Below are 144,179 nucleotides of genomic sequence, written 5' to 3'. Positions count from 1 at the left end.
TCTGCCCAGCCCAACCCTTCCCATTACATGTACGTGCACCCACTGTACTCCCGCACTTTACTTGCATAGCTGGACTTTGAATACCTATCCAAAGACAATACTCTCCCCCTGCGCTTCCACTTAACTTCCTGTACCTTGCACTTTACTAAATACTCTGCCACCTACTGTACCATCTTCTACCTCCACACCTAGTGTGATTATTTGCACATCTACATAGCATTGTAATATCCATTACTATATATAGTATATAGTTGATTACACTCACTCTACATTCCCAGTGCAATATTATATGTCTCGGTGCAATATTATTATTTTTAAGTTATTGTGTAAGATTATATGTATATATTTTAGTTAAACTGGTTTTATCTATTCTTCTATCCTATCTATAGTTTTGTTTATCTATGTGTAAATACTGTTCTCTGCACAATTTGTGGAACTCGCACTCAAGTTTTTCACTCACCTGTGTCCCTGTACTCTTGTGATGTGACAATAAATCTGATTTGATTTGATTTGATTTGATTTGTTTTCCCAAATCCATGTGTGCATTGAGCTTCAGTGTAAGGTTAGGAAAAATTATGGTATTTATTATGAATCATGATACGTTTTATTGAACGTTATGTCACAGCATGCTTTTCTGGGCAAGTCTTAGATTTTGTCAGTACTTAAAGAACACTGACCAACTGCATGCTTCATTATAATGAGAGCATAGTTAGTCCTGTTTAATTAAATTTAGTGCCGTGCAATAAAAATCATTGCACTCATTGTTTTGATTGTGTTTGTTTTTTTTTTTTTTAATGTGGCACTGCTGTTTCTTTTTGTCTGTTCCAGCGTACCAAACCTCAACGTCTTTAAGTATCGTGATACACTATCAGCCACCCCTACTTCAGCATAATCCCAGTTTAGGATAATTAAGCCATCTTTCCACTTTGAGTTTGGCTAATCTATGCAGGGTGTTTAGCTGACAGTTTACAAATTATTTTTGAGTCTGGAATTTCTGAGGCTTCCGAGATGCACAAGGATAAGGCAGCAAGTCATTAGAAGAGTGAAAAAGAAAAAAAATGCCCAGTACAGTAAAACATGTATTATAATTAGTAAACAAATTATTTTTTATCAGACAGTTTTTTATTTCAAAAAGAAACAAGTAGTCATCATCACAAGGACACAAAAACGTGCATGTTACACGTCATATATATGCAGTACTGCAGATGTGAAGTCATCAAAGGGAGTGAACAAACTGTAGCTTTGACAGTGTTTACCACATTCTTCTCATTCTCTTTCTCATACACACACATACACACACGTTTAAACTCAGGGATGACCCCACAGCACACTACACAAGAAAGTCCCAGACGTCATTGTCATTCGCTTCAAAAAGAGAGGAAGGGCAGAATCCTTCAGCAGCAGGACGGTGTGTGGGAGGTTGAGGAGGGAAGGGGAGCTGGATGGGGGAGAATGTTCTGAGCTGCCATGTTTCAGAAAGACGTTCTGCCATTTCCAGCTACCCTCTCCATCGGAGGGCGCGACCTTGTCATCCAAGTTTCCTCCTGAAGAAACAAGAAACACACCCCCAACATCAGGCCTCATCATTAAACTCTTAGAGACTTAGAAGATTCAGTGGCTCTACATTTATTTCAACAACAAATGCAGTCGTCTTGGAAGACATTAAAGGGCAAACGGAATGTTATAACGCAGTGCCAAATAATCTCAAAATCATATGGATTTCCCATGAACTGTTTCAGAGGCAGCCTATATACATGCATCACAGACAGTATAATCAGCCCTTACATGTTTCCCCAGGTTGCTGCATAAAACTGTAAATCACTGTGAAGTATAAGGCTTGAACACAGAATGTATTGTAGAAAACCTTTACCATTAATTACACTGGGCTACAGCTACCAATTAGAAGCCTTTCAAGCTCTTGAGTCCACCCACAAATGGGGAGGGCACACAGTGAGGGGTTAATTAGAGCCTCATTCAGACTGTCCCAGGTAGTCTCTCTCCACTGAGCCACGTCGTTGCCATTGTTAATAATCAAACTATATCTGACCACTCTGCTGATTATCCTACATCCGTACCGCCTACCTTTGCCTCGGAGCCGTTAGCTGTGCAGCCCCACCGTGCTTCATTGCTGCTGCTGCTCGGCCTTCGCCGACCATCACAGCATGTAGATGATGTAGGAGAGGAAAACTAGGCCAATGATGGCGAAGAACATCAGCACCAGGATGTCCAACATGGTGAGCGGGGAGGAAAACGGACTCCTTCGTGACGAGCCTACCGGAGAGGAAACGGCATTTCCGCCGCAGCCCCCACCACAGCGAGCGAGCGAGAGAGAGAGAGAGAGCGAGAGAGAGAGAGAGAGAGAGCGAGAGCGAGAGAGAGAGAGAAAACGAAACCCCTCCCCCTCATGCGCGCTCCCCGGTTCTAGAACGCTCCAACGGCGAAAAAACCTGCTGAGGATAAGAATGGCGAATGGCGGGGAGCACGAGCGTTAAAAAGCGAATTTTTAACGTGTCAAATGTGAACACAGTAGAAATAAATTCAGCATGTAAGAATTTACTTCTCACTAGGAATGTATGTTTTTTTCCCCAGTTCATTTTCATGCGAGGAAAATGTTTACTAGATTAAATTAAGTTTTAACACGTGGCAACTAAGTGAAAATAAAATAGTGACAAACTAAAATTTTAATTATTATATATTATACTATATGTCTGAACTGATTTCGTACTACTACGAATTGAATTTTTACACACTGCAATTTCATTTTGCTACAAAGAATTATAATATATAGTCCTTTTTAAAAATCTTTCAATTTCATTTAAATCAATTCAAACATTAATTCAAATTTCAGCATATTTTTTATGTGTAAAACCTGAAAAAACACTAAATTATGAATGGTAGTAAAATGTGTCCTATTAAAAAGTACTGTGAAAAGACAAATTCTTGTTAGTTAGAACTTAATTCCTTTACACTCAAACAGGCCCATCATTTAAATTTCAAGTTTTTACCACTACTCATAAAATCTTTACTTGTTCGAACTGAAATAAATTTTGTGCCATATCTATTTAAGCACTAATTAAGCAGCATTTCTCAGTGTGATAACTATAACATGATATATCTATAAGTGAGTTATAGTTAAGGCTGCAATACATAATTTTTTGTTGAAAATTGACTTAAGTAGCATTACTGGATCAGAAAAAAGACACTAAAATATGGTGTGCACTGGGCTGCTGCAGGTCACCCTGTAAAGCCCGAAACAGTAATATTCAGTCAGATGTGTTAAATTTCATTGGAGTTTTCTGGATCACCCCTTATGCCTTTATGTATTAATGACACACACAGGGTCAAAAAGAAGGTCCGACTCGATGTTTCGGTTTAAATGCAAAATCAACGTTATAATGATTAGGTATGATGGCAATAGTAGATAATTCACTTACGCTTGAGAATGGGTCCAAAGTACAACCCATGTTACAAAATGATAATTCAGTATGTTGTGTGCAATAACACATGTCCACCAGAGAGGTCTCCAAATCCCCAAATCGTACATAGTGTAGCTTTAACTGTAGATCAGGCTAAAACCAGCTACTTTTTCAGAGAGGTAGCTTGATCAAAGCTGCTGTCTGTCCAGTACACCTCAAATGAGAGGACAGATGTAAAAGGCTGATGAGCTCCAGTGGCTAAGCTTCCACCTCACCTTGCTCAAGGAAACAAATTCATCTGTTTGATTTACAACACTGAAACAACTGCAGTGACCAGGCGCAAAATCTTGATAGAAAGAATGCATTTTATTGATCCACACATTAGCCAGCTCCTCACCTACATAACTGATGAAAGAAAGTTAAACATGGAAATAAAACAAGGCATGTATTTGAGAAGGAACATGGGACCCCTGTGTGGCACAGTACATGTAAGCTAATTCTTAAAAAAAAAGACAATGTTTACTTGACTGACAAAGCAAATGTGGTAAAAGTACAAGGTGGGTAAACAAGAGGTTTAGATGTATGTGTTAAGTTTGGATTAGTGAAAACGTCAGCATCTGAGACTTCATCTGTAAAAATCAAATATAACTGTTCCACAGTCACTCATATCCCACTTACAAATCTTATGTAGTTCTCTGTACACATTCACTGTCTTACACAACCCGCACTTAACAACCACTGTACTGTCTATTCCACATCACATTTATCCAATGCTATAATGTTGGACACTGATTTTTATGGATTCACATCCAACTAATTCCTTATTTTAAGGTATTGATGAGTCTTTGCTCTTTTTTTCCATTGTTATCATCAGATGAAAATGTACATGAATGCCTCTCTGATGAACAATCTCAATAGTAAAAGCATGATTCTACTCTGTTCTAAAGCATGAAGTTTTCATATGTTGGTAGATCGGGCAATGAATGAATGGGCTTCACATATCACATATACAGTGTTAAACAAAATGAAAAAGGGTGATTTTTCACAGTTTCTCACAGGCCTAGATAAGAATCACAAAGATGCCTTAAGAATTCTCCAAGCCATATCCAGTGAAGATCACAGTATAATGCAATATCTCTCATTGATGGTGGGCGTGGCTTGAAGGCTCTCAAATTTGCTTTATGGCTTCACAATTTAATTTCTGCATGAACAGGGGAAATGTGTCTGGACCAAGAAGATGAAATCCATCTCTACATTATCAAGAGTTGAAGATGCTTAGAGAGCGTTAGTGGAACTAAAACCAAGGAATGGCAGCACTACACAACTAAATGTGTCTAGGGACAACATCAATTTCTGAGAAGATCGTCAACATCCTCATCTCACATAACTCTTAAAGATGAAGGTTTCTAAATAGTTCTTGGCTTGGTCACAGAGTTCTAGGAAAACCTTTAATTGGTGTAGGACCTTTACATGATGTGGAGGTTCTTCACACTTGCACATATCATTTACAAATGTGGTTATTTAAGGAACCATCCACTGAAAAGGTCTTCAGGGAAGCAAAAGTGGTTCTTATATGGCACCACTCCGAAGAATCCATTTCAGCCCCTCCATTTTTAAGAATGTATCTAATAAACTGTGCTTCTACATTTCATACATGCTTTCAGCGCCATTAACCGCAGAGATAATATCTGTCTGCTTGCTTTGTGTTGAGAGTTGTTACATTAGAGTTTAGCCAACAATCAGAACTGCAATATTCAAATGGAACATTATATGGACTCACGGACTATATGGTTTAAAGTTTTTATAGCAACCACCTTAACACATTATCAGAAACCCTGAATGCAGCCTCAAGTACATCGCTGCTGTTGGGACAAAACATTGTATCTCCATTTTTGTCTTTTTCGGTTTTCAGTTTTTGACATAATTTGAAAGTACCTGTTGCCCTTTAAATTGTGTGTAAATTTCATGATGAATGGACCAAAAGAAATGGCCCAAAATGACTTAGAAAAAACTGTGGTTCCATTGACTTCATTGAAAGTAAAGTATGTTTTTTCCTTCTCCTGTAAAGTTACCATTTTGGAGATATGAGGTTTTGTTCCGACAACAGCGATATATGACTTCAAGCACATGAAATCTTAATTCATACTTAAAATTACTATCTGCATGACCACGGGGGAAGTCACCACATAGGAGGAATTACCACTTTTGACGCAACACTGAACAGGTTTCAATCCTGAGTAGTAAAAACCCATCCTCAAGTATTGTTGCTTTGGTGAAATAATGACTCAAGTGAAAGTGCCTTCCTAAAAAACAAAGCACTTAAGTACTGAGTAACAAAGAACCGCAGAAGAACATTTTTAGCCCATACAGCATCTATCAGCATAGGGTCTGTTAGGTGCTAAACTTGATGCACTCTTCATCTAAAATAAAACTCTTAAGTGCATAAATCAGAGGTGTGACCATATGAAAAAGCAACAGGTGTGGTCACCAATGTAACAGAATGAAATTATACATAAAAAGGAAAGAGAATAAAATGTTATGGACTAAAATGTAAAAAAGATTTTTTTTTTAATTTTTCTTACAAATTGACTTGATGTTATGTGAATGTATTTCCATTTAAAAACACTTAGGAAAGTTACTACGCACCTTGAACATCTCCAACACCTCAACTTGCCTGATTTGTCAGTGTGTACTGAACCTAAACTACAGTAAGGGGACCCTGGCATCTGACAGGCTTTTATGGGGTCCCCTGAACTTTTTTGTACCAGATGTCTGCTACTTCAGAGGTCAGTTATGACACTAGATGCATTTTCACTGGCTCCATTCTGTCAACAGCCTGACCAGTAAGACACTAGTTCACACTTTAGCCAAGGCATGTCCTATTACAATATCTTTTGTTCAAAACCATATTAGCATCTGCTCAAACAAACTTTACCTCCGTAGCTTCTCTTTCACTTGATGCTGATACAAGACAATTTTATTTTTGGCTAAGTTCTGTTATATCAATTCCTAGCTGCTGTAAAATACCAACTGATGTATTCTGTTGCATATGAGGTAAGAGTACACAATAATAACAGATCCAGTTTTGCTTTCCTGATCAATCAACAGTAACTTTTGCAGGTCATTTTTACCTGGGACACAATTACATATAATACGTCACTTGACTGTGACCACACAATTGAGTGCAATTTTAGTGCTGAATTAAAGGGTAAAATTTTCTAGATACTGCATAGATCTGCAAAACTGAAGGTACTACATACTGTTCACACATGAAAAGAAATCAGGTATGGAAATAACACACCACATACATGTGTGCAACATACAAGTTTAAACTAGAAATAAGTGATTGTGTGTGTCTAACCATAGCCTTGCAAAACCTATGCTGGACCTTGTAAGCTTTCACATTGTTCTGCTCAGTCTCAGAAGTTGGTTGCATTTTCTGCTGCCCACAATCCATGTACAATTACAAATGTAGGCCAATCCATCCATATAACCTTACTACACATCTCAGATGTCCAGTTTTCTTTTCTCAGTAAGGGCTTCTTGACAGCTACAGATCCTCTTGAATTCATTGTACTGAGTTGTCTTCTCACAGTGGAAGGATGGGCAGAAACACCTTATCTTAGAAAATTCTCCTGAAAAATTAACAGCTTGTTCTTAAAAACAATTTTGACTGGAAATCAAATAAATGAAGGGTGGTCTCTGACTTTTGCACAGTACTGTATAAATAAAGGTAGTACTGAACAGAATCTGTGAAATGGAACAAGAGGATAGCTCACAAGCATCAGAAAAGACTTCCCCATGTTTATCTGTCCAGGAACCTTGTCATTGTCTCAGACATAGCTGTATACTAGTTGACCTAAGAATTACTTTGATTTGAAGATTTGAGAGGCAACAGAAAGCATCCAGAAATCATGAGCAATGCGTGTTTTTCTTATCTAAGGATATAGCTGATTTATCTTTATCAGCAAAGAAATGGACTAAATCAGATTATCAAAATGAACATCTGACAATGTGAAATGAAAAAAAAAAAATCACGATAGACTACTGCTTCTTTTGTTTTCAGTCTCTGAGGATGTATTTTGGACAATGAGTTATGTGACAATGTACAGTATAGTCTGGAAAGTTCCTCACAAATCTAGGAGCAGCAAAAGTGATTGTGTGTATTTCTAGGTAGGTTACAGTATGATAGCTGGGTCCTAAAAAGCTCAAAATAAACGGAACATTGCCTGCCTTGATATACAAATAGATCTGTTTTATTCCACTAATATTGATTAACTGACATTACAATTCCGCCTCATACAATACCAACAAGGCAATGAGAATAAGCAAAGTATGGGGGAAGGAAAATAATATCATACAAAATAGTGCTGAGATACATTATCATATGATGCACATGGAATGTTCCAGAACAAAAGAAAAAAAAAAAATTAAAAACAGATTTAGGGCTAGCTCTCGGTACAGATTTAGCTTAGTCTATGACTACAAAGCATTTTCCAGAGAATCAACATTAACAGTGAAATTTAGTCCAGTACTAGGCTTAATTGGTGTCAAGACAAAAAACCCCTCTAAAATGGTCCTCAGAATTGTGCTTAGGCTCTTCTCCCCTCAGTGGTTCTACAGTTCTGCTCTTAGCTAACTAGCTAACTGGTGGGCGTTGTGGTAGAGAACACTGCTTCACCATTAAATCAGTAGGTGTCTAGAAGAACAGACTTAAGTCTATATGTTGTAATTGTTAGCACAGAGATGAAGCGTTAAATGTGAAGGATATGACGGCAACACTGCCGTATCAGCAGGGTCCACCCTTCTTCTACACCCATTCAAGAACTGAGGCCAGCATGGGAGGTTCTTTTTTTAACATATATATATATATATATATAATATATATTCCAGTTTCACTACAATACCCATGATGCAAGAGGTCTGATGGATATGCTTTAAGACTCAGTGGAACAAAATGGAATGATCAGAAGTCTCATGTTCAAGCATTACTACTGCACGACCAGTGAGATGCCACAACGGGCCAGAATGATAGATACAACCAACAACAGGCTGCGAAGAGGACACAGAAAAGAAAAATATATAGTTTGGAATAGATTCTCATTGTCATGGCAACTGTGGAATGATTGACATGGCTAGGGCTGTCCGTTCACGAAGTGCTATATGGCAGGCCTTGAAAAATTTCGTAGGCCTTTGTGGGTGTGTTTGTGTTTGTCATTAAGACATTAAGTGCCACTTGTGACAGCACCTCTCCAAAATTGAAGAAACACAAGAAAAGACACACAGCCAGACAGCAAGAGCAAAAGAGGGAGCAACAGAGAGAAACAGAGCAGGCAGAGCAATAAAAGGGTATGCACCCTGTGTATGTACTTCTATACACTATGTGTGTAATCATGTGTGTGCATTTATGTATGCATGTATGTGTTTGTTTTGCATGAGTCATCAGCATAGACACATTAATAGGATAGCACGAACAAGAAAAGAAGAAAAAAGCTCTTAAAATATGAGATGGCACTGGGCTTGTTATCCATTACTCTCTCTCTCCCCCTTCTCTCTTTTTCTCTCTCCCTTCTCCCTCTCTCTCTCTCTCTTTTCACCTCTCTATCCCTTTCTTGGTCTCTTTTTCAGATGGCCTCCACATAGTTAGCAGGCAGCATGCCCTGCTGACCAGTGCGCTCCACTCTGCCGTACATCCACCCCTCATCGATTGGCTGCACGTCCACAATCATGTCTCCATCCAGAAACGACACCTCATCTTCATCAGCTGCGGTATAGTCATACACTGCCCGGTAACGCTTCTGAAAATACACAAAAACGCCAGAAAAAGAGAACAACTGTTCAGACAGAAGGAACAGAGAAACATGAAACACGCAGAAATATGCAAAAAAGAGCTGGCTGAATTAAAGTTGAATTAGGACTGAGCAAGGTGACAGTGTGCATCATTACAGTGGTTTATTATATCCCAATATACTTTCTGGTATATATTATGGATATTGGCAGTACTTCTAGAGCACTGAACTCTATTGGATTTCAAAAATGCTTCAGGCCCAATCTTTGCCAAAACAATCATGAAACCACGTCTCGGGCATCAGGAACTGTATTTGCATATTTTGTCCATTTCAACTTTGCAAACTTAATACTATGATACTTATTAAGTATCATGAAAATGTCTTCAATTATCGCAATGATTATAACACTGTATTTTGCAAGTTTGGACCATGTCTTCAATATACAGTTGTAGTATGATTGTAGAAAGGGAGAAAACTAGAGGGCCAATAATCTCAGTAGATAAACAGAAATGGGACTCAATAGCTGGAAATAGATGAGGAAGTGGTGGGGTGTAAAAACTTTGTCACGGAAAATGGAATTTATTATGTGTTATTTAGGTAGCTAGTAAGATAGAAATTGGGAAGAGCTTCAGGCATGGTCATGCTCCCAAATTTTAGTTGTTTCATAACTTCATATTGTTGCAAAATGGTGCCTGAATGCCAGTGGTGCAGTTCTGAGATAGATGATACATGTTAACTGCTGGTTTGAGGTGGAAGCTGTTTGGAGCCTTTCAGGGCCTGAGAGGAATAAGAAAAGCAGTAGTATTCATCTAAAGAAAGGTGCTGAATCATTGCAGAGAAAGTGGGGCATCTCATCAGTAGAGGTACTGGGACAGTTCCAAATGCTTTTGTGAAGGAAAAAGAGTGTTTGTGTGCCTGTAATACATTACCCCAGAGCTGGGTGGTGGAGCTGCAGCAGCTTGACGCACTGGTTCGGGCTCATAGTGGTAGTTCTGCGATGCAGCTGGTGGCTGATATGCTGGAGAAAAGGAAAAACAGATAAAAAGTGAGATACACAGACAGAGGGAAAGAGCACATGATGCTAAGTGTGGGCATTCTATGAACAGCAGATTAAACATTAACCAAGAGCACAAATATTTAGTCTAGCAATAATGGTTGCTGTGGCTGGGGGGTTGTGCTTCTACCTGGGGTTGTGTTTTGCTGCTGTGGTGGATGGTGAGGTGGAGCTTCTCCTCCCATTCTACTCTTCTCAAACTCCTCATGGTATTTAATCTAAAACATACAACAAAGAACAGAGCCCAAAGTCATATACCATATCTGTCACCACCTACATTAGAGCACGTAATTACTCAAACATAAAGACGAATATATACTTAAAGACCTTTACATGTTACCACAATCCTGGAGAAGGACCCCTAAAGACTATACTTAAGTCTATTTAAGGCATGAATGATGGTTAACCATTTTAACCACCACACTGCTCAGTGCACGAATACGAGTGGGAGCTTCCAAACTAGGGATGAGGTTCACCTATTGAATTACCAGTTCATTGCTAGATGCCTCCATTAGGACTATTTTAGAACTTCGTGATCTGTTATTCACGTACTATTAGAACAAATGAGAGCTAAATATACCAAGCATACATATGCTAATCAATAATTATAGAGATATTAAATAGGCACACGTTCTAAAACAGCTCTGCAGTTTCTGAAGCATATCCAGTGATGATGGACAACGACAATCTGTGTTAGAGAATAAAAGCATATTCTACTGCTCCTGTATTGTTCATTAGGTGTCTCTCATCCCTGTTTTGAGTAGACTGTGCTTTACTAATAACTGTATTTTAAACAGAACATGACTATACTACAATGTTGGCAGGCACAAGTCCAGTTACAGACACTACCTATTCTTCTATTCTATGTGATTTACAGTTCTGCTTCTTTGAATCGATTGTGATCAATTAAGCCTATTCATTAAAAGGCCTTTTGTACTTCCCTTTGTTTTTCAAAGATGTTTCAGCCAGTCTCCCACAGGAAGATTCATACTAGGTCTGACGTGCTGGGGTGATTGTTAACCAAGTTACCCCAGTAACACAAATACACAGCTTGTGCAATCAGGCTAAGGCCTACCGACACCACAACACTGCACGGTTCTATAAAATATAAATCTAAAATATCTAAATATCTAAAATATAACCACAACTTTTGCTGAACTGCACTATTATTGTTCTTTTATTTGACAAAGATTAGGCTCACACAACATCACTGTTAGCTCCAGTGCCCACTTCAGCATTAGGAGCCATCTCAAAATTAGGAAGTAAACAAATTAACCGATGCGTTGCGTTGGAGGTGAGCCTCTGACAAATAAGAAAAAAAAAGAAAAGAAGGTATCCCGAACTTGGTTCAACTACTTACCATGGTTATTTTCCACATGGTATCCAAATAAATGGTCTCTGTTACCTGCACATGCCTAATTTATACTGATTTTTACAAATGCTGCCAGCATACAGGTCTGAACTGCTAATGTCATGAACCAGTGAATTTACCCTGGCAATGTGGGCAGAATACTACTGGTACTAACATGCACTGAATATGAAAGCGAGCGTGTTGAAAGAGTCTAGGTTGACCTACGTTGCTGATCTGGTCTTGTGTTTTCTTGATTCTCTGCATCTCCGGCGTGTCAGCCACAACACTGAAGCCCTTTCCCTTGTTCTTCTCAAATTCCTCCTTGTAGAGCACCTACAACAAACACACAAATGAAAGACACATTAAAACAGAAAAAATCATATTAGACAACCACTAATTAAGCCTTCATTACACCAGGAAAGCTTGTACACTGGAAATAATGTCCTTGACCAAAGATCTAAAACATTCAGAAGGTCCAACAGTCTTGTAGGTATTCCATGTTAAAAAATGAAAGAATAAAAGAAGAGTTAGACGGCTTTCTTAAGACAATGACAATACCTTCAACAGGGCTGTGGTTGCTATTTCATAAGTGGCAGGGATGTTTGGAAAAATGAATAGGAAGCTATGTGCTAAGAAACCAAATAATGCCATGTTCTGCAGTGCTATGGCATTTATCATGACTCACTGGATTAGACAGCTCAAGAATCTCAGTAAGTTGAATACAACCCTGTAATAGAACTAAACTGTTTTGTTGCAGTGGCAAGTGCCGGGTCAATGAATAAACTCTTCACTACAAGAGCAGGGCATGCCTACAGTTTCAACTAGTGGCCACACACTGGCACAGTGACAGTTCCAGACAATGTTCCCTCTAATTTTCTCACAAAGGGTTTGGGATCAAAAATAGACCCTGACTTTTATGACACACCAGCCCAAACACAGACAGTAAAATGAATCACTGGCCTAACCTATTTATGTAGCAGTATTAGTAATATCATTACATATATCTTATCTTAGCCTTCTATTACTAATAGATAAAAAATGACTGTGTATATACACTCAGGAAAAATACATTTAGGGACAAAAACATCCTGTGGGCAGGAATGAATGAATGAATGAATGAATGAATGAATGAATGAAAAAGAAAAAGAATGTGCGGAAATATCTGTCTAAAGTCCTTGAAGATGTATTACTCATCACAGGCTTTTTATGGCATGCATATTTTCGATATGCCTGTATTCTGTGTATTCTGTAGGGCAGAGATTCTCAATCTTTACACATCAAGGCCCACCAATTTATCACTAGAAAGCCTGAAGGCCCACAGACTGTTTTATTTTACTTTAAATTTTTATTTTGTTTTATTTCTAAAGTACTGAAACTGAATGTATTTTGTGTTTGGAACTTTAACTCTTAAAGCTGGCTCTACATGTCAGTGCTCAGTTTTGAGTCAGATTCAGCGAACAGGAGTAGGCGAGACCTAATCACGACATGAGCCTGACTAAAGATTTTTTTCAGAATATAATAAAAGGTCAAAAATAAAAGATTGAAAATTGTGTGCATTTTTATTTTACAAGATGAGTAAAATAATAATTAATATATGCTACATTTATTTAGAAATTGTTATTAATAATAAAAACTATTAACACTGTCCTAGCAAAGGTCTTAATTCAATCTGGTATTTCTTGGTCCTTCTTGATCTTAACATTGTGCTATATAAAATGTGCTCATTAACTGGATACCAAATGAGCAGAGCACAGGAGTGACCTGATTTTCCTCATTATCCAATCTTGTTTTAAATATCTGTGAAAAATCCTGTTTAATGTTTGTTGATATCAGGGCTGTCGTCGTGAAAAAATTTTTTAGTACAGAGATGTTTGGTTGCCTAGCCCCGCAATGTGCAATGTGCATTATTAAACACAAAATATCAACAGACATAAGCTTGTTTTATAGCAGAGATCAGGCAGAATGGTGACAAATTAAGCAGAAAGTTTCTGCAACATTTTTTTACACCAGTTTGTGAGTGCATGAGTGAACTGTCAGGCAGTGTATTTTGATATCTTCAAGGCACGGGGCAAAACATTTACAGTACTGCATTATTCGCTGTTGTTTTGTGGATTGTATTAATATTGCTTAGCATTTTCAAATATTTTGTATTTCTTTCTTATTACTAAGTTAATAGTTTTCAGCAATATTTATGACAAAGTGCCATCGCCTGCTCACTACAGACCACTGGCTTCCCCTCAGCACAGGCCTGAGAACCACCAGAGGGTGCTTTGTGGCCCACTTGTGGTCTGTGGCTCAGTGGTTGAGAAACCCTGCTGTAGGGTGTGTAACATTGGTCTTTATATAGATCCTTTTGCTTTGAAGAGCTAATCAGAAAACGAAATGACCACAAAGGAACAGTTATAGTAAAAAACTGTAATACAGTAATATTAACTGAATTCCTGCATGAATTACTCTTAAAATGTAAAAACAAAATCTGATCTTCTTTCAAATTTAAATATAATAATAAAAGATTAATTTAAATAAAACACAATTTACATTGCTGTCTTTACTGAACATGTATTTAAGATAACTGATGGAAAAAAAGTACATGAGCATCTAAGAAAATGGCCAACTGGAGTTTACTCAACACATTTTGTTGCTCTTCACAACTGATGTCTATTCAAGTGCAATATGGTTCAACCAAAGAGACTTCAGCAGACCTCAGATCAAAAACTGGGTCAAGTAACATGACATTTAAAACACAGCAGGAAACCAATAACAGAGTGTCTCAAAAAGAAGACGACACAATAGCAGACATCCATCCATTTATTCTCTAATCTAATCCGGTGGGGTTGGGGGGGGGCATAAGAAATCTGGACTGCTCCCTCAATTTCTCTTAATCCACGCACAAGCACATAAACAAAGCAGTTGTTGTCACAGAACAAAAAGAAAGAAGAGGAAGAGTATTTATGTTTTACGTGAACAAAAATACTGAGGGTTAGAAACAGGGTTAATACAGGTACAATATGTTAATATGCACTGAAACTGTACGTTATGTCCAAGTGGGCACGAGTATCATGAGGGCACCAGATGTTATTTTTTTTCCCCTATTTTTACACACCGACTCTGATCCCCCTCCTGCTTAAAAACATGGGTGGAGCAGTGTGTAATTTCAATGTGTAGTTCAGTCTACACACGTTTACCAACACTGAAACTACTGAAGTCCTCCCATCAGTAATCAGGACAGAAGTTAACTATTCAGAGAGATATTATGTTTGAGTAGGAGGGGGGTCGGGGGGCAGGAAGAGAAAATAAGAGAAGAGTGAAACCAGGGGAGGATGGAAAAAAGAGAGTCTAAACAAAGAAGAGACAGGAGACAGAGAGATTTGCATGGAGAGTAAGAGCAAAGCTGATTCAACATTTATAAAGCTAAACAGAGTACAATATAAGCCCATGATTAAGGGCCCGCATGAGGCACTCAAGTTAATTACACTAAAAACTTCATAACTTATATATTAGTTTCAAAAGTAGTTACTGAATAATGAGCCTAGAGATCAAGGGGTGAAGTTATGTTTAACTTTATGTTTAACTAGTTAACTAGTTGGGCTTTCAAATCATTAGCAGTACACTGATAATCGAAAATTAAGAAATGTAAGATGTGTTCAGAATGATGAACGAAGCCACAGATGACTCATTTTGCAATTGAAGCCCTTTAGTTCAAAGTTTTTAAATGGCAAATTCCATGGAAGGCTCTCTTGATAAAAACCAAAGTTATTTCCAGATATTAGCATTGTGAATTTGTTTATCATTGAAGGATGTCAAGTCTTAAGTAGGCAAAACAGTACTGATCCCTTTAAAGTCAGAGGAGCAAAACACCACCAGCAGACTACACTTAACTGCTCATGGGAAAACTATAGATAAATCAACAAACAGCAAACTAACAATAGCTACAGCAAAGTGCAAAGCTACAGTTCTGCTCAAACCAGATGTAACATTTGAGGCTGCAATCTTGGAAGAGTTGAAACATGCAGCTACTGTTGCTCTCACTGGATGCCAGTAAAGGAACCTGGAAAACGCATTCACCCTATTATCACGTTCACCCTGTTCTGTGATTTTTATGTTTAGGTCCTTATGAGCTCTATGTTCACATGATTAAAATGATAAACAATGTGAATAATTCCAAGTAATAAGTACATAAATACTTTCTGACAAAGCTTATTTTGCGCACTCTTATAGCTACAACAAAAGGTACTGCTTTTGAAATGGGAAAAATCTTTCTCTGGGGTCAAATTTGAACCAATAAAACAAATGTAATTGTGATTAACTACAGAAAATAATGTGATTCATTATTTTAATCACTTGACAGCCCTTGTTATTATAATTGTCATATTTCAAAAGTGTCTTCATGTTTGTAATGTTTTATCTTTCTATTGTTTTGCTTACAGTATTGTGCTGTGTAAAGCACATGAAAAAAGCTCTTTACAAATAAAGATGTATTATTATTATTATTAAAGTGGATATCAAATCTCTAGGCAGGTAATTGCATGAAAAATTAATGTACAGTGAAACAACATGTACCTTCACTGTTCACAGAATTCCTGAAATATTGAGGAAAACAATCAAAAAATACCTATTTGATGAACGGCCTGTAATATTTAGATCCACACTATATAAGTTAACACTGTATATAAAATAACAAAAAATGTAATATGGCAAGTGGTTCCAAACTTTTAAACAGTAGTGCATGTCATTAAACTCATGTAAGAATATGTGAGAACGTATCTATGGTACCTGGCTCTGCATCTTGCTCTGCTGTTTCAGACGCAGGTTTTCTGGAGTGTCAGCGACACTGGTGAATGACGTTTTCGGGTAGTGTCTGAAACACACGTCAGAATTAGCCATTGCTGCAAACCTGTAATCATGCTCCCCATCCCACATACACTTGTGCACACAAATACACACACCCAGTCATTGAAAGCGACATAACAACAAAATTCAAAACACATGTGAGACCTTAAATTAAAATTTTTCTTTCTGTGTCAGAAGGTCAGAACACATTGGTCTATTTGCGCCTGTGCGTGTGTGTATGTGTGTGCATGCGTGCGTGCATCTTCTGCTTTACTGGACCATTAGGTAATTAGAGCAGTTGGTTTTTGCTATTCCTCACACACAAAGGTAACAAATGTTTTAGGCATTGTGTACAGTGGATATCAGAAATAAAATAAAAAAATAAACAGGAAATACCTGCAAAGGTCTTAAGAACCTAAGCACATTGTTTAAAACCATTTGTCTTGTAAAAACTGCTACTTACAAGGTAAAATAAATGTTAATATATCTGTTACAAGCATGAAATGTCCATGATTAATCTAGATCAACCAAAAAATATTCATATGAAGTGCTGTTGGTTTAGTGCTAACATACTACTAGAATCCCATAGGAGTCCTAGGAGAAATCACCATTATCGTAGAGGGGATTTTTGGCAGTTTTTAACTGAGTTTGACCTTTATGCTTTATACTGAAGGCCCACTTCCAATAGTCATGATTTGCCACTGGTATACAGTAAAAATGAAATAAAAACCTACATGCAACATGATAGCAATAGCAGCATAAATACTATAAATTTTTCTCCAAAGCGCAGCATTATGGTAGACGCTTGTTCAATTATGGTTAAATCATATAGGTGTGTCTGTGTGTGTATAAGCAAGTGTGAATGATGGAGCTTGTATGTGTCTATCTAAACAATTCCTGTTTAGACTATAAGTCCAGTATTTATAGTAACAACTGCAAAGTCAATCAAGTACCCTCAATATATCCAAACTGTCTGTAATAGTTTGGCTTGTTCAAAACAAGCATCAACATTTAAAAAAATGCATTTTTAACTTCTGTTCATGAGATTTACTCAGTAACAGTGTAAACAAACAGACAAGGGAAAAAATGAGCGCAAACGGAAATGAATCAAGTTAAGTGGCTCTAATGACCCACTGGGTTTGATTTACCCACGGGGGGCAGAAGACAGATTCTATCAGACACATTAGCAGACTGGCAAGGATTATTTTTCCTTAATAACTAGAAAATGCACTGCCCATTGCCCTTGTGTTGCCTCCCATCGAGTCCACAAGGAACAAAAAACAGCACATGTAAATATATATCATTTGGCCAGATAAAAAACAATGGGGAGTGGTGCATATCTATGTATGTGTGGTGCTGGTAAGTGGTGCGTATCTGTGTATGTGCAGAGAGAGGGAATGTGAACTGAAAGGAAATGACACCTTAGATATTTACACAAACTTTATAGATAACTGAACCGTTCACTGGGTGTGTGCATGTTGCAGGTCAAGTTTTTAGCATAAAGGAAGATGGAGAAGATTCTAGAGAAGCAGGGACTATAAGAGTGTGTCAATGACAGCATTTTGTGTGTTTTGGAATGTCCCTAACTCAACACCGGGGGCCGGCTGCACCATCAGGGCTTATGTCTGGACATAAGTCGGTCCTAACTTTCAGATTAAGATTTAAGACCGTTGCACCAACTGGTAGTAAGCTGAATTTTCAAGACCAAACGTAAATTTTACACCTAGATCGAAAGTCAAAGTCTAGACCTGTTTTAGGCTAAACACTTTAAACAAGCTAGACATTTTGCTGCATTCAGAATGGCTGAGTTAAGAAAAAGCTGGCAGATGTCTGCAAATATCCCCCTACATTTTAAAACTTTAGTTAAAACCAATATGGACAGTTGTTTTGTTTATTTATGGTAAGAAATACCTTTTTCCTTATTTCTTCTGTGTTTGGTAGCCATCTTGTGTGAAAGTATTATCTTCGTCTTGAACATACTACAAGTAGAAGCAAAGATAGCAACATAGCAAGTTTTTACAACAGAAGCAGACTGCTGAGAGTTCCAGTTCTGTCGCTTGTGCGTATAAATGTGAAGAGCTGTGGTGTTCTTTTTATAACTTAATCTGTTATGTTTATTCATCAGTGCTGCTTTTATGCAGAGCTTCATTATCAGTGGAGCTTTTTTTTTTGGTTGCATGAATCTGCAATTTAGCTGTAACAGCCAATAGCTCTGTTACGTTTATACTCACATTAAAGCAAACCCTAAGACTGGTTGATGCAACGGGCATAAGTTCTCTCTGAAAAATGGTTTTAGCTATGACTAACTTAGCTAAGCTAGGGCTAAGCTAGCTTAGACTGTCTTCGTTAAGATCTGTTGGTACAACCGGCCCCAAAAGTTCACACTCGCATATACACGCACATGCACAGACAAACAGAAGTTACTTACGCATTGCAGTATGGTCTCTTCTCAAAGCCTTTGTAGTTCTTCATGTTTAGAGTCATCTTGCATACCTCACAGCTAAAGCATCCTTTATGCCAGAACTGAATAACAGAGACAGAGAGAGAGCGAGAGAGAGGGAGAGGGGGACAGAGAGACAGAGAGAGAGAGAGGGGGACAGAGAGAGAAATGTATAAGTGAGTTGTTAAAAGAGGACTGAGGCTTATCTGCTCATCACCGTGTCTTCTTTGGGTTTAACGGCACTGCATTATATTGACCCAATTCCATAGCTCTATTAGCTAAGGCCACTAAATGTCTAACCCAGTACCTGAATGGACACATGCACATGCTTGTGCAGTGTCTATGACAGAGAGGTCCATGTACAATCTATCCCTATCAATATACTTTGCTTTCCTAGCAAATGAAGGATTTTTGAAAATGGGGATAGATAATAACGCTTGATAGTACAACAATATGTGGTGGATCTCACTGAATTGCAAATGGTTATTTTTGACATTATGACATGAACTCAAGGGGAGACGGTACAAGACTGCTACAGCCCAACAATTACGGTTATTTACAATGCAATACAATGTTGACCTTTGGGAATGGATAGAGAAAAGACTTTGCAGGTAGTGCAAACAGCAGCCAAGCATTACAGTTAGAAATCATCTGAGATGTTCCTGTGAGTCACACTACAAGCTTGGTTATGACTAAAAATACTCACTGCTCAGAGTAGGACATGAAAATTAATTATCAAGAAGAGGAAGCAGATAGAGACTTGGTACCAATGATCAGCTTTTCTGCTCATTACAGAATGACAGAATGGCATATGTCCTTCAATATGTCAAATTTAAGACATTTTGCTTTCTTCCTCTGTCTGAGAAAGAACTAGTCTTGCTGTGGGTTCTACACAAAAGAACATGATATGTTCTGGGTGTTAAGCAGTTTTTGAAAATTACATCACTATTTTCTGAGCTTAGGGAAGAATTCCAGCACTGAAAATGTAGCTGGGAAACACCCTGTGACTTCAAGACACCTACACACTCTACATAACAACAATCTAAACTGAAGTGAGTGTGCAACTCAAAAGTGCACTGGACTTTTGACCCCTGAGTCATTGTTGACCTTGGGAGGGTTTATGTGATAACAGAAGGGCAACACACAACATGCAAAGGGCCTGAACAATCTGCTACCCTACATTCCACCTTGATGTCCATTTATGCGTGATCAGGGTACACACTGTGTGTGTGTATGTGTGTGTGTGTGTGTTTGTGTGTGTGATTGCATGTATGAGTACGTACACCAGTGAGGTCAAAAACACCAAAATCTGCCAGTAATCTGTCAACGCTAATGATTTTCAACTGAATTAGTCGACTGTGGAGGCTGCCTGAATCACAGTTAAACATCAACATCAACTAAAATGTAGTAACATGGGCACTAAAGGTGCTTAGGGTGCTAATAAGAAATCACTTTAGAGCTAATTAAGAACGTTCTAGGCAGGTGCAATAATAAGTAACATGATGTTAGACATGTAATAACACATACATAATATATGGAACACCAACTACATCTGCAACACAGAATACATGTAATAATAAATTCACTGCTGGCAATGTAATTACACATAAATAATATGGGTATAACAATTCACAATATTCATTATTTAAATCGATAAAATACAATACAGAAAGAAAGCTGTGTTTTACAGTGTCCCAATCTAATGCTACGGCTACAAGCTAATAAGTTAGCCCCAAGCTAACATACACTAATCGTGATACAATGATATGATTCAATATGATGAGCTGCGATACAATAAAATATGCTGTATTATTAAACCCAAATACAAGAGACCTAATCCAGTTAATTATTATATAATACTCACACAATAATCACTATTGTGATAAATTACATTACAATAAGCTTTTATGACTGTCGTTAGTATATCTAGAAGACTGCATGTATCATAAAGACAGATTTAGACCAAGCCTGTAAACAATAACAGCCAGTGTAAAGTAACTTCATAAAGTGCATATCAAAAATTTCATGACAACAAGTAGCTGATTCCATGTCAGCACATTATGTTGGTCTCTTATTAATTTTAATTTGAATAAACAAATTACTACAGTACCCACAGCTAATTTAATAACTTTATTACTGCCATACAGCTAATAAAGTTACATTATTTGATTATTTTAAGGTTTGGAATAGTTCATGGTTAAGCCTGCAGCTAATTACACATTATCAACAGTCTTCTTGCTTATTAACTGATAATATGCCATGTGCATTTCCTAAGAGTCTGTTTACATTTTTGAATTGACAAAGGAGGCAAATGTCTCCTGTCCTGATGATAATACGGTCACTGAAGATAATGCGCATCTACCTCAAGTCTGTTTGGCATGAACAAATCGAAGACTTCACTTCCACCATCTTCCTTCTGCAATATGCTATGATAAACATGAAAATCGCTACACCTGCGACAGGAACAGTCCAAAAGTCTCGCCCTTTCAGAAGTGACTGCACCCACCCCAGTGCCACATGTAAAGAAGCTTGGGAAATAGCAATTTTGCCACCAAACAGTGACATTTGTGCTTAATATAGCCCAGTGGCTACCTGACTGAGAACTTTCCTAAGAGCTTCCTGCTGCTACAGACGTCACTGAGAAGCAAGGCGGCCTCTGAAGCAGTTCAAATGGTTGCTGTCTAACAGACTTTGGGTGTGGTTCTTTTGACATGGTCTTGAGAGTGTCAGACGGAGGACATGGCTGCTGGAGCGGAATGAAATTGGAATGGTTTACTTCTCTTCAGCAAGCGGGAAATGCCAATGCTCCATGACAGAGGGCCTGTGTAAAAGACTGTGACAGCGTGTGCGTTGTTTTCCCCACGATGTAAAAAACAAAAGAGCATGTGCGTAAATCAGCCAGCCTGCCGCCTGTTTCTGCTTCATGCATCTCTTACTCATTTCGCATACAGTATACTATACCATCTTTATGCAGTAGCCTGACTGTCTTTTAAAAATGCACTATATGCTTAAGAGGTCCCATCAGTCATTATTCATGATTATTTTGACCAAAGCCACTCTGTCTGGCAGGAATCGATTTTTTAAAGTCCATTACACACATTATCACCAAGGCCTTGGATTGGCTGACTGTGTGTGCATCTCTCTCTCTCGTTCTCGCACAAGGTTCCTGTACATAAAAAGGGACAACCCCACCCTTGCAGAACTCTCATTTCCATGAGAAGTCACTGTAAAGTGTTATTTTTGTCACAACACAATAGGACATGGTAAAGAGGAGGATGAAGAAAACATTAAGTATTTGTTGTTGTAGCTTTTCAAACAGCAACACTTCCTTTGGCAACTAGGCTGAACGGTAAACGTTTTGTAGCAGCCGAGCTGATGGCTAAAGGTGAAAGTGCAACATATCCACAGCAGTGTTTCCTCTGCAGCAGTTCTGCAATGGTTAAACAGTATTATACCAGAACTCAGATGCCCTGAAATCAGACTTCCATAGCTCCTGCAAGAAATTACACTTTTAGACTAGTGGTTACAAGATACACAATGCTGTGCATAAATCAGAAACCACCCTTCATTTATTTAACTTCCAGTCAAAGTGGTCAATAATAATATATAATAAATAAATAAAGGTTCCATAATTGAAGTTTAAACAGTTGTTAAAACACATAAAAATATAACAACTGAGCAAAACCAACAAAACTGACGCTATGAGATAAACTGTATTTAAAGCTTTCATCTTAAGAGATTCACTCTTGCCTCAGACCTAACAAAATCCACAGGTGTTTCTGTCCATCCTTCCTCTCTGAGAAGACAACTCAGTGCTATTGGCCAGGAAGGATGTGTAGCTGTCATGAAGCCGTTACTGAGAAAAGGAAATAGACAAAAAGAAGAAAATTGCAAATCAAACAAAAAAGCTGCTCATGTTTTCAGAACACTGGACTGACCACCCCAGAGCCCAGGCCTCAACAGCAATGAATGTGTTTAAGGTTACTTGCATCTTAAGAAGCAAAAAATGCACCCAACTTCTAAAACTGAACTTTGGAGATGTGCAAAAATGTTCCTGCAGATTTCTTTAAAAACTGAAAGTGAGTTTCCCGAAAAGAAAGGAAGCTGTATAATTTTCCATATATGTTTTCTGCTTATGACTGGAAATTTGAACTGAAGGGTGGTCTTTGATGTCTGCATAGAACTGTATGTTTGAAAAATTACGCAATGGAGACCTTATTCAAGAAGTGTAACTCTTACTAGCACTGTCAACCCTAACACAACCTACGCAGACTGAACCTGGACTATTTTCCCTGCTAAACTTGAACACAGCAGCAAACATGCCTTGACCCATGAACAGAATGAGCACATGACCACTGGAAAAACACTGAAATTACATCCTAATCTAACTTTTCTTAAGAGTCTTATGTTTACTTATATGTGAACGAAGGTAGAATGTTTTCTGATTGCTCACCGTTGCTGTTTGAAGCTGAATTTAAAGACTATTCAGCTGCCGTTTATTCAACTGTCATTTAGAATTACTTACTTTAAACTTGACATATCCAAAATAGCCTAAATCAAAGAATGGAATTTGCATCCCACTCTAGACTGAAGAAGAATAGTATTGCTATTATGGCAAAGCATGTAGGCCTTTCTCATTTTGCATCAACATATAAACACACATACTGAGATGTCTGTGTCCAGCCCAGCTCCTGCTGCAATTAGGAAACAGCACTCCTACTAGACTTTACAACAAGAGCTGGGTATGTTCCATAAATTACTATAATAAAACTTTATCTTCATTATATGAAGTAAATTAGGGAGTTACTTGATAATAAACATGTCTATAAATGCACCATCAGTAAAATACTGCCTTTTAGAGAACCTTGTTTGTTTTACCCTTGTCTTGTATCAGCAAGTCAAAACAGAAAAAACAGCCGAAACAGGAATAACAGCCCTTTAACAGCTTTCAAATAATAGTATCTGGAGCATTTATTTATATTATAAACATGAAACATTTTATGTTTATATATACTATTCAAAGATAAAGTTGATCTTGAGTCCCACATATTTACCAGGAACAGAATCGTCTGATTTTCGCTCCAAGCAATCATCAGTCTATTTCTTATTTTGATTTTGGCTGAACCGCGTTGCAATTTTATGATGTAAACAGTGTAAGCCAGGTAAGTGTACTCACACTGTATTTGAATGCTGCTGCTACATCTACACCACAATATCATCTCCAGGTGCTTAACAGCCAGTTACCTCCCACTTTCAAAGTACTACCTACTTCTTTCACCACTTCTTTGATAAACGGTTTATTATATCCGGTTTCCTTCGGTAAGAGTGTTTACTACAGAAGTCATTCATGGCCAGAACACCTTCTGCAGTCCTTTACTCATCCCAGCGGGATCCCATTGTACGTTTTATTTTAATAAAACATAAACAAAGTCAGTGTTTGTGGAAAACGTGAAGACTCATTTGTTCTACTTCTCATTTATCAGTGAGTGGTCACTTGTGGTCCACTGTGCCCGTCAGTAATTAAGCTCTAATTAATACTTGAGCATAAAGATTCTCCCATACAGAAATATTCTCTTTTTATTTGAGAACAAAATCTCAAATAAATCATATATTTTGCAGAATCTTGTTAGTGTTCCTCATCCACAGATGAACATAAGACCACCAGCTAAAGTAACGGTTTTATTCTTCTGACCACATGAGATCTGGCCTGGTAACAATTCTGAGTCAAGGACTTGCAGTTCTATGTCCTTGATATGGCTCATCATCATAACCTTCACCTGAGATGGCTTTCCCTAATGTCTAGAGCAGACAATGAAAACTTACAGCGTCACTCTTTGCTGCTTGCATGTAGGGTTTCTCAAAAAAGCAGAGCACACTTTTTCTATAGCCCTGATAATTTAAAGGGGAATTTGATCATTTAAAAAAAAAATTCTATCGAATTCAATTGTCGAGATGGAAACAAAGCCATTCAGAGTGGTTTAATGTGAAATCTGCAATTCTGGAAAAAATCCAGAATTGTTAACAACAGCTAAGACAGGAACCAGACAGTTTTAAATGCTTGTAAAATAGTTACACAAAACAGTTACGAATGCAATGCCAGATGCATGGGCCGTTGTTTTACGAAAGTCTGCATTACGCTTTTGGCCTACAATGGATTTTTAAAACATGCACAGATTTTTAAGGCAAATTAGTATCAAACGAAAACTTATTTTTTAGGATTTACCACTTTTTTTTTAACCATTATCAGCATTACATATAACACTCGGGAGGCACATGTAGGTTCACTGTTTGCAAAGCATATATTTGTGCTGTAAACATTGTAACCCCTGGTTCCCTTAGGCAAATTTCTACAATGCATCATTTCACATCAAAACACTCTGAATGACTTGGTTTACATCTCAACGAATAATTATGCAACAATTTTGAAAAACTGGTGGTTTAACGTCTGCAGGTTAAGCGTACGTGCAGTCAGCAGAGAAAAGAGAAAGCAGTTTTTTTACGACTGCCCAATGAGCCAAGCTGTAACAATCCTTCCACAATAAGGAAATCGGTTAGGTGTGTTGCGATATGTAGGGTAAAAACTATAGGGATTATAAACTGACCGCAGCGCTATGCTGGAGTGGGCGTCAGTCTAGAGTCCGTTTTTATAGTGAATTTAGCAGCAAAGACTGTGACACGTCAGATTTCTCCCTCCTGTTCTCCTCCACAGCGAAGGCCGCGCATACATCCCCCGCGTTATTTGGTTGCCTCTCTCGCTCTCATAATACGGTTTGCGTACACATTTACATGACTTATATAGTCCACACGGAAACGCACACGCACACATTCACATACACACACGTTACACGCGCGCGCACCCGCGCAAACATCTTTGGTAGCGTAACGTTTAGCGAATATTTACCGAGCTAAGCAGCTAGCTCACTCAGACGACTCACTAACATGACTCGCTGACGAAAACAATACAAACCAGCTAACTACAGTTTGACGTTTTATAGGTGAAAGAATAGAAGCAGGTGCTCCCGACCAGCCTACGCTTGACTGGCTCCCCGTAACTAACGTTAGCTGCCCAGCTATCCGCTTAGCTTAGCCTGCTAACGTTTGCTGCCTGGTTCCTCTTCCGTTCTGATCGACCCGAAAAAGTAAAAACGTTTGTCCGTGAAGAAAGAGGCGAAAATACAGCTGTGCTGATATTCGCAGAGCCATGCTAGCCCGCACTTGCAGTCTAACTTTCCCAGCTTGTATTTTTTAGTTAGCTTACCTTGTCAAGACAATTCACTTTTTCCGTGGGATACACGACTCGGTTACATCTACTACACAACGGATTCATTTCTCCGGAGGGCTCTCTGGGCCACACAAAAGAGACGAAAAATCTTTCAGTAAATAAGTGATATGAAGAAAAAAAGCAGTTCGTTCCTGTTTATCTGCGGTTTATCTGTGAATATATCCAGTACAGGCGGTGGCTGATGATGTTTTCACCGCTGGCTGTCAGCGAGCGAGGGGCCAGACGCGGAAGGCGCGTGCACGACGACGCAGCTGTGAACGCGCCCCGCGGTCCCGAGAGAAGGGGAAAAAAACATGAAAGGGGGCGCGCACTGTTCATTGATGACATCCAAGGAATGGACTGTTGTCTTATTGAACTTTCCTCCGCGATTGGTCTCCAAATATGAAACGTAAAAAAGAGCTGGTTGAGAATTTTATTCGTCAAACCTCAGCGAACCAGATGGCTTAAATCACAACGTGTATTCAGACAAATATTCAGACGCTTTAGGTTTTGTTATTTAATATACTTCCAGTACTTATATCCTCGTCAGATTTACCCACAGAATGGCTTTTGACTCTTACAAATAATACGAAAATGTATGTAATTTTTCTCATAAACCCAGATAATTTAACAAAGATTCAAACACTGTATTTAAACAGATATAGGTGAAGGTTATATAAAAACTAAAACAATGTTGCTGTTGCTGTCAAAAAGAAAAGTGTAAACAATATCACGCAAGGATTTCACACAACAAATGGCATTCATGGTCAAGATGAAGGAGCTTCCTATAGTTCTCATGAACAGCACTACAGAACAACACTTGAATGGAAAATGCTACGGAGCAATAGCAACAACACTGTACATTTCTGTCAGTACTATTGGTTTAATAATTGCAGGACAACCTGAAAGCAGCAGGATCAAAAACTGCACCCCACGCAAAACTGCTCTGCCAAAAAAACATAAATGAGTCTCTAAAATTTACACTTATACTCTACAGACTAAAAATAGGGAACTCCTTGGCAATAATTCAGCTCATCATGTTTAAAGAAAGAAGAGTGGTGCATATAATCCCAAGAGCCACACCCGTAGTAAAGTATGAAGGTGGGAGCATCATGATATGGGGATGCCTCTCTGTGAAGTGTACTGACATTACACCTCACTGAAGGGAAAAAATGAATGGAGTGATATAACAGATATATTTGAGGAAAATTGAATCTCACAACCAGGACATTGAACCTGGAGAGAAGATGGACAATGTAATAAGACAATGACCCCAAACACACCGCCAAAATAACTCAAGACTGGCTTCTAAAAAAGCAAGTGAAGATGCTTCGACTTGCTTTTTTTAGAAGCTCCTGACTTGAATCCTACAAATGTATAGAGGATTTTGAAATTGCGAGTCCACTGTGAGGATGCTTGTAATTTTGGGGAACTGTAGATTGTTTGCTGAAAGAAATATAAGCCAAATTTGAAGCACAATGCTGTAAAAAAAAAAGCTAATTACGCCTCACAGTAGACATTTCAAAGCTGTAATTGCCAACAAAACAGTTTTGCAACAAAGTACTTATGTTATTTATTTGCCATATATGAATACTTGTTCCTTATCAATTTCATTTTTTAAACATATTTGTTTTAATAACATGAATCTATATGTTCATATTGAATAACAGCCTTAAAGGGCCCATAACCACATTGTTTAATTTTTTTGACCAGTTCATTTCATTTCTACGCGACCATTCTGACCCTCTCTTGTAGGAACTAAATATGCTGTTTTTGTTACTGTGCCTTTAAGACTGATGTATATAAATGACCTCTGTTCTGAGTGGCTGACTGTACTGTGCCTCTTTCAAAAAGCAGTATGGGTTGAAACACTCCTTATAACTTCAGTGTGAATGGTCAGGGCTAAACTGCTACAGGTAGATTTATGTAAGATGTATGGATTTAGATTGTGGAGTGAATAGTACATTTTCAAATGTTAACAGTGTTTACTACATAAAACACTTTTGTCTATAAAAAAGTTTTTCCATGATATCAGCCCTTTAAGTTCAAACAGCATTAACTGTTTTATGCAATTTATCTGTTTTTGTCTAATGTTATGTATGCCTCTGTAGTGGATCCCAAGTCCTTATTAGCCGTGGTCCCATCTGAGATAGCTGCTTGGGTTTCCTTTATTGGAGGACATGGGTTTGCTTCCTATGTAGAAAATTTGGACACAGCAGTTTATACATCTACTAGAGATAATCATTTCATTCTGCATACTAGATATCTCAGTTTAATAATCAGAATAAAAAAATGATCATGTTTTTTCCAAGGGTGGTCTTTGCCCTGGGCAAAAATAGGCAGCCGAAAATAAAATTCAGATATACCATAAGTGTTTATGCTAAAAACTTAAAATACACATATATTTTTTTTAAAAGCTGGTATTTGCGACTGATAATTTTTAGTAATTTTGATGCACCCCAGCACATCATGGTAATAATAGACTATTCCATGTTGTTAACCCAACATAGAATAGTCCAAAGAGTAATTCATTACAAATTATTCATTTCATTTCTAAAATGTAATGATTTTGTTACTTATTACTTCCTGAAGAAAAGTAATCTCATTACTTATAACTTGTGTATTATTCTGTACCAAATTATCTCTCTATATGGCAGATGATTTAGCTTGTTTCTAGCATTATTTCCAAAAAACACAATTTATCTGCCAATGTAGTGATATAATTTAACTTAAAATTTACTCAAATCTCTGGAAATAACCCTGCTGAAAAAACAACACAGGCATAGCATTTTATGCTGGTCTAAGCTGGTCTGGTTCTGGTTTAGCTGGTCACCCCAGCATGGTCATATATTGGTTGACCAGAATCAAAACACAACATATGCCAGTTTTGCTGGTCTATGCTGTTTTTTCTAGAAGGGAAGTTAAATAATCTTATAATATTCTTATAACAATCTCAACATGAGAAATGCTAGATATAGATTTAAGATAGTTTCACTTGCCAAGATATAATTTCAGCAGCGTAGAGCCCAGAGTCTCTAATACTTAACTAATTTAAAAACGTGCATTTAGGGGGTGCATTCAGTCTTGGAGCCCCGGAATAATCCAATCCGACCCTGACTGTAGCCCCTCACTGACTCACCAAAGTCTGAGCTTCAAAACCTCCTCCTCTTTTCCCTTTCTCTCCAGTTCCTGAGTGTCCAAGTCCTTAAACTGTGGAAAAGATCAAAATAGTTACGCAATACTAATGTAACTGGTTTCACTACACAGCAAGAACGTAAATGTCTGGACTGTAGTGACCAGCTTCTCTGAAAATAAAGTCAGACAGGTTAGAGTACTTCAGTGCAGTTAGCCAGCGCTGCTAACCATCACATTAACAAGGTGATGCCAAGGTAACCATGGCAACCAGCAAAGAACTCGAGCCAGGAGCGCCCACTAGCGGCTAACATTTAGGAGTGCGTCCAGTAGAGGCTTCAATCGAAGATCATTTATTGTCTGATAGAGGCAGGTGATAACTACACTCTTAAAAAATATGGTTCTTCAAGGGTTATTCAGCAAAGACAATAGTTCTATATAGAATAATGAACACTCAAAGATTCATATGCCTGCTTTGCATGGTGAAAAGGTTCTTCAGATCGATGGAGAATGTGGAAATGTGGAAAGCATGCAAATGGTTCTTTGAGTGCTCATGGTTCTATATAGAACCATTGTCTTCACTAAAGAACGTTTTAAAGAGTGTAAACTAGTTAAGTTCTACTCAGTCAACGCACAAATGTTGAGAAATGTTACCAGTTATTGTATTTTTAACAATGGATTAAAGAAAATAAAGGTAAGATGTTTGGAAAAATATGTCCGGATATATGTCTGGATGTTAAATAGTGTCTTTTTCAAGCCTGGTGCAACACATATATTCAAAACACAAAGTAAGAACATGAGACTTGAGTAACTCTTTCCACCTTAGTCTGTGCACCTTGAGGCGTGAAGGTGAGTGCTGATCTTCAGGTCATGTACAGCAAAAGTTGAAAAATGAGTTTTCCTTTGAGATTATTTTGCCTTATGATGCCCTTCATATACTAATCCACCATGAATAGATTAAAAAAATGAATTTTAGACCAAAATCTTCTCTCAAAACTATTGTAAAGTCAGACATCAGGCAGCAGATTCACAACTATTTCATTTAATAACTTTGTGTGACTGAGCTGTAGCCATTAAACTCTTCAGACGTCTGGTTCCTATCACTACCATCACAAAAAAACTTTCTTTAGAACAGAGCATTTCACATCAAACCACTCTGGGTGACTTTGTTCACATCTTACGCATTTAATTATGCAAAAATGTACAGAATATATTACTGTATCAAAAATGTGATATTTTATTTTCTAACAACAGTTCACACAAAACCAGAAAACATTAATCATTGTTCTTTTTAACAGTTAATGAAGTATAAGATATATTTCAAATGTACACACCAAATTCAAAAAAAGTTCCAAAAAAATGTCAAATACAAAGCAATGATTTATAAATCTGACCTGTATTTAAGCAAACACAAGAAATTCAATGTTTTACCCCAAATTCATCATGAATCGCTTGCAACACGTTCCAAAAACATTGGGACAGGAGCAATTTAAAACTAGTAATGTTGTGAAATGTTCAAAATACAGGTGATACAATTAAGCTTGGGTATAAAAGGTGCATTCAAGTCAGAGTTGTTTACAAGCATGGGTTGAGGCTCGCTGCTTTGTCAAAAATACCTTAGCAAAAACCCAACAGTATAAAAATAAGATTCCTCAGCCCTCTATGTTGCACAATAACATCAAAAGATTTAGGGAATCCTGAAAAATCTCTTTATGTAATAGATAAAGTTGAAATCCGCAGCTAAATGCCTGTGACCTTCGACCATTCACTGCACTGCATTAAAAACCAACACATTTCTGTGACGCATATCACTTCATCGGCTCGGGAATACTTTGACAAACCATTGTCAATAAATACAGTAAGCTGCTGCATCCATAAATGCAAGTTAAGACTGTACTATGCACAGCAGCCATCATACTTCAACAGTGTCCAAAAACGCTGCCAACTTCTCTGGGCTTGAGCTCAGGTGAAATATATGGATGCACAGTGGAAATGTGTATTATGGACCAATGTGTATTGTGGACTGACATGTCAGATTTTTTTAGCTGTGTTATTATTTACTGTTGGGGTGCAATAAATGGTATTTAACAGTAAATTCCTAGTGCACTATGTAGAGAGCAGGGAGCCATTTGAGATTCAGCCCCAGCATTAGAAGAAGGGCGCCGTTGGAATTGTGCTAAATAGTTATGATTCGGTGGTTATTTAGTGACCAAAAAGTACTTATGAAGCGAACATTTGTGCATTAAACAGTGTTATGTTTTCATGTTTTCATTATTATACTATAAGAAAAAGTTCATAAAATGACTGCATTATACAGCGATGGCCGACTGAACGTTCTTCTGCTATTTAAACGGTTCATGGTTGCTTGGCAACGACACCATACACTAAAGGAACTACATTTTTGGTGAAATACTTCTTAATGTCGATTATAATTAATAATAACAAATTATTTTCTGTAAATTGTGTATTTTATCATAGGTTATGTTGGCTGCTGTTTTATAAAAGCAATAAGCCACTTGAGACTGTGTTGTACTGCAATTTCATCAGGGGGAAGGGAGTTTTAGAACAGCCCTGTGATAAAATCGCAGTAACGCACCGCCTCTTGTGGCTTAGTGCTTAACGTTTTGAAAAGTGCAGGGGACAAAGGTCAGAAAAAAAGCACAAAACTTGTTCAGGCTACCCATTCTTGGTCCATGATTGCATTTAACTACAGTTTCCAGCAGTTTAAATGTGTTAGGGTCTTTTTGGGAATCAAGAGAGTTAGATGAGTTGTTTTCAATGGCTTAGTGGCCATCGTTAACTTCACTTAATGTTCCTCTGTTGTTCTTCTTCCATAATTTAGACACTATGAGAAAAATGGTCAGCATCCTAATTAGTTCCCTAAAATGCAGACAGGGATCCATTTCAGTCAGAGCCTGGGATTTAGTTCGGCCATTAAAATCATCAGCTGGTTTTAGTCAGAAATACAGTACGACATCTACTGTTAAAAACCAGAAACTAAATTTTTTACATGAGAGACACACTTTTACTCACAATTTACAAACAAGATCAAATATATGAATATGATAAACACTGCATTATTCATTTGAGCTTTTTGCTAACTCTGTCCCTGGTCTACTCATTTTATGCACCCCAGCACATTATACTGAAATATCAGGGCACCTTGTTTTTGTTTTATCACAAAAATGTCAGTCAGTGGTACCATTACAGCTTCTGTGTAACTTTTCAAACCATCGTTTTCAGATGGCCCTAGAGCAAAAAGGAAAAGAACAGAAGAGAGCTGCAGCCAGGATGACACACAGGGATCAAACAAAATTTCTGAAACAAGAGCTCCAGCAAGAAAGAAAAGAAAGAGGGCCGTGAACTTACTCAATAAAACAAGCAGAGAAAAGACACCAAGCCAGGTCAGCCCATTACCCGGAACATAACTTTTACCTATACTTTATTTCACTTTATGATACAAATAATCAAGTTACAGATTAGCCAGTAATTTAAAAAACTAAACCCCACTGCTATTCTTATAGCCAGTAAATGTTGATTCACAAACTCATGATAAATGGTCTAATAAGAGTGAATGTACAGTTTTAATGTTCTTTTTCCACAGACACCTTTGCCTCTCGTTACGTTACTGGGGAAAAATTAGGTGAAGGAGGCTTTGGAGCTGTCTACGAGGGAAGACGCGTTTCTGATGGCTTGCAGGTTCTGCTCACACCTCAAATTACACTTTTAATTGTCTGTATTTCTGCTCTTAGCCTTTCAGCCAGGAGATGAAGAATTTGTTCAAAGTGTAAGTGGACCTGCAGACACGGTTTTGCTTTCAAAGCTAGACTGATAGTCATACTAGTAATAACACATGATGGTCCTAAACCCCCATAAGTTTCAGTGTTCTTCACTGATAATTCCTCACCATGTAACTGTTTACTCCCCTGCAGCCTGTTGAACCCAAGGCTGTGCCTGTGGAGGTGGATCTGTTGCAGATGATGAACCAGCCACCCATCTGTAAGAATATAATACAGCTCATCGAGTGGTTCGACGAGCCTGACCACTACATACTAGTCTTGGAGCGCCCAGATCCTTGCATGGATTTGGAGAGCTTCACTGATGAGTTTGAAGGTTCCATTGATGAAGACAGAGCTTGTGCCATAATGCTCCAGGTACTGGAGGCAGTGTGCCAGTGCTGCAAGAGATGTGTCTTCCACCGGGATATCAAAGCAGAGAATTTATTGATCAACAAAGACACCTCAGATGTCAAGCTCATTGACTTCGGCTGCGGAGATTGGATCAGGAAAACTGGTTATAAGGAATTTGCAGGTAGGATGGAGTTTAGGGCGGTAAGGGACAGTCTCAGATAAAAAGGTCCTAAACTGTCACTGGGGTGGTACACCTCATGTCACTGGGGTTATACTCTCAAGCGTACATCTTTAGTACCTTTACTGAAGGAACTATATACAACTGCAGTTATATTTTTAAGTTACAGCCTGTCTTGACTTAGTATTTTCATTTTATTTTTCTAGTTTAAAATGTTATGTTGTGAAAAGATACAAATATGCATGTTTTCCCTGGGAGAGTGAAGTGTAGTGTAGTGTACTTTTTTTATGTACACAGTTGGACATTAAGGCCGCTGTTGTACCTTTGAAGGAACATTTACATTGTTTTTCCCTTGGTGAACAAAAATAAACCTGTACAGATCCCTTTTTCTGTGAAATGAACTGCTTGTTTCTCTCCCTCTTTTATGTTCTTAGGCACACTTGAGTACCGCCCTCCTGAGTTCCTTCTCGAGGGGAGGTATCATGCCAAACCTGCAACAGTTTGGTCTCTAGGTGTCCTACTGTTCAGGTTGGTTTGTGGATACCTTCCCTTTACCCTGGACGAGGAAATCATTGATGGGCTTCTGTACTTCAAAGATGGCCTATCCAATGGTAAGATAAATGGGAGCATCATTAAATAGCAAAATCAACACTGGCTCCCACTTTTAACTGTGTTAAGAAATGTAGAGGATCAAAAATTGAAGAAGAAATCTATAGCTGGAAGTAAATTTGCAGAGTAAAAACTGAAAAGGCCAGGTGTCCCTAAATGTGGATGTTTATAATAGTGTACTTTGCAGGATAGTCCTTTTGAAATTTAGTGGTGAAACATCTTTCTCACACCCAATCCCATCCCTCTGCACAGAATGCTGCAATCTGATTCGCTGGTGTCTGCAGCACAAGCCCACCAGGAGGCCTAATTTGGAGCAGATCAAGCTGCATGATTGGTTCAGGTGCAACATGACAACCTATCATAATCACAAAATATCGTAATACATATAATGTATCATAATATATTCTTTTTTCTATATCACCTCTATATGGAAGTGAAAATTAAGATTAAAATGTTTAAGATTTAAAGTTTTAGACGTTATTCTACTGGTAGCTAATGCAGATTTTTGTGTCCCAGGTTATGAAATGTGTGGAGGAGGTTAGTTAAGAAGAATTCACACTCAGGATTCAGCTCAAAATTTTAAATGGAGTGGGCCTGAAACTCCTCCTACCTCCCCATCTTAAATCCCATAAATGTTTTTCTGTCCTTTCTCTATGACACAATTTCACACAGGCCAAGTTTTGTGCCTCTCACCAGCCTAGCATCGCCTCGCCATGGACCTCAACATCATCACCTTCGATAATGACCTCTTCCCTGTCATTCAGTGACCTTCCTCCCTGGTTTCTCCGCACCCCACGCTGACAACTTGCACTGAACACTAGACACTCCGCACTGGGTGCTACCCAAAGGCCATCTCTGCTAAAATAAAAGCCATTTTGCTCCATTTTGGCCTACATCTTTCATATGTGTATTTCTGCACTGAACTTCTTGTAAAGTCTATTTATTTTATAATAATAAAATGTTCTCCTTTTCATAAGTCTGTTTAACCTATTCTTCTGTTAACAGTTACAGATGTCACCAGATAGCCTGAGCTAAAAGTTTGGCAGACATGGTAACTAAGGGAGCCGTCCAATAAGAACACTTTAATTCTGATGTTATTTCTGATCAGAATTATTAGAAAAACCTAAAAAACACAAGGTTGGCTTGGTCCTTCAAAATAGCATCAAATTCCTAAATTTAATCAAAAATGCTGATGGCTCAGCGCACAGCAGCAAAACCCAAACCAACCCAGAGAATGTGTAAGACATGCCATTCAGTAACGCCTTCTGGATTTGTCAAATGCTTTGCTTTTCTTGACCCAACAAACTCAAACTCACCAAAGACGTCGTCTCAGTCAAAGACTCTATTTCTCTCAGGGCTCTATCTTATATGGCACGTCGACTCATATGAGAGACTCAAATCACATGGTATATGTATTAATGGATGTATCGATGGATTCTCCTGCAGGATTATTTGGTTGAAGGCATCCTATACCAAAAACGACCCCAAGGTTACTTGCTTTATAGAGGCAGTAGAGCATGGTGGAGGTTGTCCACATGGTGGAGGTTATCCACAGGAGGTTGTCCACAGCTCGTATGTACTGGTATCGGCACTGAGAATGTGATGATCAGGGACATTCAGATGTATCTGTGGCAGAATGATGAAGATAACGAAGATGGTGAGGCAGAAGCTACATCACAGTAACAAGCACAGCAAATCAACGAATTGAGAGCCGGTGGGGGCAGCTGTGGAAAGCAGGCATGGAGCACTGGATCCAGCTGTTTGGAGAACTTAAAGACAAAGGACTGTTCAGAGGCGATTTCTTGGACAAAGCTCTAGTGCAGTTTTGCTTTATGGCAATCATTCAGGTAATGAATGTTTTATGAACCACTTTCCTTGTAGAGCTTATTTAATATTAGTATAATTAGCTGTGATGTAAATGTCATGCTACTTCATGCATTGTAGACAGTAGTAAATTGCATCTATTACTCAGATCTTCCAGCTTGTTTCTGAAACCTCCACAGAGAACTCAAAATTCTTCATTTCAGACTTATTTGAACTAACCGACTATGTGGAACTCCTATTGTAAAATGTTTCTCATGAAAGGAGTTTACAATAGGTTATTGCTTGTTATTAGATAGGTAAGCAATACACCTGCACCAAGCTATTTGGTATGTGTTCAATTTGTAAGAAAGGTAGAAGTTTAATGTAAAAAAAAACTTCACCACCTCCTCCACTTTCTGCACTGTATTTGCAGGAAGAACTCAATGAGATTGGAATGCCCACCGCATCCGGCCTTCGACAAACACAAACATACCAAGGGGGACACCTGCATCTTCAGCCCCATGCAAGGCCAAACCTGCTAGTCTGCACCCCACTTGCTGCGGGGTATCTGGGTTAAACTTGGCATGTTTCAAACTTCAAATGTGGACATATGCCAGCACTAGCATAAGCAACCATAAACAGCTCTCTGCCAGTTAACTTAGCAAAAACCTAGCTTAGCATATTTAACACATTGGCATTTATCTGCCTGAGTATGAACATCAGTATATTACAGAATATTTGAAATACAGTGTAGTGTAACGCACATTCTGCAAATATTTAACGTTAACATCTACTCCGTATTGACATTATCTTTCTGCTACAGCAGTCAGCTAGCTAGCTAAGCTAGGAGTCAGCTCGTGGCTCAGCTAGCCAGTTTATCAGAACTATGAGCTGACTCTAGGCAGTTCTACAACGCTTAATTTATGGTAGATACACATAAAATATGAGCAAGGGTGTTAACTAGCATTTGATAAAATTAACATACTTTCAACACAGTATATTGTGGCAGAGCTGGTAGACTTCACTGACCCTTAAAGAATCCTCTTTAGCTGCTGTATGCTGATGATGATGATGCTTTGCAGTGCAAGGGAAGCTACAATGTCCCAAAAGAATGAATTGTTAATTGTGGGATTTAATAAAAATAAAGTACCCATGAATTAAAGAAAATGTGTGCATGCCTAAAAGAAAACAAGACAACAAATAATAGTGGGAATGAATTAAGGAAAATGTCCGCACGATTAAAAGAAATTGAGAGCACGAAATTGTTGATCATGGAAACGAATTAAGAAATCGTGACCATAAAAAAAAGAAAATGTGCGTACGAACTGCAAGCGATTAACTTAAATGTTCCCTCAATCCCTTCCATTAAAACCCACTGAAACACAGCAGATCTTTCAATTTTGTTCATAGCTTGATTTGAAAAGCTCTATAAACTTACCTGCACTCAGGCTAATTCAGTACAGACTCAGCTTAATATCACTGCTCACCCCCTGATAAACTGATTCAGTCTATCAAAATATCCTAATTATAATTTTAAAGCTGGTAACATTTTCTGAGGATATTTTCTCAGGACATTCGGCAGCTTCTTCAAATTTTCCTGTTCCACCTTAAAAGGTGCAGTAGTTGCCCCATGTACAGTAGAACAGGAAAATTAAAATAAGCAGCTGGCGAAAAGAAGTTGACTTTAGCTTCATGGAAAGTTGAAAGGCATGATATGAGCAGGATGCTCTGTTTCTGCTTCGCGGCTGAGTAACATTACCTTATTTTTGCTGATTCACAGAACCAACAGATCAGTATTGGTTTGTCCCGTTTGCTAATGTTTGTGATAGCTAATCACAAATGCTGCACCATTTAAAGTGGAACAGCGAAAAAGAAGCTAAATTTAGCCTCATAGTTTTAACGCTGCTGGTATTTTTTTGAAAGAAGTTTTATTTACGGGTATACCTATAAATATGTGCGTACTGATGCGCAGTAACTTTAGCTTGCACGTAGCAACATTAGTATTAAGGCTCTTTAATGACCTCGTAATTCAGAGGATCCAGTGATATTCGGGAGAACAATGTACACAGGACAAAACGTATCAGGTTCTGAACATTTTTATTGAACACAAGGTTCAAAAAAGAGACCTTTTTTGAAAACCCTATTCATTCTGGCCATAGAGAAATTGAGCTTAGACCCGGAGCTCCTAATATGGACATAATGCAGACTACAGAATGACACATGGCTACAGTGGTCTATTGGGGTTTGTAAACATTTAATGTTTTGCACTATTTCCTCAACACAGAACAGCATAAAATACACTGCTGTTATATGTTTGAGCACTTTTGAACTGGTTATATTACTTTATAAGAGTGCCTCATGCACGTTCATGACATCAGTGAGCCCAATTCACTCAACCAATGAGCTGATCAGCTCACCAACCAATCAGCACTCAGTAGTAGTAACGGTAACACCGGTAACCACTGCCCAAAACTTGTTTGCTGCAGCAAAACGGAAAAATGCTGGTAAGTTTTCTGTGATTTTCGAATGGAATACAAACTTCTACTTTTCAAAATTAAAGCAAACACAAATAGTAAGAAAACCTGTGGAGTTTTGCAGTCATGTTTTGAATAACAGGAGACATTTGAGGAATCATACATGCTCTAATGACAGAAGGGGCTGCAGTGAAACGCCCTTTACTCCAACACAGGCTTTCACAAAGAATAATAAATAAAGAGCAGAATACCTGACTATTACAGCACAGGACTGTCTTGTGTTGAATGTCATATGAAACCAAACTGAATGACTTTTTTTTATAGGTCTCCATAGCTGAATTATGTAGAAATTTTGAAAAATCATTCTGAATCTGATGCTTGCAACACTTGGGACATGAGCAAATTAAAACTATGATGCAATTATATTTGGGTATAAAAGGTCTATTCAGGAAAGGCTTGGGCTGAGGATCGCCTCTTTGCCGAAAATGCATTAGTAAAAATCAAACAGAATAAAAATAAGGTCCCTCAGCAAATTACTTTAAGGATTGTAGGTATTTCGCCCTCAATGGTGCATAATAACATCAAAAGATTCTGGGAACCCTGAGAAATCAATGTATTTAAAGTACAAGGCTGAAATCCACAACTAAATGCATGTGACCTTTGACCAGCAATAAAAACCAACATGTTACATGACAAAAGTATAAAAAGTTAATTAAATGACTGCAATATACAGCGATGACCAAATGATCATCCTTCTTCTCTTTCAATGGTTCCTGGTTGCTTGGCAATGGCAACATATGCTAAAGGTACTAAATTTCTTGGCTTCATAATAATGATCAATAAAATTTATAATATTAATAATAATATTAATGATATACATTATTATTATTGTTGTTATTATTATTATTATAAACAACAACAATACTAATAATTAGTGTTATTATTATTATTTTTAAATTATTCATAATCAACAGTTAATAATTAATAACTAAAAAAAATAATAAAAAATTATTTTCTGGAAAAGTGTGTGTTTTATAAAAGCAATAAGCCACTTGAGACTGTGCCTTAATGCAGTTTTAGCATGGGGAAAGGAGTTTTAGACCACTCCCCTGATAAAATCGCAGTAACGCACAACCTGTTGTGGCTAATAGCTTTAATATAGCACTCATGGTTCTAAATAGAAGCATTCCTTTTACTAAAGGACCCTTAAAGAGCCATCTTTTTAGGAGTGTGCATGAGGTTTAAACTCTGTAAACAACTGTTTCCCAAGCCCAACAGTGTGCTTGGTTGAAAGTAGCATGACATTCTTAAATGTTCTTTTCTTATAAAACATGTACAGACATATTATCGGTGCTTTCAGTGTATTTAAGAATGTCATTTACAGTCTTTGCATGAAAAATATAGCCTAGACAATAGACGGTTTAAACTTAAAGACTACAGTAAATATGGAGCGCTATACCTTAAGATGATATGTTCACACACAGCATTTACTGTTTGGACAATGCTGAAGTTGGCTTTTTATTTGTATCTGTAGATATTAGATAACGTCTTGAAAAGTGAGGGGATGAAGCTTGGATAAAAACACAAAACTTGAACAGGCTCCACATTTAAGTCTTGGTCCATGATTGCAGTTAACTACAGTTTCCAGCAGTTTGAATACATTAGAGTCTTTGTTGGGACTCAGGAGAGTCTGATAGGTTGTTTTCAATGGCTTAGCGGCCCTCATTAACTTCACCTCATGTTCGACTGTTCATCTCTTAGTAAGAGACTCACAGTGCATGTTGGTACAGATTCAGCTGACATACTGATTACTGGTGTTCATTAGAATCCACGAGTGCATGCATTGTGGGAGACTGCAGTGTCCCCTTAACATCACTGTGGAATTTCATTTTATTATTTAGACACTAAGAGACAAATGGTCAGCGTCCTGATCAGTTCCCTAAATGCAGAGAGGGATACATTTCAGTCTGAGCCTATGATTTGGTTTAGTCATTTAAATGTGGGGTGGTAAGCTGGCCTAGTGGATTTACAGGCCTACAGCTCAGCCTCTCTATATGAAGTGGTCCTGTTTCCTACAGATATCAGCTGCTTTTAGTCAGAAATACAGTTCAACATCTACTGTTAAAAAAATTGATGTTACATTTTTTACATGAGGGGAGCAGTTTTACTCACAATTTACAAACAAATCCAAAGATATATAAATAATGCCAGTGTTTACTATCCTTGTGAGCTTTTTTCTCTTTAGTTCTCGTATTTTGAGAATAAAATTGTTAAAATACAAACACATTAAGCATGGCCACAGTCTAGATGTCAAACTGCAGTTTTAAACATTGCCATGGCAACGGCCATCCCCAAAGAGCACCCTAGTTGTGATGTCATAATGCATGAGTGTGATGTCACATCAACTTTCTAGGCCGGAATGTTAACATTTCTGCTCAGGTCGATAAGAATAACACAACAAATTAGCGCGTCTAAAGCACAATTTAGAGTCAGATTTGGTGAAGGAAAGTGAGGAAAGTGTTTAGTTCATATAGCTGAACACGATGGAGAAGAGCTCTGCACCAACAGGTTATTCTATAGATTCTGGTTTTAGTTTTTTTTTTTTTTGCTAACTCTGTCAGTTTGCTGTGTTGTCTTATGATTAAGGTTGCTGTTCAGATTTAATATTTTGGCTTGGGGATAAAAAAATGGCAAATTTTATGGCCACTAGCTCAATATATTAAACATCAGAGCACTGTGTGTTTTTTTTCTCACAAAAAAGACGTTCAGTGGTAGAACCTTTACTGCTTCTATGTAACTTTTCAAATCGTCATGTTTACAGATGCCCCTAAAACAAAAAGGAAAAGGACAGAGGAGAGCTGGAGCCAGAATGACAAACAAGGAACGAACGAGATTCCTGAAACAAGAGCTCCAGCAAGAAAGAAAAGAAAGAGGGCCGTGAATTTGCTCAATAAGAAGACCCAGAAACAGAGGAAAGACACCAAGCTAGGTCAGCCCATTACCCAGAACATAACCATTACCTACACTTTATTTCACTTCATTCAAAATAATTATGATACAAATAATCAAGTTACAGATTAGCCAGTAATTTAAGAAACTAAACCCCACCGCTATTCTTATAGCCAGTAAATGCTGATTCACAAACTCATGATAAATGGTCTAATAAGAGTGAATGTACAGTTTTAATGTTCTTTTTCCACAGACACCTTTGCCTCTCGTTACGTTATTGGGGAAAAATTAGGTGAAGGAGGCTTTGGAGCTGTCTACGAGGGAAGACGCGTTTCTGATGGCTTGCAGGTTCTGCTCACACCTCAAATTACACTTTTATTGTCCGTATTTCTGCTCTTCTTCTTGCAGTGCTAGTAATCTTAATAACTTTTGTCTTTGTGTGTAGGTGGCTGTCAAAATCATCTTAAAACAGCCAGGAGATGAAGAATTTGTTCAAAGTGTAAGTGGACCTGCAGACACGATTTTGCTTTCAAAGCTAGACTGATAGTCATACTAGTAATAACACATGATGGTCCTAAACCCCCATAAGTTTCAGTGTTCTTCACTGATAATTCCTCACCATGTAACTGTTTACTCCCCTGCAGCCTGTTGAACCCAAGGCTGTGCCTGTGGAGGTGGGTCTGTTGCAGATGATGAACCAGCCACCCATCTGTAAGAATATAATACAGCTCATCGAGTGGTTCGACGAGCCTGACCACTACATACTAGTCTTGGAGCGCCCAGATCCTTGCATGGATTTGGAGAGCTTCATTGACGAGTTTGGAGGTTCCATTGATGAAGACAGAGCTCGTGCCATAATGCTCCAGGTACTGGAGGCAGTGTGCCAGTGCTGCAAGAGATGTGTCTTCCACCGGGATATCAAAGCAGAGAATTTATTGATCAACACCGACACCTCAGATGTCAAGCTCATTGACTTCGGCTGCGGAGATTGGATCAAGAAAACTGGTTATAAGGAATTTGCAGGTAGGATGGAGTTTAGGGCGGTAAGGGACAGTCTCAGATAAAAAGGTACTAAACTGTCACTGGGGTGGTACACCTCATGTCACTGGGGCTGTATTCTCAAGCATACATCTTTAGTACCTTTACTGAAGGAACATTTACAACTGCAGTTATATTTGACTTAGTATTTTCATTTTACTTTTATCACCCTTAGGCACACTTGAGTACCGCCCTCCTGAGTTCCTTATCGAGGGGAGGTATCATGCCAAACCTGCAACAGTTTGGTCTCTAGGTGTCCTACTGTTCAGGTTGGTTTGTGGACACCTTCCCTTTAGACTGGACAAGGAAATCATTGATGGGCTTCTGTACTTCAAAGATGGCCTATCCAATGGTAAGATAAATGGGAGCATTCTGGTATAAAATAACAGAACCACCACTGGCTCTCACTTTTACCTGTGTTAAGTAATGCAGAGGAAAAGAAATTGAAGAAGAAATCTATAGCTGGAAGTAAATTTGCAGAGTAAAAACTGAAGAGGCCAGGTGTCCCTAAATGTAGACGTTTTTAATAGTGTACTTGCATGATATTCCTTCTGAAATTTAGTGGTGAAACATGCTTCTCTCATCCAATCCCATCCCTCTCACAGAATGCTGCAATCTGATTCGCTGGTGTCTGCAGTACAGCCCCACCAGGAGGCCTAATTTGGAGCAAATCAAGCTGCATGATTGGTTCAGGTGCAACATGACAACCTATCATAATCACAAAATATCCTAATACATATAATGTATCATAATATATTCTTTTCTCTATATCACCTCTATATGGAAGTGAAAATTAAGAATAAAATGTTCAAGATTTAAAGCTTCAGAAGTTCTTCTACTGGTAGCTAATGCATTTTTTTTTGTTCCAGGTTATGAAACGTTTGGAGGTGGGTAGTTAAGAAGAATTCACACTCAGGATTCAGCTCAAAAATTTAAACGAAGCTGCAAAATAACTGAAATTTGGGGGAAAGACTGTGCCTGAAACTCCTCGTTATTCCCATCTTAAATCCCATCAAATATCCTTCTGTCTTTTATCTATGATTTCACACCGACCAAGCTTCGCGCCTCTCACCAGCCTAGCATCGCCTCACCTTGGACCTCATCCTCATCACCTCCGACGATGACCTCTTCCCTGTCATTCAGCGACCTTCCTCCCTGGTTTCTCTGCACGCCACGCTGACATCTTGCACTGACCACTAGACACTTTGCACTGGGTGCTTCCTAAAGGCCATCTCCACTATAATAAAAGCCATTTTGCTCCTGATTGGCCTACAGTCATAGTTTGTTGGTTTTCATATGTGTATTTCTGCACTGAACTTCTTGTAAAGTCTGTTTATTTTATAATAATAAAATGTTTTCCTTTTTATAAGTCTGTTTAACCTTTTTTTGTCTGTGAACAGTTACAGATGTGAGAGCCTGACAGTGTACTTGGTTGTTCAAAATAAAATCACATTCCTAAATGTAACCAAAATGCCAACGGCTAAATGCACAGCAGCAAAACTCAAACTAAACCAGACAATGTGTAGCGAGAAGACCTGCCATTCAATAATGCCTTCTGGGTTTATCAAATGCTGGACAGCGCTCTAGAGCGAGCCCAAAATGAACGGGTGCCAACTGTAGTTTGTAAATGTTTAACAATGTTTTGTGTAGAAAAAGCACTACTTCCTCAACACAGAACAGCATAAAATATTTCAACACTGCTGTTTTTTTTTTCAAACGGTTTTGAACTCTTTTGAACCCTGTGCCTCAGAACAGTTATGAGGATTTGAAATGTGTGGAGTGGCAGTCCAGTATACAAATTTGAATCCAGATCACTTGCCAGGATTGGTTTCTGGAGACTGCACTGCATTGACTGGTCTGCTGTCACCTTGTCATTTGTTTTTTGAGGTGTAATTGTGTTCCTCCAAAATGGGGCCCTCCCACTGAGTTCCAACAGAGACTAAATCTTTTAGGATTGCTCTGGGATGATCCTCCTGATGACTGTAATGTAGCTGATCATTCAGGATATTTGACTGATCAACTACGTGATTTTCTTTGGCAAATCCAGCAGAGCTGCATGATGTGACACCTAGGAAAACATTTAAAGAAATGAGAGTCCTTAATCAGTGATGTAAAGCTCTATAATTTTTAATTAGAATTTTCTTTTTATTAAAAGCTCATAATAAATCATTGATCTTGAGGCTATTAAGGCAACTATTCAGTTTTTTTTAGCAACTACTATCTCTTAAGATTAAGACTACACCTAGACTAAATCGAATTTTAATGGTGAAACACCATTGACATCACAGTTTAGTATAGCACTAGGCTTAATGCCCTAACAGACCCTTAACCACTTAGGAATCTGTATGTAGTTCCACACTTAAATTCCTCACTCAAATAATTCAATAACTTGCATACCAATTTTGCAGTAGTGACTAAAAAATTCATAGTAGTTATTATGTAGTAGTGATTCGTGTATAATTGTGTACTGAATTATAAGCCTGGGGAATAAGGGGTTAAAACCACGACACCTATGATCAATCTGTGACGGCAATATGAGAACATTTCCCATGGAAATAAGAAAATACTCTAAACAACAACACAGTGCCAGAAACGCTAGATAACCCCCCAAGTCCTCACAAATAGCTGTCTTTAAAAATATTTACAGACCCAACACCCAAACAGTCTGCAAAAGAAAGCCAACTTAACAGGTGACTCATATGACAGCCAAAACATTAAAATAGAGGGAGCATTAATTAAATTTACGAGTGTTTTTACGTTAGCCGCTTTATTTACATTCTGTTGGCCGAGTTAGGGTAGCTGTTTTGTGGCTAAGCGCATTAGCTAGGTTACAGTGAGCTAGCTAGCGGGTTAACATTAGCTGTTTGGTAGCTAGCGCTAGTTATTACAGATATCTTACTTTGGTTTGCACGGTAAAGTCCTCCTCTCTTCTTTTTAACTTGGCGATCATATCCAAGCCAAAGTCAGGATACGGATTTGCAAGGTTTTTTTATCCATAAAATGGAAGGAGCAAACATAAATAATTCGGGGACGGGGTGTAAATTCAGTGCCGCTAGCGATGCTCTTTTGGCACCGCCTTCCTTTCGCATCGTGTGCAATGCAAACGGCCTGGGACACTGACATCCAGATCTGTGCTGGCTTTTGTGTTCGTAACATTTTCTAACATCGTTTTAAGCTTCGATAGCTGTTGTGACACCCCGTGATAGCACATACTGTTCCTGTGCTTCTGAGACAATTCGTTGGCATCGTTACTCTCAGAGAACATCCGAATGGCAACTGGAATTGAGCATAGAAGAAAACCATGGACAGGACTTTATAAGAGTGCCTCGTGCACGTCAGCGAGCCCGATTTACTCAGACAATGAGCTGATCAGCTCACTAACCAATCAGCACTCAGTAGCAGTAATGCTAAACAATCAGCACTCAGTAGCAGTAGCGGTAACGACCCACTGCCCTAAGCTTGTTTGCGGCAGTAAAGCGGAAAGATGCTGGTAAGTTTTCTTTAATTTCTGAATGGAATACAAACTTCTACTTTCCAAAATTAAAGGAAGCACAGATAGTCAGAAAACCTGTGGAGTTTTCTGCAGTCATGTTTTGATATAACAGTAGAAATTTAAAGTGGACAGGCCCCCTTAATCCGACTCTGGATCACGTTTGTTCACAACTAACAAGAATCAAACACGCTTTAACGACAGAAGGGGCCGCAGTGAAACGCCCTCTCCTCCAACACCGGCTTTTACAAACAGTAATGAACAAAGAGCAGAATACCTGACTATTACAGCACAACTGTTTTGTGTTGGATGTCACGTGAAATCACACTGAATGACTTTGTTTTAGGTCTCAACGGCTGAATTATGCAGATATTGTGAAAAATCGGTGAAATTCCCATTGGAGACTCCGATTATTTCCCTATCTGCTTAGATGATGTCCCGAGTAAGTTAACTGTAAATATATTTGTAATCAGCATGAGAAAAGAAATTGGTGGATACGGGCTACTATAATGGTGGTTGTTTTGGTTCAGTGACGATAATCAGAGAAACAGAACCCTGAATATCATAAGTACAGTCCATCATTGTCGTAGATACAAAAAGGTCAGAAAACCGAGTTTTGCCGCCAGGGGGTATAGCTCAGTGGTAGAGCATTTGACTGCAGATCAAGAGGTCCCCGGTTCAAATCCGGGTGCCCCCTCTTTTGATTAAAGTTTCCCATTTGATTTTTTTTAAGCAGTTCAAAATGTGGTAAAAGAATTCAGAATGAAATATTCATTCTGGTCTCATTACAATACAGTATATAACGAATACAATGTGTATGCAATCATACATGATTGCCTAGACAGTTTTACACGACATACTGCATTCTCAGACCAATATATTGGAATAAGGACCCCACTCACCTTGGACATAACCTGTTTTCCCTCCTATCTTTAGGAAAGAGATTCAGATCAATCAGAACAAACAAAAAAAAAACAAACAGCTTCTTCCCACAGGTGGTCAGATGCATAAGTTCCTCCTCCCCTCCCTCTCCTTCGTAGGACTAAGACTGAGACTAGACTGAGACTGAGATATCTGTCATCTTGCACTACATATCATCCCATTTTGCACCAGTATGTTTGTGTATACTATCTTATTGTGTTTATATTTGTCTTGGCCGCGTTTATCTTTATTTTCTTTTTGTTTATGTCTGTGCTGTCAATTCTAGAGCTGCTGAATGGTTTTTCATTGTTTTTTAACAATGACAATAAAAATCTATCTATCTATCTATCTATCTATCTATCTATCTATCTAACTTTCGAATATTACTTAACACATGAAGCAACATAAAGCAATCTACTTATATTTGAGACATAAAATTTTATTTATCGAGCTAATTTTATATGCTAAAACATATGATTATGTGGACTTTGAGCTGATCTGTAGGTTCTTATAGATTAAGGGCCCAGTCACACCCAACAGTCAGCTTGGTGTGTGAGTGGTACTGTAGGACCAGCTCCATACACAGTGCCTTGCAAAAGTATTCAACCCCCTTAAAATCATCAGATTCATCTGGATTACAAATGACTCTTTGGCATTTTGTGCTATATTTATTTTTGAAAAATTGTTCCTTAAGTCACTTTGCCAATGATGTTTTTTTATGACATAGCATGTAGTGGCAGAAGCTGATAGAAAAAAAATTAAAGATGAAGAACTCTAGTGTCAAATTGTATTTATGAGGTGTTTTGACATACTGCTATGTTTAATAATGATTTAAAAACCTTTTAAATATCCAATTCTCAAGTGGATGGCCGATATTTTTTTTTACCAGGATTCTCTACTCTTGATGTAAACTGGGCAGTCCTAATCTTGGGTAATGTGTACATAAGCTGTGTCCTTTTAAATGAAAAGTAGAAAACTAGGAAGCTGTGAATAAAAAAAAAGAAATTTTAGATATCTCCAAAATTATGAACAGACCTGTAGATGACTCTAAAATGAATGTAAAAGCTATATAACATTAAGAATGATGGTGTAATAAATTTAAGAGGGAGCAGTCATGTTTGCCTTTTTTTTTTAAGTCTTCATGCCTAAACCGTCACATTGCCAGAGAGGAACAATCACAGTAAAGTTACGTCCCGTAACAAATTGGTCACTTGAAATACTTCGGATACTCAGTTTGACAACTTTGCATCTAAGCCACATACAAATGCAAGTGTAAATGCACCCAACATACATTTAAAACAGACCCCGTTTACACCTGGTCACTTCATAGGACTAGAATCTGGATTGTATCCTGATCCACTTGGTAGTCAAATCTCTAGTAAGTCTGACTGAAATCTGATTGCTGTGTGGGACGGAATATGCAAATCCGCTCAATATGTGACAACAGTTGCCAATTGGTCATGCGTTTAACGTCTTCTTATGCAGGTTGTGTAGCACAGTAGTGTCTGTTCACATTGCTGTTAAGCATTTTGTTTTATCTGGTCCCCAATCATGTGCATCCAGTGTGATTATCTTCTTTGCAGACATGGATCATGTGCCCAGTGATGTGCTGTATGAGGAGGAGTTTCAGTTGTACTGAGGGGAGTTTTGGTGATCAAATTTATCTTGATGAAATTGATGTGTTTACACTGCCATCAGATGTAATTTGAATATTTCTCAGACCACCTCCTGAAGTGGTTTGGGTGATTGGATTTGTATCTGTTTTAAATGCATCTTGGTTGTGTTTTACACTCACATTTTTGTGGCTTGGCCTTATCCAGATATAGTTCTGACACCCAAAACACTGTGAATCATCAGTAATTCTTGCTCTAAAAATCTTATGGTCCTTGATGCCATGTATCCGAAGATTTCCAGAGCCTTTGGCCAAAACATCCTAAATCCACCACCATACTTCACTGTAGCTAGTAGACTGCCTAGTGTGACACGAGAGAATTCAGTAATCATGAGAGGGTGTATAGTTTAGTGAAAGAGCATTTGATTGCAGACCAGAGTGTCTGTGGCTGAAATCTTGTTGCCTCCATCCACTTGGAAAAAAGTTGCTGAGGGAAATGGGCCACGAAGAAGTAATAGAACCAAGTTGCTCTGCGGTGGATATGTTGGCAGTTGGGGGTATAGCTCAGTGGTAGAGCATTTGACTGCAGATCAAGAGGTCCCCGGTTCAAATCCGGGTGCCCCCTTTATTAAGAAACTTAGGAAAGTGGAGAGAAACAAATTTATTGGTAGTAACACATTGTTGAATGATAGTTCTATAGCAGTATTGATGTTTCTAATGGTGTTGCATGCAGAGGTAGAATCTCACAAAAAAGCTTTAGCAATGAAGAACTCCAGTGTTAAATTGTATCAATCAGGAGTAATGACGCCCTGCTATGTTATATAGCTAGTAGTGATTTAAATGCTCAATTTGAGTAAGTTATTAGTAATTCTAATGTCTGTTTTTGACTGTTTCTGTTGTAACACATTTTCCCCTGAGCTTACTACATACTGCAAAAAGAGTGACACCCTGCTAAACAAACAAAAACGTCCTTGTATGGCTCAGAGCTGTGGAGAAAATGGCCTCATTTAACCAATAAGGTTAACACATTGCCTTAAAATGATTGGCCACATATTCTTCTATAGAAAACTTCAGTTACCAGGTTTATTAAACATAACCTGCTAATATATTTGAGCTACTAATTTAAAATCTATCTTATGTTGAAAAATTAAAGGTTAAGTGGGCATAAAGGACAAAGACCAGTTCTGGTGAGTATCCCAAAAGTGGTTTTATAACTGCATGCTATTGTATTTTCATGTTCCCAGTCTGGTAGGTTTATTACTGTTGTATATATTTTGATTATTCTGGTTGTTATGATTTTTCAGCTCTGTGGCTAAAGACATGTCATTTTGTTAGACTTCCATCATCATGTTCTTGGAAATTTAATGAATTGTACATGTCCTCAGTCCTGGTCTTGGTTATTTATAATCACATATCTTGCCATTAGTCCATATAAAGTGACTCACAGGTGAGTGTTGCTTTGATCTGCTAAAAGGATTAAGGTTGTAAAAGCCTATTTGACAGTTATTATATTGGCCTTTGCTATACCCAAACTGTTATGTAGAGCATGTGACTGCAGATCAAGAGGTCTCCATTTCAGTAGTCAGGCTACCATAACTAAATCTTTTTTTTGTGGATGTGAAGACTGGGCTGTGTACAGGCAGTCATTTTTACTCTTTTGTTTTCAGTCTTGTCTGGGAATTACACACTCTTATCAAGACTTCTTCACTCAGAGTAGTCTGTGAATCAGCAGCAAAAATGCTCTAAAATGTTGTGGTCCTTAATTGCCATGTGTGCCTTGAATGCCATGAATCTTAAGATTCCCAGAGCCCTTGGATAAAAAACACCAGATCTACCACCATACTTTACTTTAGCTAGTAGACTGCCTAGTGTGACATGAGAGAATTCAGTGATCATGAGAGGATACAGAGCTCAGTGGTAGACTGCAGATCATTAAGTCTGTGGCCCCTTCCTCTTGACCTTCCAGTAAAAAACAAGACTGTATTTCAAATAAGGGGGTATAACTCAGTGGTAGAGTATTTGACTGTAGATCAAGAGGTCCCCAACTCTAATCCAGGTGCCCCCCCTGTCCTTAACAGGGTGGTGACACTCTGTCCTGTAAGCTTAAGGTTAATTTTGGTTGGTCTTTTGACATAGCATGGATTAGCAAAAATTTGCAAAACTATGCATTGTTTTGTTTTGTTTTTTCATTCTTATTTACGTCATAACAGAATTGTGAAAAAAATAAACAATTTGTTATGTTCAGATAGGTCTCAAGAAATGTCAGAAAGCTAAACATAAATTATACGTTTTAGTAATCATCAATTATTTAGCCTGTAAGCGAGGACTTTTATGTGACTTTCGCAAATGTCAGTTTAACAGGACACTTCTGCAACATTTACTTTTAGTAAAAAATGTTCCTCCTCTCCTCATTACAATAATATATATAACGAATATATTATGAATGGTTGTTCAGACAGTATCACAAAACATACTGCATGAACAGAACATTCATTAAGTAAATAAAAAAACAAGTATGTTAAAATTACAGTTAGTTGCCTACTTACGTAAATCCATGATGTTAAAACAATAAATAATACAAATAAGGTTGCGGGGCATACCCCACTGCTGTGGATTAGAAGAATATATCGGAGTATCATTTAAGGCATGAAACAACTATTAAGAAGCAATTTATTAAGACACAAAGCAGTCTACTTACATTTGATCATGATCATGTGGACTTTGAGCTGATCCTCAGGTTCTTACAGATTAAGGGCCCAGTCACACTCAACAGTCAGGTTGGTTTGAGGGGTACTCTTGGACCAGCTCAAAATCCATATACAGTGCTTTGCAAAAGTATTCAACCCTCTTAAAATCATCAGATTCATCTGGATTGCAAATGACTCTTGGATATTTTGTGCTATCATATCTTATTTTGAAAGACTGACCCTCAAAATTAATAAATGTAGATTCACTTTGATAGTTTTCTAATGGCATAACATGTAGTGGCAGAAGCTCACAGAACAAATTAAGATGAAACTCTAGTGTCAAATTGTATTTATGAGGTGTTTTGACATACTACCATGTTAAATAATAATTTAAAAACCTAAAAAAAATCCTTTTCAATTTCCAAGTGGATGGCCGATATAAATTTGCCGATATTCTCTTGATGTAAACTGGGCAGTCCTAATCTTGGGTAATGAGTACATAAGCCATGTCTTTTTAAATGGATAGTAGAAAACTAGGAAGCTGTGAATAAAAAAAAAGAAAAAGAAATTTTAGATATTTCCAAAATTATGAACAGACCTGTAGATGACTCTAAAATTACTTTAAAAGCTGTATAACATTAAAAATGACAGTGTAATAAATTTAATAGGAAACAGTCACACTTGCCTTTTTATAACATCACAAGGTGCTGCTTCATGTCTGAAGCGTGAAAGTGTCACATCGTTGAGGGAAACAGCAAAGCTTATCAGATTCACATGTGAATTAGTGTTATGGTAACAAATTGGTTGGATGGTCACCCGAACAGGGACTTGAACTTTTGACCCTCAGATTAAAAGTCTGATGCTCTACGGGAATGTTTGTGTATGGCCACTTGAGGGTTTCAGGGTGCACAAGAGGACCATTTTGAATTCTCAGGTTGACAATTTTTCATCTCTAAGCCCCCATTCACACCTAGTCACTGTTTGCGTCTTGAGTATCAGGATTATATCTAAATAAGCCACATAAAAATGCAAGTGTAAATGCACCCAACACACATTTAAAACAAACCTGGTTTACACCTGGTCACTGCATGTGACTAGTATCTGGATTGTATCCTGATAAGAATTTAGCCACATGCATCTACACTTGGTAGTCAAATCTCTGGTAAGTGTGCAAATCCGCTCATTTTGTAGCAACCATTACTAATTGGTCATGCGTTTAGCGTCTTCTTATGCAGATTGTGTAGCACAGTAGTGTCTGTTCACATTGCTGCTAAGCATTTTGTTTCATCTGGTCCCCAATCATGTGCGTCCAGCATGATTATCTTCCTTGCAGACATGGATCATGTGCCCAGTGACGTGCTACATGAGGAGGAGTTTCAGTTGTACTGGGTGGAGTTTTGGTGATCAAATGTGCCTGTGAGTGAAATTGATGTGTTTACGTTGCCATAATATGTAATTTGCATATGTCTCAGACAACCTCTTGAAGTGGTTTGAGTGATTGGATTTGTATCTGTTTTAAATGCGTCTTTGGTGTGTTTTAGCCTATGTTCACACAGCAGGTAAATGTGGCCCAAATCTGATTTTCTCACCAAATTCGATTTTTTTGTTTGGCTGTTCACATTATCTTTTAAATGTGACCCTGTATACGACATTAGTCTGAACAGATCAGCTCCGAAACTGACCGGCATGCGCAAAAGAACAAGGCTTCACGTGGCTCATCCAGAGGTAAACAATGACTTCCAACGAACGGCAGTCGCTCCCGGAGGTTTCAGTTTCATCTTCACCAGCATCACAGGAGCCATCACAGGAGGCTTCACTGACTGACAGCTGGGCTCATCACCCAGAATGTGTTCGAGCTCACAAAAGCTGACACAAAAGCTTCCAGGACAATGCTGGAAGTTAGAAAATAGTTGGAAAAGGAAGTGGCCAACAAGAAAGTTCCTCTGAGATGGGTACATTGACAGGTGGGGGTATACCTCAGTGGTAGTGTGTTTGACTGCACATCAAGAGGTTTGTGGTTCAAATCTGCTTGGCCCCTTTATTAGGAAAAGTAGAGAGCGACAACTCTTTGCCAACAGGGTACATGGTGTTTGGTACTATATTTGGCCCTGACACATTGTAGTATTCATCTAAGATTGGTCCATTTGGGTAAAAGGTGTTCTTAGGTGTTCTGATTCTGATACCACCATAAAACCATGTAATTTAAAACCAACGTTTAGATTAAATGTGTTACATAAAATTCCAAAATAAAATTGGAATGAAAGCCCCCAAGAAGTGTTCAGAAACAAGATCTGATATCTATATTCAAGAGTGAGACTCCGGTCAGTAGTACAACAAAACTTAAAATACATTCTCGCACAGTGGAAAAAATAATTTAGTCATTTATGATTTACAGATGAGAAACCAAGATGAAGGAAAATCTGATAAAGTACTTTCAGCCTTGTGATGGACTGGCGACCTGTCCAGGGTGTGTCCTGTACTCAAGTTCCTCTGTGGTGGACAAGCGTGCAGGTCATCTTGGACAGGTCACCTTGTGGTGGACTGGTGACCTGTTCAGGGTGTGTCCTGTACTCAGGTTGTACATGGTGCACATGTTTGTAGGTGGGGGTATAGCTCAGTGGTAGAGCATTTGACTGCAGATCAAGAGGTCCCCGGTTCAAATCCGGGTGCCCCCTTTATTAAGAAACTTAGGAAAGTGGAGAGAAACAAATTTATTGGTAGTAACACGTTGAATGATAGTTGTATAGCAGTTGTGATGTTTCTACTGATGTAGTGTGCAGAGGCAGAATCTCACAAAACAACTCCAGTGTCAAAAGGGATTGATCAGGAGTAATGACATCCTGCTATGTTATATAGCTAGTAGTGATTTAAATGCTTTGTTTCAGACAGTTATTCGTAATTTTAATGTCTGTTTTTGACTGTTTCTGTTGTAACACATTTCCCCCTCAGCTTATGTCACACCGCACAAAGAGTGACACCCTGCTAAACAAATAAAAATGTCCTTGTATAGCTCAGAGCCCTAGAAAAAATAGCCTTGTTCAATCAAGTGGCAGTTGCTAGGCAAAATTAACACATTGCTTTAAAATGATTGGCCACATTTTTTTCTATAGAAAACTTCAGTTACCAGGTTTATTAAACATAACCTGTTAATACATTTGAGCTACTAATTTTAAATCTATCTTATGTTGAAAAATTAAAGGTTAAGTGGGCATAAAGGACAATTTTGGTGAGTATCCCAAAAGTGGTCTTATAATTGCATGCTATAGTATTTCATGTTCCCAGTCTGGTAGGTTTATTACTATTGTATTTTTTTTATTGTTCTGGTTGTTATGATTTTTCAGCTCTGTGGCTAAAGACATGTCATTTTGTTAGAATTCCATCATCTTTTTCTTGGAAATTTTATATATTTAGTGTTATTTTTTGAATGCTGTGCTGATTGTGTTTATGACACGAGGAACATTTGTTTCATTAGCTAGGCTGTGGATGACCACAGACAAAAAAGCTGCAGGAGTGCTGTGAAAAATCTCAGAGCTGCCCAGTTTATTTTCTCTCAGAGAAAAAAGTACTAAAATTTCACTGGGTTGGTATCCTCAAAGGTACGTCAACAGGTAAGAAACAAAACTTTATTGTATTCTATTACAGTTACACTGTAGCATACTGTTCTACTCTATGATAAACACCAACCCAACACCAGCCCCCTCATCACAACACAGAATAGCCAACAACAACAATTTATCTGCAATAAATAACTGTCCTACCACGAGCACAGCTTTCACTGTGAGCTTCTTCGTATGGCCACTTTGTATGGCCACATCTCCCAACCTCCTAGGACAGCGTGGACCCTCAGATTAAAGTAGTGACTTCTTCTATGGGTTATTCTACCAAAGTAGTTCAAACTGCAGACCTTCAGTAAAAAAAAAAAAACAATTAAAAATTCAAATATAGGGTACTTCCTGTTGGGAGGTGTCTGTCCCAAACCTTAACACTTAAATTTCAACTGTGAAAATAATACTAATGTTACTTTTATATTTTGTTTCAATTTTTTTTGTAAAATCATTTTGATTTAAAGTGAAAGATTTAGACTTATAAGAGTTTAAAAGAGTTTAATTTTAAATGAAAAACTATTCAAAAATGCTGTCCAGTGTTTTCATGTTACTACTGAAACACTGAGTTTTAACCCATCACCCATTGTTTTGAGGTAAATGTGTCCCAATGTCTGAAAATCAGTGTGTAACATTAAGAATTGTCACTAACGAAACACATATTTCTGGCATTAAGTAAACATTTTTGTGTTTTAATTAAAAATATTATGATTTTATTTGTGTACAACTGTTAAAATCTGTGTGTCATGTGCTGGCTAGCATTTTTTAAGTCTTGCTCAAAATGAGCTGAAATTGTCACTACCAAAACAGTCACTGCTAAAACATGTGTTGTCAGTAGTGCTTTTATTGTGTTGGTATTGACAAAATTGAATGTTCAATCATTTATTTTAATGAAATAAACATAATTAGGGTAAAGAATCATTTACAAAAAAAACTATTTTTGTCCTGATCAATTAAAAGTGTGGAATATGTTTTCAACTTGCCTTTGAACCAATTCGGTAGAATGATCAGTGTCTGCATTTTATGTGTGACAGATGGTGAATTTTTCCTGGAGTAGCCTGGCTAAAGTGAGGGGGTATAGCTCAGTGGAGAGGTCCCTGGACCAAATCCAGGTCCCCCTTTTTTAGAAACCTGCTCAAGCTTGTGATAGTGTTTTGATGTAATATGTAACAAATATGTAGAACAGGTTGTTTATGAGGCTTTTTATTGACGAGGCAGAAACTAACAGAACTAATACTAAAGTTTGCACAGTTATTAGTGCATTTAATGACTGTCTCTGCTGTAACAAATGTTCCTCTGAGCTTTCACCACAAAGCACAGAGAGTGACACAGAGCTGAATACATAAAAATACACTCTTCTGTGTTTCCAGTTAGCCTTACATGTTCACCTTGCGTGTCCACACAGCCCTGAAAACATCAGATCTGAGTCACATTAGGGCAAAAAATCAGATTTGTGCCACTTCAATCTGGTAATGTGACCATAGCCAAAGTGTTCAACTGCTGCCAAGGGAACTGATACGCAACACTGTAAAATGCAACATTCAATACATCAAACACAAATTACTAAGGCTACGTTCACATTACAAGCTTCATTGCTCAAATCCGATTTTTTGCTCAAAACCGATCTCTCTGACATGATGGTTCACACTCGTTTAGGTGAGTGATTCAAATCTGTCATTAATGTGAATGAACTGGCGTCCTGAAATGACCCGCATGCACACATCCTACTCAACGTCACGTCAATGAATCACGTGCGTCATGTGCAACATCAGCAAACAAACTAACGAGTTGAACGAGCCTTCGCTGTGAAGATAATTAACTCTGAACAGTTCTCAGCTACATTATTAGAGCGAGACGAAGGCGAAAAGGGTCAGATGTGTTGCTTTTCCACCATTTATGCACTGCTGCCAAGGTAACGCTGAATGATGGTGCATGCGCAGTGGACAAAAAGCACATGAATTCAGATCTGCACGTTCACATTGGCTACATTCACTTTACCAGGCTGAAGTGGCACAAATCCAATTTTTTGCCCTAATGTGACTCAACTAATGTGAGATCTGATGTTTTCAGGGCTGTGTGGACACGCAAATCTGATGTTTTCAAATCCGGCCTGAGGCAGAGAGATCGGATTTGAGCAATGAGGCTTGTAATGTGTACGTAGCCATTAAGGTTGCATGGCCACGAATTGGATACGTATCAGATCTAGAACCACATATTGGGACGTTGCTTAAAATACATGTAAGTTTACTTGTCTGTAGTAAAGAGATGCAGGGTTCTATGCTAGTTCTGCATTCCAGTGTAAGGCAGGTCTCAACAGACCTAACATTTTTGTTCGCTTGATTTCTTTTTTAGATTCATCTAATCTACTTATTTCTCATAAAATTTTTTCACCCATTCAAGCAGTAAACTCCAGCTCGATGTTCATTTGAGCATTGAATCTTTTCAGCTGACTGTTTGGCAGTTGTGAGTTTCAGAGGTAGAAAATACTTGAGTTCTGTACCTAAGCATTATTTAGGAAGATTTGTACTTTACTCACGTACCGTTAAAATTGAATACTTGTTCATTTACTCAATTACATTATTTAAATAAAAACATACCTTTTACTCATTATATTCACATTTAGGCCATCAAAACACAAAGTACAAAATATTTATTAAATATTAAATAATTTTTTAATTTATTGAAACACTTAAACTGTTTTAGATCCTTAAAAAATAGAACTTTGCAAACTCGTGTGAGAATCACTTCCACCTCCTAATCAGCAAACCACACATCACCCGCCACCAAAGAAAAATGTTCATTTGTTTGTTTAAACATTTACGTTAATCACTTATAAAAATGATGGCTTTTCAAGATTGTTTAGTAAAGGAAATGGTTCTATATATCATGAAAGGGTTCTTTGGATTGATGAAGAATGTGCTTTAGATGATTCTCTATAGAACCTTTTTGAAAAAGACATCACAACAATAGCAAAACTCATTTTGGTGCTATATGGAACCTTTTTTTTAAAAAGATTCTATATAAAAACCATCTATAGCTACAAGTTCTTTAGTGTGCATTGTTCTATACAGAACCATTTTCTTTACTAAGGAACCCTTGAAGAACCATCATTTTTAAGTGTACATTTTAAGCTTAAATGTAGATACTTTTTACTGTCTTCACATTCCTTTGTCATTTAAGACTTTGAGTCATTAAATAGCCATCTGTTATCATAGAATGACACAAATGTACACCAACATTAAGAGTTTGGAACTGATGTTTTGTGCCATATAAAACCAATTTGGTTCAATACATTTATAAAATATATATTATAAAACCAGTTTATAACAATCCAGCCAAACTCTGTTTATGTGGGTACATAAGAGATTGCCAGCTCACCAATCACTCCAGAAACGGTCAGCAACTCTTAGAGAGGGGGTATAGCTCAGTGGTAGAGCATTTGACTGCAGATCAAGAGGTCCCCGGTTCAAATCCGGGTGCCCCCTTTATTAAGAAACTTAGGAAAGTAGAGAGCGAGAGAACTCTTAGCCAACAAAATACATGGTGTTTATTTGACACTGACACATTGTACTATCAGTCTAAGACGGCTCAGTTTGGGTACAAGGTATTCTTATGATGTAGTATGACAGTGTAAGCTTGCAGAGTATCAAAAACAATGCACTGCTTCAGGTTAATCACTTTATGAAGCAAATGGTTATGAGAAAGACTACAGCTGTGTAATCCTGATTTAGATCTGAACAATTTATTCACAATTTCTTCTGATGTCTATTTTTATGTCTGTATATATCTCCTTTTCTAGACAACACTGTCTGGTGACACATTTGTTTTCAGAGCTGATTCTGATGCTACCGTAAAACCACATAATTTAGATCCAACGTTTAGATTGAAAGTCCTCTGTGGTGGACAAGCGTGTAGGTCACCTTGGACAGGTCACCTTGTGGTGGACTGGTGACCTGTTCAGGGTGTGTCCTGTACTCAAGCTGTAAAGTTCTACTGTGGTGCATGTGTTTGTAGGTGGGGGTATAGCTCAGTGGTAGAGCATTTGACTGCAGATCAAGAGGTCCCCGGTTCAAATCCGGGTGCCCCCTTCCACTTGACCCGCAGGTAGCTGGGTGAGAGCTTATTTATTAGTTGTAGTGAGGTGAAAGACTGCTCAGTTTGCATATAAGGTCTTATAATTACATGGCATGCAGTGGCAGAAGCCCTCAAAACAACATTAAGGATGGAAAAACTCCAGTACTAAATTTGATCTATCAGGTGTAAGAACATCCTGCTGGAATAAACACTGATTTAAAAATCACAAAGTGTCTACATACATACATTCACACAATTAAAAGTAAATGTGGTCTGCATTTGACTGCTTTTTCTGTGACAAATTTTCACAAAAGAGCTCTACGTCATGCTGTGTGGAGAGAGACACCCAGCTGTGTAAACAAAAAATGCACTCACCTTTGAAGCATTTGCATGCTGAAATGTATGGTGACATGGCAAAATGGTTGAATGCACGGTGACAAGAATGTATTGTAGAAGGTTCTTTAAATAACTTTTTTTGAAAGTGGATATAGCATCAAAAAGTGTTCTGCTATTAAGTCAAGCTTGTAACAGTAGAAAATTCTTTTGGTGTGCAAACAAAGAGGGAATATGTAGTAACTTTTGTTTCTTTTATTCAAATAATTCAAACTATGAACATCCTGTTTTGCATTACTGATACATGATCTATCTGTTACATCCATGCTGACTCTTGAATTAGTGGATGACACTTTTTTTTGCCCAAAAGATTCCCATAGACTTTGGAAAGAATATAATACCATCATACCACACAGTAGCTAGTGGGTTGCCAAGTCTGACACTAAAAGCAGCAGTAGTTATGAGGGATATAGCTCAGTAAATAAGCAATAAGTAGGTATGTAAAATTGCATAAATAATATGTAGTCAACGATGCAATGGTGTATTGTCACATCCAGTGAATCATCTAAAACCAAGCAGAAACACACAAACCGAGTGTCTATGCACTGTAAATGATGAAGTTCAATAACGTATATTAGTAGTTGTGCAATATGTACATATATAGATGCATAAACAAAGTAGCAGGGCATAATAATAAGAGTATAGAGATGTGGTAATGTTCAGCGGGTGCTCAGCGAGCCTGTCCTGCTAGTGTCTCAGTATACAATAATGTCCCAGCACAGTGACAAGGTGTTGTACAGTGTGATCGCTGTTGGTACAAACAGTCTCCTGTATCGTTCCTTATTACAGCAGGGCTGAATTAGTCTGTTGCTGAAAGTGCCCCGCTGTCTTACCAGTAGGTCGGGGTGTGTGTGTGTGTGTGTGTGTTGTCCAGGAAAACAATGTATTTGTTAACTGACTTCCTTTCCACCACCACCTCAAAACAAATGCTATGGCATGTTGTAAAGGTTTTCAGAGGTCTCCAAGGCATAGTTACAATCCTGGTTTATGAAGGACCAACTGGGTGAACCAATGTGCTACAGTGCCACCCTAAAGCAGACCAGTGCTGCATCTCTAGTTAGTTAAGAATACCAAATGCAGATTGTTGGTGAAGCTGGCTAAACAATGACCTTTCCTTAAATTAGTATTTAAGCATGTATATTTCTTTTCAGGGACCCTCCAGGACCCCCTGTGCACCTTGAACGTGGGGCATTTTGAGCTGGCAAAGTGGAAAAATCATGTAATCATTTAAAATTTACAGATGGGAAACCAAGAAGAAGGATAATCTAAAAACCCGAGTCTGCCCCATGATGGCCTGGCGACTAGTCCAGGGTGTTTCAATCAAGTTCCAGTGTAGTGGTCCACCCTCCAGATGGGGGTATAGCCCAGTGGTAGAGCATTTGACTGCAGATCAAGAGGTCCCCGGTTCAAATCCGGGTGCCCCCTTCCACCGGACCACTTGTCAGGTGGCCAAAGGTTTATTCGTGGGCTGTAGTGAGCTGGAATAATCCAGCTCAGTTTGCATGTAAGGTCTTCTAATGACGTGGCATGCAGTGGCAGAAACCAACAGAACAACACTGAAGATATACACTGATCAGGCATAACATTATGACTACGCTCATTGTCCATTTGATCAGCTCCACTTACCATATAGGAGCACTGTGTAGTTCTACAATTACAGACTGTAGTCCATCTGTTTCTCTGCATACTTTGTTAGTCCCCTTTTACCCTGTTCTTCAGTGGTCAGGACCCCCATGAACCCTCACAGAGCAGGTACTATTTAGGTGGTGGATCATTCTCAGCACTGTAGTAACACTGACGTGGTGGTGGTGTGTTAGTGTGTTTTTAAACACCTCAGTGTCACTGCTGGACTGAGAATAGTCCACCAACCAAAAATATCCAGCCAACAGTGTTCTGTGGGCAGCGTCCTGTGACCACTGATGAAGGACTAGAGGATGACCAACACAAACTGTGCAGCAGCAGATGAGCTATCGTCTCTGACTTTACATCTACAAGGTGGACTGACAAGTTAGGAGTGTCTAATAGAGTGGACAATGAGTAGGCACAATGTTTAAAAACTCCAGCAGCACTGCTGTGTCTGATCCATTCGTACCAGCACAACACACACTAACATAGCACCACTGCATCAGTGTTACTGCAGTGCTGAGAATGATCCACCACCTAAATAGTACCTGCTCTGTGAGGGTCCATGGCAGTCCTGACCACTGAAGAAGAGGGTAAAAGGGGGTTAACAGAGTATGCAGAGAAACAGATGGACTACAGTCTGTAATTGTAGAACTACAAAGTGCACCTTTATAGTAAGTGGAGCTGATCAAATGGACAATGAGCGTAGAAACAAGGAGGTGATCATAATATTATGTCTGATCAGTGTATAACTCTAGTATCAAATTTGATCTATCAGGTATAATAACATCCTGCTAGGTTAGACACTGATTTAAAAATCACTTAAGGGTTCACACAGTTAACAGTAAATTTGATGTCTGCATTTGACTGTTTCTGCTGAGTGGAGAGTGACACCCAGCTGGAAAAAAAAGTGCTTGTCAGAGCTGTGGCACCCAATGCTTTTCAGGACTATTTTACTGTAAAACTGCTAAAAACAGTCATAGAAAAGAACTAATAATAGGTAAGTATATAAATAAATGATGAGTTAAATTCATAAATAATAAGATAAATAAACATACTGCTTTTCCATGTAATTATTAAACTTCATGTAAAACAAACCTCTCTTCTGTGATGGAGATCAGTGAAAAAGCCTCAAGATTTGCTGTGATATTTAAGCTGGAACAAGGCACCCCACAATGCATTAGTGTACATTAGTGTGGATGCCCATTCTTGCCAGGTAAAGTAGAAAAATATTGCCTGCCTTTCCTCCTCTCTGTTTATGGCAGCCTGTTGAAATTATGGCTTATTTTCTGAAGCTTTTGACTGTTACATCGAAATAATAGCTTGCAGTCTCTTAATTAGGAATAATAGACAGACTAAAGAAACTATCGCTTATGCACTTTTTCAATAAGAAACAATTCCAAAGTGACAAGATTTTTTCAATAACTTTTATTTGTATAAAAATGTGAAAAAAGAAAAAGAAAACATGAACCTGAATAATTGGCCTGCTTTCAGAATTACAATACTTATTTCATTACAGCATGCACAGGTGTCATATCTGTCCAACAGAAACAAATAAGGTCCATTTAAATATTTCAAGTAATTCTTCCATAGCTTAAATGCTGAGCACCTCTCTGAACAACCATATGACTAGACTCCACCCACTAATGGGCTGTCTTTAGGCAGTGACCCTCACTCCCAACAACTGTGGTGCCACTGGCCAGAAGACACTGTTCACTAGGAGTTCAGCATATCACAGCAGAATTCTCCTGCCCTGATCAACACAATTCGTTTGCAATGTAAACACTATGGACCTCTAAAACGGAGTCACATAATACGCAAACACACACGCAAGTGGATATACACACGTACATGCCCATATGGCCACTTATATGTCCAAAGTTTTATCCTCTCCTGGGAAGAAAGCTCGTGGCATGTGGTGCCTCCAGTCTGTTGTGTTTGAAGGGGGCTCTGAGTTGGCTCCACTCCAGACTGAGGCACTGTGGGCTTGGCAAGGGCAAAGGCAGGCCTGGCTTATTCTCTCTGGCTCCAGAAAGTAATGACGAATCATCGCTGGACTAGTTCGCTACCACCCGAGAACGCATCCAGTCCAAACTCGCTGGTAAACTAGAGAGGGGAGAAGATGAAAGTGGGATAAGTAAATGATGTCTGACCTACATTACAACAACTGAATGTGTTACCCTTTTCAAAAGGGGTAAAATGTATCACAGATGGCTGCAGAATGTACATAAGCCCTCTTGCCAGTCACAGTGTTTTTGTACCAGATGTGAGCATCTTGTTGCAGGTGAATGTTTCTGTTGCTTTTTGCGATGAATTACGGTATTCATGTAATACAGCAAACCAAATGCAGACCAGTCTTTAACCCTGTCACATTACTGATTCGCCGGTGCTTTTTTTAATTACACCATAGAACGCTTGTGACCAAATGCAGCCATGTTGTTATTTGCGATAACACATAATGAGTGTTTATTGCTTTTATGCAACCATTCTGCAAAATAAAGAAAAAATAAAGAAAACAAGCCCAACTGTTATTTAATGTTGGCAGTTCCTTCAGCCAAAAAAAGTAGTAGCCTTTCACGTTACAGATAGAGACATAAAACTGTGACAATATTTGGTTCAGCGCAGTTTTTTACATATTTGCCAGATTATCCTGAATGATTTTGTTCCAGTCAGTCTGTATAGCATTTCACAGCCTATCTTGTTTGAGTACTGCCTTGTTTGTACATGGCAACCATAATCTAAGGTATTCCTGCTGTCATTCCTTTCTTTAAAATCTGACTAAGCGGGCTGCAGGTCAAACGTTATCTTACCGAAGTTATCTAATCTATTTTCTGTATTTGTACGTGCTAAAGTAGAAACTTGGCAACCAGTGCAACCAGTGAATGGTACAGTTTTTGGGAAAACAAAAAATTTTATCACAAAAAACAGCACAGGTAGAACGCTTCTCGACCAATCAGACTGTGCTGTCGAAACTGACTGTTGTATAATGCATTGCAAGGCATAATGCATTTGTAATACAGTTATTTTGTCCATATCATGGAGCCCTATTTTAAATATATTTAACACTCACCCCTCTCCAGTGAGCGCGCAGCAGGCCTGGACATGCCATGAGCGGGCTGTTAGTGAACTGAGGGTAAGACAGTGGGAAATTTCTGCTGCTGTCATGCTGTCCTTCATGTCCTGCTTATTGGCCAACACCAGCACTGAGGCATTCTGCAGATCCTGAACATGGCACAGAAAAAGAGAGAGAGAGGTTTAGGTATAGATTCTAAACACTGATGACCAAATATGAAAAAATGTAAATGACCAGGACATGCAGGTGGAGATGCATATCAACTCACTTCATGTGCAAGCATTCGATGAAGCTCTTCTTTGGTAAGAGTCAAACGCTCCCGATCTGTACTGTCAACCACCAGGATCACTATCTGCAAGATACAGAAATAGAGATAGTCGTTAAACACTTACTATCACTTAATCACTTTTACTGCTGATAAATAAAAGCATGATGACAGCAAAGAACAGTGGATGCAGAAATGAGACATGGCATATAGTCATGTAGAAGAGAATAAAAGCTTTTGCAATTTATATTGTAGTTAGAGAATCATCCTATATTATGCACTGCAAAAGATTATAAATTTGGCATTAACATAGTAATAAGCATTTTCCATACATATTCCACATACACATTTCCAAACATATTTTACTCTGAGGAAAAGTGGGAAGTTCCAGATCTCAGTTATTTAGACTAATAACTTCAAAATTCTTTACTATTATTACTTAATTTCTCTGAATGGTGAGTTTAAAGGGGAATTCCACCAACTTTTGAAAATGTCTGTAAAATTAATCGTTAAGATGTAGTCATTCAGAGTAATTTGATTTGACTTAGATTTCTTTACAATGGTGGTGATAGGAACCAGGGGTTGTGTGTCTACAACAAATATACATTTTGTTTACTATGCAAGATGACCTATGAACTTACACATGTTTTCTGAAGGTTTTATGTAATGTTGAATGTCAATTGTATGTAACTGTAATATGTAATTGCAATGTCAATTGTGAAATAGTGGTAGTGTACCTCTCTGCCATGAATGGATTTTTAAAAAATAATATATGTTTTAGGTAAAGAACCATATCAAAAACTACTGTAGAACTATTGTCAAGCATCAGGGTCTTCATACCAGTGAACAGAAAACTGTTTAATAAAATATTAAACAACGTTCTGTGAGGTAGCTCTAAAACGCTGGTTCCTATCACTATCAAGGCTGTGAACAATTCTGATATAGTACATGTTCATTTTATTTATGCAAACATTTTGAAAAACAGTGGAATTTCCCTATAACACTGTATTAGTTTGTAGATATTTGATGCAGATTTTTAAAAAAGGAACACATTTTTGTTGTTTTGGCTCTGTATGTCAGTGGCATGTAAGCTTTCATTTAAATACATTCACTGCTTTAAAGAAGGAAATCATACGTCAATCACCTCACTAGGGTACATGAGTTTGTGTCAGAGGACAAAATATGAGGAAGTACGTTTTGCTGCACTTCAAATATGTGGTTGCACATCCGTTTCATGTAATTATACTCTGATGTCTGTGACACACAAACATCATCTGATACTGATGGTTTGCCTGTCTAGAAGTGTTCCTGAACCCCCCGGCCTACGCAGACATGAGCTTGCGCTTTCAGACTCAGATGAGGGCTACAGAAATACCTACCACCAGCAGTCAAGTTAGTAATGAAGATAAGTGAGCTGGTTTCAGTGGCAGCCCAAGGCCTGGATCATGGACAGTTCATTTTCCTCTGTACTTTTTTCCATTTTCTGAGATCACTGGAAAATCTCAATCTCCATAAACTTAATGGGCTCAAAGTAAACTCAACAGGCTGCAATTTTTAACCAAACTGTAACCAGGTGGTTCTGTTCACATAGCTTTCTGCAAACTGCCACTGTCGAAACTTGTACCTCCACTTTCTTGTTTTCATAGAATTAAAAAATGCCAGTTGCCTTTTAAACTGTGTGAACATTTCAAGATGAATAGACACAATAGAACAAGGTTTTGCTCCAACAGTGATGATATGGTGGTCTTCGAAAAGACCACAGTGTTTCTTATAAGCCTTCTAGGGTTCTTCTTCTTAAAACAAATGGGATCTCCCATTATCTACTTATTGTTCTACAAGAGCCATCCACCAGGCTTTGTTTTGCTAAGTGGGCCGTTTAGAAATACTCCTTCCACCATACAGCCATGATCATTCTGCTGCAAATACTCATGTTATTTAACACCAATAATACTCTCCATAAGCAAAAGCAACATTTAACACCAGATCTGTGTCCAAAAAGATTAAGTACAGAACCAAATATCACAGCTGAAATACTTTTAGAAATCACTGCTTATAAAAAGAATATAAAACAGCAAAAAATGCACTCCAAAATCTCTTAAAAGGTGTCTCCCTCTCCTATTTCCTGCCATTGTCAGGCACACACCTCTGTATTGCAGTAGTAGGTGCTCCAGCTGGCTCTGAGGGTCTCCTGGCCCCCGATATCCCAAACAAGGAAGCGTGTTTTCTTGACGTTAATTTCCTCCACATTGCTGCCAATGGTAGGAGTGGTGTGCACAGCCTCTTTGGTCAAACTAGGGAGGGGGGGGAGAAATAAGTTATACAATATCTCAGCCTGCATTTAAATTGCTAAATGAGTTGTGTCCAGCAGGTGGTGCTATAATACTCAGCCAATAAACACAGCAGCATTTTTCAAAAAAAAGGCTTAAACAAATACTCCACTGAGATTTGTGACAATTCTGACAAATCTTCTGATTTAAAAGAACAGAAAAACTGCAGACTCAAAACACTTATAATAGGAGCCAGTGGTCAGAAGCACAAAGCTTAGAAGGATTTTAAAGGTTTTCTCTAAAGTTTGCTTCATGGTTTTTCGTTTTTTTCACTAAGTACAGGGGAGTTCTTGTCAGTTGTAGTCAGGAGATTATGCTGAACACCAAATTTGCTTCTTTGGCTGGGCCTAAAGCTGAAATATGCAAGCTGTGAATGAAATTTGGGCCTCCAACATCAAGCAGATTTAAAAATCAGAGACACTTACAACTGATAGAGAATTGTCGTCTTCCCAGCATTATCCAAACCCACAATGATCACTTTGTGCTCTGGAAGAGGAGGAGAGAGAAAAGTAAGCATGCATGATACAAAAAGTCACAGAAACCCAGGTGTATCCTTGTAGGTAAAAGGCCAAATATCACGCAAAGAAGCACACATTCCTTTCACTGATACTGGCCTCAGAAACACGCTCATGCATGTTTAGCTGACTCAGTATTGTACAGCATAATCATGAGACACTATCTCATCTGAAGAAAAGACAACTGAACAGTTATGCACTTTCAACCTGTCGACAGCATTAGGGTTTACGTAACTGGCCACAGCCTGAACTCTGCTGAGGTCAGCAGTAGAGAACATCCACATAAACCAATAATCTAGAACATCTAGCCTAGATAGTTCTGTGTGATAGGATTTGGCTGAGGAACTCAGCTAAGGGGAGCAAAATCAGGCCAGATCTCTTAACACAAACTAAAGGAATGGGTTAGGGCTAGGGTTACTTAAACAGTTTACCTCTTACCCCAAACCTGTCCATCAGCTAAGACATATCTGATGTCTGAAGTCTGCTTCTTTACTTTAGCAGTGAAAGTGCTAAATATAATAGAAGTCTATCGCACTGAAAAGGTAGACTTCCATTACTTATTAGCCACATTAGCCTCGTAGCTCCAGGACAAAACTAAAAAGCCAACATGCCTCAGCTGATGAACTATATTTAGGGCAATGGTAATACTGTGTAAATTAGATTTTTCGGTGAACTCTTCTTTAAGTCTACTGCTGGACAGAAAGGGGTTCTATTGACCATTCAAATCGTCACTACCTCTCCAAGACTAGTAATAATCAGTATGAAAACTACCATTCAACATTAAGAGTCTCCCTGCCTCAATAACTGGCAGCAAAATCCATGAAACTGACCAAGACAAAGATATAAAACGCCAGGTCAGGCCTTTAAAGTTAATGTCAAAGTTGCTTAAATGTAATGGGCTACTGAAAGGACACCACAGTGATGACTGGCAGCACCTGCAGAACAAAAAGCTTCATTATAACGAAGTTATAACAAAGTAATAAGCAGCCGTGTCTTACCTCTGTCACCGAACACAGCCATCAGTCTGGTAAAAAGTACTCCCATTTTTAAAAAAGCGTCGATTGCGGTTCAGTACACAGTGCGGTCTTTCCCTAAACCCACGTTGTCTTGTGTCGCTGATAAGACGCAGCTCTTCGGCGATTTCCTTTTAATTAACGTTACTTTCTTCCAGCGAAGCTGTCGAGCCCGAGGCCACAATATCGGTTGAATGATTTCTTCAAGTACGGAGAGGCTATAGGGGAGAAGGGGGCGGGGCGCAATGTGCTGGAACGTGACGTACTGGTGACGCGTTGAAGAAAGTGCGTGGAAACAATGAGCTTGATTGGCCACCTGCGGATCTGACGTAGGGTTTCCTCGTTTGAATGCGTGCAACCGGCGTTCCAAATATGGTCATCAGAGCAGAAGTTTATTTTGTTTTCGTTCTCGCCTGGGATTTCCAGGCAGGGAAAATTCAAAGTAATCAGAAAGATAGGAAGCGAAAGAGAAAAAGAGAGAGCTCAAGAAATTCCCGGGACTCTTGTAAACGGTTCAGGTAAAAAACAAACAAATAAACAAGCCTGAATTTGCTTCAAAGAATTTAGCTTGAAGTAACTGGTAATTATCAAAAATATAATTTGGTTGTGACAAACTGCTGTGGGAACTACTGCTTTCCTACAATACAAGAGATAGTGACAGTATTTTACAGCGAAATCTGTTACAGTAAGACTGAAGCTTTTTATAGACGCTTATTAGGATTGTTAGAATATTGTGGGGTGTTTTAAACATAATTATTTACTGCAATTATGATTTTTGAAGAACAAAGTGTTGTAGAATATTGATAAACTCTGCCTGTGTGCAGGGATGAATCACCAACCAGCCCAGTGGGGCCTTGGTGGGGCCTCAGGCCTTTGTTGTCAACACTCATGCCCAGAGGCCCCCCGAGCCCCCCTGACCAGGCCAAATATGTTACTGTAAGACTGAGGCCTTTTAAATACTCTTATTAGGATTTTTAGAATACTGTGGGACTTCATTTTTAAACATAATTTTAATTTAATTTAATTATAATATAATTTTTTAAAAACAAATGTTACTGTAATTATGAGCTTTGAAGCACAAAGATAAAAATATTTATAAAAGCACATGTGCAGCGATGGATCACTGACAGGCCTTGGGGGGCCTTAGGTCTTGTGGTCTCTAAAGACACTTGTGCTGAGAGGCCCCAAGAAACCAGGATCCGTCCCTGCCTGTGTATAGTTGGATACATGGTGCCAAAAGCTTTGATTAGCTTCACGAGGAATGAGGAAATCTTTCAGCTGTAGTTCTAGGTTATGACACGCCTGGTTTTGCAGAAGCAGATGATTTATTTTCCGTTTTTTGAAGCGTGCAGTTGAGCCTCATTCGCTCTTCCGTTTCCCCATTATGTAAGTAAGTGCACGGGTTTTGAGGTATGAGTCATCACACGTCTGAGCGAAAAAAACACATACAGATCAGACCAAAGAGATACCGAAGAAAGATATGAAATGCACACATGCCCACACAATAGAAGAATTGTGAATGTGTTTGTGTGGAAGTGTGTTTGTGTGATTCAGAGAAGCACAGAAAGAGCGAGAGAGTTTAGATTGAGATAAAAATGTCAACCTCAGCACTACAACAACCCACGTCCCAGCCTGTTTTCTGTTCATGATGACTCAATAAAAAGCTTGAGCATTATTTCACCTGATTGCCATTTTTTTGCCATTATCATTATTCATTCAGAACATTTGCTACGTGATACAGTAACTGGCCAAATTTTAGACTGTAAGACTGAACACTTCCTGCTAGAGAAAACAGCATAAACAAGCATTGCTGGTCACTAGCAAACCCAACCTATGTTGTGTTTTGGATTCTGGTAGCTGGTCAGCAGCATTAGAAGCAGTTATACTATTCACCACCAAACCTGGCAATGTTGTGTTTTGGATGCTGGTATGCTATTCAACAAGCATGACCATGCTGGGTGACCAGCTAAAACAGCACTAAACCAGCTTAGACCAGCTTAGACTGTGCTGTTTTTTCAGCAGAGTCATTTTCAGGATGATTAGAACTTGTTAGGCTGAACATTTAACATAAAGACTTAGGACTATACACTAAAGGGTGTCTTTCACTTTTTTTCTGTTCTTGTAACTAATCACAATTGAATTATTCTCCACCAGCCTTGGCATGGTTTATGGAAATCAAGCTGTACTTCGTTGTGTTTCCTTTACAATTACCAATCAGATCCATTGTCTCTAATACAGTTAAATGTAGATAAAGGAACAAACACTTCAGATGATCTTGGCTTGGTTTCCTAAAGCATTGTAGAGATCAGGTAAATATTAAGATGTTTACAGAGAGATTATATGGCTGTTTTTTGTCAGTAATTTTGGCCAGGTTTTCACTTACACACTACACAGCTGCACTCTGAGAGAATTCTTAAGGGGAAAGTGCAAAAAAGTCCTTAAGGGCAAATTGAGTTCTAGGCCTTTGTGAATTAAGTTTTCGCAAACTTATAAACACAGTGCTGTAAAATGTTTTAGAAGTATACTGGCTAAGCTAGCTAAGAACAGTTTAGTGCAATGGAATTCCACTAATCAATGGTGCTCTGAAGAGAAATTTAACAATGGAAATAGGAGTCACAATGTCTACAATCCTAAAACAGCCATTTTAATTGCTGTCCAAAATGACCAGTGAATCTACATGTCAAGTTTTTTACATGTAATTTTTTATATGTAATTTTTGTATGTAATACAAATTAAGGTAAAATAGTGTAAAATCTGAAAAGAATGGGTTTTCTTTGGGTACTAGTTTTCCCTACAGCATTCTACATGTTACCCTCTGCCATGAAAGCATTTTAAAAATAAAGAAATAAAATGAAATAAATTGGAGCATTTCACATCAAACCATTTAGAACGACTTCGTTTACATCTTAACCATTTAGCTATACATAAATGCTGAAATCAGCTGTATTTCCTTTTAAGAAGGGTTAGTTGATGAGTTGAATCAGACAGAGAAACATTTAACTAAAGTTCTGGGGTGTGTATCATTCTACATTAGACCAAGTGTTGGTTTTCATCTACTCTCTTCTAGTAACTACATTTAAATGAAACATTTTGACACTCTACTAGCTTTGGCTACACCTCATTGTGATTCATTCACAGATACTGATCAGCTCATTGTGTTACAAGTAGATAAAAGTACAGACACTTCAGATGATCTTGGTCTGGTATTTCAAAAGTCTTATAAGACAAATGTCATCCTAAGGCATTACAGAGAGACCAGGCAAATATCAGGATGCTTTAGAGAGGCTGATTCTGCAGGCTGATATTTTCACTTACACTTCCCTTTACTTTAACTAAACTATACAAAAAAATTTCCAGGAAATTTTTAAATGGAAAGTACAAGTTTTAGGTCTTTTTTGACAGCTGCTAAAAACACAGTGCTATAAAACACTGAAGTATAAGCATGTGGGCTCAGAACAGCAGTTAAGACGTTTAATGCAATGCCTTTACAGGGGAACTCCATTCATTTTTCAAAACACTTCACACAAATTGTTACATAAACAAAGTAATTTGAAGTGGTTGGATGTGAAATTGTGCACTATAAAGAGAAAACTCTTTACAGTGATGCTGAAACCAGAGACTGCAATTTTGACGGCATAAAATGTAGCCATTTTATTTGCTATCCAAAATAACTGGTGAATTTACATGTGTCTAGTTTTTATATGTTATGCTGATAATGGTAGAATAGAGATAAATTAACAAAAAAAGTTTTATTTTGCCTTAACACACTACATATACCTCTCTGCTATGAGTGCATTAAAAACAAATTAGGCCAAAAATCTGATCTCAAAACTATGAGCAAAAATCAAAGCAATGTCTCAGGAGTCAGGCAGCACATTGGTAACCATTTTATGTAATAGCTGTATGTTAAGAAGATTCTAGAGGCATTAAACTCAGTAACCGAGTTAAACATTAAACTTGACTCAGTAAGTTTTTCTAGTTTGTAGATTTCATATCAAACCACTTTGAATGACTGTTTACATTGCAATTATTGAATTATGCAGAAATTTGATTAATCAGTGGATTGGCTCTTTAAGTACACTCTTATCTTAAGTAAATATCTCTTAGGCAGTTAACAACTTAATTAAATATGTATGAACTACACTAATTAAATATTTATAAAAACTAAGACATGTATACATAAATATTTATAAACTAATTACGTATTTAAGATGTTTTATGCAAGCTGTCATAGACTGTGGACTCCTGACCAATATGGACTTCCCCCTTCAGGATATGTGTTGAGTGTGAGTCTGTAAATTGGAAGCGAATGTGTGAAATGTGTGAAATCATTCAGTAGTTTGACTTCAAAAACAGACACAATTGCCCCCTATAAATGCTCCTTCTTTCCCCTTTCACATCCCCCTGTCTGCTCTCTGTCATTCCACTCTTCCCGCTCTTCTATTTCCTCTTTTGTTTTATTGTTCTCCTCCACATGACGTCATGCTCTTTGTTCTCCCATCAATATAGTTTGTCTCTCAGTTTGCCCTTCTACTGTATTGTTTCCTTTAAAGGGCCCAAATCATGTGGAATGGAATGTTCCTCAATTTATTTAAATAAAATAACTGTATGTATGTAAAGACTGATAAAGTTTCAAAACTTAGCACTCACTTCTCAGTACATATAGTCCATCTTTGAAAACTTAGCTGTGAAAACAGCCTGTTTTGAATAGACTGTTTTTGTGATGTCACAAAAAAGCAGCTCATTAACATACATCCACTGCAGTTTAGCTCTGTCTATTCACATAGCAGTGATGAAGATGGTTTTAGTCTGGACTGTCTGTTGATTCAGGCACAATACTGGGCTTCCAATCACAACAGAGCGTATTTGGGCACCCCTGATTAAATGACATGTTTAATTGATTTTCTATGTAAAAATAATTTAACAAATCCTTTACAGAGAACACACTTCTCCACATTTTAATGCACAATTACTGTTTATTTGCTAAATTGAACATATTAAAATTAAACAAGGCGATATTTTATATATATTTTTTGCCAAAATGTTAAACCAAACAAATAAACAGACATTGTGCATTAAAATCTGCAGGAGTTTGTTTCCTGTAGAGGATGTATTAACTTGTTTTTACAAATGTCATAAGTGGACATCAGGGGAAAAATTAAATACGTGAAGAATTTCTTTTCATCTGCCCTGTACTATTTTACTGTATGAGCATTTACTTTGGCATCTACTGTACTTCCCAAAAGCAGAAAAAAAAGACAGAAACACATGTTAAACACAGTAAAGGGTTGAATCTGATTAAAAGTTTTAATTAAAATACGAATTTACCCACAGATTAAAAACAAAAGGCAAAAAAAGCAAAATGGAGCTACAATCAGGCACCAAAGATTACATGTTTTTGTTTTTTTTCCAATATATTAACAATTGCGATAACGCAACAATAACATTATTTATTAAGCTATTTACTCAGATTATTTACTGAATTTCATCATCAGCATGATGTCCTTTTTGAAACATAGGCGAGTAAAAATAGGCCCATCAAAGACTTTCACAAACTGTCTGCACACCAAAGGCTTTTTTTTAAATGCCCCTTTACACACACACACACACACACACACACACCTACACACACACACACACACACACACACACACACACACACACACACATACAATCCTGGTTTATAAAATGGCCACAAAGATAGAGACACAAAAGGCAATAACAGGAGAAAAAGGCAGTAGAAGATTTACTCTCTGTGTGTGTGTGTGTGTGTGTGTGTGTATGAATTGTTTTCAGACTATGTTGAAATCTAGGCCCCGTTTCAGTACTTTTTTATAACATGCCCTCGCAAATTTCCCCTCACCACTTGGATGTGTGTCACACCTATTTTACACAAGCAGCCACTCTCAGAATTTGAGGAGTAGTAGACAGCAAAGAGCAGAATAACCCCTGGCAGGTTGGCCTCAGTGAGCTAGTGGACTCCTGTATATCAGAATGAGTAGTTTGCTACCTAAAACTTGGCAAGTCAAATGTTAAGAGTTTTAAAGTAGTGAACTTCTACAGCTTTCATACGGCTTTGTTTATTACTAATTTAACAGTAATAAAACAGTAAGAGGTTATCGAAATCCCGATAAATGTACCTGCTTGAGAGCCAATACAAATTACAAGGAGGCCGCATTTGTGAGCAAAAGCCAAAACTTTATCAGGAAAGGCAAAGACGTCAATATTATGTTCGGCAAAGCTGAGGGTTTCTGTGACGCTTTTTTTCCTCTTTTGCAGTTGACTTTTTTGTGAGTGAAAAAATACCTTGCATGCGTGCATGGTTGCTATTGCACAAAAGTGATGCAGCATGGCCTGCAAAGCAGACCAGTTTTTACAGTTTTTCAGTTTTAACGAGAGAAAATGTATTAATTCAGATGAATGCACGTGTGCATCCTGATAAAATAGTACAAATGTGACACAAACAACACAAAGCCCGAACATTACTCATAAAAGTATGTGAGTGTGAAAGGGGCTTAAGCCTTTTTTTAAGATCAAGTGACCCTTATTAGGGTCCCACAGTGGGGAAATTTCACCTCCGCAGTTAACTCACACACACTAAGGGGCAGTGAGCACATGTGCCCGGAGCAGTGGGCAGCCCTATCCACAGCACCCGGGGAGCAGTTGGGGGTTAGGTGCCTTGCCAAAGGGCACTTCAGTCACGTACTGTTGGCTCAGTGGATCAAACCAACGATTTTCCGGTTACAGGGCTGGTTCCCCAACCTCCAGACCATGACTGCCTCCATTTTTGTGTTTGAAATAGGTAATGTGTCAGGTCGCAGTGATTTCTGGGCAAATTCTGCCCCTAAAGTCGACACTTGTGCTCACTCGATCCCTGGCCCTCCTGAGAGCTCATCTAACACACTTTACTTGAGCTAATACAGTAAGGAAACAGGCCATAAGATAACATCGGGGATTCCCCCAAAGTTAAATGGTAAGGCCAAGTGGAGTGAGCGAGGGCTTGTTAAAACCAGTATTGAAACGGGTGGTAGACGTTGTCACACAATCAGCACCTTACTGCAACTAAAGTAACCAGTAGAGTAGCACAGACATGTCTCTACAGCCAAAACAGAGAGGCGACACTTTCATAACACACCCACACAACGTCAATATGAGTTAAGACGACCCACAGTGGGCAGTGGGTGTAGTTTCGTGAAATATTTCGGCACTTGTGAGTGGTTAAGTTGGGTGACTGGCACATGAACTGCAGATGAAGATGAACACATGAGACAGGACAGTGCCACATAATAATAACAACACAAACCTCTACTCGACAATGTCAGTCACCTGTGTTAGCCTTTGATGGAAGTGCTTTAGACCATTCTTTAGAACTCTTCAATTCATGTTTGGTAACGTTACACTCCTTCAAACATGTGGGAAATGATATCACATTTAATAAAGCAGTTTCAAAGTTTCTTTTTTTCTTGCATAATAATACCTGTTAGCATAATTTAAGTTAATGCCGGTGGGCTTTCGTGTGTGTTAGCCACCTTACTGAAGCTGTTCATACCACGAAAGTGAGTTTTAGAACAGCACACTGTACAGGCTGGAAAGACACATAGCAGCAATGGAGCTAGAACAGGCCAAAGATGTGATATAGTTTCTAGCATCTAATAAATAATTTCCAAAGAAACAGAGAAAGTATATACATGAAAAATATTGGCAGCTCTTTGCAGAGATCTGTTTTGATCTAGCCTCGATTTCCAGGTGAAAGGATTATCTGGATCCACTGCACCACTGAGATGGCAGTAGAGCATTCAAATACAAAAATCACTTTCATTTTAGCCAATATATCTGCTAGGTGAAATGAAATATCTTAGGGATAAAATTTATTTTAATATTAATGTAGTTTCCACTTCATTCAGTTCCATTGCAGAATTAACCTACTCAGGCTACACCCACAAATGCGCTCTTTCAAATGTTGCAAAACTCTCATTTAAGCTAATGAGATCTTGTAGAATACCACTCAGATTTTGTCAAAGTCTGTGAATTTAGAGTGCGTTATTAATGTCAAATGATATTTATTGTGTATGTATGTGACAGGTCACACTGTTAGGATAGACCTGTGGCAGTTTTTTTTTTTTGTAATAGAGCTAACATTAGAATGGTGGCAAAATTGTTGTCACTTCCAACCTGGCTACTTTCAATTAGCTACAACAGCATGGCTTGTTAGCGCAGCATTTTTAACTGGAGAACTAAACTTATTAGCTTTGAATAGGTTTTTTGCTATAAACAAAAATCCAGTCGCTATGAAAGAAGGCATTTGTGAGCCTAGATAGGTCAATTGAACTAAACTCAAAAACTTAGAAATCGAGGCTAGTGAAGTCCAAAGTGGGCATAAAGTCTTATTTAGTATCAGATAGACCCTGATTAAGACTACAGAGGACAAAAACACACATACACTCATGCACCCGTACACACTCGCACGCACTCACACTCACACTCACACACAAATTTGTGGTTATATGAGTCTTATTTAATTCTCCTTGGGAACAGCAACTATCCTCTTACTGGTAAGGGTTCATGCAGTATTACACAAAGTGAGATAGAAATAAAGATAAAAAAACTGAAACGAGCGCACCTTTGCCCCCCTTCCCTCCCCTCAAAATAAAACCGAGTGAATATGTGATGAGTGAAAGCCTGGTTGGTATAATGCGCTTGGTGCAAGTATGAACTGTACAGCGTTTTTCCTGTGACGGTTTCTCTGGGTTGTAAACAAATCCAGCTTTAGACATTCTTACCACTTTAAACCCTTATGCCGCCTTAAAGGAATAGTTTAACCAACAAGCTAAAGTGGCTAACAATGACTGGAGGCTAGTAGCCCCCAACTGGTAAAATGTCTTCAGCCCTTTGCCTTGTTTGTGCACTTTATATGTGTAAACATGTGTAGTAGGTCTAATCTAATCTAATGTCATTTACTTAATGCTCATTTGTTTTTAGCAACATTGACTAGCCTTAGCATTTTTACTTAATGCTAGTTGGTAGATTTTCTTTAATTTAGAAACATATGCTAACATGAGCTAACATTAGCTTTTTTAGCTAACATTAGCTTTTCTATACTTAGTGGTAACTGGTAGATTTTCATTTGTTGTTAGCAACATTAGCTAACATTAGCTTTTGCCAACACTTTACCTGAACCCTGTTACATAGCGTTGGCATAATGCCATTAACATGTTATATGCCATCATGGGTTGAAATGACAGATTATGGACAGTAATATAACAGTGTCATGTTACCGTTACATGTCATAAGGTCATGATGGCTAACTAAAGTACACAGCCAAAATTTAGCTTGTGACATAAGCCGTCACGACATTAAACGTTATGGCATCTGTCATGACAATTACCAGAAATAATAACCAGTAAGTAGAAGCAAACAGAAGTGAAGTGTTACCCTTTTTTTCTAATAAATCTTAATTTGATGATTTTTCATTCATTGTTAGCAACATTAGCTTTTTCCGACCGAACTATTCCTTTAAACCATCCCGCCATCCCCTTCTGTTCTCTCCTCGTTTTTCCAGTCCTCCTCCCTGGTTCACGGTTCTAGCGGATGTACACGTCTCTGCTCCACTCCTCTTGGTTTTGGTTGCGGCCCACTGTGCTCTCGCCCACCTCTGCGTCTTGACAGTAGCGCTCCCTCAGCTTGCCTCGCCCACGTTGGTGCTGATTGGTCATCGGCGGCGCTATGTTGAGGTTCTCCTGATCAGGCTCCGCCCCTTCATCCTCCCAGGACGCCTGTCGGGGGGCGTGGTGGGCGGGGTTTAAGCGGCCACGGCAGGAGTCCGGTTCCTCGTATGGATCTGTCTCCATGTCATCGGTGTAGGCGGAGTCACGACTGCCCTGCGTCTCCGAATCGAATGTGTCCTGCCGTGACAAGCCCCGTCCCCCTGCGTGCAACTGGCTGCGTGAGGAACGCAGCGGCTGCTTGCCACCCAGGTCGGTCTGGTAGTCCTGGAGGCCACGTTCTGTACCGGGCCCCTCCCTCTTCTGCTCACTGTGCACCAGAAATGGCCCCTGCAATTGCAAGCCACGGCCCCAAACCGCACGCCCAGGCCAACCAGCATGCAGAGACACACACAAAAAAAGAGCAGAGCAGGCAGCAGATTAGTGCAAGGGTTAGTGTTCAAGTTAAAGTCACACATGTTACAACAATTCAAATCAATACAAATCAGCAAGTCAAGTGGCTTTTAGGACCCTTGTACTCTATAGAGCAATGTGACACAAGTGAACCATTTACAGGAGCTATTACATACATAAATACAGCACTGTTCTCAGGCCACTGTTCTCAGTCAAATTAAACTTGTGGGTCCACAAATCCTTCTTTAGCTGGCCTTCTTGCTACTAGATGGTTAAGTGGATGAGAATAAGGTCACTAGAAATTAAAATAAGGTAGTTTTGAGGAGAAAGGAAGTCTGACTTTAGCAATGAAGTTCACCTAAAGTCAAAATGTACTTTTGTTTAGCTTGTTAGTTCATGCCAAAGATCATATTAAGCAAGATTCATCATATTTTTTAAAAGACAGAATTCTTAATTTATCTATTTATCCATTATCTTTCATCAAAATTCCATTATTTTTCCTCACTGCTAAAACTTTCTAATTCACATTGACTTTGACCATTGAAGATTTCTTTTTATGAAATTATGAAATGTTTGCCTCTGCCCTTTTGACCTGTATAACAACATCACTACTGCATTTGATATATCTTGACAAATTTGGATCAGGAGACTGGATGACTGTTTTAAAAATATCTACACTAACTATGCATTCTGGTGACCCATGCTGGTCAACATCACAGCAATTCTTAAAGATCCTACAATACAAATGAAATGAAATCCGTGAGTAAAAATGCTACTTACACCTCATTTAAACAAAAATATAAGCCTGAGGAAATGTCTATGTTGATGATAAGTGACTGGCAGGCACTGAATCGTCCTTAGACTACAAAAGGCAAGATGTTTCCAGCATATGGGATGTGGTTCATTAGCAGTTTACTGTAAATAGAGTAAAATGTTCAGCAAACGTTCAGCTTTCTCTTCTTTCCTTTTTAACCTTCCCTAACAGTAAAGATCCAATAAACAGGGCCTTCATATTTCACCTGTGTTCCCACATGTCAACAAGGAGCCACTGCCAGAAAAAGTCATGCTTAGGTGCATACTGATTAACTGTTAGTCAGGAGATTGGCAACATGATCTGTTCCTACACCTCATATGACTGGAAGTAACTCCACTCAACACCACAGTGGCTGCCATAGGAAAGGAAGGGATTTTCCCAGCTCACAGGTGACACTGTGTTATTACAGTACTCTCCGGACCTAACATCATTAGGTAGTATTCATATCTGTTAACATTTGATTGGGTGGAAACGTGAAATCTTGCTTAGTGGACCTCTAAAACTGCCAAGTTTCACCTAAAAGACATACAAGAAGACACACAGGCACAGAAGAACTTGTTGTTCATTAGTGCCCTCTAGTGGCTAGGATGTGAATATCATGTAAAAGTGAAATGTAACGTGTGCAAGAGTGAATCGCACTTGTTAGCCAATATGCTTAGGTTTTGTGCCTATAGTTTTATACAAGAGCAAAGGTCAGAGTCTAACTTATATAGCCAGCTGATCATTTTTTGTATTGTTTTTAAAGCATTTGTGTATGATTTTGTGGTTATTTAGGTGTTTATGCATTTTGAAACAATCTGTATTTCTACAGCATCTAAAGTACTGTGCTAAAATTAGAGATTCATTTATTTTGAATTTCGAGTCAAAATCACCATTAGGTGCAAGATATTAAGTTTTCAGCAGAAGACGAAAAAAACTGAATATATATATATATATATATATATATATATATATATATACATAAAAACAGGAATAGATACAAAAGCCTCAATCGTTAATTATAATATTTCTTTTCAGTATTTAGCGTGTCCAACTTTTGCCTTTATTACAGCTTCCATCCTTTTCAGGAGACTTTCAGGCCTTTTTCAAAGAATCTGCAGGAATATATTTTTTTACACTCATCCAAAGTTCAGTCTTAGAAGTTGGTTGTATTTTCTGCTTCTCACATTCGAAGTTCAATGGTGTTGAAGTCATGGCTCTGACTAAGCATGGCTCTGACTAAGCACTATTTATCTGATGGTGTCACGTGGTCTACCAGGTCTTGTGCATGGCTGTTAGGAGTCCCATTTTTTCCCAAAGTTTAATAATTTAATAAAAATGTAACAATAATAACTCCTGGCTTGGAAACTCTGTTTTTTTCTTTCTTGTTTTACTTTGACTTTCTTCTTCCTTATGCAAGTGGAACATCTTCTCTCTATTCTCCTCAGAAATATTTCCTGAAAAATTAATAACTTTTACTGAACGGCTGTTTTGACTGGAAATAAACAAAAGGTGGTTTACTTTTGCACTTTTTGATCACGTCTAGTGACCGTTATCAAACGATTCGCTCATATCTTGCTGCCATGACGACAGCACTCCTGTCTCCTTGACAACTGTTAAGGTGGAGATTGGGCAGATGCCCATCTTTCTTTGTTGAAACTGCAGTCAAAACACACATACATAGACACCCACAGTAATTTAAGTTGGGTAAACAGCATTAGCGTCCACACGCACACTGGGTTAGGATGAAAGCATGGTGTTAATAAGGTAAGAGGTGAGCTTGTTTTGCAGGACTGGTGCCATGGCAACACTGAAAGGGGCAGGGATCTAGCCTATGTTTCCCAGACAACAAAGGACCGCTGGAGAGCCCAGGCAACATGGTGTCTGCTGGGGGGATGGGCAGACAGTTGGGTATTTATAGGTGTATGTCTGGGGGGGCCTGGGGGGGCTCTAGGGAGGAGGGTGGGCAACAAACGAATACATATGATACCTGTTGTGTGTGTGCATGTAAGGGTGATGTATCGGGGATGGCATCAGTATCAGAGGAGACAGATAAATAAAAAAGTTGTGCTTGTAGATTTCTATCTGTTGAGCAGCTGTGTGTACTTCTCTTCATCATGTACTTTTCTTCATGCTGCCGAGGAAGAGAGCAGTTCTCCAACTCTACCCCCCCGCCGTGTTTTTCCCCTCCCCCCATTAGAGGGCGTGCTCCTCCTCTCGGCCCTCCCGCTCAGGGGCGGAGCCGTCCAGTAGCTCCAGGTTGCGACGCAGTGAGGTGAGCACCTGTACCTGCAGGTTGGAGACGGGCTCGGGGGAGGCGGCCAGCGCTGCTGTGGCCATCGTGCGGTTCAGCAGGGGGTTGGGGGGGTTGCTGCTGGGAGGGTGCGTGGCCTTCCAGTATGCCTCCAAATAGTCAGCCAGGTGCTCGCATGCATCCTCCAGCTGATTCTCGTCTAATATGATATCAAAGAGCTCCTGAGCAGGGAAGAGTGGAAAAGACATTTGTGGTGTTAATGTGAGAATGTGGAGAAGCGTGACTTATGCAGGAAAAAATACACATTCAAACTCATTAGTTTAACATTCTCTTACATACATATACCATAGGGGTGTAAATCTATGGCGATTCATTTCAATTATGTTTTTTTTAAACATAAAGCTTGTTAGGTGGATTTTTATGTTTATAATTAATTGATTATAATATTCCATCAGTCGCCTACTGATCAACGATGCTTTGATGCATTTGTACACCCCTAATACAGTATATGCAGTACTGTGCAAAAGTCAGAGACCACTTTTTCCTGTATTTAATTTCCTGTCAAAACAGCCATTAAACACAAGTTATTCATTTTTCAGTGTTAGGAAAAAAGTGAAAAACATATATTTAACAGACAATTAACACAGAAGCCTCAACAACTACATTTTTTTTAGTGATTAAAGTGTCCACCCTTTGCCTTCAGTTCTTTTCGGAAGGCTTGTTTTCAGTTTTCAAAGAAATCAATAAAGAAACGCCTCCAAAGATTAGTCTTAGAAGTTGGCTGTATTTGATTACATTCCCCAAGTAATTCCAATTACACATTTAGACTAATCAGTCCATAAAACCTTACTCCATATCTCAGATGTCCAGATTTGGTGGTTCTATGCAAAGCAATTTTTCTTGTTTTTGTCTATTTCCTTTTCTCAGTAACAGCTCCCTGAAAGCCACACATCCTTTTAGACATTTGAGTTGTCTTCTAAAGCAACTTCTTGGTTTTAAGATTGAAATGATAGAAGATTTAAAGTGGCTGTAGGTGCACAAAAGTAAAGAATGGGCAAATTAAATACCGCTAGCTTTGATATTATACTTAGTGTTAAAGGCATTTGTAAAATGTTTTATCATGAACAATAAATAAATTGTACCTAATGTATGTTTTGACTGGAAAGTAAATAAACAAAAGGAAGCTGTCTGCTTTTTGCACAGTACTGTACTTTATACATACATGCATATTCACACAAATACTCACAGGGGGACACTGTGCTAGTTTGTCTGCTGCCACCATTTGCACATTCAGATGTTTGGCTTGAGATTTACCTCTGGACTTAATCAGCCTTTGCAGTACCTAAGGGGTGGGTAGATAGATAGATAGATAGATAGATAGATAGATAGATAGACAGATAGATAGACAGATAGATAGATAGATAGATAGATAGAAAGATAGATAGATAGATAGACAGATAGATAGATAGATAGATAGAACAAAGAGCAAACAGCTCTTGACTGAAACAGACAATGCAGGAGACTGAAGCATTAAAAAGTGTTTGTATGTATTCGTGACTGAGTGGAAGTGTGGGTGCTGTGGTTACCTTGGGCGAGGCAATCTTAATGTAGACTATTATAGGAGCCAGTGATGTTTTGGCAAGTTGAGACGGATGGTTAATGGTGTCGGCGTCCAGAGCAACCAACTGCAGAGTCCGAGCCAACTCGAAAATTCTCTCTATCTCACTCTGCACCTCAGCTAACAGAGAGAGAGAAAGAGATTAGAAAACTCTCATACTCATAGTGGTCTACACACCGAAAAATCTAATTTATTTTATTCAAATATGTACATCAATTCTATATGAATAAAATACACAGTTACTGCCAAAAGTAAATAAACTGAATGATAAAATGGTGATAATGTAATAGATTTTATCAGGCGCATCCACATGGCAGAAAAAAAAACATTTGAAATGCCACTTTGATGCTTGAATAACAGCGAATAATAATAAATAAAAAAAAACAGTTTTCTATACTTTGACAGAATTACAAGTCCAGGCAGCAAGCCACGTGGATAATCAATAAGTGGGGGATTTCACTGCATTTTACTGAAGACAGAAAAACAACTTTTCTCTCAGGTGTTTACTGTTTGAAGGCTGCTGGCTACATTTTGCTGTTGCAAATCTGCAACAGTGTAATAACTGTCAATCAGAACTCTGACAGTTGGTTATGTTCTCTGGCATAGTTGGCTAGCTGTCACTTGGACATGTCCTGATAATTTGAATCTGTGAAATTAAAAAGTTGTGCCTTCTTGTTGACTGCAGTTGAACTTTTTTTAGCTCCATGATGCTCCACACTAAAAGCTACTATGGGTGCATAAAATGTTGCTATCATGGTGTTCTTGCCACATTATTTTAAATTAATTTTTATTCAGACCATTATTCCTTTTTACTACTTTGTGGGTCACGATGATTGGTTGGTGGGGCATTGCCCCATTGAATAACTCCCTGATGCCTTGTCTGTGTTTTATTCATGTAAAAATGAGACACACATTTGAATCAAGTAAACTCAATACATTAAAACACTTTCAGTGCACACAAACAACATACAACAAATAATAAAACTGTAATCTGTGCTGTAAATGCATGTTAATATAACAAACTTTTTCACTTTTCAGAGAAAAAGTGATGAGTGGTGTTCATCACAGACACGTCACACTGCTGTTTTAATGAGAAAAACAGATTTCTGCTTTGAAGTACTAGTCACACTCAGAAACTCAAAAGTCGTGGTGAGTTAGTATCATGCATGTGGAGGTTATTGTGATTAGAGCAGAGGCTCCAAAACCTTTCCTCAGCGACCCCAAGCCAGGCCACATTTTTGTTTGTTCCTTATCCTGAAATTTGTGCATATGTAAGCGCAGTGCATGTGCACATTCAAAGTATTGCAGCTTCATTTTGCACTGTGCAGCTGGAACACTGGCAACCAAATCCAGACAGCAAGACAGAGACTGCACTTAAAAATGATTATTAAATAGTTCACAGGGCACAACCTTCAGAAAAAAAATGTTTACAATAGGGGTTTCTGGGCACCATCTCTGTGGAGATTAAAAGTTTTGTCAAAGTTTTCACAATTAGCTGATGAGTTTGATAATTAGCTGATGAGCTGATTAGGTGTATTTAATGAGGCAGAACGCTAAAGTCTGCAGAGATTTGGCCTAGAAGGAACCAGGTTTTGGTGTTTTTCCACCCAGCAGTGCGGCATGGTACAACTGCAAAATCTTAGTCTTGCATTGTGTCGTCATTTTCACTGCCAAGTGAAGTACAAATGAGTACTCATACTGAATTTGGTTAGCTTTTGTGCTGGGGTACCAAATGTGCCGCACGGGAACGTATGGGTGCAGGTCAAAATAGTGTAGACCACTTACTCTAATGCAATCATCACAGACTCGTTGCACCTTGTCAACTGAGTCATAGGACAGCCATTACTAAAAAGCTAACCAGAATCCCCAGAGTAAATCCGAAAATGCAGCTCCTCCGTTGTTGTTACCGCTATGTTGCCTGTATTGCTACTGTGTTTACCCTCACACTGTGAGAGAAATATGTGACCACACAACCTCCATAGAAATCCTCCTACTTACACGGTTCTCTTATGCGATGGGAGGAGGACACAGATACACAAACAGAGCATGGATAGTTCCGGGTTTGGATTATTAACTGTGCCATGCCATACTGAGCTACGCCTAAGGCATGGAAAAACTGATATAGAATCTTTACATTGTTTGGATTAGGTTCTGTTGTGATGGATAGTGGTGCACGTCATTTATATAATGTTTAAAAAATCTATAGCTCTTACAACCATGAATAGCTGTACACTAATATCAAGTAATGCTATATTTTTGGGTTGGCATCATAAAAAATCTATTAAAAAACATCTGAAGTTTTGAAGAACCTTTAAGAAGAGGTTCTTCAATGTCAGAGGTTGTGCTTTTTGAAAAGCTACTGCAAAACCATTGTAGAGTTTTTAAAGAAACTTTTTAAAGAGTTCTTTTTTGAACCAACAGTGTTTTTTTTGGCACCTCTCCAAAGAACGTTGGTTCTTGGTACTTTTATTTTTGAGAGTGTTGAGTGTGTATACTACACCAGTGTATATTGTTCACTAGTTGTGTATATATTTGTGAGTGCTGTGTTGATATGCTAAAGAATTTCACTTCATGTTTACAACAAATGCTGGCAATTAGATATGCTATGTCGGTACTGATAGGTATCTGTATTGGGCTGATATTAGTAGAAAATGCTGGATCGAATATTGGAAGAAAAAAGATTGAATCCAATGGAATTCTGTAGCAAATCTATCCCAAAATAGCACTCACATTGTGAGTTGTTAGTGGAGGTACTAGTGTTTTTGAGTAGTTTGAGCATGAAAGACTACTGTCAAACACTTTAAGATCAGTTAAAAATGGTTCCTGTTAAAGCTTAGTAGCTGAGAACGAATCATGTAAGATGACAAACAATGTTTTCCTTGCAAGCTGAAAGTTTTTTCAGTTGAGCTGCAAGCAAAGCTGCAACACTTAGTAAAACCAAACAGCCAAACTGCTGAATACTTTTGATTGTATCAAACACAAACATTCTTACATTCTTAATAATCAAGAACCTAAATGGTTCTTGGCTTAGAGCTATGGTTCTAGGAAAAAAATGTTAACTGATATGGAACCTTGACATCAAATGAACTTCAAAAAAGTTCTGCACCCTCATTTGCAAACATGGTTATTTTGAGAACATTCACTGAAAGGTTTCTTAGGGCAGAGGTTCCCAACTTTTTTAACAGCACAGACTGAACTGCAGTTCATAACAGATTTGATGGCACAGTAGGGGGGCTGAGAGGGAATTAGCTCAGATATTTTGCTGTTGTCAAGGAATGGCAAAGCAACTAGAGTACCAGTCTATGGCCTGGCAGTTGGGAACCTCTGCTTTAGAGAACCAAAAGAGGTTCTTCTGCAGCATCGCTCTAAAGAACCATTTTTGGTACCTATATTGTTAAGAGTGTATGCCAAGTTCCATTTTTAGAATTACTTCAGTCCTTGATTAAGCATGCAGCAGGCATATTAAGAGCCTCTAATAAAAAATAAGAGGGTGTTGAAGGTGAAGCCACATGGATGGATGGATGGATGGATGGATGGGTAGATGGATGGATTTTGAGGTTTTTGAGGAGAGATGAGTGAGATGAGAAGATACGTACCCAGTACGTCTGAGGTGGAGAGAGAAAGAGGGACGGAGAAAAGGCAGAAGAAGGTGTGACGGAAAAAGAGAGGTGGATGGAGAGAGCCGGAAAGACAGGATGAAAAAAGAAAGAAGAGGCCAATCAGGCACAACAGCTCACAGGGAAATGTTGCAGAAAATGCTCAGGAAAACACTGACAGAATGTCCACAGAAGAACCACGAGACAGTCAGCAAACTTTCAAAAGCCTTCAGGAGAAAATAAATGAGCTCTACAGTTCAAATGTGTACACGTTCACTTTTTTAATAGTTTTCACTTTTTATAATAAAACACCAAGAGTGCTGTGTGAAACTTTATCACTGTCCATCTGTGCGTGTGGCTCTCTTACCCAAACTGGACCTGGTACTGGAGCGCTCGATGATGGTGTGTTTGCTGGGGTTGTTCAGGACAGAACGTTTGGCGAGCGAGATGTCTGCTGTCACCCTGGTGATGGATATTCTATAATACACAACAATCAACATTATGATGACCTCATAACGGCTGTTGCTATGGCACCAGCATTATGATGATGGGCATCTTGCAATATGCAACAACCATCAGTATTATGACCTTATAATGGCTGTTGTTAAGGCACTCGCTTCATGATTGTGATGTCAGTATCTTTAGACAGGCCATTAATTCTGCCTTCATGCCAACACAGGACTGTACTTATAGTCGCATGTAAATGTTCAGGCACTCTGGTCAAATTATTGTGTAAATAAGTGAACACATCTTCTACAGAGAACACATTTCTGCATATTTTAATGCACAAGGACAGTTTATTTGCAGCATTTAACACTGAAAAAAATAAAACACTGAATGTAACATCGGCCACACCAAATTTATAAAACACTGACACCTACCTGCCCTCAAACTTGTGTTTCAAGAAGTCAAAGAGAGCTTTCTGCATCATGTCAGTCACCTAAACACGCACAGACCCAGACACACACACACCCATGAACTATGGAGCATTTAATAAAACTGAGCCTTACACAATCAATACTTATAATTTACTGCACAAAATTTCACCATAAAATTACAGAAAAGGAATGGCTACTAGTTGCATTACTTTCACAATATTTTACTAAAACATAGCTGTATTCTGCTGTACAACTGCAGCAATGATCAGTAATTAAAATACAGCAGCCTCTTATTTTTACATAAAAACTGTAAAAGTAATGTAACTCAGTATTCAGTAATTTGCTGTGAATTTACTTATGAAAAATAATTTTAATTGTACCAGACCTGTACATTTTTTTGGAACATTTAAAGAAGGTAAAAGACAAACTAAGAACTCTATTTTGGACTGTTTTGTACTGTATACACACATAAGTAGGCTATGTCTTTTTACTATGTTATTACAGAAAATATCCACTCTAAGATGAGTTGCTTTCACAATAAAACAATCAACACAGTATTTTAGTGTTAAGTATTTTGAAGTATACTGTTAAATACTGTAAAATCCTGGCAATAATTAACAGTGTATAAATGGACAGCTGGGAGGAGACCTTTCAGATAACCCTTAAATCATCAAGGCTCTTCCTAGGAACTACACTCACATCATTTCCATTTACAGTCTTCCAGCTGCTGCTGTCAGCATTTCCTCAGAGCTGCCTGATCTTGTGGCTTTTCTTAATTACCAGGAATGCCTCACTGATCTGAATTGCATATGGTTAATTTTAGAGCACTCCAGCATGACGTAGACCACTTCTCTCCTAACACACTATTTTAGATTTTGCCTGGGTGAAACAGCACCTTAGCTGTGGGAGCTGATTCAGCTGAATGGCCTTCAGTCTATTTACCTCAGTTTTAAAGGCGTATGTTCCTACCTCATAGCCTTTGAGCGACGGTCCCACCAGGATGATGGGTCTCATAGAAGGCACCACGTCATAGGGAGGAACATGCTCCATCTGAGGGATCACAAACACACATATAGACACAGTTACAATGTTACACAGCAGACCCACTCATGAAATGCTGTCTACACTGAATCCTCCTAATGTTGATGTGGAGAACTCTCAAGTGTACGGGGGGCAACACTTCTCCTGGAGATATACCTTCCTGGAGGTTTCACCTCCAACCCAACTGTAACACTGCTGATTCAGCTAATTAAGGACTCCTGAAGGCAGTATTTAGATGGATCAGATGGGGTCGATTAGGGTCTGCAGGAAGGTAGACCTCCAGGAGCAGGACCACTGCTCTAGTGCAGGGGTGGCCAACCTCGATCCTGGTGATCGAAGCCCCTGGAGAGTTTAGTTCCAGCACACCTTTTTAACTGTTTTAATATACAGACATTAATAAATTCATTAATTGGATCATGTGTGATAGATTAGGGTTGGAACACGGTAGCAGATCATGCAGTGGACAGTGGACAGGGGACACCACTGCTCTAGTGCATGGAGCGAATAAATGAGAGAGGTGTAATATGACAGCAGTTTTTTTTCACTTTTTAGACTTTATTGAGGGAAATGTTTGTGAATTTGGCCTTAATGTAACTAGGGTTGACACTATTGATTATATTAGTTTGTGAGCAATCTAAGGATGCAGGATGTGGACTGAGGCGGCTGCAGGACCCCCAGATTTATTTAACTACTACTATTACTGCAACTACTACTAGCCCGCTTTGAGGGCTTGTCCACAGTAAGTGTATGCAGAGCTGTAGGGTAGTTCTGAGCCCACACCAAAATTGAAATTGTCTGATTTTTGCTCAAAACACAAAATCAGCCAATTTATTGTTATTATTTTAGCAGATCTGTGTTGCAATAAAGTAAATAATGTGAGCCAGATCAGTGCTCGACGCTGTATTTGAATGCTACTGCTACACCCCTATTAGAATAATTATGCATGACTCATTGTGCTAAATAGCCAGTTACCTTCCTCTTACTTTTATGTAGCACTTTATTTGATTCAAGTTATTAAATTAGGCAACTGATTAACTGATAAATGAGAAATGCCAGTTTGGTCAGTTAAAAAGCAAATAATGTTGTTTATATTGCAAGTTTGGCTAACTGAAAGTATTGGAAATGTGCTAGCATTTTGAGTGTAAAGAAAACTGAATCAACCATAAAAATGAATGATCAGTACATCCCTATAATACTAAAGTAGTGTTCTATGTTTTTATTACTTTATTTTTTTCCAAACTCTATATCTCTTGTGCAATCGAGTACTGAATCTCAGTGAAGAACTTTACTGTTGACGTGACACAATCAGTTTCTGCGCCACATATCATCTGATTGGTTGCCACTTTTATGAAAATTTCTTTTTTTGGTTTATTTGTTTTGTACTTTTTTTACAGAATTTGAAAATGCCAGATGACGGAACGACTGAAAAGGTCTAAAATGTAAAAAATCTAGTTCCATTAACGTCCATCCAAAGTTTGGAAATTTGGAGATATGAGGTTTTGTTCCAACAACAGCGACGTGCATATCATTTTGCATGATGTCACTGTGTACATCATGTTTACTGATTAAAATTCCAGAACTCCCAACTCAAAACACCTTCCTGCATAACTGGAGTAATCTACCAATTATTTTAATGACTACTTATCAGAGTTTTCATCAGAGTTCAAACAATACAAAAAATTCCAACAAAGGCTAAACAATAAAAATTGGACTTTAACAATTGAACTATAACAAACCTTGCAGAGGTTGCAAAGATGCTAAAACACTTTACTGGAAAAAGATAAACTGGGCAACATATCCAATGCTTCAATGCTGACTCATCAAGAAGGAATGTTTATCTTTTTTTTGCAGTAATCAAGTTCAATCAAATAATTGTGACAACCCTAAATGTAACTTGTGATGTTCATGCCAGTAAAGCAGTGCTGAAGCACACTGAATTAAGGCAGAGAGAAAGTGATACTGATCGGAAAAACAGGGAGTTCACAAGAATCCCCTCCCACTCAAATGTCCTGTTATATAACATCTGACTTGCATTTCCAGCTGACAAGAACCGGAAACAGCGCTCTTCATTATCGTCTCAAATCTCAAATTTCTTTGGGCACGCACACAACAACAACCCACATATGCTCCCGGGATAATGACGCCGGACAGGTGTACGTATGTGGCAGGTGGTGCTGTGTGTGGGATGCACAATGTGTCACACGCTATAATGCAATCAAACACACTGTCAGGATAAGTTGGTTTCATCCTGAACTGTGTTTGTTTTTCTGTGTTCGTTGGGGGCGAGTATTCCTCAGGTGTGAAGAGGTTGTTCCAAACAAATGTATCTGCAGTATCTCAGTGAAGCGCATTAAAGAGAACACACTGTTCTCCTGTGCTCTAGACTTTTTCCTCTCACCTTATATAACATAAACATAGAAAAGTTTCTGCACACCTGTCCTACATTTAACTCCAAAGTCATATAAAATTCTGCAAAGGCAGCCTACAATACATCGTTATGTTGGACTTAATACTCATAGTGGTAGCACTCTGTATAAATCCCCTATGCTCACCATTATAAATGCATGTATAGGTTAAACACTGTGCCTAATGCGCTATACTTGTGGAACAGCTCACATACTAAAGTATCAATAAGGTCTGTCACAATCATAAAATATTACTGGACGATTCATACATAAATAACTGCAAATAATAATTAAGTTGATGTTTTGGTTTATTGCACACAACTGTTAAAGTACAAGCCTAAAATGGCCAAATTGGTTGATTCCTAGGTTGCTAGTTGGCGATGCTACATGGCTCCCAGCTGACGACAGAAACAGATTAAGCTCAAATAAACAAACATCCCTCACTACTGCCCTATAAACATGTTATAGCATCAAATTAGAAGTTAGGACCCTGACACATCTCAACTAAAGTGTTTTCAGCTTTCTTTTAACATGTATTTGCCTCAAACTATTGACCCGTTCCTGTTCTGTTTGTTATGATTGTGGAAAATAACTGCTGTCAGCTTAACTAATTGACAAGATGTTTTATGAAGTAAATGATACTGTATTGACATAATGGGTCTTGAACTAAAATGACAGACATTAGTTCCATTTATAACACTGTCATTAAGCCTCAAAGCCTAGTTAAGCGCATCTTTTATCAGCTCTATACATTTCTACTAACTCTGTTGTTTACACAGCCTTCCTTAATAGAAGTGGTTCATCAAAATAATATAACACAATATCTATAATAACTTAAAGTACTTTTGATAATTGGAATTGAGCTACTTACATCGAAACAAAGTCATTGATTTCTTAAAACATGTCATCTTGCGATTAATGGCATAAGCTGTTTACAAATATTCAAGAACTGCTTTATAAATTCATTATTGAATGCTTAGGCAATTATTGCTTATGCTTCTGTTATGAAGCCCCTATGTAGGTAGCCTTCAGTTAAAGCGTTAGTGAATTTATTATGCATACAGGCGTTATACAAAGTTACTATACTAACACTGTAAGAAAGGTATTTTGACCATCAAAGTACAGTAAATGTTTATGATAATGATCACGAAAAAAGGTCAAAGTGCATGTTAAAATACCATAGATATACAGTATTTAACACTGCTGTTGTTAATTACAGGAGTAGAATGTAAATTTACAAAAACAAACAATTACCTTTATTTTACACACATTTGCACTTATGTTAATGGTTTTACTGTTATTATGGTAAAATATTGTATGTCAGAATAACTAGTGAATGTGTTGAGTCACAGTATAAGGCAGTATTTCTAAGAAATTAAATGACTGTAATTGTACAGATTTTTACCATAATTGAGAAAACATACTTTTACCAGCTGCTTAACTTTTTACTGTTTTTTTTTTTTTATCACATGTTATCGACAGTACTTTATAACCCTTGTTATGGTAACTAATATAATTGTGGTACTGGCTTCCAGGCAAAATCTGAGACAATGGAACCAAAAAACATGTCTACACAGTTTTAAACAGCGATTTCCACAAACTGTTGCTGCTTTGAGTTGGTCACCTCTGAGAACTACATGGTTTTATATGTCATTGCATACAAAGGATCTAGTTACGAGACTTTTGAGTCTGCATCATAAAAACATGATGACAGGGAAACTGAATTTAGTCCTTGTGTCTGTATCAAAATATATCCAAGGCCAGACACAACAGAGGGTGTGCTCAGCAAGCCTCCCTCAGATGCTAAAAAAGTGGTGTTTTCAGTTATCTGTCATTTTTAGTGTATGAAATATGAGTCATATAAAGCTGTAGGCTAACTGATTGATTCTCTGTAGGTGTGTATGGGGAAGGGGGTGAAGAACGTTTGGCATCAACATAAGAATGTGGGTTGGAGAAGTTTGGGACCCCTAGTGAAAGGAAATTTGAAATGTGTGTCCTCGCCACAATGGCAAGACAATCTCAGTGGTGAGCATCAAAGCATCACCAACACAGTAAAGCTCCAAGATTCTGATCTCTTGTTAACAGCCAATAACAAGAAATGAGAAAACACAAAAAGAAAAGGACAAAGAGATGTGGAGGAGGCTTAAATGTTGAAAGTTCGCTGCTGTTGATGACTCACCGACTTCTGTTTCTGTTTGGCCGGGCCACCTAGCATTCCGCACACACACCCGCACCAAGAGAGAGAGAGCAAGCAAACACAAACAAACAAACAAACAAACAAACAGAAGCACAAAGCACATGAGGTTATCGACAAGCTGTTAATATGTTTTAGAAGGCTGGGAGGGACTGAATTAGCCAACAAATAGCCACAAACGCCACCTACACTGAAAGCCCTGGCGTTATTTGTACTTAAATAAAAAGTTAAAATTGCTTAATTTCTTGCAATCAGCTGTTATCACTTAATCCAGGTGTGTTGTTTGTACTCTGTGGTTGAAAATTCAATTAATACTGAATGTGGCTGCTAGATTGCTTAAGGGCACCAAGAAAAGGGACCACATTGCCCCTGTGTTAGCCTCTCTTCACTGGCTTCCTGTCCATTACATGATCCAATTTAAGGATGTTTCATTTGTTTATAAGGCTCTTAATAGGCTAGCAATTTCCTATATTGTGGACCTCTTCCACCTTTATGGCTCCTAGGTCTTCAGATCAGCTACTCCTGAGTCTCGGCTGAAGCCTAAGAGTGACAATGCTTTTGTGGTTGCAGCTGTGAAACAGTCCATCCCTAAATATTAGCAATATTTCTTCTGTTAGTGTATTTAAATGAATTTATTTCTACACTTGCATTTTGAAAATTAATTACGTTTTTTATTTTTTTAATATTGTTATTTCATGTATTTTATTTACTATATTTTATTCAGTTTTTCAAATGCATTTTATTATTTTTTTACTTTACACACAAAAAAAATCTTGACTAATTATTCAGTTTAATCTTTAAGTTACCTTTGTTTATATTTATCCTGTATTTTAATGTTTTGACATTTAATATATTCCTATTTATGAACAATTTGTATTGTTTTAAGGGTGCTTTATAAATAAAATTCAGCAAGTAAACAGTAATTATGTGTTCTCTGTAAAGGATGTGTTAACTTATTTTCACTTAGAAAATCAGAGAAACATGTAGTTTGACTGGGGCGCCCAAACTTTTGCACAGAACTGTAATTCTACTGTTAAATGTAAGTTTAAATTAGGGACCACAGCATTAGCATAACGCAAAATTAATTGCTTTGAAAATCAGTAAAAATACAGCCTCTTAAGTGAGAAATGTTTATATAATCAGTGTTATAAACTTAATCAAATATGATGAGGTACATACAGTAGTTACTTCAAGTTAAAATCTCAAATTACACAATGCTATAGTTAAGTGACAACAGCTTAAATTTGTCTGTTAAATAACTACAGACAGACAAAAGTTTCCAAGTTATTAGCCCAGGCTAACATCATAGATGACCTACTGTGTATTGGTCAGTGCCCTCCCAGCTTACAGACACATCAACGTTAAACCAGCTGTTCAGAAGCTTCAATCAATTAACATGTTCAAATCTCAGGCACTGTGATGCACACAGCCACAGTGTGTTAAGGTCAGTGTAGGTAAGAAACTGGACGTATGAGAAATTGGTGCCTCAGCAAAACACTTTCACGCTGGCAGGAAAACATACAGTTCTGAAGGCTGCATACGCAAAAGAGGCGCTTGGTTAGAGCTGACTGGGCATTAGTGTGGGCATTTCCTGATGCACGCTTGGGCGAAGGTTATCGCTATGGTTACCTTCTTAAAGAAGGGCAGACGGGGTATGTTGCCCTGAGGGGAAGTGACACTGCCGGCCACGCCCTTGCGGTCACGCATGTCAACAGGCTCCGCCTCCTCAGCTTCCAAATCCGATGAGTCATCATAAAGCGCTGAGGACATATCAGCTATACAGGGGGCCGAACCAATTGGGAATTGGGAGAGTGGGTGGTTGGCGTGGTGGGTAAAGAGAAAGAGACAGGAGAGAAAAGGGGAAGAGAGACAGAAAGAAGTGTAGGCAGAAGAAAAGAGAGGGAAAGAAGAGCAACATGATGTACACTATGAGCAGTCTCTGACTCAGATACATGGGTAAGGAATCAGAGGTGGAGACTGAAAGCTACAAGCTAATGGAGGAAATGTTGCACTCAGTGCTATGACAGATATGATATATCACTGTGAGACAGAAGCCACGTGAATTAAAAGGGATGATAGAAAGGCACAAGAAAGAGAAACCAGGGAATGTAAATGTAGATAGAGGAAGGCAAAGAACAAGACAGAGCAGGAGGGAAAGATGAGGGTAGAGTGGGCTGAGAAAGGGTCGGACTCCCCAGGATTGATTTTAAGGAAGCTATACATTTTGTATTCTGGTCATGTGGTGAACTGTATGGTTGTTGGGGAAGGAGAAGGGTCCATATCATATCTCCATAGCAGCATAGTAAACTGAAAAGCACAGTCATTTCCTGTTTGAGTGTACCTGTTCCAGGTGGGGTGGGCCTGCGTGTTCCTGAGGCAACGTCCAGACTGGAGCTCCCACCAGACTTACTGATAACAGGAAGAAACAGACAGAACATGTAATTGGACGTGCTGATGGCTAGTGGCTGGCGGCTGCTGTGCACTACACAGAAGTGTTAATTGTTGACTGTTAAAGGGACCGCCAATAAAAACAAACAGACCATTCTGAAATAACTGTAGTTGTGATGTCACAACCACAGACACATACGCACTAAGGTTTGGAATCAATGTTTTCAATAATAGGAAAACAATGCGGTGGCAGATAAATTGATAAAGTGATTCTAATGTGCTAGCCCTATCCAACTTCAAAAGTGTATATAATTACAAACAAAATAATAAATAAAAACATATTTTTTGTGTCCAGACTGAAGTACAGAGCAATAGATGATTCTAAAAGGACTGGTTGAATTTATAATAAAATAAATATCAGTAATGTAATGACATATGACTGCCTATTCACATTGAAATGATATGGAATATTGTTACTGCAGGCAATGTATCAAGTATGTTGTGCTGTTCACTGTGTTATGGCACAGTCATCCAAAAGATCTAAACATCCAAAAGGAGTGGGTGAAGTGTATGCTTTATGACATCCCTTAGGGTTTCAGTCTGAACAGTTTGTTCTGCACATTTCAGCCTCGCTTTTTAAATGAGGCACAATACAGAGCAGCCAATCAGAAATAAGATAATTCACTTATATCACAGCAACAAGAACAGCCTTTTAACTAAGGGAAAAAGGGAGGTTGGAAAATGATTAATTACAGCTGTTTGTGGTAACAAAACCATACAAGCGTAAGTGGACAACAGGGGGGACCGCAAACAAGTGGAAAATGGCTTTTTAAAAACATGAACATGGTGATCTTGTTGTAGTCATCATAGTAGTAATCTGGTTATAGTATTGGTGGGATAACTAGCTCAGGATTATCCCATGTGCCTTGTGTTTGGGTGATGGTTGAAGGGGAATTCTTCCAATTAAAAAAAATATTTTAATCATAAATTGTAGTTCAATCATTAAGATGTAAAAAATTTTTCAGAATGTTTTGATGTAAAGTGTGCCATTCTACAGAAATGCTGCAAGTCAAAGTTGTTTAGGACAGTGATAGGAACCAAACGTCCAAATACTTTCAGCAGCTTATTAAATCAAAAAGTCACAGATACATTTCCTGATGCCTGGGACATTGTTTCATGATAGTCTAGAAATAATGTTTTGGCCTAAACACATAAATGTTCACCGGTCATTTTGGATAATAAATAAAATGGCCATATTTGCATTATAGATGTTGCGACTCCTGGTTCCTATCACCACCACTTTAAAGGAGTCAGTAAAGTTATCTTATAATGGATCATCTCACACCAAAACACTCTGAATGACTTTGCTTATGATTATGTTATGCAGAATTTTAGAAAAATCAGTGGACTTCCCCTTTAAGTGTTGATGCTGTGATTGATTGTTACCTGGAGCTGAGGCGGTTCTGTCTACTCCTCTGCTCTTGCAGCTGACGAGTGCTCTCCAGCTTTACTGGACTGGGGATGAAACCCACCTCACAGCCCTCCTTCACCAGACGCCCTATCCACCAATCATTATTATATTTCTGTTGGCAGAAACACACAGACAGATGCCCAATCTGATATTGCTGTACTTGTAGCCTTCAACAGAGAATAATAAATTATGTTCAGTGTGTTGAATCAGTTCTTACAGAGCTAATTTGAGGCCATCTTAAATCAGCATGGTGCACACCCGACTCAAATTACCAATATAAGTGTTGTATCAACGTTTAGGATACTTCAGTGCAAAATCAGTATGAGGGTCACTCAAACACAATCACACACAGACTAAAATTACCATATTATTTCATTAGTATTTCATAACCGTATAATTTTTTATTACAGTTTCCAGGCTGTGGTAAGCTTAGTAATACACAAACAAATGGTTTGAAAAGGGCTCTGTGAATACAATTAGATTTAGAAAACGGCAGTGAAAGATGAGAAGAAGAACTGACCTCTTTGATGTGCAGGAAATCTTTGGCTTCAAATGAAATGGCCATGCCCTGCACTGGAACATCATCGTTAGGGCCTGCATTGTAACCAACATTAGTCCTCACAGCAAACGCAACTGGCTTAGTCTGTGAAGAAAGAGCAGAGGGACAGAGAGACAGTCAGAATGATAATAAATGATAACAATAAGGAATAAATCATGCTATGAAAAAAAAATGTGATCCTGAGAAGTGCAACAGACCAGCCTCAATTTCCAGTCATAGTATCACTTAGATCGGCTACTGAAAACAATAAAACGTCTCTTCCTTTTGGTGGTGGAGAGAGTTCATTTCGTGTCTAAACTCAGATCCTTGAAGTGAGATAAATAACAGTTCTCAGATATGACAGCCTCAGTCTTTGTTTTGTCTAATTAGATCTGCTAATTAGAGCAGAGTGTTTGAGAATATTAGAGGAGGATAATAGGGGATCAAATAAAACTGGTCAATACTAAATATGAGGTGGGGTTTTAGCACTGTCACTGATGTGCTTCTGGTCTGGATACTGTTCCATGATAGTCACGAATCCACCCCACTTAAAGGGCCTTTTGTTTGAGACATTGTTTTACTATAGTTTTGAATTTTTGTGGCTCAAAACATGTTTTTAATATGTATTCATGGCAGAGAGGTACATGTAGAGTGTCGTAAGGCAAAACAGCCCCAAAAAGAAAGCTTTTTTTACCATGATCGACATTACATATGAATCACATACTCACAGGTTGTTTTGGATAGTAAATAAAATGGCTATATTTGTGTTGTAGACATCATGACCCCTGGTTCCTATCACTACCACTGTATGAAATCTGAGCTAGTACGTTTCTCTACAATGGACCATTTCACATCAAGCCACTCTGAATGACTTTGTTTACATCTCAGTGTCTGAATTACGCAGATCTTTTTTAAAAATCAGTAAAATTCCTCTTAAATTCCACATGAAACCATATCTGTTCTAGTCATCAACCTAAATGTCGCACCTGGATTTAACACTAGTGATGTTCAGTAGACAGAGAGAAAGAGAAAGGAAGGAATGAAAGGACAACAGGAATGGAAAAGCAGAGGTAGAAGATATTAGAGTAACACTGCAGTATAGGGGGACATTATAATGTTCTACATTAAGCTTATTAAGGCTTAACAAACTGGTAATTAATAATTAACTGGCTGTTACTACTATATTATAAAGCAATAACTAGACTGAATTAAGCATTTTCCAGAGCACTAGTAATGCTTTGATTAAGTCTCATTAAGCCAATAATTGGCTATTAATCATAATTGGTAATTAGCCATCATCTGCTTCCAAAAGTCAAAGTGCATAGTTGAATTAAGACAGTTTGATTGGCTAGTATTATTTATCTATTAATTTATTATTATGATATCGACCATGCATAATGCATGTGAACCGAACCACAAAGAAATTTTAAATCATTATTTTTCCTTGGCCCTGTCTCAGTTTTGCCTGTTCCTAGTCTTGGTCTTGACTTGGTCTCAATAAAGCTTAATAAGAGCATTAAAAAGAATGGAAAAGGCATAATCACCCTATCTACTACTTTATAATGTAGCAATGGGCAGCCCGTTACTAAGTAGTTACTGGCTAGATAAGTTACTTTTGGCGTGATAAGGCTTAATAAGAGCAAAATAATGGATACCTAAAATGCTGAGCAACAGGAAAATGCTCTGGAAAATGTTTTATCCCTTAAAAGGCCAAGGCCCACCAGCCGGGCCAAAGTTTTATTACACACTTCTATAATCAAAGGACATCTCAACCAGTTTGCATTGATATCTCTGTAGTTAATAATAAGCCTTAGTATGTAATAAGAAAGAAAGAAAGAGAGATACCTTTGCTTTCTCTAGGGTGGCCAGCGCCTGTCTATCAGCCTCTTTCCTCAGGGCCTCAGGATCTTCCTCCAGAGACACGTCAGAGTCTGAGGGGCGACTGGTATAGGAGTCCGCTGAGCCCTGAGAGAGAAAAGAGAAAGAGGAGAGATGATTTGGAGTTCTGTCCACTCCCGTTCAACAGTTTGGGATCACTTGTGACATTTATTATTTTTGCTATTTTATAAAAAAATAATAACTTTCACAATATGGATGGAAATACTACACACTAGACAGCAAAATAAATGTTAATATGTAGATATTCAATATCTAAGTATCTTAGGAGCAATAAAAAACTATTATTAATTATTAATAATATACAATAATAATCTATTTACAGTGATTTTTGTCAAATTACCTGTCTTAAGATTTGATTATCACTTTTGAACTATGATGCACTCCAGATATTAACATTCTTGATGCTACACACTTTTAGTCTGTGTAGAAATAAGAGGGATCTAAGATTTCTGTTTTTACAGTTTCCTAACTTTCTAGCAGAACTAGCATATTAAAATCATTTTACACAGTACATGGTAACAAATTAGCTCTATATTATTGAAAAAACACAGATTCCAAACTTTAGCACAGTTGCAAAGTGTATGCCTCTCAGAATGTGTGTGTGCTCAGCTCAGCCTCTGACCTCAACCCAGCACCTTCAGACTACTCTAAACAGTGAGGCTCATAAACAGTCATGTAATCTCTCTCAGACCCTCACAAGAAAAATGTGTTTTATAATCAAAGACCATCTATAGCTAATGAGCTCCCAGATGCACAGTGTAAACAGAGGTAAACAAGGTGTGTAACAAGAAATCAAGCAAGTTTGGAGCAGAGCAACAAGCAGAAAGGTGATAAAACTGGACATCAGAGCTTTGGATTTGGCTCTTGCAAAAATGATAAATTCAAAAATAGTAAATTTCTGCAGACCTTAACATGCCTGGTTAGTATATACAGTACTTTTTTCACCATATTAGGGATTATATTTATGCAGTCGGGCTGTGCAATACGTCATTATCACAATATCGGCCTTTGCAATGTTGGTATCAGAGAATGAGCAAATGCAAATGAGCTTCTAATCAATCAAAACATTGTTTCTTGTTTGCTGTGAGCATCTCGATTAATCACAGATGTCCCTTGATGAGCTTCTGTTGATGTTTTGATGAATCACGGCATTCACATGATAACAGAAGAAAGAAATTTGGTACTATATATGTATTTCCAAAACAGTAACTTTACAGGAGAGGGCAAAAACATTTTTTATTTTCAATGTTAACCCCTTAAAATCCCAAGCCCACGTAAGGGGTTAATGTAAAGGGAATTTATTCCAAGACATATTTGGAGCATTTCTGTTGGTCCAATCATTATGGAATTATCACACAACGAAAGGAACAGCTACCATGCTCAAATAATCAAATAATATGATTGGAGAGATGAGTTCTTTTTCTGACAACAGCGATATGTACATATATATATATATATATATATATATATATATATATATATATATATATATATATATATATATATTCACACATAGATGGATAGATAGATAGATAGATAGATAGATAGATAGATAGATATATGAGTGCTTGATAACTGCAATCTATTGAGATGGACAGGTTTTTAATATTGGCTTATTATTATTCAAGTTTCCTTTTTATGTATATAGATAGGGCTGTCACAGTGACTTGATTAACATCAATTTAAAAAATTACCCTTAAAAAGAATCGGCCATGATTAATTGGCAATTTGCATCATGATGATGCATATTTTAAACTGTTCTCTCCATGTTAGCTTTTATTTCTAATTGGTAGGAATTCAAGTCGTTCCAATTCACTGCAGTAACAATTTTACTTACATGTACTTAACACATGAGTAAGATAGTTGAAGAACTCAGTATAGTGTAAAGCAGTTAAATGATGTCTAAGACTGAATAATCAGCAGATTCCTTGATAACTAATGTAACTGGTAGTGGCAGCCCTAGATGCAGAAAATGACCATGTGAATGTGAAGTAAAAAGCAATTAGATTATCTTGCATGATTTAAATATTATGGCCAGCATTTTTCTCCTTACACGCTCTCTCTGTCTCTCTCCTTTACTCACACACACACATACACAGTGTTCTCAGAGCTGGCTCTAACAGTTTTCGACAGTAGACTACAGAGTGCCATTGTGTCTTTATATAAGCCGCCCACTCCTCTCTTCTAGCCTGTTCCTTCTCTTTCCCTTTTTTCCTCTCGCTGTTTTTCAGGTGTCAGACACACTCTGAACCGTGGGAGGTGCGGACAGGCATGTGGACAGCTGCGAAGAATGACTCAATGTGTGTGTATGTGCAAGTTTGTGAGAATCAAAGTGTGTGTATATGTGTGCATGATGAGGCTTAAAATAGAGGTGAGAATTTGCCTTCACATATGCCATGCGAATTGATGTTAAATTATTCATAGCCACACACACACCACTTACTAAAGTCACGTTAATAACTCTCTGGTTTTCCTTTCATACTCCATCTAGTGCAGTTTATAATATTAGGCAATACATTACATCAATACAGTTCACATAACATTATACAATATACAGTCATATGCACATATTGCCAAATTCTCTACAGGGAACTCTTTCTGCAAATTTTGGTGCACAACTTCTATTTATATGCTGAGCATAAAACATTGGAAACCATAAAATATAAACTGTGCCATAAGTGTACACAAGTCAAATTTAATGTTTTATTTTTGTCTAATATGTTAGATCCAGTAAATAAACAGTAACTGTGCATTAAAATGTGTGTACTCTGTAGAAGATGTGTTAACTTGTTTTCACCTAGAAAATCAACAAAACATGTAAACATGTCATTTGACCACGGAGGCTCACATTTTTGCATACAACTGTATAAAAGGCAGAACAGTACTGTGCAAAAGTCAGACATAGTCCAGTCAAAACGGTCATTAAGTGCTTAAGCGTCAAAAAAGCAGGAAACATTTATTCAACAATTATCTAAAAGGCTCATCAACTACATATAAAATCAAATATCAAATATATCAGTATTTCATTTGTCCACTCTTTACTTCCTACTCTTTAACTCTTCCATCCTTCCAATCTTAAAACCAACCAGTTAAGTCCTTAAAACAAAAGCTGCTCCTAAAGGAGTTACTGACAGTCTGTTCCCTTCAAACAGACACTAACATTCACAAAAAAAACACCCAAACCCACCTCCCTAATTTCTCTTTTATGTCAATCACAAATATAATAAAGGATATATTTCTCATTAGATTAGATTTAAGACTGCATAATGAAGGGGAAAGTCAAGGAAAACAAGTGAAAAATCGGTTTTATTTTAAAGAGTTACAAAAAAGGGTCTTTTAACAAACTGTGCAAGACCTGGTAGACCACCAAAACTGCCCCCATCAAATAAACTGTACTTAAAGCTTTCATCTTTGAGAGAGAGGAGAAAATCAAACTCCATTCTTATTTCAGATCTGAAAAAAATACACAGGTGTTTCTGTCCATCCTTCCACTGTGAGAAGACAGCACAAAGCTATGACTCTGAAAGGAAGTAAAGTAAAACTGCACTAGAACATCAACACAGGACATCTGTGATGGAATCTGGAGTAGGGTTTTATGGACTGATACTTGGATTGTGAGAAGCAGAAAGTGTAACCAACTTCTAAGACTGAACTTTGGAGGTGTGGAAAAAAATATTCCTGCAGATTTCTTTGAAAAACTGAAAGCAAGTTTCCTGAAAAGAATGAAAGCTGTAATAAATGCTGTAATAAAGGGTGAATACTGTCATACTGACAGAATGTGTATCATATTTAATTATTATGGCTTTTGTGTAATTTTCTGTTAAATATGTTTTCTGCTTTTTCATCATGACGCTGAAAATTAATAATTTGTAATTAACCCCTGAAATGGCCAGGACCCACCAGTGGGTCCAAGGTTCTGCTACACAGTTCACAGCTCAGCCCATTTGCACTGAAGTCCCTGTAGTTACTGAATAATAAGTCTTAGTATGTAATAAGCCTGGGGTTTTAAGGGGTCAAAGGCTGTTTTCACTGGAAATTAAATGAATGAGAGGGTGGTCTCTGACAGATGCACAGTAACATTTAACATAATTTTACTTAGTTACTTAAATTAACCTCATTCATGACATCAAATCCATTCTCCAATCTAACATAAAATAATGGCAGATAAGGTCATTTACAGGCCTCTGCTTTTAAATTCTTAACGTTGTTGATCAGGTTCTTTCAAACAAAATTTAATAAATTTGTCAGTCTGTCTAAAGAAATTCTCAGTTGAGAAGATGAATGTAAAATTAGATATAAAGATAAAGATTCTAGACTTCCAGCCCATACAGACATTCTCAAGAACAAGCTGTAAACAAAGAACTAAACCGATTTCTGACGTGTGTGTGTGTGTGTGTGTGTGTGTGTGTGTGTTTGTGTAGTTTTGAGCGGAACTCAAAAACACTAGCCAGAATGTGACTAGCAAACACAGCTTTCAACAGCTGCACACACATAAAATCATAATAAACACACAATAAAATGTTGTAAAATATGTGTTTTTGTAGTGCCAATTCTTAAGGTTACACATAGATTTTCAGACTTTGGGACACGTTTAATTCTAAGCAACGGGCTCTAAGCAATCTAACTGCTCACCATGTGGCCATTAGGTACAAGCATGCAGTCTTACTTCCTGCTCTAAAATGCAGGGGCGTGGCTAAAATAAGGCTCCACTCCCACAGACTAAAACTCTGTGTTTCGGTAGTGACATGAAAACATGGGAGAGCAGTTTTTGAATAGTCTTTTTTATCTAAATACTAACTCATTATACATCTAAATCCTCCAACTTCACTTTAAAAGAAATCAAAAAGATTTGTTGAAAAAATACTGAACCATTTAAATGGTTCTTTGCAAGATTAAATGCTGCTTCTGCAGAAACTGTTGCATCGTTCTTTAAAGAACGTCTCAATAATGGTTCTATTTAGAGCCACAATGGTCTCTCTGTTGTTACAAGCCAAAGAATCTTTTTTGTACTATTGACCCCTTTTTTGCTAGAAGTGATAATAAAGTTCTATCACCCAGCCATGTCTACACTCGCAAATGCTAATGCAAATCCATCAATCAAATGTTTCAGCACAGTCATCACAGTCTGAGTATTTGTAATAACACAAAACATATTGGCAATATGAATGCGCTATCTTCCCACCACTTATCTTTCTGAACAGCATGACCGCAGTTCATTCCTGACAGAGCCTTGTTTTTCTTATTTACACGTTTCTATTTTCTCCCTAAGAGTGCTATTTAAATTAGTCAGTCCCTGCAAAATAACAGACTTAGCACTTCACTTCAACACTCAGACCTGCCAGGAACCCAGCAGCGCTAGAGTGAGAGAATGAGAAAAAGAGAGAGAGAGAGGGAAGAAATTAAAGCTGGAGAAAGAATGAGAGTGACTGCGTGGGAGAGCTGATGAGAAAAGCTCTGTAAAACCTCACACACACATAGATACACACCCCGGTAAGTGAGCACATGAGAGCCACAGCCCAGCAACCATAACACCTGGCCTTCTATTTCTGTGAAAGCTGAGTGAGGATTGAATCTGGGATTTGAACCATTACCTCTCAGTTTTAAGTTTCCACTGAACGATTTTTAAATAGGTACACAGTGCACTACAAAACAGTGGTGGATATGAGTTAAAGGTCCTATGTCCAACATTTTCCTTGCGTTTTATTTTTGTCTTCCACTTACGGCATTTTTGTGGATTTATGTATCAAAAGATTCATAAATCATTTTGCATTACTACTTTCCAACCTCTCTTTATCCCTTTGAATTAAACAGACTGTTTTTTTTCACAGTTCCTTTGAGGCTGATATATGTCAACAATAAACTCTGATTGGCTGCCCTGTACTGTGCCTCATTTAAAAAAGCAGTGTGGGAAACTCTCACTTTAACTTCAGTCTAAAGGGGTGGGGTTAAATTGCTATTTGTTTAACAGGTAGATATATGTTAATGGGTTGATTTTCATGATGTCACAAAAATAATGAATTTATAACAAACTTATAATGCTTTAAAACGAACAGTGTTTATACTACTACATCAAACGCTTTATTTAAAAAAGCAAGGACATTTAATTTTTCCATGATATGGGCATTATAAAGTACTAAAGTACTTGCTTTTATATGTACTTAAGTATCAAACATTTAGTTCATGTCTGTAGCTACACAGGTCTCCTACACAGGGATGCACCAATATGGCAACTGTGGACCGATGCACATATCTGATATTCTTCATGTGCATATCTGCCAGTGCCGATACATTTATAAAATGTAAAAAGTGGTACTCAATGTACCTCTATCAAAATTATGGAGAAATGTAACATTTTTAACAGGCAGTAGCCTCCAGTGTAAAAAATGGTTCGTCAGTTCAACCTAAGAAAATTACTTCATGTGGTGTCAAGTAAATTAACTAGTTTTATTCTACCTAATAAATTCTTTGAATGAACCATTTTTTAAGTTGAATAAAACCGGTTCAATTGTATTGTATTATTGTATTTTTATTTAGGTTGAACTGACAAACCATTTTTACAGTGTAAACGCTCTGCTCTTCCAAAGCACAATAAATACACCATCAAATTTCAGTTAAAACTAAACTTCTGTCCAATACCAATTTTTTAAGCAATTATCTGCCTTTGCAGATTATGATATCACTGTGCATCCCTAAACTGTTTATTAAATTAGTATAACATGACCAGTACTTTTACTTTTGATACTTATGTACATTTAGAAGTACTTTTGTACTTTAACATTTTATCATTTAATATTAAAAATTTCTACTTTCTACTTTCACTCAAATTCAAATGTTCTGAATTTTCTCCAACATTGCTACAGGTTAATTTCAGGGGAATTCAATTTGTTATGCAACACTTATGTTATGACAGCACAATCTGGAGAGCGTTTCCAAACAACAATGCAAGTCACAGCTGAACCAACATAGTATGACGGATCACTGAACTAACAAACATCACAACTAACAATCGTTTGCCATCACAGCTCAGTCGGACCACAGTAGTCTGAACCACGTTAGTTGGAACCACATTAGTTCGAACTACAGTGGTTTGACCTGGGCCTTTAATGGAATTTGCTTAACTTGTTCAGATAAAGTAGAACTTACAGTATCATAAACTACCACAAAGATTAAGCTTTAGTTAAGCCCATAAAATGTAATAATACCCAAAATATGTATGCCAGTCTATGCTACATCATTGCTACAACAGAGCTTCGGCTACATCCATTTAATTCTTGGTTTAATAACTTAAAAAAAAGATGTGCTACGTCCTAAAAATATTGCTTCAAATTTCAATAATGTTGTTTTTTCAATTGTATTGAAAAAAGAATATTTGATTTACGCTGGCAGTCACTGCTAGCTCAACGTATTAACCCACTGTGTTGTGTTAATGCTGTGGAAAAGGGGCGGTTCCTTCAACCATCAGCACTTTCTTTTTGGGTGTCTACTCACATTGCAGTTTCTTAAGAGGTTTTTATAACTAAATATTATATATATATTCAGCATATTTTCACATTTGGGGCAGCACGCTAGGTTGTTTGAGACTATATAATTTGGAAAACTTTTAATTAGAGACTTTACTACATTTCAAGCTATATTTGATAAATTAACACAGCCTAATGTTAGTTTAGATTATTTCAGTGAAAACTGTGTTTGCCTAACATGTAAGCCCTAACTGAGATTAGGCCTAATTTTACAAAGGAAAACAAACTAAAGCTTGGCTGTCCCAGGCCCTGGCTGATGCCTTAACTTCTTCTCTGTACTTCTCTAATACAGTCTTTCCACACTCTACGTGCTATGCTTCATTCTTGTTTGTTACCAGTTATATGCCACTCTCCTCTGTAAACATTCAGACTCTTGGTCGAGCCTCATAAACCGCTGTAATTGCTTAGCACTGTTAATTACATTTAGTGTACCAAAAGTAAAATAACAAAACCAAGAGTAAAACAATGTCTATGTTCAAGAGCCTCAGGACCAGATTTGTCTCTTGCAGAAAACTGTCAACCATGTGGTCAATATAAATAAATCATACATATGGTCATATCAGATTGTTTTTTCACTACAAAAGTAGATGTTTAACCCTGTCCCATATAATCTTCCATGTATTAGAATTTAGGACAACTTAAAAATGAATGAAATACAAATAACAGAACATTGTAACCTCTTTCACCTTTATTCTGTTGCACCTGTTGCCACTAATATTATCTATGTATCATAAAGGTCCACATATCATAAAGGTAACATGACTTGTAATGTGACTACTATGACTTTAAGTTTGCTCCAGTTTTGTTTTTCCTTTCTTTACATCTGTGATTTTCTATACATAGCTGGTTCACTATAGGGCTACATAGCACATTTCAGGGTAAATAAAACCTAAGAAGCTTCTTCTAGAAAAAGTTGGAAGTTCACTTCTCCCCCATATTTTTCTCTATTACACAACTTCTGTTAAGTGTGTGAATATCAAGTAAATCACAGCTCTTAACAGAATAATTGTTCAGCAATCCTGACTTTGGAGACGGTCAGTTGTTGAATTACGGGCTATTTATCCCTCTATGATCAAAATAAAATGACCTTGTTAATACCTTTCTACCCATTTTTTCATAAGAACTACATAATTCTGCTGAGTGCCAATACTGCATTTCTACTTTAGCACATACAAAAACAAAAATGGTTACATTAGATAACTTAGACAATATCTGACCTGCAGCCCATTTGGTCAGATTCAGAGTATGACAGCAAGACTACATTAAATTCTAAACCTGTTGTTGCCCCTAAGCACACTTTTTGGTCAGCAGCTGTGCTTGCGGAACAATTACACAAAATTGAGCATAGTGCTAGTTCAGGCAGGCCACAAAGTCAGACTCAGGCCCCAGTCTCAAATCAACAGCTGTTATCAGCTGATCACAATCAGCTGATGGCTCAGCTGATCACCTGCTACACATTCAAACACAGGGACAAACATTATACAGTTCAGCAAGATGGGTTGTGAAATGCTTTACAGACTGTCTTGAACCAAACCACATTCAGGATAGTCTGGTAAACATTGGTAAAGCTGATCTGAACCTGATATTGGAACAGTTTTACAGTTCTATCCACATAGGAAAAGTTCCACTTTTTTGGTGGAAAGAATTAGTGATATTTAAACACATTTGCTAAAATGTTTGAAACTTCTTTGCTTTTATCTCGTCTTTCACAATATACTGCTTAGCCTAAACCTCAAAAGCTTAGCTTAAACCTCAAAAGTCATTATTGTATTGTAAGTATTACACCTACAAATACAATGCATGTCTTAAAATGGTGTAAGAATGTTTTGATTTCCCAACATTTACTTTGGAGTTTTTCTAACTCTAAAAATATCTTTGAATAAACCTTTTCGCCACCTTATGCATATAACACCTCATGAAATGCAAATATTTAACTTTTCTTCCAGATTATTTAAAACTTAAATGCACCAGAACTAACCACTCTGTATAGCTTTTAACATTATTTCTCATTATTATGTTACACTGTACGCTTAAAGACTTTCCTAATTTCGCTTAAATTTCCACTTAAGTTTCCTAGCAATTTGATAATAAAGATATGCAGTTTTACTGGAGCAGAAGCAATATCCCTCTTTATATAAACTGATCAGAATATCAAATCCACAGTAATTCTTAATTTACTACAAGGCGTTGTCTGGCAACATGAAGATACAGTATCTACTTGAACGTATTGCAAGTTTAACATTTTACAGTATTACATTACAGCTTTTACTGTATCTATTCATGGCCTCCTGTGCTACATTGAATTCATTTGCCTGAAATGTGATGGCTGCAATAAAGCAACAGCAAGCTTATAAAAATCCTCATTTTGTTTAATTGAAATGTAGGGTGCACTCCCTGTCATTATAGAAGATTACACATTCAAAATGCCTCATTTTCTATGCACAGCAATTGTGTTCCACTGTAAGTTAGAGTTTTTAAGAAAGCAAGAGGTTTAAGTTAACCAAACAGCCTACACCAAATTAAGGCTTTCAGAAAACTGAAATGTCTTTTCTTCTTACTGAACAGTCCTAACCATTGGCTTATGTTATTTGGCTAACTGCGAAATCCAGCTTGAATAACCCCTGGGGGATATTTCACAAAGAAGGATTTCTCAGTTTAGCCAGATAATTTAAGCCCAGAGTCTAGCCTGTCCAATAAGAAAAAGAGCTGAGGGACATTCTTATTAGACAAACCTCATCCTTGGACTTATTATCCTTATTATCCTGGGTTATCATCCTGCTTTGTGAAACAACCCTAAGGGCTTTGAATGTTTATAACACAAATATAGCCAATTTATTTACTATCATAAATGACTAGTGAACCTACACATGACTTCTGAGCATTTATATGTCATGTTGATAATGGTAAAATAGTGTTAATCTAAAAAAAAAAATCTTTCTCTTTTATAACACCCTGCATGTATCTTTCCACCACAAACAGCTTTCAATAACTATGTTTTAGGCATCATCAGGCTGCATATTCATAACCATTTTGTGAAATATTCTGTCAGGGAGCTTTCAGAGACATTAAACAGTTCAGACATCTGGTTCCTATCACTATCACTACGAACAATTCTGACTCTGTAATTTTTGTTAGAAAGGAGCATCTTACATCAAACAGCTCTGAATAATTTTATTTCCATCTTAACCATTGAATTATACAGAAATTTCAAAATATGGGTGGAATTCCCCTTTAAGGAAAGGAACTTCAAGAAAAACATTCTGGAGCTGCCTGCTGTTTATACAGGCCTGCATGCACTAAACAGACATGACAAGCCAGCCTGCTTTTAGGAGACTTGTGACAGTGTGTTAAACGTTTGTGTGACAGCTGCCATTTTAATGTGACAAGCATGAGACACTGCGATGAGCAAGAGCAACAATTTGTGTGATTATAATTTAAACATTCTTTTTTACTGTCACGGCAGATCTGTGAGTCCTTTTGAGGGAGGCAGGAACTCAAATTCTGCAGTGCTAATTTGATTCACTAAACACTGTCTTTTCAGATATGAATCATCAGTGAGATTTCGCTCAAATATACAACAAGCTGTCACTCCAGAGAAAACTCGGCTTTGTGTGCATTGAGGCCAAAACGCTGAAAACATAAAAGACAAGTGTTCTGAAATAGAATGACCTTGGGAAATCTCTGCTGCAAGTATTAAAAAGATTATATTTGCCAGCACTATTTGAGGAATACCTGGACAGAGAGCTACAGAGAGAGAGACTGAGTGAGCAAACAAGCGAGAGAGAGAGAGAGAGACTGATGACAGAGGTGCATCGTGTCACAAACTGATTATGCAATTTATCATCCGTCTCAGGCTCTAAGCTCTGCAGGCTGTAGATCAGAATCAATCACTTGCCATTCTGCATCAGTTTTTGCTAGACAAAGTCAACTGAAGCCAGAACTGTCTCATACCAGCCCCACAGACAGCAGTCCTCCTGGACAGTGTCCATCGCTATATGACCTGTCCTGTTAACACAAATCATCACCAAAGCTTCCCATTGATCATGAAAGTCTGGGGGTGAACAGGAACAGAATGTGCTGTGATTCCTGTACAGTTAATCTGACAATAGTAAGAAGATGCTTCTAAATGAAAGCTGCTTATCTGTAACTAATACTGTCAGCACCAATTCAAATCCAAAGTTCAAAGAGCCAAAACAACATAACAGTCCAAACACCAAGTAGCGGAGGTCTATAGTCTCCAGTTTAGCATTAAGCAAACTGCATGCCTAAATTATAATCTCAAACAGCCTTGTATATGTGGTTTTGTATGCTAGTACTGTTTGCACAACAGTATACAAATGGATAAAAGTATAGACAACCATGAGTTACTGTATAACCAAAGACAAACTCCTTGTATGCGCAAACATACTTGCCCAATAAGGCCTGGTTCTGACAAAATTCAGTCTTTTATCAGACTACTGTTACCACTGTAGTAGTCATTAGGATTTGACTCCAACAGAGTCGGGGTTGACTTTTGGCCAATGACTGTGAGGGCTGAAATACTTGGACTCAGTCGGCTGTGTTTTTTTCACCCTGATTGTCCTGAGGGACAAATAGATGTTTCTATATATTTCTCTATCTTTGTGATAATATATATTATAAATACAGTTGACACATTTTCTGAAACTGTAGAGTCTGTCCTTTCCATTTCATCCTAGCGTGAGATCACACGTGACTCACATCCAGAGTTATGAGGCTATGAAGAGGGGTTGAGAAACATGTCATATGTCCATCTACATTGCATGTGAAACCGACCAATGGACACTCAGGAAATCACTAAGGACTGACCCATTACGCTGGAAACCCTTCATTCTTCATTTGGTCAACATCAGAGATACACATTAAATGGCGTGCAAAAAGTTTACAATTGCAGCAGTTCAGGAAAAAAAAAAAGATAAAGTATTTTGAAATGAACAAAAGTTTAGTGTAGTTCAGGAGTCGACTCCAGCAGGACAGACTAGTTTCTAACACTGGTTATAAATAACAATTTGTCACAACGTGAACCTACATAAGCTGCTTTTCTGTAAGCCTCATTGTCACAGCACTGATTTAAATGCAAAGCACAAAGCGTCAAAACAAGAAAAACGTCCAAAACACAGAAGCTCACTTATCAAGTCTGCCAGTTAAGCAGTTTGGTTTTCATGCACTTTGTCTCTTTTATATTAATTACACATTAATAACAGGCTGACAGTAGCGTGAAGGCATAGATTATTGAGAAGGTGATATTAAAATCCTCAGACGTTGCATTTATTACCACCAAAACAAAAGCATGGCGTCATTTAATAGTATGAATTTCTCACTTGCAGCTCATTGAAAGAAGTGGAAAAATTCTGTTGAAATTGCAGATTCTAAACTTTAATTGATAAGACTTTTGTGTTTTTATGGAGGAGATATTTTTCATGATTTAACCTAAATAAAACGTTGTTAGTCTTATTTTGCAGAAAGAAAATCTTTCATTGTGTTCTTATTTTTTGACAATTAAAACTGAAAAAAATGCAGACATGTACTTTCAAACCTGTTGACAGAGAATATAAATCTAATGTGAATATAACTCATTCTGTAACTGACTAATTAATTATGTCACTGCTTTTGTACATTACATTTGCTTTTGAGTAGCAGTAGTAATAACTCCACTTGGAAGGGTTAACAAGGTCAGCTGATACAGTCCGAAGCTGATCAGAATATCATCATGTTACAAACACAAGCTTAGATGACTCGTCTTCATTTATGCCAAGCCAAGCGCTGTTCCTCTTGATTTTGCACATCTGTCTTTTTTGCCATTTCAATTATCACTCATTTACTGTTTTGACTACCAAACGCTTTTTTTAAACTATGTTATCACAGGAACATGCATATGTAAGCCGTATTTTCCCTCAAATATCTCAATTGCAGTAATTTACATCCCACTGCGTTACTTTTCACTCAAATCTAGAAGAACTTAATTATAGGTTATTACACATACAGCAGCCTGAGACTGATTTGGATTAAAAATCACGCTCCAGTGTGCCAGGGGTGTTCAGAGGGCCAGAGGCCTGCAGAAAGAACACTGTGTCTGGGCAAGTGGTGGCAGAGGGGTCCCTGTTCAGTGCTGGAGGTCTAATTTAAACCCACAGGGCCTATGCAGCTGCCCAGCCCAAAATGGAATCGCACCACCAGAGGAAGAGAGAGGCAGAGAGGAGGGAAATAAATAGGCCACAAAACTTTTCAAATGTGAACTTCAGTGCGATAATTCCTCTCAAATCCATTCAAATCAATAAAAATAAAAGCACACGCAATCAAATTAGTGGAGGCTTTCCGGTTCCTTCTTACCGTTACAGGCCTATGAATCCGTTCATTTGTATCCATGGCACTCTTTACTTGCCACGGCAACCACGCGTCACACCCAGAAAGTCCGAGTCTGCTCCAAACGTAATGTGTGTGCCAGTCACACAAGGGTGTGTGTGAGAGCGCGCGTCCAAAAAGTTCTAAGTGTGTGTCAGAGAACGGCAAATTACTCTGCTAACCTCAAGCCCCCAACCCACATTCCTCCACTGTCTTTCTCTCTCTCTCTCTCTCTCTCTCTTTCTATCTCTCTCTCATACCCACCACACTGACATGGAACCTGAACTCAGTGCAGGGAGAGAGATCGGAGGGGGGGCGGGGGTTGTGGGGGGGTCAAATTGCAGAACTTGTGCTACATTTGCAGACTGGGGGTTAAATTTAGCCGCCGCAGGCAGAGGCACATCTCCTCACCTCTCTCTCTCTCTCTACCATCTCACTCTTTTTTCCTTCTCTCCCCATCTCTCTTTCTCTCCTATCTCTCTCTCACTCTTCCTCCTCTCTGTCTCTCTCTCGCTCTGTCTCTCCTGCGTGTCCCCATTCTCTTTTTCTCCTGTCTCTCCCTCTGTCTTTTCTCCCTCTTTCTTTCACTTTCCTGCCTCTCTTTCTCTGTCTCTCTCTTTCTCTCCTGTCTCTCTCTTTATGTTTGGCCTGTCTCGCTCTCTCTTCTCTCTCTTCTGCCTGTCTGACTCTCTCTCTTTCTTTCTTCTCTCTTTCCCTCTCTCTCTCACCCTGTATTTCTCTCCTCGTCTCTCTCTCTACTCCCTGTCTCTCGCTATCCTGGCCCTCTCTCTTTCTCTTTCATTCTCAGCCTGTCTCTCTCTCTCTTCTCTATCTCCCTCCATTCCCTCCCTCCCTCTCTCTTTCTCTCTCTCATATTTAGCAGTGGTATGAGGTGGTGTGTACTAAAGTGTAGCTGGGAATGTAGTCGTCAGCCCAATGTGCGGGTGTGTGTGTGTGGAGTGTGTGTGGAGTGGAGAGGGAGGAAGTGAGAAAACCCTCGTTTACAGCCCCTCTCATGACAAATGGACACCTGACGCACTGCATCTATTATTACCTCTTGTAGGAGAGTTTCTGAGCAGTGTAAGCTCTCCCACTTACTCAAACAGTGTATCAGCGATGTGACTCACTAAGGCCTCAGATAGATGGAGACTAGTTAATATGCCAGTCAGATGAGTCAGTGACTGGATTACAGATAATAGCCACAAATACCACAAATATTTAATGCATTAAATATAATGTAAGTGCAGGACATGCATATCATTTAACTGCTGTCATAATTAATCCCTCAATTTTTATATAAACTAAAAACTCTGCAAAGTTCATAGTTGCACATACGCAAAAAAAAAACTTTTTCCGTTCAAGTTTCCATTCAAATTTTTAGTCAAGTCCTAAACTCAATCCTATTTCACCACTTTGCCCCTACTACTTAGCCCTTACCTCTCTGTTTTGTGCATTTACGTCTAGGGGTAAGGTGTACCGATTTTTGTTGAGATAGAGGGGTAGGACGAAGTTTTAGGGTTACATGGACCTCCAAACGGAGTGTTATGAGAAAAAATAATGAAAAAACGGCAAGATGGCTGCACAAGAGACCAAGGAAACCCACAAATGTAAGTCTTTTCTCTGTTAAAAAATATGATAAGCATTGTATTATCTTAATGTTGTTTCAATGTATAATGATCCTTTTCTTCATAACAAGCATTAAAAATCGCTAGTAGTACGCTGATGTCTTGGTAGCTAGCTAGATAAATTCCCCATTTCACCTTAAATGGTTCCACCTCAGGCGTCAAAATTGCTGCACTATTTAAGGTAGAACAGGAAAATTCAAATAAGAAGCTAGCGAATAGCTGACTTCAGGTTCATATCACTGAATTAGGGGTGGGCGATAATACATAGAAGTCGCATCCCCACTCTTTAAAGGCATATGATGCCCTAAATGTAACTAAAGCCCAGCAGGGTCGGCTACAGAGCACCGCTGGTAGCCTGTTAATAAAGTAAAGTTTTTTTTTTTATTTGAGGCTTGTTCCATTTTGTAGGGAAGATTTCAACCACTACCTCTTGTAACTCAGGTCCAAGGGGCAAGGTGACACTCAAAAACAAGGGGGAAGGAGTGAAAATAAGAAATGGGATTGGGCCCTAGAGTTTATAGGAGTTGTAATCAATTGTTTGCTATTATTACCCACTTCCAAAGCCACCTTCTCAAACCTAGTTGTGCAAACAGAAACACAGGACAAGTCCTAGTGTTCATGGTAGTTGTAATCTATCAGGTAATCAGGTAAATCCATACAACAAACCCAAATGTGTGTAAACAAAGGCCCTGGCAAAGTATAAAATGACCAAACATTGTCTAGTTTGGGGCTGTAATGTTATGTAAAGCCAGTAACAATTTAAGATTTAACCGTTTCCCTTTTGGAAAAAAAAGTGAGCCCTAAAACATCTTTGGATTCAGATGCTGAGACACTCGTTCTATACTTGCCGCCTTTGCTATCTTTAGCCTTTAACCTTCACTGGAATTAACAACTTTGAATGGGGCAAACCACATGTTTAAATAATTTATCTCCAACCACGTCAAGTAGTAAGGCAATCTCAGATAGACTTGCTTATGTGGTTTTTGAAACTATACAACATACTATTATCTAAAAATTATCTGGTGTTTGTAGTCAGCTCCATCTTACAGAAAACAGTATATCATTCAGAAACCACATAAACAAGTCCATTTGAGACTACTGAACAACTTGACACGACGATGAAGCTACTCTTCAAATAAGACTTTCAATTGCTTTAAATACGTACAGACACAAACAACCACCAAGCTCTGAAAAAATATCTCAGAACTTCTCAGATTTAACAAGTGGAGAAATTCTGAGGTGCCGTTAGAGGGCAATCCGTCATTCCTCTGCCAGGATTTTCACCAGGAAATTTTGTCACCTTCTCTTGCTGCTTCTAGAAATATCTCTTCTCTACCACACATCTTTTTTCCTCTGTCTCACTTTTGTCTCCATTTCTCTCCGTTTGTCTCTTTCCATCTGTCTTTCTCTCTGTATATTTTTCTGCCATCTCTCTGATCTCTTACTCCACATTTAAGACTTTAACAGGTTGCTGAGAAGCACTCTAAAAGTGTGGCTTTGTATTTACTTGATTCAAATGTGTACTTCAGTTCCACATGAATAAAATACATCAACATAATTCCAAAAGTAAGTAAATGAACGACAGTAACTGTGTGATATTATTCATCTGGAACTAATGCACACATTTGAATCAAGGAAATTCAAAGCCACACTTGTTTACAGTGTATTGGTAGTTTGGTCAAAAGTCAAAAGTTTTCGTCCTCAACCCAAACAAAGATGTTTGCTTCTTTAGTTTTGCACTGGAGCTACAAGGCAAGCAAGTTATGGAAGCTTATACACTAACAAGTAGCACTGTGCAAACTGCATAAGCCGTCACACTCTTTCCTCAAACTGCATTGTTAATTCATCTAAAATTGACAACATTATGTAACACACTGGACAAAAGTGCACTGCATAGCTAAAACAGTAACAGTTGCCACCTGAAATTCTGAACTTTTACTTTGCAAAAGTTTATTTATTTCTTTATTTAATTCCCAGTCAAAAGGCCATTAAGTACAAGTTGTTCATTTTTTAAGGAGATCTTTCTGAAGAAAATTGGTATAAGACAATCCTCTTGCATAAGAAAGTAAAAACAAACAAACAAACAAACAAACAAACAAACAGGGGTTTCCAAAACTGGAGTTCAAAAAATTGTTTAAAAAGTCAGTGCAAGACCTGGTAAACCACCAAAACTGACCCAATCAGATAAACAACACTTGAAACTTTCACCTTTGAGAAATAAAAAAAGATCCAGCTCAACTTTCACTTCAGATCTGAAAAAATCCACAGGTTTTTCTTCCCATCCTTCCTCACTGTGAAAGACAACTCAAGGCTAAGAGTCTGAAAAGATGTATAGCTGTCAAGTAGCCCTTACTGAAAAATAAAAAACAGACAAAGAAGCTCCTGGTGTTCTCAGAACAACAATTCCATGTGTCACTCCTTTAGCTGCTCTAATGAATGAGCTGAATTCTGAACTTCCATCCATTTCAGCTTCTTCTGCATATCATTTACTTCATTTAAAGAAAAAAAGAGTTCATGAGTTCATGCACATGCTGAAAACAGTGAACCGACCACCCCAGAGTCCAGTCCTCAACATCACTGAATGTGCTCAGGATTACTCGGATCATGAGAGGCAGAAAATGCAACCAACTGGGAGTTTTTTGGACAACGTCATACATTTTTACATATTAACATCACACTCACAGCCTCAAAAAGGGGGTTCAATTCAATATTTAGGTCCCAAATGCAAAATCAACATTATACTGATGAAGATATGATGACAATAGTAGACAATTCACTCACATCCTTGGAAGACACATCACCAAGTTTTGACTGAGTTCTGTTCAAATACTATCAACGCAAAAGTCAGACTTAACCACTTACGGGAGTACAAAGCACAACCGATCTTACAAAATGTTTTTCTGCACATTGCATGCAATTACATATTTCCACCAGAGAGGCCTCCAAATCCCCAAAATCTACATAGTGGTTGTTTTGATTTGATATTATATTAATGAAGCGTGATCTCTGTCTCGTAGATAACAGTATATATCAGACAAGCAAGTCATTTCTTAAGATTATTTAACTTGTTTAAGGCACATGTGCGATGATTTAGACATACAATTTGTACGATGCTAATTGGTGTTTAAAAGCTTTTTAGCTACATTAGCCTCACAACTCCAGTGCAAAACCAAAGAACAAGTATGTTAAAACTAATCAGAAAAGCTGTGTGAATGTTAAATCTGCTCTCTTTCCCATTTTACTTTCTCTTTCTGGCTCCCCTTTTCTCTACACAGGCAGATGCATACACAAACCCTTTGTCATAAACTAGCAAGTAATTATGTAGCGTCAGCTGTGAGAGATTCATAAATGGTGATGTGCTGTTTTGTTGTGCAGCTGCCAGTTAAGGCCATGATCAAACACTGGCCTGTCCTTTATCTGCCGCCCATATCCAGCCAGCCAGCCAGCCAGCCAGCCAGCAGCCGGAATGCTATCGGTCTGATCCAACATCACTGAAAGTGATAGTGACCCTGATATATAACCCTGTTGGATTTGAATGACTCCAACATTACTCTACCATTACTCTCATGGGTCATCACACACCAGCACGTGCGCGCACACACACTCACGCAGATCCATTTCCCTTCTGCTCTTCCTACAGAGCAGCGTGTTATGGGGGAGATTCAGAGCCCCTGTCACCATGGCAACCTGGGCCGGTGTAACAGCACTACTGTGTGTCTACGTGTGTTCATCTGTGTGTACATGCGTGGGTGTGTATGGTACCAAGGGCTACACGTTTTTTTTTTCCAATGCTTTTAGCTGCCAAAGATGGGGGAGCCGCACGTACATACTGTACACGCTCGCTCAGGCGGATTATGCAAATCAATATCACTCAAACTGTTTAGCCACATAATAACGCTCTTTCAATCACATACACAAACATTTTCACGACCAGTCAACGCACAATATAGCCTTAAACAATTCCATGTGTCACTCTTTTAGCTGCTCTAATGAATGAGCTGAATTCTGAACTTCCATCCATTTCAGCTTCTTCTGCATGTCATTTACTTCATTTAAAGAAAAAAAGAGTTCATGAGTTCATGCACATGCTGAAAAAAAGCGATGCACTCAACTGAGTACATAATTTCCAAATGAATAAAATGTATCACAAAATCACATTTTTGTCTTTCAATGTGAAAATGATGAACAGATTGGAATCAAGACAACTGAGTGCATCATTTTACTCAGTGCTGATTCTAACACTACAGTACGAAAGCCTGACGTTATCTTGGCTCCAAAAACATGAGACACAGATGGTGGGTCTAGAGTCATGCATTGCGTACGGACCCCCTTCTGTGGCCATTCCTGCTTTTAGTGTAGGAAACGTCAGGGATTCCATTCTGAGCTCAGTGTGAAATGTAAATATCTGCTTCACATCCTATGGATAAATTAGGGAAAGTGTATGCATGTTTGTGTGTGCATGACAGTGTAATAAACTATGTAACAAAACCCAGTTCATTTTCATGCGTGAGATTTGCACGCAACACTAAGATAATATCAGTACATAGTAATAATAACTGTGTAAGACCAGCTAGACCACCAAAACTGTTCCCATCAGATAAACAGCACTTAAAGCTTTCATCTTTGAGAGAGAGAGGAGAAAATCAAGCTCCACTCTCGCTTCAGATCTGATAAAATCCACAGGTGTTTCTGCCCATCCTTCCACTGTGAGAAGACAACACTATTAGCCTGTTCACAACTTGCGTTAACATGCATTTCTGGTGATTGAATCACGTTCAGATTTCACCTGATCATAGGAAAAGCCAGTTGTAAACACACCCAGGAGTCATTGTGATTGGATTATGATCCGATCATTTAAACCACATTCAGAGGTGGTCAGAGACAGATCCTGACCGCATTTAACACAAGTGTAAGTGGAATGCATTGATGAGCAGGTGAGAGAATAAACAAAGAAATGAAAAGATGGAGGATACACAAGACTGAAGTTATCTTCAAACTAAGACCCTTCATGCAATCCAGGCCAACAAAAGCATCCAAGCCAAGCTTGTCCATTTGTATTATAATAGGAAAAAAGTTAACAAAAGCAAAACAGAAACAGCGTATATGTTCATGTGCTTTTTTACGTGGGGAAAAAAATTGGATCTCATCTGTTTAAACTGGGGATGCATTGTAGTGAAAAGTGTAAATGGTGTAAAAAGCGTAAATCCGGCCAAAGTATATCCAGATATGACCCGCACACAAAACCTTAAAATCCCAGGCTTATTATATACTAAGGCTTATTATTCAGTAACTACAGGGACTTCAGTGCAAACTGCCAGACCTATTCTTGGGTTATAGAAGTGTGTAATGAAACTTTGGGCCCGCTGGTGGGCCCCAGCCATTTAAGGGGTTAACGCAAGGTGTAAACAGGCTATATGGGTCTGAAAGGATGTGTAGCTGTCCAGAAGCTGTTACTGAGAAAAAGAATAAACAAAAAAGAAGACAATTGGCACTAGAACACTGAAACTGGACATCTGACATGTGGAGTAAGGTTTTTTGTGGATTGATGACTAAGTTTGTATTTGGGATTACTTGATCGGGAGAATCAAAAAATTCAACAATATATTGCCAAGATAAGTGGTAGTAAATAATATGCTTAGGCGCCTGTCTTTTACATTATTTACTCAATCTTATTCCAATTCTCTCCCAAGGTTAATCATAGCCAATTCCCACTCACTTTATATGATCCCACTATTACAAAACAGCTACTAACCTGTGATGACTAACACTTGCTTCTTCTGTGACACATTCAGCCATTTACTGCATCTTTTTAAGCTGCTGCTCACGCAACATCATAAGACTAATGAATGTGTTCAGAAGAGAGTACTAACTGCTCAATTAGGCTCACATCACCAAACAGACACATGCAAGTGACATTAATCTGTGGTCATCAGGGGCAGAGAGGAACTAAGCTACCCTTCCACAAAATGAACTGATCGCTATGGGACGCCTTCTCTGGCTCCACTCCAGAATCAAATGGGCGCGGCTTGGGGCACTTCTGCTGGCACGGTGCCAGTGCCAGTGCCAAAGACTGCTTCTTGGTGCGGGTGTGTGTTTGGGCCTGGCATAACCTTTCCTGTGTGCGTAAGGGGGGTAAAGTTTCCTGTGTTGGGAAGCAGGGGGGAGGCTTTTTAGTGCAACATCCCTTGCTGGCGGGCAAATGTCATGCAGCAGGGGCGTGGAGGAGAGGATGCGAGGAAAGGGAGGAAGTATTTCAGCGTGACACAGGAACCTTTCTTCAAATGTCAAGCCCACATGAGGGCGAGAGCTACAGGTGCAGCATCTGTGTAGGTGAAGGAACACGGTGTCTGTGAGGCTGTGTACCAACAGATCTGCGGTTAAACAGGTAAACATAGGTCATAAATGGCCAGCTAACATTAAGAGAAGGCCTCCTACTCTTTTCTACGCTGCAGACCGCTCCCCAAATAAATAAATAAACTCAGGGAAGGATGAGGACAACTAGAACAATCGCAGACAGACTACAGTGTACATTCACTTTTTCAGCAAGTTAATTCTACCTAGGGCTGAGCAAGAACACAGTATTTCACATTACATCAAAATATGCTCTTCTGTGATCTCATAGACATTGTCAATACTTGATTCAACGGTTGAGAGTGGTGGTGATAGGAATCAGGGATTGCAATGTCTACATCACAAATATAGCCATTTTATTTTCTATCCCAAACCACCAGAGAATCTGCATGTGTTCTCTGAGTTTTATATGCAATGTTGATAATATGGTGGAAAATCGGAAAAAAAACCTGTTTTCTCTGAGGACTATTTTGCCTTACAGTGCCCTGCATGTACCTCTCCACCATGATTGGATTTAAAATAATTACAATTAAGGCCAAATGATTGTCTCCAAACAATGAACCAGACACCAGGAAACATATTCATAACTATTTCACCTAATAATTTTTTGTGATGTAACATTTAGACGCACTGAGTTGTCTGGTTCCTATCACTATCACTGTGATTCTGACTATGAAAGCATTTCACATCAAATCACTTTGAATGACTTTATTTACATCTTAACCATTCAATTATGGAGAAAATTTGAGAAAGTGAACCCCCCTTTAAAGAACACTGACCAACTCAATACAAACCTCAGAAAAAATAAACATTGTGATGCACATTGTGTATCGTTTACATTGCACAATTTGTGACAAATGGACCAATAGAAGTGGTCCAAAATTACTTCTAAATTACTGGTGTCTAAAAGTCTGAGATTACATTAAAAACTGGGTTTATTTTATCTAAAAAATGGAAATAAACAGCAGAAAGGTTAAGAATTTAGAAAAAGACAAAGAAAAGTCAAATGAAGAAGAAATATTAATTATACTGCACTATTTCTAGGTTACTACAATTCTAGAGTTTAATGCTGTGAAGTTTCAAAACACATGATTTACGCTTCAGTCCATACAGTCCGTATATAAAAAACTAAGATACAAACACAGCCTGTTTTAAAATCATTGTGACATCATGAAAAACCAAATCCTTTACATATATCCACCTATTGAATCCACAGCAGTTTAGCTCCACCCATTCACACTGAAGTTACAAAGAGTGTTTCGATGCTTTTCGAATGAGGCACAATACAAGGCTGCCTATCAAAACAGAGGTGATTTATATACAACAGACTTAAAGACACATAGCCTCTTTCATTCTAATTAACAAAGGGAAGTTGGAAAATGGGTATGTAAAAACAAATTATGACTTCATAATCTGACCTCAGGAGAAAAAAATAAAATGCTAAAATTAATCAGTTTAAGGAAATTTATAACACTGACCCTTTTAATGTCTTTGTATAAGAAGGTCAGATTCCTGTAAAGTCTTACTCTTTCTACTGATCCTCGTGTTCAGACGACTCATCCACTCATCAGAGGGTTTTGTACAAACTTGTGGAGTTTATAGCACGAGTGCATGTCGTAACTAAAGCAAACCAAGGGACATACATATCTGAAATTCATGCACATATTTCAAATATTCTGCTTTTCACTCAAATTGTTATAATTTGTATTGAAAAACTTTGTTTCAAATTAGAGAGAAATGCAAACTAACAGCATTTTCACTTGTAGTCTCAGACGTTTGGTAAGCAAAGTTTTGATACAACATTTATTAAATTACTGACCTATATTCCATTTTGTGCATAATAAATCAGGGGGATGCAGTTTCTAATTCCTTTTTTTTGTTGTAACTTGACTACATAGCTGCTGAAACTAGCTATTTTCACTAGTCAATAATAAATGACTACTATCCCTAATAGATTACGCTAAAATGTGATAATTTCCTTGAAGTCTACACATGTGGTCTCTGGTCTTTTCAGTTTTGGTTTCCACAAATGATGGGGCATGGGTCACACACAGCCTCCCACACAAACAGCACTCATGTGTTCAGCAGGATGTCATTCTCAAATCAGATTAGTTTTTCTTCTTGTTCTTTCAAGGCCTTATTAATTGGGCCATTACCCACGCTTCCAAATTGTGACTGTTCTTGCAGCAAAGATAACAATGTGGTGAAAATGATAGACGGCCTGAGGTCTTACCTGCCGGACAAAGCTGTTTGAAGTTGTGTCCGAAGAGGTGCTGCCATCAGAACGCTTAAAGCGACTCTTCCTCTTAGCATACTTCCCCTGAGAGATGATCATTAGAGAGAGACATAGAGAGAGACAGAGAGAGAGAGAGAAAGAGAGAGTAAAATGGGGTGTTAGGAGTTAGAAATGACCACTGTGCAGACACACACATACAAACACAGCCTAAACTTCATGTCCTGTCTCCATGTCCAGATATGATTACCCATAATGACTCATGTCCGCCGGTGCACCGTGGGACCCTGTAATCTGATTGGCTTGAGCTATGGCCAATGGCCTGCCTGCCCTGGGCAAGGCCTTGTGTGGCATTCATAGGCGCCAGACTCCGTTGCCATAGAGACCTGAGAAAGGCTAATTGGGTTTGGTGGCAATAAAAGACCCTGACGGAACAGGCAGCCGCTGTAACATCACACACACACACACACACACCCTGACAAAGATGCTTAATAAAAGTACAATTAGACCATTGTTCTTCCTCTTCCTTCTGGCACCCTCCCACACCTTCTGTCTCTCTTTTTGTTCATCTCTGAATGAGCCACATGTAGGATTTCTATGATGGTGCAAACTTGTTCACCACACGTTTGACAGTTCACCACAAAAAAGTAAACTCTAAACTTATATTTGTCTGTTTAGGTCCTATTGTTCTTAAAGCTTTTATAGAGAAATCACTGGGCATACCATCTTTGCCAAAGGTTTGCTTTGCTGGCTACTGGCTTCACAATACGATATATTTTTCACTACAAGTGTCACAATACGATATAATACAATCCAGTATGATAAAAAACAATGTGACTTGATATGATACAATACAATGTGATACAAGCTGATATGATATGATACAATATGATATGATACAATAACTTCAGATCCAGATAATATCCTGGGATTTGAATGTGAAAAGCTTAGGTGCTGTTCAGTGTGAGGTGCTGGTCAGAGCACACAGAAGCAGGAATGAACTGCTTTCATTTTAAATGCAAATGCAGCAGCACAGGCAGTAGTCAGTATGACACACTGCCTATGTGTGTAAGAAAGTATGTGGCTGTAAAATTACAAGTGAACAATATAGTCACTAGCATATGCTACACACTACATATATCTCAGCAGTTAACCTAACTCGAACTCCTACCTAATATAAATGACTTAAAATGGTAGAAAATTAATGAAGATACTAGTTCATTAATTCACATAACAGCACAGGTAAGACTGAATTTTCTTCACTCTGTGCTCAGTTGCTCTAAAATACATGAAGTGCAAAATGTCAAAGTGAGATGCATTCTTCTACAACATAGCCATTTATACAAATGATATTTAATAAAGAGTAAACCCCTAACCATTATAACGTAGGTTTACCACATGCTGGATGTGATAAATACAATATTCTCAGATTTGAACGCAGTATCTTGCGATAAGAACACCTGAGCAAGTTTCCATAAATTCATAATTTCAATGTGTGTGTCACCACATGTTTATCAACAATATATTGCCGTATTGATATTTTGAAAATTTACAGCATCTATGTGTTGCAGTATGCCAAATCAAATTTTCACGTTTGAAAAGTTTATCTTGCACTATCAACATTAGTGGTAGAGTTTAGAATTATCAGACCAATAAGCCTACTAATGAGTCTGATATGTAGCACCTTTAAGCCTTTGCTATGAAAATGAATCTGTTTTTTTTTTTGTCCTCACAAAAATCAACTTGCAGACAGTTCTTTACAGAAAGAACAATCAATATTTTTCCACTCAGCAATGACGGCTTAAAATTTTACCAAGCTAGTTTGTGTTTAATGTGAGACCAAATATTCTCTCTAGGGTTTAAATCTGGACTCTGAACAGCCGAACAGTAAAAATAAAAAAATCAGTAAAAAACATTATATTTTGGGCTTGGCACATTTTTTTGCAGGGAAACATGTATATATATATATATATATATATATATATATATATATATATATATATATATATATATATATATATATATATATATATGTATATATACATACACTTTGGGGGTACCAATACTTTACAATATGTTTGCTGCTTATTGTTTCTGTCAATGTTTGGCATATTTTTTCTTTAAATAAAAAAAATATATAGCCACAAAAAACACAGAAATGTTTTAGCAGATTAGTCATATTTGCCTTGTAGCCAAAGTCTGAACCCAAAAAGTTCTGGGATTTTTTTTCTTGACCACTTTTACACCTACGTTCCTAAAGTTTCTTAGATTATTTCTGGTTCACATCATTTAAATATCACAAATACTCTTCTGCTTTAATTACAACATCACTGTCCTGAAAAAACCAAAACAAACATGTATCTCCAAAATAGTAACTTTACAATAACGTTAATGTTTTGTTTTGTTGATTTTCTAAATGAAAATATATACATATCCTCTGCGGAGAACACACTTTAACATATTAAAAAAAATAAAACATAAAATTTGGCCTGTGAAAAAGTTATGGCATATTATTTATGTTTTTCCAATATATTAAACTCAGCAAATAAACATAATTTGTGCACTACAATTTCCAGACAATGCCATATTTAAGTTTGTTTCCTGTAGAGACTGTGTTAGAAAATCAACAAAACTTGAAGTTTGACTGGGGGTGTTCAAACTTTTGCATACAGCTGTAACTTAACATGATTGTCATTTATAGGTCCATTCATCATACACTGTGCACACAATGTAAAAGATAACTGCTGCTAAAAATAAAAAAAAAATGGAAATGCATGTTTTTGAACAGCTATTATGTGCTGTTTAGAAAACAGACTATTTTCTGATATCAATGATACTACAATCTGTTTAAAATCTTAGGTCAGATGGTGTTTATAGTAAAATATACGCACCGTGTGTTTATTTATCTCATTAAAATCTTAGGTCAGATGGTGTTTATAGTAAATTCTGAGCCCAGTGTGTTTATATATCTGACTGAATCGTAGGTCAGATGGTGTAAAATGTGCACGTATTGTGTTTATTTCTCATTGAGTACAAATTTGTGTGGGTGTGGTGCATAATGATACGCATTATTGGTAGAGTTTGGTGGTACATATGCACAGGGAGGTCGGCAGGGAGAAAAGGCCAACAAAATGTCATGGAAGGGAGGAGGGATTTGTCACTATGGCGATGAGAGACTTCCTGTTGACAAACACCCTCTGAGCCTAATTGGATAATTGAGAAGGGGGGCTGAGCTGGAGCGATGGGGTGAAGGATTTAAAAGTTGCCCAGTTGAACCTCTAAGTGGAGTAGAGATAAAACGATGATATGGAGTAGATAAAAGAGGAGAGGAGCAGATAAAATAGAAGAGGGGAGCGATGAAGAGAGAATGCATTACAGCATTACAGCAAAGCATGTCCCTCTAGATCCTTGCAGAATGTTCCAACCGCCCACACAACTAAGCAAAAAAATATATTTCTGGTCACAAATTGCCAATTTCTTTTTGTAAAAGATGTAAGAAAAGAAAAAAGAGGCATGTGGAGAGAATAATGAGTGCAGCATTTCTAATCTCTATATACTATGGTTGGTTTACAAGCTCGGTTCTTATCCTTCTGTTGACCAGAAGCCCATCAATGTTCTAATACTGGCAATCACACATGCACTTAATCCACACCTACCCCTCCACCTACTCACTAACATACTCTAACACAACCAGCTTCATCATTACCACCACCATCGCCGCCTCCTCACAGCTATGTATAGAGATGATTCAGATGGAGCACCTCTCAACAACACAGGTCTCTGCATTATATAAAAGTCATTATATATATAAAAAAAGGCTAAAATATTGTTTATATATACTCTAAACACATATTCTCACTTATTCTGGAGAGATGGGATAAATGGATATACTTTAGATCAACTGGTCAACGAAAGAAAGAGGCTGAGAGGAGAGTCTTCTTCTATTCCGCTCGAAATGTTCTGTGGCTGTCAGTCAGAAAAAATCTATCATTCATGCCAGGATTCAGTGAGAGTGGTCTCTGCTAGATGGTCTCAAGGATCACCAGGGCCACTTTGCCATGAGCAATGCGTAAGGCAGCAATTCAATATTTCATTTTAAATATTACTGCAATGTGATGCAATTGATATGCAATGTAGTATGGTATGGTATGTATTCGGCTAACAATTCTTTGCCAATTTTATTCAATAAACTTCACCAAAATCAGGCAGATGGTAAACATTTAAATGACTCCTATCATACTGTTGCTGTCAGAACAAAAACTTGAACCTCCAAAAGCGTAACTTTTCAGGAAAAGGAGAAAACATTCCTAACTTGAAATGTTAATGTAACAAGATTTTAAGTCATTTTGAATCATTTCTATTGGTCCATTTATCATGAAATATTCTCACAATGTAAAGAGCAGCTTGAACTTCTAAATAGTGTAAAATACCCATATACAATGTTTTGTCCCAAGAGCACATATGACAATGGGGAATGGCTGTATTGTGAAGACTGGGCACCAATGGGGACATACTGTATTTACAATATCACATCATATCCTTTTGAAGTGATTCACTGATCTGAACTGATGTTCCCCCTAGAACATGACTAGAACATCATGTCTTTGAGAGTATATTTAAAAGGTGGCACTAAACAAGTCCATGTCCATTTTAGAGGCTCAAATCACCTAAACTTGTACACCGGAAATGTCAACTGGACATCAGAAAGTGAAAAAAAGGAGCTAAAACATAAAAGGAAAGACTCTTGACACTAGACAGATTTCTAGACACTAGAAATAAGAGGCTGAAATGTATGTACATATACAACTACACCTCCAGGGTACATGTGGGCGTGGCCATAATGTAGCAGGATTAAGCAGCAGCAAAATGACATCATGTTTTATATGGAACATCACCAGAGCTCATTACTAGCATTAAAAGTGCCAAATATTCCCCTATTTGAACATTCAGGTGACAATATGCCACGGAGAGCCTTCTGAAAGTAGTAGGCTGGTTCCAGCCTTACATTCGAGATGTACAACTAAAACTGTGGCGAATAAAACCGTAATAAAAGAGGTGAACATTTTCAGAGAAGCCTAGCTGGTGACAAACGAAAACAAGCTGGTATATCTGGTTGATTCAGCAGGTGCTCGACAAGAAATGTACCAATGCACTTAGCTAATTCTACACTTCCACATATAACCTGTTATTCCTGGCTATTTAGACTGTATTCACTGTCGAGCACTGCATGCAAACTAGAATAAACACTTTTTCCACCCGTAGTCTGTTCCTGCATTCAAAGAAAGCAAGAAACGGTAAATGAGACACGTGAGAATTTAGCTTATAAATAAGGTTATTCCACATCACCAAATTACATTAGAAAACGAACATTTTTCGCTATTTACACCGTCTACAGCGCTGGAGATAAGCAGCAGGTGTGTAGGCTGTGTTTTTCCCCCCATCATTCAGCTGACGAGTGAGATCTCTTACCTGCGAGTGAGATCCGTGGTGGTCGAACATGTCCATCTGGATTTCCTGTGTGGAGGTGGAAGGCGTCCTGGACATACCTTTCTGTACCATTGATTTCAGCTTCTATTTGGTTGTCTCGTGTTTCATTTACAGCGTGTTGCGTTTCTTGGGTTGCTTTTTCTGTTTTCTTGCATTCATTGTCAGAACATAGTTCATCTGTTCGCACCGTACGGTCCACCGTGTTGCTTCTCCACTGGAGCTCCAGCCTCCCAGCTGTTAAAGCGGAGAGACCACGCCCCGCCTTTCTTCATCCATCAATCAATCACCCGGCAACGGGGCGGGGCTTAGTTTTTTTTCTTCTTCTCAACAGATTGGCTGAAGAGCTCTATGTCCTAAAGTTTGTACACACTTAATTCAACGTTTCTTCTGAAATCAAAGCTATTAATAGGGAGTTTGTCCCTCTTTGCCGCAGTAACAGCCTCTGTTCATCTAGGCAGGCTTTACACTAGATGTTGGAACATCGCTGTGAGGGTTTGATTGTGTTCAGCCACTGGTGCTGATAGATGATTACTTCTGGATCACAAATGGCACTCCAGCTCACACCACAGGTATTGGAAGGAGCTCCATCACCCCAGAGAACTCAGTTTCACAGCTAGATAGTCCAGTGCTGGGGAGCTTTATACCCGAGCCAGGGTCTTATATGAACTTTTGGGGGCCATAAGCTGCATTCTACCCCACCCATCCCAATTATATTCTGTATGAATGAATAATAATGAATTTTAAGCTGGAAAAAAATGAGAAAATCTCTGGGTTCACTGCACTTTTTGTACAAACTATATGAAAAACAATTAAAAGTACATATTCTTTGATTATAGAACCATGGACACCCAAAGAACCCTTTGCATGATTAAAAGTTTCTTGCATTATGAAAGTGTTCCTCAGATTGATTGAGAATGTGCTGAATATGGTTTCATATAGGAAGGAGTTTAAAAGAGTTCTACATAGCACCAAAAAAGGGTTCTTCTATCATTACCAGCTTGACATCATAACAAAAGAAGAACTATTTTTGGTGCTATATAGAACCATTCTCAAAAAGGTTCTATACACAACCATATACAACACATTTGCCATCAATCTGAAGAACCATTTTACCATTCAAAGAACCATTTAAGCATGACATGGTCCTACACAGAACTCATGGTCCTAAAGAGAACCATTCCTTTTACTAAAGAACGCTTGAAGAACCATTTTTAATAGAGTGTGGTGTAACTAATTCACTGTTATTCCTACAGTAGTTGCGTTTATAGGAGCACTGTCTGGAACACACCTAAAACCTGATGAAAATACAAAGGTTTTCTAGACTTCTTAATGTTGTGTTAAGGACACGGCATAAGATTTGGTGGTCAGGGATGCACAAACAGGCTTCTTATTTCTCCAGGCAATTCACACAGAACACATAGGCCCCACTTCAGTACTGATTTTAACATGCCCTTGTTGAATTGCTCTCATCACATTAAGGGCCATTCCATTACTTTCTCATCTCAAGTGTGGTTCATTACATAAGCCCTTGGAGTGCTGAGGGATGGAAAAAATCTTTTTCAAAGCAAGAAAAATGGCATACAAAGCTGTTTATTAGCAAAAGCGGGTGGGATAAAATACAATGTGTGCTCTGCAATGTAGTCAACCACTCCATCCATACTGACAGCAGTCAGACCTTTCTTTGCCTTACTCGGCTACCTCCTCAGCTAGCTTATGTTTGTCTACCCAATCTAAACCTTAGCTTGATTTTCTTCTCTTCTTCTGTAGCTGTATAGTTTGAGGGAAGCTGAGCATGTTAGCCAGCTGATGTACGTGAGATGCACTTTGTCATGAAGGGACCTGCTGAAAATTGATAAACACTTAATATATTTTTGTATTGTCCATGTAAATAGAATGTGAGGCAATTATTAAAATTTCTGTTTCAAAAATATGATTATTCTGAGATGTCAGTCCTATAAGGTGTGCTTATAAAGTTGAAACGAGGGCTGCACGGTAAATAAATAATTGGTAATAATGGTAATAATAATTTATGGCAATAAATAAATAAATGCCATTTTCCTGAATTCTCTATGAGGCTCTGGACTGTAAAATGATTACTTCCTTTATGTGTTATGGCCTTAGACTTCAAAATCCTGCTTTGTCCTTTAAAAGTGAAAATAATGTAACGGACTATTAGACTCTATGACTCGACACAACTTTGTAGTGTTTCTGTTGCTCTAGCACATTCATTATAAGTTCATGAAAGGCTTGGTAATGAGCTGTTGAGGAGTTAAGTTTACTGGAGAAAAATAATTTTGGCCATTTTATCAGGCACACCTACTATATTGTAGTATTGTATTATTGTACTTTTACAATTAATGACTGTAGCCCATCTTTCTGCACAATTTATTAACTACTATCTACCCTGAACATCTATAGATAGTGACCACCATGGGACTACTGACCAGATTGTATTTGCACCATTCTAAGCACAGCAGTGACACTCACATGGTAATGGCATGATAGTTCATTTTGTGCTGGCATGAGTGTATCAGGCACAGTGATGTTGCTGGAGTTTTTTTCTTCGGTTCACTACTGTATCAAAATAGTCCACCAACCAAAAATACCCAGTGGTTCACTAATCAAAAACATCCAGTGGTTCTGTGGTCAGAAACTGATCACTGATGAAGGGCTAGAGGATGATGCATACACTACAAAGTTTAAGGTAGGCGTGACTAATAAGATAGTCATAGTGTATACAGCAGTTCAAAACTCCAGCTGTGACTGATACACTCATACCAGCGCTAAACACACTAACATGCCACTACCATGTCAGAGTAACTGCTGAAAATGGGTTACCACCAAAATGCTTTTGGTTGTCTCTTTTTCATTGATGGACAGGATACAGGGGGGATGATAAATTGCATCAACAGATGGGCTACAGTGAGTAATTGTAAACCAGTAGGTGTTCCTCATAAAATGGCCAGTGAGTATGAGTATTTCACGAGATGTTTCCGTTATTTTGTACACCGCCTCTGGTAGCCTATAAGACTGGAAAACACTGCACTGCTTATGCATTAGAAGCCAATGCAGACATACCAACCACACTAGGTAAAATATCAAAAACACAAAAAAGGTTATTATAACTTTCTATATATTAACCTTTCTAGTAAACAGATTTTCCTGAACAAGAGGCTACAGTCAGTAGCTCTTACTGACTAGTATCTGCACCTTTCACCCTGTGGTAACTTACAGCAGCTTTCCATGCGGCCTTGTGTTGCACATGTGGTTTATACCATTTCATTCCTTGAGGGGGGGGGTTGTAGAAACCGCTGATCAAACCCAAACTAACAGTTAAGTCACTTCATTGTTTAATAAATTGTAGAGGAGCATTTCTGTGTAGAAATTGGAGTAAATAAACTATAACTAATAATTTAGACCAGTGTGTACATGTTTATTCTTTATTCAGTTAAACAATGTTCTGCGCGCACTGTTTTTAACCCATAATGGTACAGTCTCCGTGTCTGCTGCTGTTCGCTGTGTGATTTTTTCACTTAACCTGCAGCCATGAGGTGAGGATGCAACGTTGAGCTAATTTCATTGAAATTATCTGCTAATTTTATGTCTTTAAATATTTCGACTGTTCTGTAGGGCTAAATGTTGTTGACAAATGCCTATTTTTGCACAGCTGCGAGTGTAGAAGAATACAAGATCGCCATTTTGTTAGGAAATGAGTTGTCAGGCTGAATTATGGTCTAATTATTCGTCGTTAATCGATTTTGTCGATGTTTGTATGTGTGCTAAGTCAGTTCGTTGCCTTCGGGACTGAGAAGTTGCTTTCGTTACATTTGCTCTTTGGTCGTGGTTCGGTTTGGTCAGCCTGTCAACATGTTGAGACATGCCCTCAATAAACCAGCTAACGTCAGGCTAGCAGGTACAGAGTCGCAGGCGAATTGTTCACCTGACAGACGGCTCTTTGATTGAAAGTCTGGCTACGTTTTCATTTTGCTTTTCTTTTGGGTGACAGGTGAGGAGAATTCTTGTCAAAACATTGTTGTCGACTGTCTGCTCCCCCAGAAATATTAATATTAAAACAAGAGGCGCATCTAATGACGTCATGCATTTCGCTGCCACTTTAACATTAACATTTAACTGCACGTCCAAGTGAGTTAATGTCATCAAACCCTCGTAACAAAACCAATCTTCGTTAGATAAATAATAAGGCTGGACATCACGAGTATATCATCTAGGGCAAGTCAAAAGGAAACAAACAAATGGATCCCTGACTCACTTCCCACTAAAGCCCAATAAGCTTAATAATCATATTTTGGACATACTATCAGAAGAACCGACTGATTTAAAACACACTTAAGCTTGAAATCGTTGAAGACGTTTGATTTGGCCCACTGGAAAGTCACCCTGGTAAAGTATCATGATACTTGAAGATATTTTCAGGATACATAATATGAATCATGATATTTATTTTTGACATTTAATAATTTAGAACAGCTAAAATAGAACCTTTAGTGCCACATATGAAAATATTATAATAAACCTACAACTACAATGAGTTTTATTTAGTGTTTCACAAATTACGCTAATTGCGCTAATTGACTGATTAAGTTCTGTTTGTAATGAAACGTAGTTGGTCAGTGTTTTTAAGTAACAATATTTACGGTATGCTCAGAAAAGCATATTGTTACATAATTTATTATGATAATGACAAAATATTGCCATGTTGCCCACACCTATATATAATTTCAATGTATAAAATTCTTGGTGGAGTTGTGTAGGCAAAATATGGAAACAATTACATTGATATTTCAATATTTAAAGACATATAATGGAATGTGTGATGTTAATATACTCTAATATTCCCCAAAAGTGTCCAGACATCTATTCTAATTAGTGAATTCAGCTACTTTGAGGTGCACCTGTTGCTGACACATATGTTCAGTTGCACACACATAGCTTGTATACATAATCACCATTGCAAAGCATTGCCAATAGAGTGGGACACCCTGGAGCAGCCACACATGAGTCACCATGCCTAATGCTAGGCATTGGCTAAAGGGCCCCCCTAGCATTGGACTGTGGAGCAGTGGAACTGTGTTCTCTGGAGTGACAGAGCTCCATCCATTGGGATAAACTGGAGTTGTGTTTGTGATCTAGAACTAATCGTTCAACATTAGGACCTGACCCCCACTAATGCACTTGTGGCTAAATGCAATCAAATCCTCACAGCACTGTCCAGTGTCTAGTGTGAAGCCTTCCCAGAAGGGTAGAGGCTGTTATTGCAGCAAAGGGGAACAAAACACTATTAATACCTTTGATTCCAGAAGAAATTTTAGTGGGTTCTATAAAAAATATAAAGCTCATGATGTTACTGCCATTATCCAAGTCTGAATTACCTAATCTACTAATTATGTCCCACTGAATGAATACACTGTGTCTGTCACTAACTTAAGATTTACCTCTTCTCCTTCAGCATGCTCAGGCTTCAGAAGAGGTTGGCGTCCAGCGTCTTGCGCTGTGGCAAAAAGAAAGTATGGCTGGACCCAAACGAGACCAATGAAATTGCTAACGCAAACTCACGTAAGTGAATCAGATCAGAATGCCTGTATTAGTCCTGAAGCTGCCATCGTTTGTAGTTTCATGCTAACTTTGGTCTTGTCTGTCTCTTTTCTCAGGACAGCAGATTCGTAAACTGGTGAAGGATGGTCTGATCATTAAGAAGCCTGTAACAGTTCACTCCCGTGCGCGCTGTCGCAAAAACACGCTGGCACGGAGGAAGGGCCGTCACATGGGCATCGGTGTGTGCCAGTACACTATTTGTTTATTTTTATTTGAAAATGGCTGCTTCAGACTGAGAACAGTTTTATCTCTCTGTGGTTATGGTTATTATCCTAGTGGTTATTATATTGTCAGTGAAAAGACAAAACAGGGTAGTGCAGGCAGTACAATGCATACAAATGTGGACACATCATAAGTGAATTACTCTTGAGGTGAAATTTATAGTATGCACCCATTCAGTTATAGCTTCTAAATGAGGTTCACGGCACTGGCCTTTGGTTCTTTTGTTCGGAGCAATATTGTGAATTTGATGGGGCAAACGTCATTTGTTCATTAAATGTTTCAGCAAATCCTGATCATAGATTTAACCTCAGTTTCATCATATCTCCCTTAACTGTGGATATTTTCCTTAAACATTTGCTTCTCTGCCTTGAGATCCAAAAGATTTCCACATATTTCATCAGCGAGGACAACAAAGCACAGTGCACCATCTAGTGGTCATGAATTGCAACTTCAGATAAATAGTTTTAGCACCTGCAGTATCACATCTGGTGTTGCCATGACAATCTTAAAAATTTGCTAGGGACCACAAATGCAGCTTACAGTCTCCTCATATGGCCCACTGCAGAGAACAGATAGACTCTGATCAATTTGTAATGCACTTGCAGAGATATTGTGAAAAAAGGGAAGTAAAAGTAAATACCTAAGGAATTTGTGCAGCTGGTAGGTCTGTTTTAAGTGTTTTTAATGTGAATTTATTTCTTTAAGAATGTTCTGTTAATGTTCAGGTAAGAGGAAGGGTACTGCAAATGCTCGCATGCCAGAAAAGCTGTGCTGGATGAGACGGATGCGAATCCTGCGCAGACTGCTGAGGCGATACCGAGAGGGCAAGAAGATTGACAGGCACATGTGAGTTATGACACGTTCACAACTAAGACTTGAGTTGTTATGATATAAGTAGATCATTTATGGGCTATTCAGGTTCTTGTAGTCGACGCAAACTAATAATTCAGGCTAGATCATCTTGGATCTTGTTCAGGCCAAACAGTTCTTCAGTTTCTGACATAATTTGAAAATGTCACATTGGTTGGAAATTTCATGATGAATGGACCAAAAGAAATATGTCAGAATTAGTCTGATTACGTTCACTTACTTTAAAAGTAAAGTGTTTTTTCTTTCCTTCTCCTGTAAAGTTATCACTTTGAAGATAGGAGGTTTTGTTCTGATAGCAGTAGTATAATACAATGTGGATGTTGTTCTTTGCTGATCATATACCGTAGAGATATTAAAGGACGCTCAAAATGAAAAAAATAACCACATCTGTTGTAAGGAGTCTAACTCCTTACACTAACCTGCGACAGTGCTGCAGCAGGCTCTGGAGTAAGATTTTCTGGTTTAAAGACTGTGAAAACTCCCTTCAGATGATGTATCTTAAAGGTGGAAGGACATTTATGCGTTTTTGGGAGTGGGCTGGTTAAAATTTGTATTTTGCAGAAGGAAGGCAGAAAGCTAACCTTAATGCTAGGAAGCGGAATATTTTATTGCAACCATATAAGTTTGGCAACTGTAAGAATGGCTTACTCAAATGACAGAAACCACTTGTCAGATGAGTAGGACAAGCTACAAGCTACAGTTAGTAAGGTACACTATATGGACAGAAGTATTGGGACACCTACAGGAGCTTTTATGACATCCCATTCTAAATCCATAGGCAATAATATGGAGTTGTGTGCACTTCTTTTGCTGATGTTGCGTAAGTGAGTGATTCAACAGAGGACAGACACTATGCGCTTCAGCACTCAACACCCCCACTCTTTGAGTTTGCGTGGTGTACAGCTTCCTGGCTGAGCTTTTGTTGCTCCTAGACGCTTCCATTTCACAATAATAGCACTTACAGTTGACTGGGGCGGATCTAGCAAGACAGAAATTTCACAGACTGACTTGTGGCAGAGGTGGCATCCTATGAAAGTGCCGTGTTTAAAGTGACTGGGCTCATCAGTACGACCCATTCTACTGCCAGTGTTTGTCTATCAAGGCTGCAAGGCTGTGTGCCTAAATTTATCCACCTGTTAGCAATGGGTGTGACTGAAACTAGTAACTAGGAGGGGTGTTCCAATACTTTTGTCCATATAGTGTATGTAAGTTGGTACCTGGGTATGTAGATACCTAACCTCGGTTTGGTGGAAAAAATGAATTTATTATGCTGAACAGAGACAGAACTGTTGTTTGTATGATGTTCTTTGATGACAGAGAGGAGAATTACACCAATACTATGTTGAATTTACATTAATGCCTGGTTGGCAGTCAGGATTATTTGACATTTGACACCACAGGGATTCCTAATGGCGGTTTAATATATTTGCAAAATGCATGCTGGGTATTATAGTGAGATGAGCAAAAACTTAAAATGATATAAAATTGTGAATTCTTTCATACTGATGTGAGACTGAGGCATATAATGCTGCTCTACAGAATACTGCATAACACAACAAATAACATATTAACCTCTAGTTTTGGGTCAAATGCCCTTTTATTGATTATATTAAGACAAATGTGTTAGGAGGTACTACAACTGGTTAGTTACTTATAATATAGCTCTAAAAAAGACTCTAGTACCAAATATTGCTGTCAGTGGTGGTATATTTGAGACCCTCAGAAAAAATAACACTTTTTCTTCCCCACAGGTACCACACACTGTATCTGAAAGCAAAGGGAAATGTGTTTAAGAACAAGCGCATCTTGATGGAACATATTCACAAGCTCAAAGCAGACAAGGCTCGCAAGAAGCTCTTAGCGTGAGTATAGAAAATGTGACTGCCATTGTTCTTTCTCAATGGATAATATATTGCAGAGTTTGAAAGGGACACTGAAAGTTCTATGAAAAATGTAACTGCATCTGTTGTAAGCATCCTTACTCGTATTCTACAGCCGTGTCAGTGTAGTCTCCAGGATGAGATTTACTGGTTTAAACTAGGACTCTAGGGAAACTCCCTCCTGGTGATGTCTCCTGGATGTGAGAGTAACATTTTCAAAACTACGTCTGTGTTGTTTGGGGTGGACTGTTTGAATTTTTTTTTTTGCGAACAGAAGGCAGATAGCTAAAGTTAGTGCTAGGAAGCTGAATATTAGATTGTAGTTGTATAAGTGTGGGAACAGTCCTTAGAACATTACAGTGGAGAGAATGTATTGGTAACACTTTATTTGTAGTGGTCTTTTGTAGATGATTAATAAACTCTTAAGAGAATATCAGTAACACATCAACAACATATCAGTGAAGTAGCAGTAGTGCAGCATCTGAATACATTGAAGCGAATATCTTGTAGATGTTCTGTTGATACATTACTTACATTAAGTAGATGTATTGTTAATATATTGCTTCCATTATGCAAAACCTAATCTTACCCAGCCTTACCCAAAGCCTAATCCTAACCCTAACCTTAAGCTCAGCCCAGAGCCTAATCCTAACCCTAACCCTCATCGTTTTTGATGTCACTGGGAGTCCATTGAGTGTTTGTTTCATGTAAAAAGGAACACTTAGAATAAAGTGTCACCAATGTATTACTCAAAATTTTATCAAGCCATCCTGCCCTGAACTCTTTGGAGTGATAATGTAGAAGAACCACTTTTGCTTTCTAAGGAACCTTTCATTTGAATAGTTTCAGTTGATTTCATATCAATTCCGAAGAATCATGATTAGCACCCTCATTTTTAAGAGCTTACACAGTATACTGTACAATTGTTGTATTTTGAATGTATTATTTTACATTTAAAAATACTAATGGTGTACTGACACTGTGATTTGTCAGGGATGATTAGAATTTGTATGTTGATAAAGTTTCCATAGATGTCTGTGTTTCTTCTTTGTGTAGTGACCAAGCGGAAGCTCGCCGCTCAAAGACAAGAGAGGCTCGCAAACGCAGAGAAGAAAGACTGCAAGCCAAGAAAGAAGAGATCATCAAGAACCTGTCCAAAGAAGATGAAACCAAGAAATAAGCTTTTGCTTTTGTGTTTTGTGAGCTCTTCTCCGTTCCTCTGCTGTCTCATCTGTTCAATAAAGTGATTAAAATAGTGTTTGTCTTTCAAGAGTGAGCTCTTGCTCTGTTTAAACAAGCTCACTTAAACAATCTGTCTCACATGAATAAATCTATAGTGTTACATGAAAACTGATTAGATGTAACATGACAAGAATACGTATTATTGTAAGATTAATGTACAATAAGAATGTAATGATGCTGTTATTTTTCTGCCTAAAAAATCCAAAGACGAACAGCTAAGGCAAACCAAAAAAAGTGTTCAAATACTGAAATGACTCACATCTGGCAACCATTTGATTTAAGCAATGTCAGGCAGACAAGAAATTAAGATGTGTATCTCTTATCAGTGAATAAAATATGCCTGAACAATACTTTACAATATGTGTTCAGCAATACACTGGAAATAATTGTGATTCTCTTAGTATTTATATAATTTGTATTAATGGTAAATAAAAAAGTTAAATCATAAGACGTATTGTTCACATTGTAGTGTCGCATGCAGATTTGATTTTCAGTTGAATACATCTGAATTGTGTGAGTTTTTAACAGTGGTACCCTTGGCAGTTTTAAGTTTTGGTAAGAAATAGTAAAGCCAGAATGCAGTAGGTGTTATTCACTATTATTTTGCTGAAAGTTAGCCTTTATAATTGATGATGCCTATTGGAATAAGCATTTATAAACATTTTTGTAGGGTTGTGTCAGTTGTCGTGCCAAGAGTATGTAGGTGTCATGTAGCTTTATGATCAGTACCCTACAGTAAAGTGACACCAAAAATCTTTGAGTGTACATATTCAGGTGAGTTGCATGAGGTCTCTGCTGGAGTCATTAGTGCGGTTGCAGCCAGGGAGAGCATTTTAAACTGCCTTAATCTCTCCTAGCAGGCATGAAAACTCCAAAGTGCTCTTCATGTTCCAGTCACACTTTCAGGATACTTCACAAATTCTGTCTACGTGGCTTGAGTGGTATCGGAACAAGGGGGCCAAAATCAAGACATTTTCAAAGTTTGTTGCCACCTAGTGGTGGCTTCATTGCATTAAAAAATTATTAAGGCAGGACTGGATAAAGTGAGGCTACAAAGATTTTTCCTGCCAGGGCCTAATCCACCTCCTCATCCAGTGTTATACAACCTATATATGGCTGCTGTCGGAAGAAAACCTTGTATCTCAATTTTTGTTTTTCAGTTTTTGACATAATTGGAAAGTGCCTGTTATCATTAATATAGTCTGTAAATGTCATAAAGAATGGACCAAAAGAAACAGCCCAAAATGACTTGGGGGAAAAAAGTCTGGTTCCATTGTTTCACATTAAAAGTAAAGTAGGTTTTTTCCTTCTCCTGTAAAGTTATCATTTTATTTTGGAGATACAAAGTTTGGTCTTCTGACAACAGCGATGTGTATGTTAAAAGAATGTTACAAAATGTTATCAAACAAATTGCAACCCACTTTTATTTAAATACTGATTTTTTGCCCCTTGGCCCACCATAAACGTAACACCCTGCAACCTCTAAGCATCTATTATAGGAGAAATTCAATTGACAGCTTCTGAAAATCAGATTTTCCTTGATTTTTTAATAAGAGAAGTTGACATATTATCTAAGGTTAAAGTTTCAAAACTTACCATTGATTCCCCAGTTCATACAATGTGCATGTGGAAACTAAGAAGCAAAAATAGCCTGTTTTGTTTTTGTGTCACAAAAATCCGCACATTTACATATATTCCCCTATTCAGCTGACAGCAGTTTAGCACCCCCCACTCGTGTTGAAGTTAAAAGGTGTGTTTCAGCCAGGACTGCTTTTTTGTATGAGTTGCAACACCAGGCAGCCAATCAGAACTGATCTGTAAGGCCCAGGCCTGTTTTATTCTAGGGGATAAAGAGAGGCTGGAAAATGGTCATGTAAAAATGATTTTGGTACATTATACCACCACACAAATGTCACATGTGGATACCAGGGGGCAAAAATAAAATGAGCACACACTAGGATATGAGTCTGTAAAGGTAATGTTTCACCTAAATATACCTTTCAAATGTAATGATGAAAAGATCATTCTTAGTCTTGATTCTTATGCTACTTCACATATTTTTCATTGCTTTTGCCTTTGTGAAAGCTGTTGGCATCTAGGCATTTGACAAGAAGGCGTTTAGCCAGATGCCTTTTTTTTAATTAATTAATTTCTTTATTGTGCATCCAAACAATGCATTTAAGAATGGAGTTATGATGTAAGTGGCTTGGCAGTTATTTAATAAATTACATAACAATTTACAATAGTCATTCTTATGTAATGCATTAGGGAATAGAAAATTAGCAATTCTAATCTCAGCTAAACGGAAACTTTGTGTTTAACAGTAGGCTTCTACCAGTGACTTATAAAAGAGACTCTTCCAGTGAATGGACACGCAAATGTGGCCCTGATTCTACAAGCCAGAAAGCAGTGAATTGACAAAAGAGGGCAACGAGAGGCCCCTCGTGGGGATCTCTGTTGTCTGGTTATTTGGCGTTCTGGAAGGACATTGATTCAGAGGCAGTTCTTTAACTGTTTATGCTGGGCACTTACCAAGTCCTATTGCTCATTCATCCTCTCTACTAACCACAACAGAGAGGTCCTCGAATGGAAATTGCCAGTGTACATATATGCATGAACTTGTCATAAGGACACAATGATGCTTTAGCATCTGTCAAGTCATACTGAAATAGCTCAGTAAAAAGAGGCCAGGTCAGCAAAGAGTGCTGCTGCAGTGGGCAGGAAACCTGCTGGACTGAAGCAAATTCTGGAGCTGGATGGGGAATTTCCAGGGCTGCATTCCAAGAGTACATTAGAGATTAAAACAATCAATCTACACAAACACACATACATAAACACGCATACTTATTTTCACTGCTCAGCTAGACTTTTTCTAAACACATGCAACCACTTAGCTTTCAATTTTTTTTTTTTTATCCCTGCTTTGGTTTTTTGCACATTAAAATTAATACATTTGCACTGATTTCACTACTTTTCCGCCTTTCTGATTTTGGGTAGCTAATACATGGTCCTTGAAAGGAGTTAACAGGCTTCAGGTTTGATAAACTAACTTCACTGAATTGACTGTAGTGACATATCTAGGAGCTGAGCTGAAGTGTTCGTACTTTCTGTTCTGTAAACAAGGGCTGCGTTCCTGAAAATGACTTCTCCAGGCTGCCAAGCTAAAAATGTCCTTGCAGCACTGAAACGCAATGGAACACAGATTGACACAACAGAGTATTTCAAAAGAAGACAACTTCATCTTCAGATTTTTAGTTTAGGGGATGGCATACGAACAGTATGAACAATGAGGAATGGGTCTCATTCATCAAGCGTTTTTTAGGAAGAAATTTAATCTTAAAACCACTCACGCAGTTTTTATGAAGATTCCGACCTTCACCAATGATTTCTTCTTAGGTAAGAATAGAATCTACACACACTCAAGAGCACAAAGGTGTGAACAATTCTTGATGTAAAAAAATATTGATGTAAAAATTCTAACGTTTTCAAAATTTCTGACTAGTTAAATGGTTGAGATGCGAAAAAAATTAGATTCATAGTGGATTGATGTGAAATGCTTCATTCTAGAGGAAGTAACTGAGTCACAATTGTTCATGGTGGTGATGAAATGAACCAGACATCAGTGGAGTTTAATGCCTCTAAAAGCTTCCTCACAGATTTCATTGATAACATTGTTTCATGATAGTTTTGAAAAAAGGTTTTGGCCTAAAACATTTTTTAAATCCAGATACATGCAGGTCTTCATAGTTTTTTTTTCAGGTTTACCACTATTTTACCATTATTAACATTACATAGTAAAAACTAAGAAGATGAATTTAGGTTCACTGGTCATTTTAATAGTAAGTAAATAAAAATTTACTGTTACCAGCATTTGAGTTTTCTCTACAAAGCACAATTTAACATCAATGACTTTGAATGACTGAATGACTCTGATTGAATTGGTTTATATAAAGATGAGGTTTTGAAAAATGGGTGGATTTTGCATTTAATGTGGCCTTATGTCATAGATTGTTTGGCTGGCTTTACGTGAAACTTTCATTCAACTGTAACAGACAGCATAATGTTATTTACATTTTTAGAGACACCCCAGACTTTTGATTTTGACACATTCACGGACTCCAAGAAGTTAATTATGGAGTCCCAGACCCCTAAGGACCCCCTATATTTCACATCTTGTCTCTAACCCTCTATACTGACAGTGTTGAAGTACTCGAGTCCAGTTTCAAGATTGTAAATCAATGATCTTGGTCTTGCCTGAACATTATTTTGACTCAGTCTCTCATCTCAAGTAAAGGTGGACACTTTTTAAACTTTTTTCTATCATTAATGAATACAAACAAAACCTTCAAATAAAATAAAAGTAATTTCTCTACATTTAAATGAAATTTGTTCATTTCATCATTTCTTTTCAGCATCTTTTCCATGATGATTTCATTAGGTGTCACTGTCTGCTTCCAAAAATTACACTAAAACAATAATAAGTAATATAAGGCTGCATATTTTTAGTGTTATGTTTTACAAAATATATTATTAAATGCAATATATTGTATGAATATATATATATCATGTACAATGAATGATAATACATGTATAATAAACTACAAACAAATTTAATTTTCCCACCGTTCTTTTTATTCTTACATTTTAAAAAAATCTTAATCTGGTCTTGATCTTGACTCGGTCTCAAGTATTACTAATTCTTGATCTGGACTTTCTCAATCCAGGACTCAGTCTTGTTTCAAACTCACCTATAATGGTCTTGACTACAACATTGCTGACAGCACTCTTCCACTTCACTCTTTATCTTTTCATTCAATACTTTTTGCTCTCATTTCAGTCCATTCATTTTTAAACTCCTTGAATTTTCCACCAAACTGGGTAGAAATGTCAACTGAACGTACACAACTGTAGTTATCTATCACTGCATGCAGCAGTTGTCTATCAATGCTTGCTGTTCTTGCATTCATCCATCTATCCTCCATTAAAATACATTCATTTAGTAAATTTGTCAACCTTCTGTTGACACAAAGCACGACACTGCAGGTTATATTGATAGCACTCGTCTACTTTTGACCTTCATGATCAAAATGTTTTTTTTTTCAAGCCAACTTGCTTTTCAAGTATAGATTTGAAGTCGGAGAGTTAAGCGATTGCATTGCTTTGTCAGTGGTGGGTTTAGGAAATGTTAACGTGACTTCCAGATATTTTGAGTATCAAAAATGCAACACAAGCGGTTAGTCACTGATGAGAGAGGCAGGCAGAGCAGAGTCTGAATAAATTACACATTATGTTTTGTCTCTAGGCATTTTAGCTGAGCATCACATGAACACAGGAGGAAGTTAGTTTTCTATCACAAGATTACCACATTATTACTCCCCCCCACAAAGTCTTTCAATCAAATAACTATGCTATTTCTGTGTTTCTGAGATGAGTGAAGGAACGATTGCTGGGGGGGCATATAAAGATAGATTTAGGCTGTTCTTTGTCTATCTTGACTGTTGCATTCCATTCAGTTAACAGACTTACTCATTCTTTTT

At 38.0% G+C, this 144,179-nt stretch overlaps 6 protein-coding genes, 1 long non-coding RNA gene and 6 other non-coding genes across 17 annotated transcripts; 9 read left to right on the top strand and 4 right to left on the bottom strand.

The window, feature by feature from the left end:
* Positions 1-1,100: 1,100 nt before the first annotated feature.
* On the bottom strand, positions 1,101-2,481 carry LOC118821343. The gene is made up of 2 exons (XR_005008331.1): positions 2,083-2,481; positions 1,101-1,544 (listed from the first exon to the last, which is right to left on the bottom strand). It is a non-coding gene; the product is annotated as an uncharacterized LOC118821343 (long non-coding RNA).
* Positions 2,482-7,470: 4,989 nt separating this feature from the next.
* lasp1 (LIM and SH3 protein 1) lies at positions 7,471-26,413 on the bottom strand. 2 transcript variants are annotated; one of them, XM_036589182.1, is made up of 7 exons: positions 26,139-26,413; positions 18,869-18,963; positions 16,384-16,468; positions 11,836-11,943; positions 10,390-10,477; positions 10,135-10,223; positions 7,471-9,214 (listed from the first exon to the last, which is right to left on the bottom strand). In XM_036589182.1, exons 1-7 carry the CDS (start codon positions 26,205-26,207, stop codon positions 9,041-9,043), a joined length of 708 nt encoding a protein of 235 aa, XP_036445075.1. In that variant the 5' UTR covers positions 26,208-26,413; the 3' UTR covers positions 7,471-9,040. The 2 variants fall into 2 exon arrangements, with proteins under 2 accessions (XP_036445075.1, XP_036445076.1); XM_036589183.1 differs by lacking the exon at positions 26,139-26,413 and adding an exon at positions 25,483-25,648.
* A 6,045-nt stretch (positions 26,414-32,458) lies between these two features.
* LOC118821745 (serine/threonine-protein kinase pim-3-like) lies at positions 32,459-36,535 on the top strand. Its single transcript, XM_036590474.1, has 7 exons — positions 32,459-32,471; positions 32,878-32,973; positions 33,017-33,060; positions 33,206-33,584; positions 34,016-34,192; positions 34,443-34,530; positions 36,427-36,535. Exons 1-7 carry the CDS (start codon positions 32,459-32,461, stop codon positions 36,533-36,535), a joined length of 906 nt encoding a protein of 301 aa, XP_036446367.1.
* Positions 36,536-41,278: 4,743 nt separating this feature from the next.
* Positions 41,279-60,720, top strand: LOC118821744 (serine/threonine-protein kinase pim-3-like). The gene is made up of 8 exons (XM_036590473.1): positions 41,279-41,456; positions 41,670-41,764; positions 41,862-41,915; positions 42,061-42,439; positions 42,630-42,806; positions 43,060-43,147; positions 58,781-58,870; positions 60,474-60,720. Exons 1-8 carry the CDS (start codon positions 41,279-41,281, stop codon positions 60,718-60,720), a joined length of 1,308 nt encoding a protein of 435 aa, XP_036446366.1.
* On the top strand, positions 46,570-46,641 carry trnac-gca. Its single transcript has one exon. It is a non-coding gene; the product is annotated as a tRNA-Cys (tRNA).
* On the top strand, positions 49,031-49,102 carry trnac-gca. The gene has a single exon. It is a non-coding gene; the product is annotated as a tRNA-Cys (tRNA).
* On the top strand, positions 53,768-53,839 carry trnac-gca. The gene has a single exon. It is a non-coding gene; the product is annotated as a tRNA-Cys (tRNA).
* Positions 58,180-58,251, top strand: trnac-gca. Its single transcript has one exon. It is a non-coding gene; the product is annotated as a tRNA-Cys (tRNA).
* trnac-gca lies at positions 58,783-58,854 on the top strand. The gene has a single exon. It is a non-coding gene; the product is annotated as a tRNA-Cys (tRNA).
* trnac-gca lies at positions 60,587-60,658 on the top strand. Its single transcript has one exon. It is a non-coding gene; the product is annotated as a tRNA-Cys (tRNA).
* Positions 60,721-62,290: 1,570 nt separating the features above from the next.
* arl5c (ADP-ribosylation factor-like 5C) lies at positions 62,291-68,264 on the bottom strand. Its single transcript, XM_036590054.1, has 6 exons — positions 68,035-68,264; positions 66,947-67,007; positions 66,338-66,485; positions 64,198-64,281; positions 63,927-64,078; positions 62,291-62,962 (listed from the first exon to the last, which is right to left on the bottom strand). The coding sequence occupies exons 1-6, from the start codon at positions 68,078-68,080 to the stop codon at positions 62,914-62,916; spliced, it is 540 nt and encodes a 179-aa protein (XP_036445947.1). The 5' UTR covers positions 68,081-68,264; the 3' UTR covers positions 62,291-62,913.
* Positions 68,265-73,325: 5,061 nt separating this feature from the next.
* cacnb1 (calcium channel, voltage-dependent, beta 1 subunit) lies at positions 73,326-129,025 on the bottom strand. Of its 4 annotated transcripts, none has more exons than XM_036589498.1 (15): positions 128,798-129,025; positions 123,329-123,415; positions 99,186-99,305; positions 97,323-97,445; positions 96,778-96,914; positions 95,285-95,352; positions 94,573-94,718; positions 88,273-88,353; positions 87,307-87,365; positions 86,793-86,902; positions 86,426-86,434; positions 82,798-82,949; positions 82,458-82,553; positions 81,247-81,432; positions 73,326-78,101 (listed from the first exon to the last, which is right to left on the bottom strand). In XM_036589498.1, exons 1-15 carry the CDS (start codon positions 128,885-128,887, stop codon positions 77,631-77,633), a joined length of 1,935 nt encoding a protein of 644 aa, XP_036445391.1. In that variant the 5' UTR covers positions 128,888-129,025; the 3' UTR covers positions 73,326-77,630. The 4 variants fall into 4 exon arrangements, with proteins under 4 accessions (XP_036445391.1, XP_036445392.1, XP_036445393.1 ...); XM_036589499.1 differs by lacking the exon at positions 94,573-94,718 and adding an exon at positions 92,929-92,957; XM_036589500.1 differs by lacking the exons at positions 86,426-86,434; positions 94,573-94,718 and adding an exon at positions 92,929-92,957.
* A 3,228-nt stretch (positions 129,026-132,253) lies between these two features.
* On the top strand, positions 132,254-138,657 carry rpl19 (ribosomal protein L19). The gene is made up of 6 exons (XM_036590180.1): positions 132,254-132,366; positions 134,283-134,389; positions 134,485-134,607; positions 135,376-135,496; positions 137,272-137,382; positions 138,457-138,657. Exons 1-6 carry the CDS (start codon positions 132,362-132,364, stop codon positions 138,578-138,580), a joined length of 591 nt encoding a protein of 196 aa, XP_036446073.1. The 5' UTR covers positions 132,254-132,361; the 3' UTR covers positions 138,581-138,657.
* The last annotated feature ends 5,522 nt before the right edge of the window (positions 138,658-144,179 follow it).

The sequence above is a fragment of the Colossoma macropomum genome, unplaced genomic scaffold (assembly GCF_904425465.1).
Source record: "Colossoma macropomum unplaced genomic scaffold, Colossoma_macropomum, whole genome shotgun sequence".
NCBI classification, from domain to species: domain Eukaryota; kingdom Metazoa; phylum Chordata; class Actinopteri; order Characiformes; family Serrasalmidae; genus Colossoma; species Colossoma macropomum.
Note: the sequence above shows the minus strand (reverse complement) of the source record. Positions and strands in the feature narration are given on the sequence as shown.

Excerpts from the sequence above, each read along its gene's own strand:
- lasp1 (XM_036589182.1), bottom strand. The coding sequence starts at position 26,207 with ATGAATCCGTTGTGTAGTAGATGTAACCGAGTCGTGTATCCCACGGAA. Across the intron at positions 18,964-26,138 it reads AAGTGAATTGTCTTGACAAG|TTCTGGCATAAAGGATGCTT; the intron begins GTAAGCTAACTA and ends TCTGTTATTCAG. Across the intron at positions 10,224-10,389 it reads GCAGCAAAACACAACCCCAG|CATATCAGCCACCAGCTGCA; the intron begins GTAGAAGCACAA and ends CCTTTTCTCCAG.
- LOC118821745 (XM_036590474.1), top strand. Across the intron at positions 33,585-34,015 it reads TGGTTATAAGGAATTTGCAG|GCACACTTGAGTACCGCCCT; the intron begins GTAGGATGGAGT and ends TTATGTTCTTAG. Across the intron at positions 34,193-34,442 it reads CAAAGATGGCCTATCCAATG|AATGCTGCAATCTGATTCGC; the intron begins GTAAGATAAATG and ends CCCTCTGCACAG.
- LOC118821744 (XM_036590473.1), top strand. The coding sequence starts at position 41,279 with ATGTTTACAGATGCCCCTAAAACAAAAAGGAAAAGGACAGAGGAGAGC. Across the intron at positions 41,765-41,861 it reads GCGTTTCTGATGGCTTGCAG|GTGGCTGTCAAAATCATCTT; the intron begins GTTCTGCTCACA and ends CTTTGTGTGTAG. Across the intron at positions 41,916-42,060 it reads ATGAAGAATTTGTTCAAAGT|CCTGTTGAACCCAAGGCTGT; the intron begins GTAAGTGGACCT and ends ACTCCCCTGCAG.
- arl5c (XM_036590054.1), bottom strand. The coding sequence starts at position 68,080 with ATGGGAGTACTTTTTACCAGACTGATGGCTGTGTTCGGTGACAGAG. Across the intron at positions 67,008-68,034 it reads GGCTGTGTTCGGTGACAGAG|AGCACAAAGTGATCATTGTG; the intron begins GTAAGACACGGC and ends CTCCTCTTCCAG. Across the intron at positions 66,486-66,946 it reads ACGACAATTCTCTATCAGTT|TTTGACCAAAGAGGCTGTGC; the intron begins GTAAGTGTCTCT and ends CCCCCTCCCTAG.
- cacnb1 (XM_036589498.1), bottom strand. The coding sequence starts at position 128,887 with ATGGTACAGAAAGGTATGTCCAGGACGCCTTCCACCTCCACACAGGAA. Across the intron at positions 96,915-97,322 it reads ATTTCCTGCACATCAAAGAG|AAATATAATAATGATTGGTG; the intron begins GTCAGTTCTTCT and ends TTCTGCCAACAG. Across the intron at positions 87,366-88,272 it reads CGTCGCTCAAAGGCTATGAG|GTGACTGACATGATGCAGAA; the intron begins GTAGGAACATAC and ends GTGCGTGTTTAG.
- rpl19 (XM_036590180.1), top strand. Across the intron at positions 135,497-137,271 it reads AAGAAGATTGACAGGCACAT|GTACCACACACTGTATCTGA; the intron begins GTGAGTTATGAC and ends TCTTCCCCACAG. Across the intron at positions 137,383-138,456 it reads GCTCGCAAGAAGCTCTTAGC|TGACCAAGCGGAAGCTCGCC; the intron begins GTGAGTATAGAA and ends TTCTTTGTGTAG.